This window comes from Pinus tabuliformis, chromosome 1_2 (assembly GCF_031772625.1).
Source record: "Pinus tabuliformis cultivar Carrire ecotype Pingquan chromosome 1_2, CPIR1, whole genome shotgun sequence".
Lineage (NCBI taxonomy): Eukaryota > Viridiplantae > Streptophyta > Pinopsida > Pinales > Pinaceae > Pinus > Pinus tabuliformis.
The window spans coordinates 952,174,970-952,319,148 of NC_142298.1; positions in this window are offsets into that span (position 1 = coordinate 952,174,970).

A 144,179-nucleotide genomic window follows, 5' to 3' on the forward strand; every position below is an offset into this window, starting at 1 on the left:
TATGGTTTCTAGCGTAAGTAAAAGGGTTGATCTTTATGGGTGGTGTTGGTATCTACAAAGAGGCTTATTCTAAATACTATTTCTAGCATTGGCAAAGAGGATGGATTTAATTTCTGATGTTGGCCTTGGAAAAGAGGTTGATTTTATAAATTGGATAATGATGATAAAAGGGCCAATTCCTAAATTCTAAAATATTTATACCCTTGGTATCTGGAAGACATGTTGATATAAATATATATTTATTTATATTCAAGGTTTGAAATATGTGACTAATAATAAATTTTATATGTGTGTGAAACTACAGGGAAACATGTTCGGTATAGCATGGATAGATGGCGACTAGAAATTCTTATGCATTAAAGCTACTAAAAATTGGGTGTTTATGGTAGTGCATAAGAGAATCAATATAATAAGAGAAGAGTGGCTTGTGTGAGCTCTTAGGAACTTGAAACAAAAATCTATAATGTTGGAGGAGAGGGGGAGAGGAGGGGGAATTCTGTTATGAAACCAACTCAAGAAAAGATAGAAAAGATAGATCAACGCCTTAGAATTCAGCCTCTTCGAGGGGGTAACCTCCTTTACATTACATAAATGAACAATTCTTCGATGATTCAAATGACAAAACCTCTTTTCTATATATAGGAGTCTAAGGAGTCACAATATAATCCAGCCGACCTAACAATAATAATATAAAGCCACAAAAATAACAATAGAGGGATTCCATGGGGCACATAAATAACAACATGGGGGTAATAGGGGCACAACAATATAAATAAGGGGTATAACTACAATAGTAATGGGGTAATCACTAGTATTATAGGGACCCAACATGCCCCTCTCCTTCAAAAAAGTGTTGTCCTCAACGCTTGAGTAGTTCTGGATACTTCTGCATAAAATTCTCATCCTCCCATGTGGAATCTTCAGCGGATAAGTTCTTCCACTTGATAAGATACTCTGAAATTGATCGATTTCGTAGCTGTCGAGTTCTTGTTTCTGTGACTGCTTCCGGTTCCAATATAATTTTTCCTTCCTCGTCAAGTTCTGGCAATATTGTTTGAACTGGGAGCTTGTTGCCTATAACTTTCTTTAAACATGAAACATGGAAAACTGGGTGCAATCGAGAAGCTGCAGGAAGCTCCAATTTGTATGCCATAGTACCAATCTTTTGCAACACCTTGTACGGACCATAATACTTTGGTGATAATTTATTATCCTTCTTAGCTTGCTTTAGGGACATTTTCTTATATGGTTGTAGCCGTAGGAATACCCAATCACCTACATCAAAACTTCTTTCACTGCGATGTTGATCTGCCTGTTGTTTCATTCTATTTTGTGCCAACACGAGGTTATCCTTTAAGAGTTGGAGGACTTGTTGTTGATGTTCGATGTGATGTTCCACTGCCTGAACCTTAGAATTTTCTCTTAAATATGATGTGATGGATGGTGGTTGATACCCATAAAGTGCCATAAATGGGGTCATTTTTGTTGCTGTATGGAAGGAAGTGTTATACCACCATTCAGCCAGAGGCAACCATTTGACCCATTGTGTCTGTTTATCAGATACAAAGCAACGAAGATATCCTTCCAAACATTTGTTTACTATCTCATTTTGCCCATCAGATTGAGGATGATAAGATGAGCTATGAGCTAACTGAGTACCAAGACAAGAAAATAATTCTGTCCAAAAATTTCCAGTGAAAATGGGATCTCTGTCACTTACAATAATCTTTGGGTTTCCATGTAGCTTTTGAATTGTTTCCATAAATGCAGTAGAAACTGTACTGGCTTTAAATGGATGTGATAATGCACAAAAGTGTGCATACTTGGTAAGTCTGTCAACTACCACCATGATGACACTCTTTCCCTCAGACTTGGGTAAACCTGTGATAAAATCCATTGAAACCTCCTCCCAACGTTGGCTTGGAATGGATAAAGGTTGTAATAGACCCGGTGTCTTAATTGTTTCAACTTTATTTTGTTGGCAAACCAAACATTCCGCCACAAACTTTTGAATATCTGATTTAAGGCCATCCCAAAAAAATTCCTTCTTAACCCTGTGGTAAGTTTTTAAAAATCCTGAGTGCCCTCCTAAGGGAGAAGTGTGCAATTCCATAAGAATCTTTTGTTTTAGCTGGGAATTCTTACAGAGGTATAAGCGATCTTTGTACCATAACGAATCATTTTTCCAGCTAAATGTATCAGATGTACTGGAATCTTGTTGTAGCTTTCGAATAAGTGCCCACACTTCTTCATCATTCTTCCATTCCTCCCTTGCTTCGTTTATCCAATCTGGTTGGATAATAGAAATGGCGCACAACAATGCTTCCACATCCTCATCCTTTCTTGAGAGTGCATCTGCCACCACATTTTGCTTCCCTTTTTTGTAGATGATTTCAAAGTCATAACCCAACATCTTTGTGACCCACTTTTGTTGCTCTTCAGAGGATAATCTTTGTTCTAAAAAGTATTTAAGGCTATCATGATCCGTTTTTACCTTGAAGTGTCTTCCCATTAGGTAGGGTCGCCATTTCTTAAGTGCATGGAGTATTGCCAACATTTCCTTCTCATAAATAGCTTTGCTTAAAAACTTTCCCTTGATTGGACGACTTTCAAAAGCAATGGGTCTTTCATCTTGCATTAGAACAGCACCAATTCCATTTCCTGAAGCATCACATTCCACAATAAAGGTTTTTGTGAAGTCCGGTGTAGCTAAGACCGGTGCTTGGCACATTGCCTCTTTAAGATGTTCAAAGGCCTTTGTTGCTTCCAGAGTCCATGAAAATGCATCTTTCTTCAATAATGTTGTTAGAGGTGCTGCTATTCTCCCATAATTCTTAACAAACTTGCGATAATACCCTGTCAACCCAAGAAATCCTCGCAGATGCTTTATGGATGTGGGGATTTTCCATTCCTTAATGGCTTTAATTTTGCTAGGGTCTACCTTAACTCCTTCATGAGATACAATATGACCCAAATATTCCACCTCCTGGACTCCAAAGAAACATTTGGATCTTTTTGCATATAATTGTTTCTCCTCCAATAGTTGTAGCACCTTGTCAACATGTTCAACATGATCCTTCCAAGACTTGCTGTAGATTAGTATATCATCAAAAAATACTAACACAAATTTTCTAAGGAATGGTTTGAAAATTGAATTCATCAAACCTTGAAATGTTGAAGGTGCATTGGTAAGGCCAAAAGGCATGACCAAAAATTCATAATGACCCTCATGAGTTCTAAATGCCATTTTTGGAATGTCTTCAATCTTCATTCTGATTTGATGATATCCCAAACGAAGATCCAACTTGGTGAAGTAAATTGATCCATGCAATTCATCCAGTAATTCATCAATGACAGGAATGGGGAACTTATCTTTAATAGTGAGCTTGTTGAGCTCCCTATAATCTGGACACATGCGCCATGATCCATCCTTCTTGTGCACCAATACTACTGGAGCAGAGAAAGAACTTTGACTTGGTTGAATTATACCAGCCTCTAGCATTTCTGCAACCATACGTTCAATTTCACTTTTTTGGACATAGGGATATCTGTACGGCCTGATGTTTGGAGGAACACTTCCTGGAATCAGATGAATAGCATGATCATGATCACGCATAGGTGGGAGACCTTTGGGAGTCTCAAATACCTTGGAATGATTGTCCAGGACTTTTTGGAGATCTGGAGAAATAGATGATTCCGATGTGGAAACATCTAGCGAACATAATTGTGCAATTACACCTCTTTGCTCCTTTTTTAGAAGCTTTGTCATACCATTAGAGCTGATTATCTTTCCTGGTTTCCCTGCAATACCCCTTAATTCAACTTCCTTTCCTTCCATAGAAAATTTGATGAAAAGTTCTTGAAAATTAAAAGCTATTGTACCCAAGGATTGTAGCCATTGGACTCCTAGTACAACATCAGCACCTCCCATTGGAATGGAAAGCATTGGGCTAGTCAATACATATTCTCCCATGGATAGCTTGATATTATGGCACTTTCCAGAGAAATTTATTGTTCCTCCATTTGCAATCATCACTTGACACTCTGGTGCTGGATATAGGAAGCAATTCAATTCTTTTGCTACCCTACAATGAATAAAATTGTGGGTGCTTCCTGAATCAATCAACACTATTACCTTTTTCTTCTTGATTTGTCCTTCTATCTTGATGGTTTGAGGAGTGGTAATTCCCGCCAATGCATTACAAGATATGGTCGGATTTATTTGTTCTTCATCTAGGCTTTGTTCCTGGAGTATATCTTCTTCTTTTGACCTTTCTTGCTCCTTTTCTTCTTCCTCTTCACAATCTATGTAGAATAATTTCTTCTCAGCACACTTATGACCTTTAGTGTATTTGCTATCACAACTGTAACAAAGCCCTTTTGCTCTTTTTTCTTCCAATTGTTGTGGTGTCAACCTTATAGGTTGTGGAAGACTAGGGGCAACAACACTTCCATCTTTATAGTTGTGAGTGGTATGCTTCCTTGTTGCCATAATTTTGCTTTCCATTTTTCTTGCTAACCTGAATGCCTTCTCTAATGAATCAGGTTCCCAAAGGCGAACATCATGTTGGATATTATCCTTTAAAGACCCTATGAACACATCAATCCTATGCTCCTCTGGAATATCTTTTACCCTTATGTTCAATTTTTGGAACTCCTCAATGTGCTCCATTATTGAACCCTTTTGTTTGAGACTTATCAATTGGCTAAAAAAAGTGTTGCTTTTTGTATCTTCATAATGTGCTATCAATTCTTCCGTAAAAATTGCCCAAGTGATAAATTGTTTACGAGAGAAAAGCCATTGATACCATACAAACTGATTTGGTTCCAAATATACAGTTGCCATACGTACCTTTTGTGTGTTTTGCACATTATTGAGATCGAAGAATTGCTCCATCTGTAATATCCATGTGGCGGGATCCTTGCCATCAAACTTCCTCATATCGATTTTTGGAATATGGTGAGTCTTCGATCCAACATTAGCGTCTATGGAATCATGATTAACATTTCTTTTGTTCTCATCATGAGTTTCCTTTAGTACTCTTTCACCCTTAGGGACTATTTCTTGTAGCAACTTATTCATATTTATCTTCAATTCGTCCATGTCTGTCTTCAAATCTATCTTCAAATCATCCATATTAGCTTCCACGTCAATCATCTTAGCTTCTACACCTTTCTTTAAACAATCCATCTTAGCTTCTACACCTTTCTTTAAACCATCCATCTTAGCTTCTACATCTTTCTTTAAACCATCCATCTTAGATTCTGTTCCTTTTTGTGCAAGGGACAGTTGTTGCACTTGGTCTTGTAATTTTGATATATCATGTTGCATTTCTTCCTCTTCTTCATGAGTCATGCTAGAGCTTTCAGGTTCCTTACTAGGTGTTTGCATTTTCTTTCCTCGGGGCATCAGTTACCGATAATAATGCTCTACTATGCCCTTTGAATTCCTTCAAAATAAATTTTCAAACCAAGCTTAAGCAAAAATTTAAGAAAATCTACACACCTTTTTTCACTTTGTAGGAGCTCGATATTGTCTTTGATGTATCTCTGTACTTTCCAATCATCTACTTCTAAATTTGTGAGCTGTAGTAGCCCTCTGTGTCCTCTTTCCAATGCCACAAGTCTGACCCAAATTGGATTCTCCAAGGAAGAGTTATGTGAAATCTCCCACAGTGACTTGCTTATAGACTAGTTCAGTAGAGCGAACTTGTACGACGTGCCACGAGTCACTGTTTCGACCTTTGGATCTGAAACATGCATAAAAGAAACTACAATCCGTCCTCTTTCTATACCTTCTTACGAAATTTCAATCCGATCCCCAGAGAGAAAGTTATGACGATTTTCCCCAGGTCACCTGTTTTGAATGTAATTCAGGAGTCTGCAAAAAGACCAACTTCCTCAGATCATATCTCCGCAAATATCGTGCGAAAAGCTCTGAAATTCTCACCCAAGGTTCAGCGCTATTTCTTCTCAAATGGGTTTTTTTTGCGACTTCTGAAACGTCACAGAAAAAAGTTATAGCGAAAATGCCACGATGACCTGTTTGGAGCAGCGAAACCCTAGAATCCAAAGCTCTGATACCAAATGTTATGAAACCAGCTCAAGAAAAGATAGAAAAGATAGATCAACGCCTTAGAATTCAGCCTCTTCGAGGGGGCAACCTCCTTTACATTACATAAATGAACAATTCTTCGATGATTCAAATGACAAAACCTCCTTTCTATATATAGGAGTCTAAGGAGTCACAATATAATCCAGCCGACCTAACAATAATAATATAAAGCCACAAAAATAACAATAGAGGGATTCTATGGGGCACATAAATAACAACATGGGGGTAATAGGGGCACAACAATATAAATAAGGGGTATAACTACAATAGTAATGGGGTAATCACTAGTATTATAGGGACCCAACAAATTCCCTCAAGATCCTCTGATAAACATTGAAGGACCCCTCCTTAGAGAAGTTGGATGGGCATTACAAATTTCAAATGTTTCCATGAAACATTAGAGAGGGTTCGGTCTAAGTATTTATGCATACATATGGTGGTGTAGGATCCATTTAAAACATTATAACTCATGGGATTGGGTTAATGTGGAAGCATTACATGTTTTATTTTTTGTTATTGGCTTATAATTTCATCTTGTTGCTTTGACCGTTGACTGTAAGCTTGGCCATGCTACTTTGTTTGTGATTTTTTGTTGCTCTCATGAAACTTTATAGTTCTTTAATTTTTTCTTGATTCTTGCCTTCCATGTTTTTGGGTCTTGGGGAATTGTTGGATGAGGAAGAAAAATAATGAAGCTTTGGGGAAGAGCTGAGTGGAACCCAATAAGAGATATGAGACCTGGATGAAGCCCGGTGCATGAATATAAGGGTTGTTGAAGGCAAGAAGGAAGAGATGATGGGACAACCAAGTGGGATGGTTAGTTTGATGACTAAATGGACAACAATATAACAACCATGAAGGTGGCATGAGGAAAGGAAGTTTCCTTACAAAATTAACACATCAAGATTATTAATGGGTTCCAAGAAACATGGAAAACATTGGGTAAGAAAGGACATTGCTGGAAACTATGTTGTAATGATGCACTTGAGTGTTGTAGTGAGCATGAATAAAGGGAAATACATATAGGCTGAAAAGTAACTGCATATGGATAACATGGGTATGAAGTGTTAAGTTGAGAAACTGTTGTATAATGAGTAGCAAAGAAAATATCAACAATGGTGTTGGTGATGGCAGACAGCAAAATGTAAAATAAATGAATTTGGGTAACAAATTCCTTGGCTGAATTGGGAACTATTATTCTCAATTTTATGAATGCTTTGCATGGATACAAGAGGTTCTCTTAACCTTGGTTTTAATTGGCATATGTGAAAGTGTTATCTTCATAAACATGTTGGTGATTAAATGAAGGTATGTAATGCCATTACATTTGACATGTGATTGTTAAGAATCCTTCTTATGGAAGGATGATTGGTTACACTCAAAAATATTTTTTGAATATATATATATATAATTGGGATAACATAATACGTTCATCTAGTGAGATTCCATGTTATGTAAGTAATCCATTGAGCAAGTGGGAATTGTTTTTGTTAATTATTTTATTATCATGTGAATATGACTTTTATGTGTATGAAAAGGAAATGTTTACGGTTGTATTAGCATGTATATTAACTACTAACCAAAATTATTGGTTGCAAGATTGGGAATGTATGTCATTGAGCATCTTGTTGAGGCCAAACGAGAGTTTAGTGGAGTAGATATGCTCTTATGATAGTCAGACTGAGGAAACACATAGGGCTTGTTGGCTGAGAATCATAGAGTTGTGGTTGCATTCACAAGGAAAATAAAACCATTAGAGATTATGTTGATTGATACTTACTGAGAGGTTTGGGCACCCTAGGGCTAGTAGGTCGTTAACACCTAATTTGGCCTTGGGGGAGGGCTGAGAACACATATGTGATCACCAGTGAGAAGTTTCTTGCAACAGAAGAAATGTGGTTGGAAAAAATCCTTTTCTATTTATGCATATCTCTATCCCCAAGACTGAACATAGAGTCTTTGTACTCTACATGAAGCCCTGTGTTGTCTTGTTGTTGGACTAAAAATACATTGTGGTGTAATGGTGGGGAGATGATGAGGAAACCTGAGAAATGGGTTATGTTAATTATATGTGTGTGAATGGATGAAAATCCACTTAGAGGGTTGTATTTGAAGATGAAGTTGATTGAAGACCATGTGGAAAAGAATAAACACACTGAAACTATGCGTTGGGGCTAATAAAACACACAGTCTTGGTAAATCCATTTGGGGCATTTTATTTAATAACCACATTGTATATTGTGCCTTGGGGCTGAGGAAACACTTAGTGTTGGTAAAGACATCTAAGGCATTTTCTTAAATATCCAAACTGAGTGGCCAATTTGGAGAAATGTTCAGCACTTGCCTTGGGGCTAAGAAATCTGAAATAGTTATGCTAAATTTTGAATTGCAATAACTTGAATTTTGAGTTAATATGATTTTCTTTTGATATGAAGTGAATTAGAACTATAGGGTTCACCTCATGAATAACAATGCTGATAAAAGTGTGGTTTAATTTTTTTTGATAATTTCCTTATGATGAATCCCATGAAAATTCATGTGCTTATGACATAGGAAGATCATGGAACTACCAACATAATCATATCAAGCTAATCGCAGGTCAAACAATAGAAACTTGAAGATATTATAGTGGAAAACAATTCACTAGAGATGAGGACTTCAATAACAGGGCCATTGTGGTGGCACTGGAACCCAGTATTGTCTATTGATTTTCCATGAAGTATGCCATGGCGAGTGTAAGGCAGTGAATTTCTTTGGTTATGAGGACTCTTCTAATGCAAGGAAGAGGAACCAAATCACCTGAGGGATTGGGAAATAGAGAAGGGGATGATGGGGCATGAAAAATAAATTGGTTTTAAAAGAGCCATGAGCGTGACTGATTGGGATCAGAGGTACATTTTGTGTGTCCTAGAAAAGAAAGGGTAGAGACTATTCACTGAAGGAACATGGAGTGTAAAGAACATCAATGCTAGACATGGAGGCACGATGAAATATGGAAGAAGCAAGTCATCAAAGCTAGACTAGGGGAATTGGAAGCATCATAAACTACAAAGATGTTATAGACAAATTTGTGCCTTACAGCAACAAGCATGAATTGTCAATAATCCAAGGGATCCAAAGTTCCCTAAACATGATGTTCCTACCCTTAGAGGAACAAGGTCAGCAAACCAACAGCTCTCAGATCAGTTCTCCACCTGAAAACACTCAAAAACAAGCAATCCTGAAATCAAAGCAGGTGCTCCACTAGGTTTCTGCGCTGAAACTCAGTTGCTCCATGGTGTACCTGCGTTGCAAAGCAAGTGGAACAAAGGCCACCTGCGCTGAGCGAGATGGGACAAGTGGCACACTGAGTCATTGCTCTGGAATCTTCCAAAAATGACACTTGGATCAGGTATTTCGCCTTGTGATGAGTCAGAGGCTCTGTTTCTCCAAGTGGAAGCAAGGTTCTCCAAGTGGACTCAAGAACTGAAGATCAACTGAAGATTAACTGAAGAGAGAGAGGACACAAGGCAGCTACACATCAGTTGCAAGCTGACTCATCCTTTCTCAATTCATCTATATATTGAGCTCTCTCCTATGAGCTCAGGAGGCTGGAATTTTGTGCAAAGTAATGATATGCTGTTGGTTTCACTATTGAGCTATTGGGTGATTGTTTGAGAGAGGTGAAGAGGAGAAATTCTTTCTGCTGGGAGGTGTTGTTGGGTTGGAGCCTTCAATGGTTGTAATACTCCCAGAACCTTTACTTCTTCATTAATAAAAGCTATTGAGGTTCTTCTATGTGCTCTTGTTTCAATAATATATTGTGATGATTGCATGTTTGGTTTACACTAATCCATGAACCAGTTATGATTGCATGCCTCTTGTAGTTTCCTTCTTTGTTATTTTGCAGGATCTCATTGTAGCTGGGCAAGCAAAAGAACAAGGAGCTAGGAGCAAGCGGCCAAAGAGAAGAGTTTGGATTCGACATTAAACGCAAGGCAACGGTTAGTGCATTTCTCCATTCTCTTTTGCTTTCATAAAGAAGTAAACCTTAAGTAGTTTGTTTTACAGTTGTTGCTAAGGAACTATCACCCTTAGAGTGGGATAGGGTCATCCGAGTCGGATACTTTTCCCTACAACAAACTGGCGACTCCACTGGGGATCGTATCCGTTTGATTGTGTTTGTAGTATTTTGCTATTCATTTCCTGAACAAGAGAGTACCAAATCGAAAAGCTTTTGACTATATCAAAAGCGAAGTAGAGGGCAGCTACTCTGGCTCATTTCTGAGCAAGTTCATGATTTGAAGAGCTGATCTACAAGGATCCTTGTAAGCTCTTAGTGATAGCTTTTCACCTTCCTAATCATCCCTTTGAGTGTGCTTGACTGATTGCTTCTGATTTGAGCAAAAACTGTGCATTTTTGAGAAAATTATGACCCGGAAACTGTGAAAACGCAACTTTCGTTTTCCAAAGCAGGTAGTACACAGGCTACCTGCTTTGCAACGTAGGTCCCGAAGGGGCTACCTGCGCTGAGAGCCAGACTGGCTGTGCAGCACTTGCGTTGGCCCAATTTTGCCTAGTGCTGTTGGGGTTTCCTCCTTTTCTCTTGCCTGTTTTCACTATTGATTTGGCTGCCAGTTACCAGTCTTGCACCTGTTCTGAAACCAATATTACTTGCCATCATTCCGCCTCTGTTATATAACGAAATTGTACTTTTTCTTTTGTATTTCTTACATCATTTACAATTTCCCATAACGAAAGTGAACTAGTCTTGTTTTGGCCTCTTAGATCTGAACCTGTGTTAGGCATTTTGCTGGTCTAAAGAGTTAGCTTGTTTGCTGTCCATAGCTGATTAGTCATTTACTTTCGTCATTATGGTTTGATTTCGTGCATTTCCAGTGATTAAGCAAGTGAATCTTAAGGTGTCTTTTGATTTTGGACAAGCTTGTTTACTTTCGCTTTAAATCGAAATCAAAGTTATGTAACAACTTTCTTTTTGTAACCCATCCACATTAAGAAAGGGAAAAGAAAATACATGCATTGTGCATTTTGCATTTGACTGTTTGCTTGACGATTTAGAAAAATTTGCATTTAGTGTGTGCTCTATGATCTGTGTGAAAAGATTTGCCTTTCTTTTCCCTCAGTAGTTAAGATTTTCAAAGTTGAAAGATTGAAAAGTTTGCTTCTCATCTTAGATTGCATTCAGGAATTTGTTACATACATCTCGTGGTGATCCTTAAAGGCAAACTGCTAAGCAAGATCAACATTAAAATAAATCCAATTTACATAACAACGCTTTATAACATAACGCAAACAAATAGAGGTCTAGGTAGAGACGTGTTCTGGCGTCGTTAAACATAGTGACTGTCGAACTCTACGAAGGTGGGTGATTCCTCCTGAGAGTCGGTGGCACTAATACGGACTTGTGCTCCCACGTACCGTCGCGTATATATTGGGAGAACCCTATAGGCAATTATCCTTTATCCATAGGAAACCGTGTCGGCCGCCCTACTGATCGTGATGCAGTGAACACAGCATTCACGAAGATCGACCACCCGTACCGTAAAACGTATTCTGTGGTTTCGCGAAAAGTTTGGCACACCCTCTGCCTAGAACTCTAGAGAAGTTTCTTTTGGCCTTTTTCAAACTCTATAACTGAAAAAGTCCATCCGAGCATTTGTCACTTCGGGCTCGTTAATACATCGAAGGAGACTAGAGTCATCTTTAGCTTTTTCTCGACTCTTAAAACATGAAAAAGCAAGTTTGTGTCTAAAAGCGTCGTTAATAAAATTTATTTTAAACGGAACATAATCACCTGTTATTCCCACGTTGATCTTTCAGTTGAAAAGTATGGAGTCCACCAACCAAGGAAGTAACCTTGGTGGAAGTCCAAATCCCTTCTCCTCTTGGGGAGATGTTGGTGCGCCTCATATGGCCACATTGTCACTTCCAGGATTGACAATTGGCCTACCTGTATGGCTCTTTTCAACTAATGTAGTTCAAATCGCCACAAATCCTGAGCAGTCGAATCAACAGTCAGACCAGTCTAGAGCTGCCCACCAGCCTTCCACTTCTTACATTTCTTCCTCTGATCCTTCATCTTCACAAGGTAGAGCCGGCAAAAGTCAGCCTCCCATGGAGAAGAAGGAAAAGAAGAAGAAAGAAAAGAAGCAGAAGGGGCCTATGGCGAAGGCGACTGGGGGCAAGCAAAAGACATCTGACAAAAATCCACACACTGCACCGACCGGGCCTAAATCGCCATGTGTCATTTGCAAAGGGACCCACTTCCATCGTGATTGTCCTTGTATTCCCCGGATACTAAGGGACTGGTCCCCCAGGTTGCACAATCCGGTAGCATCAACCTCTGGTAGTCATGTTGATTGCAATCCGTCAACTAGCGAGAGTGAAGGACGGAAAGGGAGACCAAGATCACCCTGTATGTTGTGTGAAGGCGATCATGCCATCCACCGATGTCCATTCTTAGATGAGGCGAAGAGAGTTTTGGAAGATCGTCTGGTATCACCATTACGACTTCCTCCTGGATACCAAAAACTCGTGCCTAATCCCTCGATAGTTGAAAATCCAGCTGGCCCACTCAAGTGGTCAGCTGAAGTGTCGGTCATTGAGAATGAACCTGCTGAATCCAGACCAGACGAAAGTCTAAAGGTCGAAACGGCAGTTGACCCGGTTCTTCCTTCAGAGGTTTCATCCTCAAATGACACCGTCGTTGAAGATTCATCTTCAAATGACACCCTCACTGAAGAGAATAAGGATGACACCGTCCAGATTCTTTTCATCAACACAGACTCTGATGAGCATAAGGGCAATGCGCCCATTCCTTTATCGCAGGAAGGAACATCGTCAGGGTCGTATCCGGCCGTGTATTCGGTCCCACCACCAAGCAACCTAGTTGTATCCTTTGATTGGAGTCAACTAGGCAGACCCCGGTTACCAGCCAGTATACCATTCAGAATCATTGTCCAAATCTATAGAGTGGTAATGGCTGGAACCATCATTGATGAAGGGGCATCTGTGAGTATCCTTTCCTCTATTGCTTGGAAAGCACTGGGTTCCCCGGCGCTTTTACCTGAGATGAGAAGTCTATCAGGTTTTGATAAAGGAACCAGTCGCCCATTAGGGATTCTCCCCAATGTTCCCATTACATTGAGGAAGAAGACAGTTCATATGAATGTCATGGTCGTCCAAGGACCCTTGGATTATAACCTACTCCTTGGACGGACTATATATATTGCATGGGAGCTATAGTCTCCTCACTCTTTAGAGTAATTTGTTTTCCACACGAAGGAAAAATGGTCAAGCTCGTAGACCAACTTTCATTTCCGGGATCTCGCATCGCAAATAGTCAAATACCAACCCTAAACGGCTTATTCACTCAAGAAATGCCTCCACCCCCGGTTCTACTTCCCGATGAATGCGAGTGATTCGGAAAGATATAACTGGGACCCAGGGGGCATGCACCCTGGCCTGCCTTGGGCAGAGGAAACCTTGGGTATAAAGTTAATTTCCGCAGAAGAATGGACTAGTCCGTACCCCGTCCAAAGAAGGAAGAGAGGGTTGTTCTAGGAAAGTTCTTTTGTCAAAGTTATGTGAGTGAGATAATCAGCTTCTCGCTCCCCTTGTCTAGATAATAGGGATACCGAGGAAGGGGACCATTTGCGGTAGCAAGTAGTAACCATCTTTGAAGACAAGCCTCACCCATTAAAACATATGTTTTGAAGGATAAGTAGGGGCAGCCTCCAAAGAAAGAGATTCTATTGCGGCAACAAGTGGTCACCATCTTTAGTAACCTAATGATAGACACCGCCGAAAAGAGAGTTTAGTTTGCGGCAGCAAACAAAACCATTTTTCGGATAATAAGTAAAAGGGCCTCCCTCCGTAACACCAACGTTTTATCTGTTGCGATCTTGCAAAACCTAAAAGTGAACTGATGGGAAGACAAGTACCGTCGGCACCGAAAAATAACGAGGAGACAAGTATCGTTAAAAATATAGCAAGACGACAAGTAGAAAAACGGAGGTGGGACAGAGGAGGGGCAGCCTTGAAATTATATTTTATACCTGGGGGCATGCAAACCTTTTGGAGTGCAAGCAAAGAGCGGTTATTTATCTGTTTTTTGGATTAGTCGTTTCCGAACTAGCATGAAAAAAAGGATGTGGGGCAAAAGTTAAAACTTGCCAAATTGGAGTAGCTAGTGAGGTATAGCTCCTTAAATAAGAATACCTCACCTGAGGCGTTTCTTGTATTATGACTGGTATGATCGAGCAGTTTTAGCACACAGTTCATGCTCGTTAAAAAATAAACGCAAGATCCGAGCAGTTTTAGCACATAGTTCATGCTCGTTAAAAAATAAACATAAGTTGTGAGCAATCTTCCCCTAGAGTTCAAGCTCACCCAGAAAAAATGAACCGGTAAATAACCTTGGTAAATGTAACCTTTGACAGCCATATTAAAGCCCTTGGTCGTGTTCTTGCAGTCTCACCTCCATCCGTTCATTTGGCCAATCGTTCATCTCCATATGTTTGTTTACCCGTTTTGAGGAACAGCTACGAAGAGTGATTTCACTAAGCCATCCTTGTGACACTGCCGTGATTGGAATATTCCAACCTGTACCTGGAATCTGCTGCTGCCCTGTTAATCACTCGTTCCTCGAAAGACGAGTCGTCTTTAAGCTCTTTTCACTGACTCGTAAAATATGAAAAGATTGCCGAGTTTTGGCCTTCCAGCTCGTTAAAGCGACCGGAAAGCTATCCCTCCTCTAGATTTTAATCTTTTTGGACCTGAGGGATTATTGCACAAAAAGATCGAGCGCTTGTTTTGTTCGGCTCGTTAAAGCAATCGAAAATTCATCCCTTCTGTATTGTTTTATACTTTTTCGGACTTAAGGGATTAGAAGACGAAAAAGGAATTTTGGAGTTAACCTTCCGTACCTTTTCAGACTCTCTAAAAATGAAAAGGACCGAGTTTTCCTTGTCATTAGACTCGTTAAAATGATTAAATAGCGACAAACTTGTCTTTAGACGAGAACGAGTTTCCTTATCGCTAGGCTCGTTAAAACATAGCGATGGGCTTGCCCGAAGGGCAAGTTATAGAACAAGCATATGTTATCCTCCTCAAGCTTGACAAAAATAAAGAGGTACTGGTCAGCAATGACTGGGGAAAAATTGGGAGAACCTCACAGCATTAATGGTAGCAAGTCGCTCTTGAACATGACACTTTGTCCTCCGTATCACATCGGGTTGGGTTGTTTCATTCACCGGTCTCATAACCATGGTCCTCGCCACACCATCCACAATTGGGGTAATGCTACCAATCCATCACATCAATGTCGTTATATGTTCAAGAGATGTGGTTCTGCAAAGAGTCAACCGTGTCCCATCCACTGCCATACATTATCCTTCATCCACTTCATGACCGCCACCCTGAATCATACATCACAGTTTGTTTTCACCTCATCACAATCACTAGCTCCGTTCCGTGTCACTGATGTGGGATTCATTAAGGCCCTCCTTTGACGGATCGCTCCTTGTCGACATCAGCTCATTATCCAAGGAGTTGATCTAGGAACAACCCCTTCAGTACTTTGAAGCTTGCATGCCTCAATGGCAAGTTTCTCACTTCCGGCGACAGGTATACATCAATGACCTTCGACCAGAAGATTTTGCATGGTGGTCGACGCCAAGTCCTTTATTCCCACCATGTGAATTGTACTGCCGTACCTTGAGGGTCATCATCCTTATCGGTGATTCCTCTCGTGCTTGTTAACGGTTTACATCATTGACCGGTAATCAAGCGATGTCTTTCCATGTTCGACGTCAAGAAATTCTCACGTGGATCGACTTGTACATCGAGTGAAGATCGGAAGAGATTGAAGACCCCGGATCTAGTTTCATCCATCCGGGCTGCGATATATATTCAGGATATAAAGACATTTGATATGTACATCATTGCAGCAGATGATCATCCTTCTCAAAGGATGATAATTTCAGCAGAGAATTATCAGTCTACAATCAGACGATCGTCTGTTCTATGTACCAAAATGTATTTATAAAGCTGAGCATGGGAATGCCCGCCTCAGCTAGATCATGAAAATGTATGAAAAATAATGTATCGTATTGTATCTTATTACAGGACACTTCTCAGCAGATTGAATGAACTTCGGATCCTCTCAATAAAGCATTTCACCCGATAAACGACCTCATACTTTAGGGGGCATCTGTTATAGACAAATTTGTGCCTTACAGCAACAAGCATGAATTGTCAATAATCCAAGGGATCCAAAGTTCCCTAAACATGATGTTCCTACCCCTAGAGGAACAAGGTCAGCAAACCAACAACTCTCAGATCAGTTCTCCACCTGAAAACACTCAAAAACAAGCAATCCTGAAATCAAAGCAGGTGCTCCACTAGGTTTCTGCGCTGAAACTCAGTTGCTCCATGGTGTACCTGCGTTGCAAAGCAAGTGGAACAAAGGCCACCTGCGCTGAGCGAGATGGGACAAGTGGCACACTGAGTCATTGCTCTGGAATCTTCCAAAAATGACACTTGGATCAGGTATTTCGCCTTGTGATGAGTCAGAGGCTCTGTTTCTCCAAGTGGAAGCAAGGTTCTCCAAGTGGACTCAAGAACTGAAGATCAACTGAAGATTAACTGAAGAGAGAGAGGACACAAGGCAGCTACACATCAGTTGCAAGCTGACTCATCCTTTCTCAATTCATCTATATATTGAGCTCTCTCCTATGAGCTCAGGAGGCTGGAATTTTGTGCAAAGTAATGATATGCTGTTGGTTTCACTATTGAGCTATTGGGTGATTGTTTGAGAGAGGTGAAGAGGAGAAATTCTTTCTGCTGGGAGGTGTTGTTGGGTTGGAGCCTTCAATGGTTGTAATACTCCCAGAACCTTTACTTCTTCATTAATAAAAGCTATTGAGGTTCTTCTATGTGCTCTTGTTTCAATAATATATTGTGATGATTGCATGTTTGGTTTACACTAATCCATGAACCAGTTATGATTGCATGCCTCTTGTAGTTTCCTTCTTTGTTATTTTGCAGGATCTCATTGTAGCTGGGCAAGCAAAAGAACAAGGAGCTAGGAGCAAGCGGCCAAAGAGAAGAGTTTGGATTCGACATTAAACGCAAGGCAACGGTTAGTGCATTTCTCCATTCTCTTTTGCTTTCATAAAGAAGTAAACCTTAAGTAGTTTGTTTTACAGTTGTTGCTAAGGAACTATCACCCTTAGAGTGGGATAGGGTCATCCGAGTTGGATACTTTTCCCTACAACAAAAGAGACACTAAAAATTAGCTAATTTACTATGGTAATAAACCCATTAGGTTGTTGGGAATGAAACTGTGAATGTAAACAATGACTGTAATGAGATCTGTTTATAAAACTCACAAAGGTTTTTGTTCAGGAATAGAATGCCAAATATGGTGTTCCTCTAAGGGGTTGGGGTTTGTGAAAACCCTTGTTGTAAACATTGTTATGAATTGTAAACCCATTTAAATTATATTAAATAAGATGACTGGGATGAGAAGGACAGAGATTCAAATCTTGTGGAGGTGAAGGAGGGAGATTTTTTGGTGAAGTGAGCCTGCAATGAAATCATTCCAAGTACCTTTTGATGTAAAAAAATTTACAGGTAGTTTATTCATGATAATAGGGATTAAAGCCTACATATGGAGTCACTATCGAGTGGGTGGAGAAAAGAGAATGGAAATCTTAGCATTAAAGGCCCTACAAGGACCCTTTTTAAGGAAAATATGAAGGCCACACCAAGAATTTAACAATGCATATGGGATTGGAGAATGAATATGAACCAATATCCACAACTATGGAAAATAAGCATAGGAAAGCACACCTTTAGGCAAGGGGTCCAGGAGAGAAAAAGGGGATATTGTAATTAGAAAGGTGATTCTGGACTTACAAGGAAGGAAGAGAAGGGGCATAACACATCATGGTGGAAGAGGAGAAAGTAGAGAAATCGCTCTAAATCCCCAACTGAATTTGCATATGGATGGTGTGAATATTATTGGAGCACTTCCCTTTGCTTTGAATCTAGCTTGATGGTGGGTATCTACAAGAAATATTGTAGTGTAGATTTTGTTATAGTTGGGAGGAGAGTTAGAGTCCCAATCTAAGTTTCTAGACTCATTTTAAAAGCAATATAAGCGATTTACCTATGCTATTGTGAATGGTATTTCACTGTGAGATTGTATTGTTGTTATGTAACATATGTTGTTAATGAGAATGTTCGTATTCACTATATGAATGCTTGAATGATAAATGTGACTGCAATGTAAATGCTTACCATTGTTGTTAAAGGTGTATGTTAATGAGGAATATATTTTGCAGTCTCAAGAATGTTGTTTTTTATTTATTGATATGAATGTGAGTGGATGATGACTTGTTGATGCCGAATGTTCATTCAAAACATTTGATTCCTAAAGGAAAGCTATGCATACACTCCTAGTGGCAGATAACTGGTTTGATGCTCGAGATGACATCATGTTGGTGTCATCCCATCAATGTGCCCTCATTTGAGAGTTCCATGTGTCAACATGATCTCATCTCAGATCTTGGATAGAATTGACTCTGCGCAAATCAAAGTGAGGGCGATATTCATGGAGGGAAAGGGATTGAGATGTCCTAAGTAGTTTACAAATATTTTCTCATCTCAGGATCTTGGGGTTTCAGACCTTAGGGTGGTGGTGGTGTGCAGTGGGGAGCAAGGCACATACTGAAAAGCTAAAAGATGGAGATCACTCTAGTAATTAATGGTAATATTCCCATCTTGGGACCTCACAGAAGTCAAGCTGTAGTTGCAAGCGAGATGATAGGAGGCGATACAGAAGGTCTCCTCGTCATATAATGAGAAATTTTTGCCTTACAATAATAGCCCAGGGTTAAAAATCAATGTAAAAAAGTTAATAAATGAAAAATAATAACCAAGTTCATGGGACACGTATTCCAAGATGAATGTTGGTAAAAAACATAGTGATGAGGATCATTTGTGTTTAATTAATGGCTATGGAAATTGGCAAAGGAAACAACAATGGATTTGGAAAGGCATGAGACATTTACTAACATTTTATTTATGAAAATAAAACAAAATAGGAGAAAAGTAAGGTGAAAGGTCACAGGTTGCATGTGAGGAGTATATTGAAGGAAAATAATGGAAAATGAAGAAATTAGAGGCCTCATTGATAAAAAGGCTTCTGAGGATCAATACACAAATTTTGTCAGTTTAACCTTTTGTTAGTTTTAGCTTGGAGCTCTCTCTCTTCTATTCTCTATCTCATACTCTTGGACCCTTAGAGTCTTCTTAGAGCACTCTTGGAGGAGTTTGGCATACTTGGGATTTTGGAGCAATAAAGCAAAGGAAGAGTAGGAAAGAACAAGAGGACAACAAGATCAATAACTACATTGGTTTTTCTTGTAGGTACCATGTTGCATGTATGCTTTCCTTGCTAGTTTTGACATGCATGGCTTGTGCATGTGGTTATTTGGTTATGATATGTCATTGGGATGAAGGATTTCTTGTTGGCATTAAGACACAGGCTTGGCACTATGGCACAGGTATTGTCCTTGATGGAAACTCACTCGGAAAATCACTCAGATGATAGTTCAGGCTCACAGGCTCTCAGAATAAAGAAAAAGGAGGTATACGCAGGTTCCCATTGACCAAGCCGCGTATACACGCGGATTCACAGACCAAAAGGTGCGTATGCATATACATGCACTTTCATGCATAGAAAATCACGTACAGCTTGGAAATTGTGTTTTTCTGGTCCTTGGTATTTGGACCTACGGTTTTGGACCATGGTATCTCGTTTGAAGTGTTGAACCCAGGTATTTGGACCCAGGTATTAGTTCTAGGTGGTTTTGGACCATGGTATTGAGTAAGGCCTAAGACTATAAAAGAGGAAGGAGATCATTAGGCAAAGGCACTCAAGGATTGAATATCTTATGAAGAGAAAATTTGGAACACTGGTCATTGGGTTATGGTGCATAGCTGGATCTGAATCAAGGAAGAACCTGAGTGCTAGAAGAAGGATAAGTTCTATTGATGGGTCAAGATCTCAAGGCTTGAAGAGGAGTATCTTTGTGTAATTTTGATCTGTTATATTTGGTGCATGACTTGATCTATAAATCTGATGATCTGGGTATAACTGAAGTCTGAATAATTGAAAAGGGTAAATTATCTTTTATAGATCTGTACGCAGGTTCAGCATAACAAAGGCGCGTATATACGCTGGTTCGGTAAATCAAAACTGCGCATATGCAGGTTTTCCTTAATATAACAACGTATGCACGTAGGTTCTACATATTGAAGTAGCGTACGTCTCATAAAATATGTTTTAGCTACTTATGTTTATTTCTGTAGTGTTCTGGGTTCAGGATTGGTTTCTGGTTACTGTTACTGTATTTTGGCTACAACATTCAGAGAAGTGATTGTTTGATTCAGTTTTGATTGGTGTAAAGGAGATTGGTTGATGTAGATATATTTGATGTTTGATTGATGTTATTGATGGATCCAGTCTGAAATTTATGAAACGTGGTCCCTGGAAGAAAAGAGAAGGTTGTAGCCTTTTATAGGTCAGCACCTACATAATACTACATCAACTAGTACAAGAGCTAAGGGGGTTGTAGCTCCCTTCCAGGAGAAGCTGGAGAACGAGAGAAGGTTGTAGCCTTCTGCAGGTAAAAGCCTGCGTACTGGTATAAGACTGCACTAGTACAAAAATATTGTAAAAATAAGTTTCTTATTAAAGGAAGATAGATATGAATTGCAGCAGGTGGTTTTCACCCACATTGGGTTTCCACCTTATATCTTCTGTTCATGTGTGTGATTGCCTGTACTGTTTACTGCACTTAATTACTATTTTATGGTTCTGATACACAAATTAAGATTAGCTAACTAAATTAGAAGTTTGCAAGATATACGCAGTTTTCTCTAAACACAGTTGTGTATATACACAGGTTTATTTAACAAAAGTAGCGTATATCAATTTGTTTATGGAAATGAAACTTTTTTAATACTAATTCACCCCCCCCGCCCCCCTCTCAGTATTATTTCCAACAATTGGAATCAAAGCAGGTCCTTCAGAAGAATCTTGATTGCTTGAAGGAAGATTTATCATCATGAGAAACTATGAAAAAGAGGCATCCATCAGGCCAACAATCTTTGATGGAAGCAACTTCGTCTATTGGAAGGTAAGAACCACAACCTATCTTCAATCTCTTGGTACAAAAGTGTGGGATATCATGGAAGGAGGATACACATTTCCATCAGCAACTCCTATAGATACGGCTGGTAAAAAGCAGTATGAAACAAATGCAAAGGCTGTCAATACTCTACTGGGGAGTCTATCTCAATCAGAATTCGTTAAGGTTATGCAGCTCAAAACTGCCAAAGTAATATGGGACAAGATAATTCTAAGCTATGAAGGAGACGATCAGGTAAAATGTGTAAAACTACAATCTCTCATAATTCAATATGAAACTCTTAGAATACAAAATGATGAAAGTGTGGCTAATTATTTCTTACGAATAGATGAGATTGTTAATTGCATGAAAAACTTGGGTGAAGAGATAAAAGAAGTTACTTTAGTTGAAAAGGTTCTAAGATCTTTGTCTTCTAAGTTTGAATCAAAAGTTTCTACCATAGAAGAAAAGCATAATCTTCAGAGTATTACCATGTCACAGCTGCACGGAATCCTAACTGCTTTTGAAATGAGAAAAGGGGGTCCATCAGACATGAGAGAAGCCACATTCAAAGGAGAATACAATGAGTCAGGACATATGTCAAAAGGAGAGGAAGAATCAAAATTTGTCAAGAACCTTCAACGTTGTTCTGGAAGATTCAGAGGTAAGCTACCTTTAAAATACTTTACTTGTGGAAGAGTCAGTCACTATGCAGCCAAATGTCCTCATAAAGATAAGCTTGATAAAGGTAAGGAACTAGTTAAATGGAACAGAAAATAGAATGTAAGTAAGAAGAGCTATTATACACATGAAGACAGCGATGGATTTTCAAAGAGTGATGAAGATGAACATGGTAATGATTACAGACTTTTGATGGCTTTTGAAGATTATGTTTTCCTGGATGTTATAATGAAGATGGTCTCTATAAAGAAATTTCTAAACTTAAAATTTGTTTATAAGAAAAGAGTATGATTATAGATACTCTGACATTCAAACTTACTGAAAGGGAAAAACAGAATGAAAAGTTAGAATGTGAAATTGTGGGACTTAGAAAAGATATTGAGAAAACAAAAGCTCTTAATCTTAGATTTGAACTTTAGATGAGATATCAAAGTGCAACGTTCTCCTCTAATCAATACAGGTCTTGGATATACTGAAGAAGCATCTCAAGCACAGAAGCCATCCACCTCCAAAAGTTATCTTGATGTAGCAAGGATAAGTGAATAGGTTGACAATCGTCAGCAAAGGCATAAAGCAGATCACCAGGTAAATTAGGGTCAATCTACTTCAAGGATGAATAGAAGCTACAACCAACCGCAGGTAAATCATTCTCAATTTTCCTCAAAAATGAATGTTAATGGAAACTACAATCACCTGGTCGGTAGATTTGATAATCACAGGAATTTCTTTAATGGTCAATGTTTCTCATGTCATAACTTTGGACACAAAGCTGCTCAATGTGTTTCTTACAAGACCATCATGACTAGAGAAGCACGAAATCAAAGGAGTGTGATTGGGATCATGAAGAGGACCTACAATAACTTTTATGCTCTTGAAAATGAAATAGAATGCTCTATTTGTAACAACTTCGGTCATGAAGATTCTGAATGCAGGAGTAAGTTTCGGCAAACATCTCAGAAGGAGCAAGCTTCATTGGGTCCCAAAACATGGAGAAAGAAAGAACCGCAACCAGAAAGATGTGGTATAGCCTTATATGTGGAAGGATAGGAAAATCAGTGGTACATCGACAGTGGATGCTTGAAACATATGACAGGTGATAAAGAAAAACTTCAGTCATATAGTGCCTTAGAAAAGGAAAGGAAGGTCTCATTTGGAAATGACACCCCTGCACTCATAAAAGGTAAAGGCTCTATTCTTTTAAAAGAAAAGGTCAAAGCTAGAAATGTTATGTATGTTGATGGCTTAAAGCATAATCTATTGAGTGTTAGTCAAATGTGTGATCAAGGAAATGAGGTAGTATTTCGATCAAATGGATGTATTGTTCGTGAGCTTGATACATGAGAAACAGTGATCAAAGGCATAAGAAATCCAAATAATTTATACATACTCAAGGGAGGACAACAACAATGCTATCTAAGCAAAAATGATGAACACTGGCTATGGCATAGAAGATTGGGGCATCTAAGCTTCCCTCAGATAAGGAAAGCATGAAAATATCAGGTTGTTCGTGATCTTCCTGACATCCGAATTCTGGACAATACAATATGCAAATCATGTCAGTTTGGTAAGCAAACTTGAACACATTTCCCTGAGAAGGAAGGATGAGCTAGTAAGCCACTTGAACTTGTCCATACTAATTTATGTGGTCCATCACAGAAAAAGTCACCTCGTGGAGAAGAATACTTTATATTGTTCATTGATGACTTTTCCAGGATGTGTTGGATAGGACTTCTGAAGCATAAAGATGAAGCTTTTGAAAAGTTCAAAGCTTTCAAAGCCTTGGTTGAAAATGAATCAGATCGCAGAATCAAATGCCTCAGGTCTTATCGAGGAGGGGAATTTACCACGGATGATTTTTTCGACTTTTGTGAAGAACATGGAATAAGAAGGGAATTCTCTACTGCAAGGACTCCTCAGCAAAATGGAGTGGTGGAAAGGATGAACAGAACGGTTCAACAAATGGCTCATGCTATGCTTGATGAGTCTGGAACTCCTGCAACCTTCTAGGGTGAAGTTGCATTTGCTGCCGTTACTATTCTCAAAAAAACAAATGTCTGGGTAAACAACACTCAAACTCCTCATGAACTTTGGTATGGTAAGAATCCTACTGTAAAATACTTCAAAGTTTTTGGAAGCAAATGTTACATCAAAAGGACTGATGAAAAGCTTGGCAAGTTTGAACCTAGAGGAGATGAAGGCATTCTCCTTGGGTACTCTTCCCAAAGTAAAGGATATAAGTGTTACAATAAAAGACTTGGAAAAATTGTTGAAAGTATTGATGAGGTGGTTGATGAAGTAGGCAACAATCCAAAGCAGATAAAAATTTAAGATTTTGAAGATGATGAGGACTATCCTTCAACATCAAATCAGAATAATGCTGAAGAAGAAACTTATGAGGCACCGAAGAACAAATAAGGGTAGAAGAAAAGACTCCATCCATGTATGTCCAGAAGAATCATCCAGAGACTCAAATTTTGGGGCAAAAAGAGGCAGGTGTACAAACAAGAAGAACTATTACAGAAGCTTCAAGTTGTCTAGCATTGCTCTCCTCCGTTGAACCATGAAATATAAGTGAAGCATGCAAAGATGAATGCTGGGTCAAGGCCATGAATGAGGAACTTGAGCAGATTGAAAAGAATAACACTTGGGAATTGTTTCCTAGACCTAATGATAAGAATGTCATAGGGACCAAATGGATATTAAAAAATAAGCTGAATGAAAATGGAGATGTTATTAGAAACAAGGCCAAACTTGTTTGTAAAGGGTATGCTCAACAAGAAGGTATATACTTTGAAGAAACTTTTGCACCGGTTGCCAGACTTTAAGCCATAAGAATGTTCCTTGCTCTTTCTAGCTTTCAGAAGTTCAAAGTATATCAAATGGATGTGAAATCTGCCTTTCTAAATGGAGACTTAGAAGAAGAAGTGTATATTGAGCAACCAGATGGATTTATCCTTGGAAATGATCCAAAACTTGTATTTAGACTCAGAAACGCTCTCTATGGTCTTAAACAGGCTCCAAGGGCTTGGTATTATCGTCTGGACAAATACCTCCATCAACAAGGTTTTTCAAAAGGATTAGCAGATAGCAATCTATATATAAAAATTGACAATGATAAATTGTTGTGTATGTTGATGATATCCTATTTGGTAGCAATGAGGAAGCCATGAGTCAAAACTTTGCTTTGGTGATACAGAAAGAATTTGAAATGTCCCTTCTTGGTCAGCTCACATACTTTCTTGGTTTACAAGTCCAACAAAACAAAGACCATATTTTTCTATCACAAACCAAGTACCTCAAGTAGATATTGAAGAAATATGGCATGGAAGCTTCGAAACTAGTATGTACCCCTATGGTAACAGGATGCAGCCTCAACACAAATGATGAATCAGTAACAGTACATCAACCAACCTATAGATCCATGATTGGTAGTCCGCTGTATCTGACAGGTACCCAACCAGACATCATGAATGCAGTGGGAATAGTTGGAAGATTCCAGGCAAAACCAAAAGAAACACACCTTCAGGCAGTTAAAAGGATTTTCAAATATCTTCAAGGAACACAAAACTATGTCTTATGGTATCCTAGAGATACAAATCTCACACTTCATGCATATACAGATGCAGATTGGGCAGGAAGAGTGGATGACAGAAAAAGCACTAGTGGTGGTGCATTTCTTATGGGTTCTAGATTAGTATCTTGGTTCAACAAGAAAAAAAGTTCAATTGCTTTATCTACAACTGAAGTAGAATATGTGGCTGCTGCATATTGCTACACACAACTCCTTTGGATGATGCAAACATTGCAATACATTCAAATCACTTGTACTCCAACTATCTCCATTTTATGTGATAATACAAGTGCAATCAGTATCTCAAAGAATCCAGTCATGCATTCAAAGACCAAGCACATACCTATCAAATATCATTTTCTCCAGGAACAAGTGCTTGAACAAAAAGTCAAATTGGAGTATGTTCCCTCAAAGGAATAGGTTGTTGATATATTCACCAAGCCACTGCCCAGCGAGACATTTGAATACCTTAGACAGAATCTGGGAGTAGTTGATGCATCATCTTGCTGTTAACACTTATCTGTTTCAGAGAAAAGTGGTTGTACGTGAGTTTCAAAAAGAGAATCTACGTACATACGCCTGTTTCTGTGGATACAGTCATGTATATGTTGGTTTGAAGAAAAACAGTGGGCCAGACTCAGGATGAAAAGAGTCTGATATGGGTTTGACAGAGACCATCTGGCATAGGTTCACGGGGAGCATATACTTCTAATAATGCATTGTTGGCATTATCTTAGAATATCTTGAGGGAGATCATGGTTAATGGTCTGGATGGTGATTGAAAAATGCTGCTGATGATAGTTTCTGATGACTATCATAGTCTTGTCTTAGATATTGGTTCTCTATGTCATGTATTTCTTTTATTATCAAGGTCATGTAACGACCTATCTTGGTTCCCCACTATGCCTGGGATGGATGATGTAATGTTCTTGTTTTATCATGTATAAACTTTTGGTGTATCCCCACTTGGTTGGGTGGATGAGTCAATCTTGGTATATCCCCACTTGGTTGGGAGATGGATGTATGTATGAGTCTTTGGTGATAGGAAGGTCATTTATGATGTATAGAGTCATGTTCTTCTTGTAAAACATCTTGTTGCAGACCTTACTTACAGTCAGGGGGAGCACACTTCAGTAGAGCAGAGATTTCAGCATGTACTCAGGGGGAGCATAACCCTTTGCCCTTGATGACAAAGGGGGAGAGTGACTTGGGGTTGCCATCAAGTCCAAAGGGGGAGATTGTTGGCATTATGACATAGGCTTGGCATTATGATTCATTTTTGGTTGGTGCAAAGGAGATTGGTTGATGTAGATATATTTGATGTTTGATTGATGTTATTGATGGATCCAGTCTGAAAATTTATGAAATGTGGTCCCTGGAAGAAAAGAGAAGGTTGTAGCCTTCTGTAGGTCAGCACCTACATACTAGTACATCAGCTAGTACAAGAGCTAAGGGGGTTGTAGCTCCCTTCTAGGAGAAGCTGGAGAATGAGAGAAGGTTGTAGCCTTTTGTAGGTAGAAGCCTGCATACTAGTATAAGACTACACCAGTACAAAAATATTGTAAAAAGAAGTTTCTTATTAAAGGAAGATAGAGACGAATTGCAGCAGGTGGTTTTCACCCACATTGGGTTTCCACCTTATATCTTGTGTTCATGTGTGTGATTGCCTGTACTGTTTACTGCACTTGATTACTGTTTTATGGTTCTGATACACAGATTAAGATCAGCTAACTAAATTAGAAGTCTGTAAGATATACGCAGTTTTCTCTAAACACAGTTGCGTATATATGCAGGTTTAATTAACAGAAGTAGCATATATCAATTTGTTTATGGAAATGAAAAATTGTTAATACTGATTCACCACCCCCCCCCTCTCAATATTATTTCCAACATTTCTTGGATTGATAGTGGTTTTTCCTAGCCTTTCCATTTCCTAGATAGCCATTGTGTTGTGGGTTTTATATTTTTATTTTCTAGATGGTTCTCATGTTCCTTATGGTTGTGGGTTGAGTTATTAGTTCTTGGAGCCTTTGTTGGAAAAATTCTCTAGATGCCATGTAACAGCTTGGGTTGAGTTACTAGTCCTGGAAGCCTTGGTTGGAAAAATGCTCTGGAGCCCTTGGTGGGTTTAGTTACTAGTCCTAGAAGCCTTGGTTGGACAAGAGGTTTAGAGCCCAATGACAAATGTGGGTTGAGTTACTAGTCCTAGAAGCTGGGTTGGAACAAACACTCTAGAGCCTTAGACAACTTGGATGGTTAGTGACATATGAGCATGAGGTGGAATCACTGGTTGAGGGTTGAGGTGGTTGGCCTCTGGAAACCCTAGTTTTGTTTTCTTGGTTTATTCCATGAGATACCAAATTCATGCTTGGAATATGGGACGGGGGTGATTGCCTGAAATAAAGATTTGGTTCATCCAAATGTATGGTCGAGTGGTACGTGGAAGTCCCTAACTTGGTTGGATTTTAATATGTTAATAAGATCTCTTTTCCTCTTATTGTCTATGTGTAAACATGCTTATTATTATGTGGCTATGATGGTTGTTCTATCATTGTTGTTTATCTGGTTATATGTTGGTAATAAGTATGGTTTTATGACAATCTTGAGTTATGGCTCTCATCATGTTTTTGTTAATATATGAAGTATTAATGAATACATGACCTAATAGATGTTTTTGTAGCTATTATGATAGGGCATCAGTACTTCTTGTTGATTCTCAGATAAGGATGAGATCCTTATGTTTAGATGTGTAATTATGGCTTGTAGATTACATTTTCATGATGTGTTTGATGAAATGATTGTCTCTGTGTTGTTTATATTTCCTGAGTGTTTCATGAAATTATGGGTAGAGGTATGAGTCCTAGGCCTAGAAAAGTGGCTTAAATATCACAGTTTCTAGCACAAAATGCCTAAAAAATACTTTTGTTGCATGGAGGCCTTGTTGTGGGAATGACTGGAGGGTTATTTTCAGATGGAGGGCTTGTCATGGGAGTGACTTGGGGTTTAGTTCAACTAAAAAGCATGTTAACTTAGGGTTTTGGTACTTGGAGTGGTTGGTGAGCCTCTTGGGGTGTTGTAGCTCATGAGGAAGGTCTGTTTGGTCTTGTTTTGTTGATTGAACTTCCTTAACTATACTCGGCGAATTGAATGATATAATAGTAAATTTTTGTCACATATTTACCCTAGTGGACCAGTTAGCTTGGGTAAGTGCGGGAGGAGGGTTATAGAGTGGTATGAAAGCATGGTTCAACCCTTAGACTGGATGGGTGGAATTTGTTTGTCATGCATGCATGTAGGTTGTATATGTGCTTGATGTGTATGCATGATTATGGTCGTTGTTACAGTTGTGGTCATGTAGAAGTTGATGATATTTTTGTTGGGATGTGTTTGTCATGAATGCATCTTGGTTGTATATGCATTGGTTATCCATGTTAGTGTATATATGTTGTTTTGCATGCATTATGTGTAGTTGGTATTATAGTTATGACATCATGCATGGTAATTGGATGATGATTGAGATGATGTCTATATACTGTTATGATTATGATTATACATGTATTGTGCTAATCTATTTGATCTTGCATAGGAGATATCTTCCCCTAAACTATACTGAGGTATGTTGGTTATGTTTGTGTTTTGGTTTACTTGACATAATATACTTGTAGGAACAATTTCAAAGATGACTAGCAAAATGGTGGATTACAGATCACAAAAGTTTCCCTATAGATCATATGAGAAACATGGTGATGAGTACTCCCCTCACATAACAAACACTATGAGAAGTTTGAAGGCAGAAATAAGAAGTTGCAAAGAAGATAATGGCATAATCATTCACTCATAGGAAAGACTTACTAGAGCACATGAGAAACAAGAAAAGGTTAATGCAGTCATCCTTTTAATCTTGTCAGACATACAGAGATAGGAAGCTCTTAGGATCAGTCATGGATAGGACGACATGACTAATGGAGCCTATGGTAGTATATATCATGATGGACATAGGTCAGACATGGATGATAGCGTTAGGGATGGCAAATTCTTGGACACACTTGATTGGGGGGCAGTGGACATGGGCTTTAGTCTAGTTCTAGTTCATACATGTATCATGGTCATCATTTTTATCATCCTTACAGGAGGAGTGACGGGGGATATTTACCAAATAAGTTCAAGAAAAAAAAGCCACCTACATTTGAAGGAGAATGAAGAAGTCATAGGATGCAGAAGTGTGGTTTCTTGGGATGAATAAGTTCTTCAGATTGCATGATTACTCAGAGAACATGAAAACAAAAATAGTTAAGTTTAGTGTTAAAGGTAAAGTAGACATTTTATGGGAACACGTAAATAATGTTAGAGGTATTCATGAAGAGGAGTTGACTTGGAGTGAGTTCAAGAGACTATTCAAGAAGAAGTATCTATCAAAGAGATATTATGATGAAAGGGAAAAAGAATTCTATAAGTTGAAGATGGGATCCATGATCGATGATGAGTACATTACCATATTATTGGAGTTATTGAAGTTTCTGCCTTGTCTTAAGTAGGAGAAAGTGAAGATTTAAAGATTCATTAGTGGGTTGCTAGTAACATTCAAAGGAAAAATCGAGTTTGATGAGCCTAGATCATTGGAGGAATCCATCAAAAAGATAAAGCATTATTATGAGCAATCAAAGCACAGATCTGAGACCAAGCAATATTTGAAAAGTAATGATAAGAATAAGGGAAAATGGGATAAGAAGCGAACAAGACCTTGGGACACAGATAATGAAGAGAATGAAACACCACCTAAGAATTTCAATGCATCTAACAGAGGGCAAGGATTTCAGTTTGAGGAGCAGAAAAAGTGTGATGGCAGGAATCCTTTACAATGTTGGACTTGTGGAAGAGATCATCGTAGGAGAGGTTGTCCACAACATCAAGGTGGGAGACTGTAGATCTACAATGCTCAAGAGGCACAAACAATTGGAGATTTTAGACAAAGCATTCCGTGGATCTATGCAGCATTGGATAACATGCAGATATATCACTAGGCATTTATTATCGAAATGGATAGTAAGATTTGTGTTCAATTTGTTTCTATTTTGATTGAACCTAGATCTAATTATAGTTATGTTAATCCTGACCTGGTGGATAAGTGTGGTTTTAATAAAGAAGTACATGCATAATCTTAGTTAGTGCAGTTGGCTACAGGTACAAAGAAAAGAGTTCATCACTAGGTAAGAGCTTGTGCATTTTGGCTGCATGGTATGCCTACGTCAGCACATTTGAATGTGCTTCCATTGAGATATAACAATATGGTATGGATTGGTTGTATCTTCATAGGACCAAGGTGGATTGTTATGAAAAGGCTATTAAGTGCTTGGATGACAATGGAGAACAAAGAATCTTGCAAGGTAAGAAGAAGGAAACATCAATTAGAATGGTGACAGCTATGCAGGAAAAGCATAGTCACAGGAAAGGGTGTGTGTTATTTGCAGTATATATTTCCAGTGATAAAGGTAAGGATGTTGAGGATGTGGAAGTTTTGAAGAGTTATCCATTTCTAAAACAGTTTTAGGATGTATTTCCCCTAGAGATTTTAGACTTACTGCCTCATAAGGGAGTGGACATTTCTATTGAATTAGTACCAGGGGAAGCACCAACATCAAAGGCACCATACAGAATGAACATTCCAGAGTTAGTGGAATTGAAGTTCCAGTTGAAGGAAACGCTTGACAAAGGATACATTAGGCCAAGTGTGTCACTTTGGGGTGCACCAGTGTTGTTTGTGAGCAAGAAGGATGGTAATCTTAGATTGTGCATTGATTATATGTAGTTGAATAAGGTAACCATCAAGAATGGGTATTTGTTGTCGAGGATTGATGACTTGCTTGGCCAGTTGAAGGGAGAAACAATTTTCTGGAAGATTGATCTGAGACCGTACCATCAAGTACACATTAAAGAAGAGTGCATCTGCAAGACTGCTTTTTGGACCAGGTATGGGCATTATGAGTTTGTTGTAGTTCCTTTTCATTTTACTAATGCTCCAACTAGTTTTAAGTGCTTGCTGAATAGTGTATTGCGTCCTTATTTGGACAAGTTTGTGATTGTACTCATTGATGATATATTGATATATTCTAAGAATAAGGAAGAACATGTTGAACACTTAGCAGTAGTGTTAAGATGGATAATAGAACATTAGTTATATGAAAATCTTAGTAAATTTAGTTTCTTTCAGATAAAGGTACATTACTTAGGGCATGCCGTTTCCAAGGAAGTCATAGCAGTGGATCCAGAGAAGATAAAAGCTATCACGGAATGGGCAGCTCCTAGGAATGTGGATGAGGTTATATCATTCATGGGGTAAGTATGTTATTATAGGAGGTTCATCAAGAAATTATCACATATTGTTTATCCTATTACATCATTGCAAAGGAAAGGTAAGAAATTTGAATGGACAGAGGAATTCGCAACAAGTTTCAAGTAGTTGGAAAAATTGCTTAGAAATTCTTCAGTTCTAAATATCACAAATCTAGACAAAGAGTTTGTGGTGTGTATAGATGCTTGTAAGAGAGGACTTGGTGGATTTATGATGCAAGAAGGATAGGTAGTGTGTTATGAATCAAGGAAACAAAATGAGTAGGAGAAGAATTATGAGACACATGATCTTGAGTTGGGAATGATCATTAATGCATTCAAGATGTGGAGACACTATCTTCTTGGCAGGAGGTTTGTATTGATGAGTGATCATAGTGGATTAAGATACTTGTTTGAAAAACCGAATTTGAATTCTAGACAAGCTAGATGGTTGGCCAAAATCAGTGAGTTTGAATTTGAGATCATGTATATTGAAGAGAAAGAGAATAGTTGCAGATGCTCAGGTAAATCACGTAGATGGTATGAGTTCATATGGTACAAATCTACAATATCGGATATTTCAAGCGGAAGAACATGATGATAGGTATAGGGAGATTAGGCATAGGTTACAGTAGGATACATATGATCAAGATGTGGACCATTGCCCCACAATGGATGACTTGGTTAGCTTTAGGGACAATATATATGTGCCAAACAACAGTGAGCTCAAGAATCTTATCTTGAGGGAATTTCATGTCAAGCCATATTCAGGTTACCCAGGATATCATAAGACATTAAAAACGGTGAAGAAGTTATATTATTGGCCGAATTTGAATAGGGAAGTGGTAGAGTTTGTGGCTAGATGCTTGGATTGTCAACAGGTAAAGAAAAGTGTAAGCATCTAGGTGGTCTACTACTGCCGATTCCGATTCCAAACTGGAAATGGGAGGTTATTTCCATGGATTTCATTATAGGTTTTTCAAGGACACCTAGACAACATGATTCTATTATGGTTGTGGTTGACAGGTTGAAAAAGGTAGTGCACTTAATTCCAGTGAAGTCTAGTTATTCAGCTAATGATGCAGCAGGAGTCTTCATCAAAGATGTAGTCAAGTCACATGGTGTACTAAAGAAAATTGTATTAGACAGGGATGCTAAGTTCACTTAAAGGTTTTGGAAAGAGTTATTTGTAGGATTGGGTACAAAGTTTGCCTTCAACAAACAAAGAGGGTCATCAATATTTTGGAGGATATGTGGAGAATGTATATGATACATCAGTAGTGAAAGTGGGAAGAGTATCTACCACTGGTTGAGTTTTCTTACAACAATGGGTATCAAGAGTCACTGAGGATGACCCTGTTTGAGGCACTCTATGGGAAAATTGTAATACTCCTATCTATTAGAGTGGTCCAGTGAACAAGGTATTGATAGGACCAAACATGTTAGCATAGATGGAACAGAAAAAACAGACAATTAAGAAGAATCTAAAGGTAGCATTGGACAGGCAAAAAAGTTATGCATATCAGCACAGAGTGTTTAAGGAATTTCAAGTAGGGGAACATGTGTATTTGTGCATCAATCCCAAGAAAATATCCTTGAGGATTGGGTCATGTACGAATCTATCACCTCATTATTATGGACCTTTCGAGATTCTTGGTAGGATTAGACCAGTGGCCTACATAATTGCACTGCCTTTGACAGTGAATTTCCATGATGTTTTCCATGTGTAATTACTTAAGAATTATGTTAAAGATGTTGATCATGTTTCAAATTGAATGGTCTGTATTACAGATGGAACCAGAAGGAGAATTCCAACTAGAACCTCAGTGCATTATGCAGAGAAAGATGCTCATGCTTCAGAACCAAGCAATCGAGCAAGTTAAAGTGTAGTGGAAGCACTTTGGGCCCGATGAAGCTACACGAGATATTGCTTATTAGATGTGGGCTATGTATCCTTCATTGTTTGTTGGTTAAGGAAAAGTATTTTTGGTATATGTATATGGATGTAAATACCACAATGAGTTGTGTTATAAAGCTCCAATAAGCAGTATGGTTTTCATGTTGCTATGTTTGTCATGTTGGTTTTGTTTTCAGCAGGTTGTTCATTGTAAATACTGTAATGAGATAAGTTATAAATCTCCATGCATAATATTTTTTCTTTTCAACGTTCTTGCTAGTTGTAAGTGTCATTGAAAACTGAGGATGGTGTTCCCCTAAGAGGGAGGGGTTTGTAACAACCTTGGGTTAAAAATAATTGTAACAAAGTTTATAAAGGAAAAATACTAACCAAGGTCATGTGACACGTATTCCAAGACTAATGTTGGGAGAAAACATAGTAATGGGGATAACTTGTGATTAATTAATGGATATGGAAATTGGCAAAGGTAATGGAAAACACTTTGGAAAGGCATGAGGCATTTATTGGAATTTTATTTATGAAAATAAAGGAAAATTAGAGAAAATGAAGGTGAAAGGTCACATGTTGCATGTGAGGAGGAAATTGAAGGAAAATAATATAAAATGAAGAAATTAGAGGCCTCATTGATAAAAAGTCTTTTGAGGATCAATACACAACTTTTGTTAGTTCAACATTTTGTTGGTTTTAGCTTGCATCCCTCTCTCTTCTATTATCACTCTCGTACACTTGGACAATTAGAGTTTTCTTGGAGCACTTTTGGAGTGTGGCATAATTGGGATTTTGGAGAAGGGAAGAAAAGGAAGAGAAGGAAAGCACAAGAGGACAACATGATTAGAAAATACACTAGGTTTTTCTTGTAGGTACTGAGTTGCATGTATGATTTCCTTTCTAGTTTTGACATGCATGGCTTATGCATGTGGTTATTTGGTTATGATCAATCATTGGCATGGAGGATTTCCTGTATTGACAATGGTTTTTCCTAGCCTTTCCATTTCCTAGATAGCCATGGTGTTGTGGGTTTTACCTTTTTGTTTTTTGGTTGGTGCTTATGTTCCTTATGGGTGTGGTTTGAGTTCTTAGTTCCTGGAGCCTTGGTTGGACAAATGCTATGGAAGCCCTGTAACAACTTGGGTTGAGTTACTAGTCCTAGAAGCCTTGGTTGGAAAAATACTCTACAACCCTTGGTGGGTTTAGTTACTATTCCTGGAAGCCATGGTTAGAAAAATTCCCTAGAGTTCAACAACAACTATGGGTTGAGCTACTAGTCTAGGAAGCCGGATTGGAACAAACACTCTGGATCCCTGGAAAAATTGGATGGATATCAACTTGATGATGGTTAGTGATGTCTAACCTTGAGGTGGAATCATTATTTGAGGGTTGAGGTAATTGGCCTCTAGAAGCCTTGGTTTGTTTTTCTTGGTTTATTCCATGAGATCCCACATTCATGCTTGGAATATGGAACGGGGGTGATTGGTTGAAAGAAATATTTGGTTTATCCTAATCTATCGTTGGGTGGTACGTGGAAGTCCTTGACTTGGTTGGATTTTCAAATGTTAATAAGATCTCTTTTCCTCTTATGATCTATGTGTAAAAATACTTTTTATTATATGGCTATGATGGTTGTATGATGGTTTCTCTATCATTGTTTTTTATCTGGTTATATGCTGGTAATAAGTATGGTTTTATGACAGTCTTAAGTTATGGCTCTCATCATGTTTTGGTTATTAGATGAAGTATTAATGAATGCATGACCTAATAAATTTTTTTGCAGCTATTATGAGAGGGCATGAGTCCTTCTTTTTGATTCTCAGATAAGTATGATATCCTTATGTTTAGATGTGTAATTATGGCATGTAGATTACATGTTCATGATGTGTTTGATGAAATCACTATCATGGTTAGGAGGGGTCATGTTAAGTCCATAATGAAGTTTTTACTTAAAGGATTTGTCTCTGTGTTGTTTATCTTTCATGAGTGTTTCATGAAGTTCTGGGTAGAGTTCTGAGTACTATCCTTGAAAAAGTGGCTTAAATCTCATAGTCTTTAGCACAAAATTGCCTCAAAAAGACTATAGTCACATGGAGGCCTTGTTGTGGGAGTGACTAGACTCTGGAGGGTTACAATGGCATGGAGGGATTCCATGGAAGTGACTGGGGGTTTAGTTTAGTTATAAATCAAGTAAACTCATGGGTTGGGAACTTGGAGTGGTTGGTTAGCCTCTATGGTTCCTGTAGCTCCTCAGGAAGTTCAGTTTGGTCTTGTTTTGTTGATTCCACTTCCTTAACTATACTTGGGTAGTTGAATCATATCAGAGTAACTCATCATCACATATTAACGCTAGTGGACCAGTTATCTTGGGTAAGTGCGAGAGGAGGGCATTACACTTACACAGTGAGTTGAGAAAATTGTGGGACCATGTTGGGGGTCATAATGGCATGATGACATGGCTCGGTGATGTGGACAGAGGGTAGACATGGCAAGAAAAGGTATTTCCATGTGGTGAGTATTATTTACCACTTCAGAGGGCCAAATGACCTATAAATGGATGACATATGGTTCTCATGTGGTGGGACACATGGCTAAGGTGACATCAATGTGATGTTATCCCTTGCGTAAGGAGTTTGGGGTTTGGGAGTGATTGGTTAGTTGTTTCTGTGTTCAGGCTGGAACTCCTGAATATTAGTTGGTCAAGGTCCCAAACTATTTGAGGTTTTAGTGTTTGGGTATTGAGAGGGACTACTCGGTGGTTTCGGTAATAGGGGCTCTGATACCATGATGTGGTGCATGTTGCATGGCTATACATGTGAGGTTATCAAAACGATGTGGACTACCAAGAGTGGTGGAGTGATCATGTGGCATATCATAGGAATGTGAAGTGGTGGATAATGATGATGTGGTTAGATTAAAAGGGACAGACATTAAACAACCATAATTTTGATCCAAAAGTCAGTTTTCAATAAATGTTATTGTTATCGGGAAAACTAGCGTCCATTCAGAGCTGCTAGTCCCACTAAGACGGGTAGCTATCTTAGAAACAAACAAACTAAAGTTAATTTTGTTTTCCTTTATGAGAGATAGATGAGAGAGAAGCAGAGAGTACCAACCTCAGTCTTTCACTTGGTTCCTTGCTTGTTCCCTCCCTCCTTTGACAGGGCTTTGCCACTCCTTCCTTACTTGTCCCGCTTCAAAGAACACTTGTAGAGTCAAACCAGCATAATACCATCAAAGCATAGAGATCTATAAGCATAAACAATATAGGATCAGATATATATTAACCATACAAATGCATACACACATACAAGATTCAGAGATACACAAGAATATGGAGGAAACCTCAAATAGCTTTATTAATAGAAGTAGTAGAAGAGAGGATTACAACCCATTGGTCTGACCTAGCTCCATCCTCCTAGCATGAAAGCCCTCTTCACCTCATGAAAAGCTTAGATCACCCAATAATACAATGTTGCACAGAGAAACCAACAACACTTCCTTACAAAATACAAAATTCCAGCCTTTGGATCTCTAGGATGAGGGATCCATATATAGATGTTTGCAGGTGGGTGAGTCAGCTTCTGGGATTTTGATTAGTGTCATCTCTCTGATAGTTCTTGGTTCCACTTGGGTATTTCATGATCTCTTACTCATCCTTGGTCGAATTCAGAGAGGCAAGTGTCAAATGGACAGTTTCTAGAAGATTCTCCGAGTTTCCACCTAGCCAACTGCCTCTGCCTTTTGTCTGCTCTCGCTCATCGCACCCTACAGAAGTGCTTTCCAGTATGCATCACACTTTTCGCATGTGGTAGGTGAGATGCATCGCACCCTTAGCACTGAGCAGTCTGTATGGTCCAGTTTTGACCAGTTCTGAGTAGTTTTTCATGGAGAACTTCTGGGAGATGATGTAATCAGCTGACCTTGCTCCTTTAGGGTATGAAACAACACTTTTAGGGACTTAGAAGCTCTTGTTTTATGGACATATGTGATTGGGGTTGCAGTGCCCAAATATGTCTATAACAGATGCCCCCTAAAGCATGAGGTCGTAAATTTTTTTGATGTCGGTTGAAATGCTTTATCATGAGGATCTGAGGTTTTTCGAACTGGAAGGTGACTTGTAATAAGATACAATACAATACATTATCTTCATACTATTTTCATGATCTAGCTGAGGTGGGCATTCCCATGCTCAGCTTTATAAATTCATTTTCATGTACATAGGACAGACAACTGTCTGTGTGACAGACTGATGATTTTGGTGGAGCCATCATCCTTTGGCTTGGATGATTATCTATGAAGCAATGATGTACATTTGATGTCTTTATTTTCCTGAATATATCATAGCCCAGATGGATGAAACTATATCTGGGGTCTTCAAAAACCTGTTCAATCTTCGCCCGAAGTACAAGTCGATCCATGTGAAAAGATGTTCTGATGTCAAACATGGAAAGACATCGCCTGATTACCAGCCAATGATGTAAGCTATTAACAGGTGCGAGAGGAATCACTGATAATGATGATGAACCTAAAGGTACTGCAGTAAAATTCACGTGGTGTGAATACATGAGACGATGTCAAACACCACGCAAAATCTTTCGGTCAAAGGCCATTGATGTAAACTTGTCGCCGGAAGTGAGAAACTTGCCATTGAGGCATGCAAGCTTCAAAGTACTGAAAGGGTTGTTCCTAGGTCGACTTCTTGGATAATGAGCTGATGTCGACAAGAAGTGACCCGTCGTAGGAGGGCCTTAATCAATCCCACATCTACGACACGAAACGGAGCAAATAATTTTGTGGAGGTGAAAACGATCTAATGATACAAGGTTCAGGGTGGCGGTCATGAAAGAATGAAGTGTGAAGGTATTGCAGTGGATGAGACATAAGCTGGGTTGGTGAATTCTTTGAGCGACTTCTCTTGAACATATCAGCGACACTGAAATGGATTGGTAGCGTTAACCCCAAAAATGGATGGTACGGAGGACCAATGGTGATATGACTGGTGAATGGAATAACCCAACCCGACTCGATCATAGTGATGGAGTGAAAGTGTCATGTTCAAGAGCGACCTGCTACCAATAAAGTTTCTTCAAGTTTTCTTCCCAATTTTTCCCCAGTCATTGCTGACCAGTACCTCTTTATTGTTGTCAAGCTTGAGGAGGATAACATATTCTTGTTCTATAATTTTCCCTTCATGCAAACCCGTCGCTATGTTTTAAATAGCCTAGCGGCAGTGAGACTCGCTCTTGTCTGCATGGACAAGTTTGTTGCTATTGTTTTAATGAGTTTAACGACAAAGATAACTCAGTTCTTTTCAATTTTAGAGAGTCTGAAAAGAGATGGAAAGGAAACTCCAATATTCCTTTTTCATAATATAACCCCTTAAGTCCGAAAAGTATAAAACAATGCGAAAGGGATGACTTTTCGATAGTTTTAAAGAGCCGAATAAGAAAAACGCTCGATATTTTTGTGTAATGATCCCTTAGGTCCAAAAAGATTAAAAGATTAAAATCTAGAGGAGGGATGGCACTTCCAATCACTTTAACAAGCTGGAGAGGCCAATTTATCGGCAATCTTTTCATATTTTATGAGTCAGATGAAAAGAGCTTAAAGGAGACTCGTTTTTTTAGGAACGAGTGATGTTTTCGGATAGCAGCTCGTTCCAGATAAGGTTTGGAACTTTTTCAATCACAACAGTGTAAAGAAGGTGGCTAATAGGATCACTTGTCGCATCTGTTCCTCAAAAGGGGTAAACAATCAAATGGAGGCGTATGATTGGCTAAAAAAGAGTGGAGGTGATGGTAAGAACACGACCAAGGTTCAAAAGCTGATGATTATGCGATCACAATGGTTATTTACCGAAGGTGGGTTCATTTTTTCATGAGCTTAAACTCTGGTGGAACATATGCTCATTGCTAGGTTTATTTTTTAACGAGCTTGAACTTCGCGTGAAACTGCTCGTGATAATAGTCAAAGATATTCAATTCACCATTAACACTATGTTCTCTTGACGGTCGTACTTCCTATTCAATTGCTCCATCAAACAGATTAGAAATTGGAATACATGCTTAAAAATGAGTTAAAAAACTAATACTTTACTCGAATTATGTGAAATGTAACTTAAAAGTGGTTTTTACCCCTCATTTTACCATTTCATTTGAATTTGGGATTGTTGGAGCTCTGGAGGTGTTTTCCCCCTTGATTTTCATCAGCTGATTCTGGGAGATTCTGTGGACAATTTTCGACGCCGTCTGGACTAGGTAGGAGCTAAACCTGAGCTCTTCAATTACATTCTTTCCTCTCTGAATTCTGAGCATGTTTTCCTGCTTTTCTGAGCTTCTGGGGTTTGAACAATTCGTTCTATCCCCATCGCACCTAGTATACATCGAAAGGTGTGATGCATACTAGGCTGGCCATTGGCTAGTCAGTATGCATCCCACCCAGTACACAACTAGGGTGCGATGGGTGCAAGGAGGAAAGTTTTTCCACTGATTTTTCATGGAAATTTTACCTGTTTTTTGCCAAATCAGGATCTTAGTTCTTCTCTTGTTTGTTTTTCAGAGATTCATCGAAGCAAAATGGTCGTTACATGGTGTGAATGTGAGCATGAAGAAGAGGACATGGTTGCCTTACATGATCCGGGTATGGTAACTGCATTGCGGAACTGTGGCTTGCTCAAGTTCTTCTGCATATCTAGCATGAGGCAGCAAATCAACTTGTTGCAATATTTCCTCGATGCATGGGATCCTACCAACCAAGTGTTCCAGATTAGAGGCAAATCCATCCCTTTGACTGTTGAGGACATCTACTTTTTGACCGGTTTATCGAGGCGTGGCGCCCCTCTCTCACTATCAGGTTCCACCCGTGGGGGCGAATCCGTGAGGGATTATATTCGCCGATACTGTAGAGATGGATCTCAGCCGAGCAGGGATGGTAAGATCAGTATCCGAGATGTCACTGACCGGTCCTTGAGGACTATCTTATTCACCTTTTCTAGATTGGCTGGTAGCGCGGCCCTTCACTTGGCCAACAGGTCCTATATGCAGTACGCCTTGGAATGCCTTGAACCAAAGGTATTCAACTGGTGTGATGCAGTACTTCCAGTGATAAAAGAATAGCTTACCAAGGTGAAAAACAGAAGATCCAAGAACTTTGGTTATGGTTCTATTCTGACCGCTTTCGCCTTGGAGAAGATCCCACTGATGCAGCCACAGTACATTTCACTAAGCCTACCAGCACCGACCGAGCCATGGATGTAGAGATGGGTTGACCTTATGGCCTGACATGTTGGTCAATCGCAGGTTTCATTCTCTGATGCCTTCTTCGAGTGGTTCAACCGTCAGCAGATGGTGTATGCCGAGTATCCATATGCTGGGATGGATTTCCGGGGTGACCCAGATTTGGTGCTGTCGGTTGGCGAGCAGTGGTATGTTATAGGTAAAAATCTCTGACCATATCTTTGTTTATTGCTTTTATATTGTTCTTGTGCTTTTTCATTTTATATTATCAAGACTAATCAAAACTCATGTGCATGCAGATATTGGACTAGTGTGACCACACTACCCATCCTCCTTGGGATGATCACTCTACATCGCTCGACCTCCTACTTGGAGGTATGGCTGCATGTGATCCCTCAGCCCACTTAGCTCGAAGTTTCTCCCTACTAGAGGTCTTTGCATGAGTAGGTGTCTCTACTCGATCTCCACTCAGCTTCCCTTGTTGTGGCTACTCCACAACCTCTTGAAGCTGTTGCACCAATCGTGGCTCCTCCACAATCATCTGAGACTTCTTCTGGTTCTGCATGTTGAGAGGTAATATACTCTCCCTCTCAACCACCAAGTATCTAACCTTTTCCTTGCTCCTCAAGGCTTTGCATGCATCTTGTACCTCAAGTGCATACAGGTTCTTGGCTAGCACACCAATCTGTTTCCACTTCCCCCCCGTCACAAAATTTCCTAGAAAAAGAGCTGATTTTAAATTAGCGATATCTCCCTCATCCGAACTCCGATTCAATCGATTTTTTTTTTTGAATTTGGGTATTTTTCTGCAAGGAATCCAAATATGCTATTTGTTTATGAAAATTTTGTATAGAAATTTTTAGATCTTCTCTGCAAACTCTCGACACAAAACTCAGAACTTTGAAATCTCCTCTTCTTGTATATTGTTCTTCCTTGATCACCTATGCTCCGATACCATGTAGAATTTTTCCTACAAATCAGCTAGCTCTAATACCATGTAGAACTTTTTCTACAAATCAGCTAGCTCTAATACCATGTAGAAATTTCCCACCTGTAGATCACCTGGTAATGCAATGTACTAAAGAAAAACACTTGATCTACTTCTACAAAAAATTTAGCAGAAGCTTAATCAACCATGAGCAACATCAATAAGAACACATATAACTGATAAGAAATAATTAATCACACATAACATAGAAGAATTTAGCCAGGGAAAGCACCTGCTTAAAACCCCATCTCTGCATTATCATACAAGTGGAAATATAGTCCAAATTACACAAAGCCTTAGCTCGGAAGCTATCCAGTTCTCAGTACAATCCCTCTGTTGCTCATAGACAGTCAAAGTCTTCTCACAAACCTTCTCCTCTGCACTCCAAGCCTCCTATTTCCTTGTGCAGTTTCCTTGGGGTCCAGTGTTGCCACCTGTATGAATTGGCCTCTTCACACACTCACTAACCTCTTATCTAACTGCACAAACCTGAAGGAGATAAATCCTCATCATGGATGAGCTTCCTTTATAGGAAAATATTCATCCAAATGATAGTACATTGTCCCTTATCTGATCTCAACTGGGTCTCTGTCTGAACTGACATGCATCAGTTATCCATGAGTGAATACATAGTTATCTGAAAATAATAGTTGTCACATGCATGCAAGCATCAACAAACTATATATCATTAATTTAACAACTTGTTAAATTAATCTAACTAAACTTGACTAAGTTAAACTAAGTCAACTGATCCTCTCAATATAGAACTCATCCTTAATTCCTCAATCAGTGGAGTAAATCAAGGACACATTCCCCAATTAGTGGAGAAATAATTGCATGTTCTCACAAAGACTTCAAGTTCATAATTCCTTAACTAATTAACTCATGGATAATTAATTAATTAATATTCCAAACTGCCGGTAAGATCAAATTTGAATTTATTTCCCATAGTTAGACCAGGGATTGCTAAAAATAGGAAGGGACCATGAAATGCTATTTTTATAAGATGCTATTTTTAGCAGTTTCACCTCTCACCCAAGGTGGCCAAAATGCTCATTGGCCAAACTGCTATTTTTAGAAGTGCTATTTTTAGCAGTTCTATTTTTAGCACTTTCTAAATTTAGAATTTCTTGTTGCAAACTTTTCAACACACTCACCTCAATTTCCATGTGTTAGAATCATTCATACACCTTCTTTGGCTTTCTACGCATGTCACACCTTTTGCTGCCAATAGGGACATCTTACTTGCCTCTGCGCGCAACCATGGTCAAGGCAATACCATACGACCCAATCCTAGGAATCCTACACCAAATGGTCTGAGGTCTAGTTGGGACTTCTTATAGGGGAGATCCCTTTACATGTTGGCGGGTCCAGCACCGTCACCATTTTGACACTAAAAGGAGGGCTAGATGACAAGCTGAGTCCTCACAATTTGTTTTGAATCTTTGCATATCTATCATGACTAACTACAAAGTTTGTCTTTCGGAGTGTATGTCTTATGAAAACGACTTCAAAATCTTAGAAAAGCTTTGGGATAACTTGTCACACAAAACATATGATGGTGGAGAACACATAACCTTGGTTAGGCATACAATCGGCATTGTAGGCTCATGCGAAACACATGGAATCTTTGAAGAATACCTGACCCGCGTGCTATTCGTCTACATGCTTCAAGGGCACCCAATGCAATTGTGTGCCACGCTGGCTGAAAAATCTATTCATTCTCTTTCTCATCTGGTCACAGAGATAGACTGTGCTTTCAATCACTTTGACCATAAAGAACTCAAAAAAGAAATTATGGAATTACGAAAAGCCACTGATGAGTCCATTGAACAATGTCACACACGCTTTTGTAATCTTGCGTACCAATTTCCCGAAGATGAAATTGATTGGGAATTTCTCGATGGAAGATTTGAGTATCTTCCTTACATATCCAAAAATATGCAATTCTTGAAATCACTTGAATCCTGCTCAGCACAATTCGGTTATGGAGTTGTGCAACCACAGGGAGGCATAGTCTTTTTCACAAGTGACTTTCCGCCTTCACCTCATCGAATAGCGCCACCATCGCAAAGTGATGTGGAAGAACATGCACACACATTTGTTGAATTATCACATCCTCCCACCCCACCTGCTCTTGATATCTGCACATATTTGAATTGCAAGCATGTTGGTTGTCACATGGATTCATTCCCTCAACCTCTGTCCATGCGTTCTATTGATCCTCTAAGTTGTACTGTCTTGTGCTCTTCTGTTCCGAACTCCACACTTGTTGTGAACGAGGATACAACGATTGATGGAGTTGGTGTTGTGCAGCCAACCTGCACCATAATTCATGATGGGTTTGTGCAGGAATCTAAAGAAGAGCCCATAGTGAAGGATGCTGCCTTTCCAGCCGTGCCTTATCTGCTTTATCCTAGCATCGCTTCTGATTATGCCACTATTGATTCCCCCTATGAAAACTTGTTTATGGATGTCTCTCCTTTTGATCGTTCACAGGACACATCAGATGTCAGTCTGTCATTATAATTTGGAGAGCACACATCTTTCTCTGAAAATCCCTTCAATCTGTGATCCCTCATTTCTAGAAACACAAAGTGTGAACTTTCTTTCTTCTCATCTACCCCTCTGCACGATTCATCAAATCATGAGGATGCCGACACACATCCTGAATTTTTTGATCGTGGCTGTCGTGATATATGTTCTTCTTCATTCGATCACAATGTTGATTCACTTGCTATCAATATGTCTAGGCCACTGGTCTCCGATTATCTACCTATCGACAAAATCAAAACTCCGTAGGCTGTTGAGGCACATCAGCCCAAGCTGATGGTTATTTCAGGCCCTCGCTGTCCTAAGGTTGGTTTCACTTTCGATCAAGAAATTTTTGAAACATGCAAGGCTCCTCATCACTCATCTGTATGCATTGAAGATCAATCTAACACTCAGATTTATTTTCCTCCACTCGAACTACACGATCCCATCGCTCATGCATTGGAGGAATCTTACGCTGTAAGCACACTTGTGCAACATAAGTGGTATGCCTTTCTCACGTTTTCTTGCATGTTACAGTCAAGAGAATGCATACACTTAACATCTGCATGCAGTGTTGCACAACACCATGGTAAGTCCATGGATTGCATGTCATGCACTTGCACTCACTTATGTTCTGTGGACACATTTAGACTCAGAGGATGTTTGACTTCACTATTATATCTTTCATGTTCACCGGTTAACAAATTGTATTGTTCACGAACCATGCCTTCACCAAGATGGGTCGACCAATGCTAATCCAGGTGGATGTTGGTGGCCACCCACCTATTCCATTTGGACCCCTACAACTGTCTCTTTCAGTCTTTTCAATTTCCTAAATTGTAGCACAGTTTACTATTTTTAGCAGTGTTTCGGGCCCTGAACTTCTGGAGCCGTTTTGAGGCCCTAAATGACGTTTTTTGGGAAATATGGGGCCAACATTGGTCCATGGATGAATGTTACCCTTCCCAAAGTGGTAGTTCTCGGATAGATCTTTCTAACGAGCTATTGTACGCGTCAAACGGAGATCGTATGCCAAAGTTACGACCCCGGGAAATTGATGTACTAGTTTACCCAAATGGGGCCCACAATTTGGCGTTTCATCTTCTAGGGTTAGGTTTTGGGATGTGAAGGGTTTTACATTGTTTCTCAACAATAAATAGGCCTTCGAGCCTCATTGTAACACAGTTCAGGACAGTTCAGAGGCATGTAGCTGCCACATATCTGCTCAGAGATAAGCTACCATCACCCTAGCTGGTTTATTTCCATTTCTGGTTGTAAGCATATTTCAGTATTTTCCATTAATGAAATGAAGCATTATTTCCATTGCATATTTGTGTATATGGTTATCTCTGTATTTTGTTGCGTTCCTGTTTAAGTCCAGATCAGTGGTATCAGAGCGGTCTGCTTTTTCTCTGTTTTTCTTTGCATGTCCCCAACGAGGTTGGGATATAAGGAGTTAGGGCTTGAACTGGTCGAACCTTTACAAGACCAACCTCACAAATCCCAATGGCCTCCCATGGCGGATGAGAAGAAATACGAGGGGGTAGGAGATCCTATCAAAATATTGCTCAAAGAAGCTCTCGAGCGACAAAGGAACGCGATGATGGATAGCTTTGCGTAGATCCTTCAGTGGCTACCCAGAAGCGACGCATCGGCTTCCAGTAGCTACTCTGGAAATGCCATGCCCTTTAAGGTACAAGTTAATTTTGAAATCCCCATATTCGAGGGTCAAATAAACGCAGATGCCGTAGATAAATGGTTAAATATGCTAGAGGGATATTTTTTTGTTCATGAATTTTCGAGTCGGGAAAAGATTGTTTTCGCTCTTCTCAAAGCAGCCCCCCACGTCAAGGACTGGTGGGAAACCTACTGCAAGTAGAAGGATGAAAGCACAGGCTCACTATTTTCAGCCACACCCACTTGGGATTCATTTTGGGATGCCATCAAGGAGCAGTACTACCCTGTCAAAAGCTATGAGGACAAATACATTAGATGCACCACACTGTGGCAGGGGCGGGACCAAGATGTGTCAGAGTTCACAAACATTTTTCATACCCTTCGCACACAGTTGGGTATCAAGGACTCTGAGTTGCATTTGGTACTCAAATACCGCGGCTGCCTACACAGATACATCCAGGAAGAGATAGAGTTCCTGAACATCTCCTCGCTCAGCACAGTGTACCGATACGCTGTCAAAATCGAGCAAAAGTTAAAACAGAAGAAGTGAGACTTTGGATCTGCAAATACAAAGCCCAAAGGACAAAGCCAAGGTGGGGTGACCCAAGACAACCCGTCGAAGCCACAAGAAGAACAACACCACGAAGCTGAAGAAGGACACAGGAAAATGGTGTGAGTTCCACAAGAGTCCCACTCATAACACAAGTGAGTGTCGGACCAAGCAGTTGTTGGTGGCCGAGTTGAAGGCTTTCGAATCAGATGCATGTTCCAACCCTGAGCCAAAACCTGACAAGGGGAATGGAAAAGGGAAGCTGATCATTGATGTGGATCCCAGCGCCACTGTTGCCACCACCAAGATCCAGAAGAATGAACCTGAAGATCTAGAGGAGGGGGAACATCTTTTCCACTCACAGATGTGGGTGAAGGGTTCTCCACTGCAATTCATTATCGATAGTGGTAGCCAAAAGAACCTTATTTCAGCAAAGGTCATGAAGCGGTTGGGTCTACTGACTACGCCACACCCACAGCCGTACAGTATCGGGTGGCTTCACGAAGGACGAGATCTTAAAGTTCGCCAGCAGTGCCGCCTTCCCTACAGCATCAAGCCCTTCACAGACGAGGTATTGTGTGATGTTACACCTCTGGATGTTTGTGATGTACTACTAGGCCAACCATACTTGTGGAGGTGACATGATGTCTATGAGTCAAGGCCTCGCGCTGTCATTATTTCTTTGGGTGATTCATTATACAGGATACCGGAGGTAGCCCCACCTACCGCCACCTCTTTGATCACTGCTAAGAAAGGCAGCAAGCTCATCTCCCAGACTAGGAAATTCATTTTCTGTCTGTTTCGCTCCCAATGTAAGGGGAAGATCGTTGCTACATCCATGACCCCCGCAAAGGGTTCCTCCACGCAGCAGCAACAGCAAAGTGATACGGTCATGAAAAAACATAGGAACAACTTCTCCTCACCCATATGGGTACCACACAAGTTTCAGGTGGGCGACAAAGTTTGGTTACATCTGCAGAGAGAACGCCTTACCAGAACCCATCAGAAACTCAGACCACTCCGACATGGTCCTTACACCAGTACCAAGGCTATGGGAAACAATGCTTTGAAGCACAACATTCCTCCATTCCTTTGCTTGCACTGAGTGTTCAATGTGGACCATCATCGACCATGCTTCCCACCATTTCTGGGCACATCAAAGATTGCAGAACAACTCACCAGAGACCCAGCTCATCAGAAGCTTCCTCATCTTAGGGAGGAACTCAACGCAATGGGGAGCATTACTTCCTAAGGGGGGAGGAATGATCTAGGTGGATGTTGGTGGCCACCCACCTATTCCATTTGGACCCCTACAACTGTCTCTTTCAGTCTTTTCAGTTTCCTAAATTGTACCACAGTTTACTATTTTTAGCAGTTTTTCAGGTCCTGAACTTCCGGAGCCGTTTTGAGGCTTTAAACGACGTTTTTTGGGAAATCTGGGGGCAACATGTGTCCATGGATCAATGTTTCCGTTCCCAAAGTGGTAGTTCTCGGATAGATCTTTCTAACGAGCTATTGTACGCGTCAAACAGAGATCGTATGCCAAAGTTACGACCCCGGGAAATTGATGTACCAATTTACCCAAACGGGACCCACAATTTGGCGTTTCATCTTCTAGGGTTAGGTTTTGGGATGTGAAGGGTTTTACATTGTTTCTCAACAATAAATAGGCCTTTTAGCCTCATTGTAACACAGTTCAGAACAGTTCAGAGGCATGTAGCCACCACATCTCTTCTCAGAGATAAGCTACCATTGCCTTAGCTGGTTTATTTCCATTTTTGGTTGTAAGCATATTTCAGTATTTTCCATTAATGAAATGAAGCATTATTTCCACTGCATCTTTGTGTATATGGTTATATCTGTATTTTTTTGCATTCCTGTTTAAGTTCGGATCAAATGCGTCAATGGCTACATTGGAAGTATCACTTTACATAAGCAGATCCATGCACCGTTAGCTTAGGAGTAGGAGTAGTGTTTTCTTTTGGTTTCTTTGCTTGCATGCATGTTGTCTTCTTACTTTGCATGTTTGTTTGTTTGTCTGCTTGTTTTCTTACTCACTTTATTTACGCATTTGCTTCTTCTTTTTCTTTGTTTTGTTGTTGTTTTCTTATTTATGTTTGTAGGTTAGTCTCGCATGACACCGTGTATGACTCTTGAAGCAAGCTAGGTAAAGTACAAGAGGACTTGTGTAGTTATCAATACTTGGTTATTTGTCATCTTACCTCTGCATGAAGAGATTTTTATCTTTAGTCCGCGATTCGCCAATGGAAAATGCGTATTGTTCGAAGTGAACCTTGGTGAAAACACAATGCTTGTGCGCTAACTAGTATCACCTACTCCAGTTGGTTGTTTTTGGGTTAATCCTTGTCAACTTAGTCAAGTAGAGTAAGGTGAGGGGGAAAACATTAACAAGCACATCAGAGGCATATATAGAATACTTCCATGACGGAACAACCTCTTCTGCTCTCAATAAGTTGGGATCCCTCTTCTGCCTCTAAAATGAATAAGCGTTATGCAGAATTATGATAAAAATGAAAATTTGAAAAATTTAGAAAAAATGAAAAATGAATAAGGTGAAAGAAGAGAAATTATTCCTGAGCAAAGAGGTGATACAAGTAACACTTCAAGGGTACTGACGAGGCTCCCTAGCAATGTAGCGATTATTGTGTTCCTGCGTGACTCCATCGGGGTACTATCCAGGCTTGCTGGCAGCAAAGCAACACCATAGATGAAACTAAAACTCTGACGACCATACTGCTTATGCACCAATTTACCCCTCATTCTAATCAAAACAACTGTGTTGGCTTGGCTTAGGATGTGTCTCAACCAACCAAGATACTAGTAGATGCTACATCTTACAATCAAGAAAGTGTGGAAACCAAGACAAACATAGAACTGAACAATACTTCTGGAGGTGTTAGACTTGTTTTTCATGAACAAGGTCCATTCAGAGAACTAGAATCCTACCAGTGTGTCGCCAAGTGTTGTAGTGACTACAACCGACCTCCAAATTTTTGCCTTAGCTTCATTTTGGAGCCTCCCTACCAACCATCCTAGCAGCATGTCTTGCATTATCAAGTATATAGGCTTCATTGATTACTCAGTAGTTTGCCAGCCTGTGCATGTTAGTTTTCTGTCACTTTTTGTGTTTCGCTTTGTGAAAGTGTTGTCTACTTGATTTTAATGAGCACTTGTTGTTGTTTCAATGTATGTTGGCTTGTAGAAGCACCGTTTCAGTTTTCATTCACATCTCACTGCTGTCGCATGCATGACACTGTTTTTGCATCAACTTCACCATTGCGGCGACTCGTTTCACACACATGCATGTTTTCCCATTTTCTGAATCCTGCACTTGTTGTTTTCATGTATGATCATTCACTCTTGTTTACACTCAGTTTCACCATCCATTGAGACTTCTCATGTTTTCAGTTGCCCGTCGGCGGGTCTGGGTTGCCTTAGCCTGGACCTTGCCTTGCCCGACTAGAAATGTGCATTTTTGGGAGTGAAAGGTCTGCCTTCCCTCCAAAAATTGTGCAAGTCTAGCCTAGCACTGACTGCTAGGCTTGCATTGCACAATTCTGGGAGGCAGTGCCTTGCTAGCCACAGAAACTTCATAATGCATTTTTCTGGTTTGCGTGTCATTGCTGACTGAAATTGCGCATTGCGCAGTTTCAATCTTCAACATGCCAGGCTGGAGTGTGTATTGCTTAGTTCCAGTAGTCAGTCAGCCTCCTAACAACTTAGACTATGCATTGTGCATTTTTGGCAGTCAGTCTCCCAGCCTCCCGGTGAAAATTATGCGATCTTCACAGACAGTCACACAAGTATGTTGCATGTTAGTCATCCAATTTGTTTTGGTTTTTGACTAACATATTACTTTTCATGAGTTTTTCTATGTCCCCAGGTATCACAGTTGTTCGTATGCCTCTCAAAATCATAAATACAATGGCTTCCAAGGGAGCATATTTGAAGACACCGTTTAGAGCACAACTGGGGATGCAGTCAATCAAGTGTCTATGAACTTGCATATCTATGAAGACATCAAGTTGTTCATGGACAAGGATATCAAGATGAAATGGCAGTGGCATCACAACGAGTAGTACCATCAACAACAGCAGAAGGTAGAACACCTGCATGCCACAAATGTAAGAGGAAGGTTGTTGATAGCATAGGGGCAGAACACATTTTCAAGCTCAAGCAAATCCACTTGTGATGAAAGAAGCGTTGGAGATTAAGGTTATGAGGCGATGACGTGACAAGAGGATCACATGAACACACAGAGAGAAACAGAGAAGGAGTTATAGGTGCTGAAGTGGAAACTCAAGGAAGAATAGGAGCTGCACAGACAACAGAAGGAGTTGTAGCGGGAATAGGCACAACAGGAGGCACAACATGATCAGACTGACAGAATTGTGCCCATACAGGTTATGGAGCCATTTGAAAGCTGCCATGGAGCAAACAGGTTGAGCAGTGTTGTCGATCGCATGCAAGGGTATTTAGGAGCATGGATGTCATTATACACACACATGTGACCCCACCCATTTGGCACACTCACTGAGGTGAAGACAAGAAGCAAGTCCGACTAGTGATGAACATGTATTTCGATAAGTTGATGTGGTCACCATCACACACTTGGAGATCAACAAAGACACTATGCATCAATATGTTGCTGGTCTAGTTGCACTCAAGATGATGATGTGCATGTTATCAGACCAGTTGGACAGAGGACCCATATCAGTGTACCTAGGTGCAATGGAGGCAAAAGTTTACTTTTAGTAGGATGTGACCATTGAAGCGCAAAGACAGCATCATGGATGGCCAAGCTTGGCATCAGCTCACAACCATCGATCATCGCAAGGATGTCGAAGAGTTGGTCCTACCACAAATGTTCGAGTGTTAGTGATGTCTTGCATAACTTGCTCAAGCCTATTTTGTCTCACATGGGTACATGTGCAGATTGTATGTAACAACTTGTCAAGTGGAAGTTAAAGTGTGGATAGTTGAATGTAATAGTCATAGAGTAGTTGAAGAGTCATGAGGGTAGGTGAACAATCACAAAGGGGAATGTCAAGGGTCACCCCACCTTTTGCTATATATAGTACCTCATAAATCATTGTAAGGGCTTTTAGTTAGCCAAGCTTCTGATAGGAGTATCTTAGAGAAATCTTGGATAGTATTGGAACGAGCCTTAGCTTCTCCACAGTGCAGAGCTAGTACATCTCTTTGGAGGAGCAGGCGGCAGTGACTATAACATTCCACTATTAGGACTAGTGGTTGGTCATGGTTGTACTATATGATTAGAACTTTCACTTTTAATATAACAGAGCCAACACATTTGATGCATATGTTGTTATTGTATTTCAGCTATCTTGGTTACTCTAATGATATATGTATCTATTTACTTACACATGCATGTATGGAATATTTTTGGATAAGTATGTATGAATCTTACTGAGATGTGTTGTTGGTTTAACCATCACTTTGGATTGTTAGCTTACTTACTTTCTAGCCTGTGATGTATCTTCGCTCGTGTGTTCCCTTCCAAGCTGCATGCTTCCACAGGTTTCCAAGGGTTGCACTCACCTCACTTTCTGTGTGTTAGAATAGTTCATACACCTTCCTTGGCTTGCTGTTCATATCACACCCTTACTACCAATAGGGGCATCTTACTTTCCTCTGTGTGCAACAATGGTTAAGGCGATACCGTACGACCCACTGCTAGGAATCCTACACCAAATGGTCCTAGGTCTAGTTGGGACTTTTTATCGAGGAGATTCCCTGACATGTTGGCGGGTCCACCACTTTCAATACTCAGTTAGACTGAATTAAATAATTACAAATCAAAATAAACTCAACTAGAGCTCCTAATTGTAGGAGACACTCTACATGACTCTAGTTAGACCCTTGAATCGAAGTAACTGAGTTAACTAAGTCAAATTAACTTAATCAACTCTTACAAGTTGTCATGAGATGTGGAGTTACAATTTTATTCCCAGTTTAATTCAAGGACAAATTAAATTAGGATTTTTCTTGATGCTATTTTTAACATTTCTTCTTGTTATTTTGAACACTCCCTCTCAACAAGAAAGGAATTCAGTTTATCCCAAAAAGCATCCAAACAAAATAAATTGAATCAATTGAGTCTGCAACTGTCTACTAGAAAGAAATGTGATGTTGTTGACTCTACTACTAAGCCTCATGCTCATTGTCAACAATGCTATGCACTCCTTAGAATCTGACTGACACTGATCTTCCTACTACTAAATACGGTGGGCCCTTGTAGCAAGGTAATGATCCATAGTACAAAAAAAAACTCAATGGTTCCTGCCAAAATTATGAAACTCTTGGACTAAGGTTTCATATCGCCCCACCTCACAGCTATGCATTGAATTCCCTCTTTCCTTTCCTCCTCTTCACTTTACTACAAATTCAATAGAAAGTTTCTTGTTTGTGTGTCGGACACCAGAACAAGACATTTCTCTTTGAGGTTGGCCTGATTTACCCCTTGAGCATTCAGATCCATGTGTTGGATTGAGTTTTCCTGGATGACAAACAATTGAACCAAGCCCCCTTTATTCCCTTTTAATTATGTGACAATTGGAGTTCTATAGAAACCCCCTCATAGATTGTCCCCTTTTGTGCTCAGCCCTTTGTCATTTGGCCCTCCATGTGATCATGGGCCAACCCCCTTATTAGAGCCCCCTTTATCAAAAATCACAATCAGAGCCTTTTAAATGGAGTTGCGACCTTTTATCTTCGTTGATAATCGATTTGCAGGATTGATGACATCATCAGTGTCACATGGCACTTTGTGACTGGTGACATGTGTCACCCTGTTTGGCCCTGTTCGATCCTTTAAAGTGCTAAATCTGCATGCCATGTGTCCGCTGTACCACCAAGTCATCTCCGTACTGCCATGTCATGCATGCTGTCAGTTGCCCCATGTCATTATCAGATCCAGTGGTTCTCTACCACATGCCCCCCTGGAGGAGAGAGAAAAGGGCCCATCCGCCCTTGGGTTTTCTTTGAATTTCTTTGTTTAATTAAATCAGTCCCTCCCAGTAATTTAACACTATATCAAGATTTTTTCATTTCACAACTTTTCAAACTTTGTCCCATCTTGACTCTCTAATCACTGATATTCCATGACCAATGATATTGTTGCGTCTCCGATATGTGAGAAGTTTGATATGCGGGACCTTCGATATGCAGGATTGTCGATTTGCCAATGTTGTGGCACTTTGGGCCTCTGATTGCTGATATACACTACCCCTTTGCACTTCACTTTGAAATCTCGCCGATCGCTGATATGTCGTGTCTTGGACCTTTGACTTTTGAGATCGCTGGTATCAGTTATCACTAATCAGAGGTTTGCTCTATCCTTCCCCTATCGCAACAATTAGGAAACTGTGGTTGCGATTAGCCTCACCTTGGCCTTTTCCTCTTGGCTTTCTGGCTTTCGAAGGGTATCTTCAATCTGCTCTAACTTCTAATCCAAAGATCCATATTTGGACTTCCACCTACCATTGGAAATATTATTCCAAGAACTATCCAATGGAGAGGGTCTGATTTAGCTTTGAGAGCTTCTTCGGCTTGATATATGGATTCAAACTTCACTGCTTTGTTTGACAGTTTGCACAGCTAAAAACACATTTAGCAGTGAGTGACAACATGCTCCTTCTACCCAATTTACTTGAAATTCTCCCCTACTAGAGGTCTCTCCTTGAGTGGATGTCTCTACTCAGTCTCCTCTATGCTTCTTCAATTATGGTTTCTCCACAACTTGTTGAGGCTACTTCTAAGACTGCATGTTGAGAGGTAATTAATGCTCCCTCTCAGCCACCAAATTTATAGTCTCTGACTTGATCCTCAAGGCTTTGCATGCATGAGCTAATTCTGATCTACTCATACTACTACTACTACTCTGCTGATGCTTTTGCACTGTTGTTGCAGCTACTGCAATAATGATTTTGATCTCCTAAGATCTTGAAGTATTGGCTTCCATAGGGATGCTCCCTTTGAAAGTAGACTCCCATTGAGTCTTGATCTCCCCATGGGAAATATCTTTGCTCCTCAATCTAATAGTGTCAATGATCACAACTCCTTTTTTTTTCAAAAAACATTGGCTCACTGATTTGTCCACTAGCAGCCTTCTAGCTCCATTAAGAAGTGTACACATAGGGTCTTTTGGATCTGCCCTGAACTAGAGATCCATCAATATGCAAGGACAACTATTTCAAATTATTCTCTTCTATCATGATTTCAGATCTGATACCATGTAGAAATTCCTAGAAATTTAGCTCTGATACCATGTAGAAATTTCTATAAATATAGCTCTTATACCATGTAGAAATTCCTTGTAGATTCAAACTGTAGATTATAATATGCTAAAACAATTGATTTGAATCTACTCTACTCATCAACGGAAACAATAATTGATCGATGAAATCATGAAGCATGCAAGAGAAAGAATTCAATCAACACATTACACAATGATTTCCCTGGGGAAATACACAGCTAAAAAATCTTACTATCTGTATATTTCATTAGTCAAATAATCTGGATGAATACAATATTCTATTCTCAATCTTTAGCTCAACCTGCACAACTATTTTCTATCCTCTGCTTGACCGATTGACTTTTGCAAATACTTAGCCAAATTTCCAAGCCTCCGAGCCCATAATTCCTTTCACTCATAATCTCGATGCACAAACTTGTGCTTCCTATTGCTTGGTCTCACAAACTTGTGATCACCAAAACAATGATTAAACTTGTGCCTTCATTACTCCTTTTAAATGCAATTCGAATGGTTAAAATTGGTGAGTTTTATAATTAAGGAATGATTTATTTTAGGCCTTATTTTGACTACATGCACCATCTATTTAATTTAAATGATTTTACAACTAATAGTACACTATCCCTGAACTCCAATCTCAACTAAGCCTTTCTCTTTGATCTGACATGCATGAGTTAATTATGAGTGAATCTTCATTTTACTGGGTTATCATTATAGGTTACACCCCAGTAGTGTAGGTTACACCCCAATAGTGTAGGTTATGCCCCACTACAACAGGTTACACCCCACAACAGTAAGTTACACCCCACTACTACAGGTTACACCCCACTACTGTGATATACACCCAACTATTGTAGGTTACACCTCACTACTGCAAGTTACACCCCACTACTGCAAGTTACACCCCACTACAATAAGTTACACCCCACTATAGTAAGTTACACCCCACTACTGCAGGTTACACCGCACTACTATAGGTTACACCCCACTGTAAGTTACACCCTCACTATTGCAGGTTACACCCCACTATTGGATCTCTCACTAATTCCTCAATTAGTTGAACTAGTTTAACTAACTTTAACTTAGTTAGATTGAATTAAATAACTATAACTCAAAATAAACTCAAATAGTGCTCCCAATTGTAGGAGACACTCTACATGACTCTAGTTAGACCCTCAACTCAAATTAATTGAGCTAACTAAGTCAAATTAACTTAGTTAACTATTACAAGTTGTCATAAGATTTGGAGTTACAATTTTATTCCCAATTTAATTCAAGGACAAATTAAATTAGGATTTTTCTTGATGCTATTTTTAACATTTCTTGTTGCTATTTTCAAAAAAGCGTTGAAGTTTCCCTGTATAAATAATTGAAAATTTATGAGCTTAAATCTCAGGAGGGATAGCCTAGATTTAACTAAGCGTAGAGGGTATCTTTGTTACAACATCTATATATGTATAGATCTTAGGAGAGAAAACAAACCCCTCCTAGTGGGGAAAAAGGGGTGTTGATAAGATTTGGAGAGATTTTCGCTAAGGGTGAGTGCCGAGAGTTCTTGGTGGAAGGCTATATATATGTGTAGACACACTCACACATATGAAAAATCTCATGAGGAGTTACGCCAAGTCGACTAAGTGTCGAAGGATGCATGGCCAAGATGGAGACCATTTTCCAGTAATTATTGTGAATGAGTTCCCATCTCAAGACCTCGGGGAGCTCTCAAAGGTGTGCACAGTGCGATGAAAGTTTTTCCCCAACAACTCACCTAAAGTAATTCCTATCTTGGGTGTCAAGGTTTCAAGGTGGAAAATATATCACAATGTGGGGCCAAGGGACTAAAAAAAATTACAAAGGGAAAGTGTGACTTTCTACCGAGTGTTAGAATAGGTTGAGCCTTATTCAGATGGCTTGCTCAGGTGGAAATAAGCTAACATGGAACCAAAGTATCATGCCATGTGGAAATTAGAATCAACCATATCAAAGGGTTAAGGGGCCCAAAAATGGATGACACATGTCGCTCTCAAAGGAGGCCACGTGGATGGGATGATGTTAGCATGACACCATCTTAGGATGATGTCATCTTGGGATGACATCACCTCGGAGCTCGGATGGACTTGACACTATACAGAGCAGCGCGAGGGTGAAATTGAATAAGGTCAAGGGATGGAGATATCCAAGGTAGCTGATGAATATTTTCCTATATCATGATATTAGGGTCTCAGACCTCAAAGTGGTCATGTTGTGCATAGTGGGGAGCAAGGCCAATTTTGATGGGATGAGAGAGAGAGATATCTCCTACAATTAATGGTAATATTCTTGTCTTGAGACCTCAGGGAACTCATGTCACAGCTGCAAACAACATGACGAGATCCAAGACATAAGGCCTTCCCATTCTATAATAGGAAATTTATGCCTTGCACGATGAGTCAAGACCATGACGAGACCTAGGTAGAGGGCCACGATGGCATGATAACATGGCTTGGTGACATGGTTAGAGGTATGATGTGGATAGTAGAGGGCCTACCATGTGGAGAGTATTAATGGCCATTTTAGATGGCCACATGACCTGTAAATGCATGACACATGGTGCTCGCGTGGCAAGACATGTGTCTAAGGTGACATCAATTTGACTTGATCCCTTAGTTGTTTCCCTGTTTAGGCAGGAAATCCTGAATGGCTTGTTTGGGGTTGAATGCAGTGTTAATTGCAGAGACAATCAAGGGGCTGAACTATTTGGGGTTTGGTGTCCGGTCTTGGGAGGGTTTGCTTGATGGTTTTGGCAATAGGAGATCGAACCTCGAATACAATAGTATGGGCTTTGATACTCCTACATGGTGCATGTTGTATGGATACACACATCAGGTTATTGGAATGACATGGACCACTAGGTGTGATCACGTAGGAACCACATGTGATATCACGTGGGCTCTAGGTCATGGAGAATGATGACGTGGTAGGTTTCAAAGGGATAGAAATTAAATAACCATAATTTTTGATCCGAAAGTCTATTTTTGATCAATTTTATATAGCCAAAAAGATCTCAATGACCCAAATACGACGGTGGTGTTTATTTTAGGGTTTGAATAAGTTGAAAAATGAGGAATTTTTGTGACCCTATTTTTGTGATAGGACTATGGAGGTTGGATTAAATGAAATTAATACCTCCCATAACATTTGGTTTAGCCTAAGTGGTAGAAGGGAGTGTTATAAAGTTGTATCAAAGCTAAAGGTTCAACACTTGGACCTCTAGAAATAAAGGTCGGGGTCTTTTATGTTGTAATGTCATGCAATAAGGTTTGTTGTAGAGTAATGTCACAGCGTAAGGTTCAAAATTGGACCTATGGAAATAAAGTTTGGACTCTAAGGTAGTATAATAGTATATTAAGAGTTTGTCGCAAGGGTAAGATAGAGCATCCATGTTCCATACTTGGACTGGAAAGTAAATGTGGTTGTAGCACTAGGATTGGTGGCTACATGTTGATTTCAAACTACATTACATGTATATCCATGATGATTTTATAACTACGAAATAAAATATCATTGATGTTGATATGTTATATGGTTTACTAACTAACCTTTTAAGATTGCAAATGTTATGGTTTCTAGCGTCAGTAAAAAGGTTGATCTTTATGGGTGGTGTTGGTATCTACAAAGAGGCTTATTCTAAATACTATTTATAGCCTTGGTAAAGAGGATGGATTTAATTTCTGATCTTGGCCTTGGAAAATAGGTTTATTTTATAAATTGGATAATGATGATAAAAGGGCCAATTCCTAAATTCTAAAATATTTATACCCTTGGTATCTGGAAGACATGTTGATATAAATATATATTTATTTATATTCAAGGTTTGAAATATGTGACTAATAATAAATTTTATATGTGTGTGAAACTACAGGGAAACATGTTCGGTATAGCATGGATAGATGGCGACTAGAAATTCTTATGCATTAAAGCTACTAAAAATTGGGTGTTTATGGTAGTGCATAAGAGAATCAATATAATAAGAGAAGAGTGGCTTGTGTGAGCTCTTAGGAACTTGAAACAAAAATCTATAATGTTGGAGGAGAGGGGGAGAGGAGGGGGAATTCTGTTATGAAACCAGCTCAAGAAAAGATAGAAAAGATAGATCAACGCCTTAGAATTCAGCCTCTTCGAGGGGGTAACCTCCTTTACATTACATAAATGAACAATTCTTCGATGATTCAAATGACAAAACCTCCTTTCTATATATAGGAGTCTAAGGAGTCACAATATAATCCAGCCGACCTAACAATAATAATATAAAGCCACAAAAATAACAATAGAGGGATTCCATGGGGCACATAAATAACAACATGGGGGTAATAGGGGCACAACAATATAAATAAGGGGTATAACTACAATAGTAATGGGGTGATCACTAGTATTATAGGGACCCAACATGCCCCTCTCCTTCAAAAAAGTGTTGTCCTCAACGCTTGAGTAGTTCTGGATACTTCTGCACAAAATTCTCATCCTCCCATGTGGAATCTTCAGCGGATAAGTTCTTCCACTTGATAAGATACTCTGAAATTGATCGATTTCATAGCTGTTGAGTTCTTGTTTCTGTGACTGCTTCCGGTTCCAATATAATTTTTCCTTCCTCGTCAAGTTCTGGCAATATTGTTTGAACTGGGAGCTTGTTGCCTTTAACTTTCTTTAAACATGAAACATGGAAAACTGGGTGCAATCGAGAAGCTGCAGGAAGCTCCAATTTGTATGCCATAGTACCAATCTTTTGCAACACCTTGTACGGACCATAATACTTTGGTGATAATTTATTATCCTTCTTAGCTTGCTTTAGGGACATTTGCTTGTATGGTTGTAGCCGTAGGAATACCCAATCACCTACATCAAAACTTCTTTCACTGCGATGTTGATCTGCCTGTTGTTTCATTTTATTTTGTGCCAACACGAGGTTATCCTTTAAGAGTTGGAGGACTTGTTGTTGATGTTCGATGTGATGTTCCACTGCCTGAACCTTAGAATTTTCTCTTAAATATGATGTGATGGATGGTGGTTGATACCCATAAAGTGCCATAAATGGGGTCATTTTTGTTGCTGTATGGAAGGAAGTGTTATACCACCATTCAGCCAGGGGCAACCATTTGACCCATTGTGTCTATTTATCAGATACAAAGCAACGAAGATATCCTTCCAAACATTTTTTACTATCTCATTTTGCCCATCAGATTGAGGATGATAAGATGAGCTATGAGCTAACTGAGTACCAAGACAAGAAAATAATTCTGTCCAAAAATTTCCAGTGAAAATGGGATCTCTGTCACTTACAATAATCTTTGGGTTTCCATGTAGCTTTTGAATTGTTTCCATAAATGCAGTAGAAACTGTACTGGCTTTAAATGGATGTGATAATGCACAAAAGTGTGCATACTTGGTAAGTCTGTCAACTACCACCATGATGACACTCTTTCCCTCAGACTTGGGTAAACCTGTGATAAAATCCATTGAAACCTCCTCCCAACGTTGGCTTGGAATGGATAAAGGTTGTAATAGACCCGGTGTCTTAATTGTTTCAACTTTATTTTGTTGGCAAACCAAACATTCCGCCACAAACTTTTGAATATCTGATTTAAGGCCATCCCAAAAAAATTCCTTCTTAACCCTGTGGTAAGTTTTTAAAAATCCTGAGTGCCCTCCTAAGGGAGAAGTGTGCAATTCCATAAGAATCTTTTGTTTTAGCTGGGAATTCTTACAGAGGTATAAGCGATCTTTGTACCATAACGAATCATTTTTCCAGCTAAATGTATCAGATGTACTGGAATCTTGTTGTAGCTTTCGAATAAGTGCCCACACTTCTTCATCATTCTTCCATTCCTCCCTTGCTTCGTTTATCCAATCTGGTTGGATAATAGAAATGGCGCACAACAATGCTTCCACATCCTCATCCTTTCTTGAGAGTGCATCTGCCACCACATTTTGCTTCCCTTTTTTGTAGATGATTTCAAAGTCATAACCCAACATCTTTGTGACCCACTTTTGTTGCTCTTCAGAGGATAATCTTTGTTCTAAAAAGTATTTAAGGCTATCATGATCCGTTTTTACCTTGAAGTGTCTTCCCATTAGGTAGGGTCGCCATTTCTTAAGTGCATGGAGTATTGCCAACATTTCCTTCTCATAAATAGCTTTGCTTAAAAACTTTCCCTTGATTGGACGACTTTCAAAAGCAATGGGTCTTTCATCTTGCATTAGAACAGCACCAATTCCATTTCCTGAAGCATCACATTCCACAATAAAGGTTTTTGTGAAGTCTGGTGTAGCTAAGACCGGTGCTTGGCACATTGCCTCTTTAAGATGTTCAAAGGCCTTTGTTGCTTCCAGAGTCCATGAAAATGCATCTTTCTTCAATAATGTTGTTAGAGGTGCTGCTATTCTCCCATAATTCTTAACAAACTTGCGATAATACCCTGTCAACCCAAGAAATCCTCGCAGATGCTTTATGGATGTGGGGATTTTCCATTCCTTAATGGCTTTAATTTTGCTAGGGTCTACCTTAACTCCTTCATGAGATACAATATGACCCAAATATTCCACCTCCTGGACTCCAAAGAAACATTTGGATCTTTTTGCATATAATTGTTTCTCCTCCAATAGTTGTAGCACCTTGTCAACATGTTCAACATGATCCTTCCAAGACTTGCTGTAGATTAGTATATCATCAAAAAATACTAACACAAATTTTCTAAGGAATGGTTTGAAAATTGAATTCATCAAACCTTGAAATGTTGAAGGTGCATTGGTAAGGCCAAAAGGCATGACCAAAAATTCATAATGACCCTCATGAGTTCTAAATGCCGTTTTTGGAATGTCTTCAATCTTCATTCTGATTTGATGATATCCCGAACGAAGATCCAACTTGGTGAAGTAAATTGATCCATGCAATTCATCCAGTAATTCATCAATGACAGGAATGGGGAACTTATCTTTAATAGTGAGCTTGTTGAGCTCCCTATAATCTGGACACATGCGCCATGATCCATCCTTCTTGTGCACCAATACTACTGGAGCAGAGAAAGAACTTTGACTTGGTTGAATTATACCAGCCTCTAGCATTTCTGCAACCATACGTTCAATTTCACTTTTTTGGACATAGGGATATCTGTACGGCCTGATGTTTGGAGGAACACTTCCTGGAATCAGATGAATAGCATGATCATGATCACGCATAGGTGGGAGACCTTTGGGAGTCTCAAATACCTTGGAATGATTGTCCAGGACTTTTTGGAGATCTGGAGAAATAGATGATTCCGATGTGGAAACATCTAGCGAACATAATTGTGCAATTACACCTCTTTGCTCCTTTTTTAGAAGCTTTGTCATACCATTAGAGCTGATTATCTTTCCTGGTTTCCCTGCAATACCCCTTAATTCAACTTCCTTTCCTTCCGTAGAAAATTTGATGAAAAGTTCTTGAAAATTAAAAGCTATTGTACCCAAGGATTGTAGCCATTGGACTCCTAGTACAACATCAGCACCTCCCATTGGAATGGAAAGCATTGGGCTAGTCAATACATATTCTCCCATGGATAGCTTGATATTATGGCACCTTCCAGAGAAATTTATTGTTCCTCCATTTGCAATCATCACTTGACACTCTGGTGCTGGATATAGGAAGCAATTCAATTCTTTTGCTACCCTACAATGAATAAAATTGTGGGTGCTTCCTGAATCAATCAACACTATTACCTTTTTCTTCTTGATTTGTCCTTCTATCTTGATGGTTTGAGGAGTGGTAATTCCCGCCAATGCATTACAAGATATGGTCGGATTTATTTGTTCTTCATCTAGGCTTTGTTCCTGGAGTATATCTTCTTCTTTTGACCTTTCTTGCTCCTTTTCTTCTTCCTCTTCACAATCTATGTAGAATAATTTCTTCTCAGCACACTTATGACCTTTAGTGTATTTGCTATCACAACTGTAACAAAGCCCTTTTGCTCTTTTTTCTTCCAATTGTTGTGGTGTCAACCTTATAGGTTGTGGAAGACTAGGGGCAACAACACTTCCATCTTTATAGTTGTGAGTGGTATGCTTCCTTGTTGCCATAATTTTGCTTTCCATTTTTCTTGCTAACCTGAATGCCTTCTCTAATGAATCAGGTTCCCAAAGGCGAACATCATGTTGGATATTATCCTTTAAAGACCCTATGAACACATCAATCCTATGCTCCTCTGGAATATCTTTTACCCTTATGTTCAATTTTTGGAACTCCTCAATGTGCTCCATTACTGAACCCTTTTGTTTGAGACTTATCAATTGGCTAAAAAAAGTGTTGCTTTTTGTATCTTCATAATGTGCTATCAATTCTTCCGTAAAAATTGCCCAAGTGATAAATTGTTTACGAGAGCAAAGCCATTGATACCATACAAACTGATTTGGTTCCAAATATACAGTTGCCATACGTACCTTTTGTGTGTTTTGCACATTATTGAGATCGAAGAATTGCTCCATCTGTAATATCCATGTGGCGGGATCCTTGCCATCAAACTTCCTCATATCGATTTTTGGAATATGGTGAGTCTTCGATCCAACATTAGTGTCTATGGAATCATGATTAACATTTCTTTTGTTCTCATCATGAGTTTCCTTTAGTACTCTTTCACCCTTAGGGACCATTTCTTGTAGCAACGTATTCATATTTATCTTCAATTCGTCCATGTCTGTCTTCAAATCTATCTTCAAATCATCCATATTAGCTTCCATGTCAATCATCTTAGATTCTACACCTTTCTTTAAACAATCCATCTTAGCTTCTACACCTTTCTTTAAACCATCCATCTTAGCTTCTACATCTTTCTTTAAACCATCCATCTTAGATTCTGTTCCTTTTTGTGCAAGGGACAGTTGTTGCACTTGGTCTTGTAATTTTGATATATCATGTTGCATTTCTTCCTCTTCTTCATGAGTCATGCTAGAGCTTTCAGGTTCCTTACTAGGTGTTTTCATTTTCTTTCCTCGGGGCATCAGTTACCAATAATAATGCTCTACTATGCCCTTTGAATTCCTTCAAAATAAATTTTCAAACCAAGCTTAAGCAAAAATTTAAGAAAATCTACACACCTTTTTTCACTTTGTAGGAGCTCGATATTGTCTTTGATGTATCTCTGTACTTTCCAATCATCTACTTCTAAATTTGTGAGCTGTAGTAGCCCTCTGTGTCCTCTTTCCAATGCCACAAGTCTGACCCAAATTGGATTCTCCAAGGAAGAGTTATGTGGAATCTCCCACAGTGACTTGCTTATAGACTAGTTCAGTAGAGCGAACTTGTACGACATGCCACGAGTCACTGTTTCGACCTTTGGATCTGAAACATGCATACAAGAAACTACAATCCATCCTCTTTCTATACCTTCTTATGAAATTTCAATCCAATCCCCAGAGAGAAAGTTATGACGATTTTCCCCAGGTCACCTGTTTTGAATGTAATTCAGGAGTCTGCAAAAATACCAACTTCCTCAGATCATATCTCCGCAAATATCATGCGAAAAGCTCTGAAATTATCACCCAAGGTTCAACGCTATTTCTTCTCAAATGGGTTTTTTTTACGACTTCTGAAACGTCACAGAAAAAAGTTATAGTGAAAATGCCACGATGACCTGTTTGGAGCAGCGAAACCCTAGAATCCAAAGCTCTGATACCAAATGTTATGAAACCAGCTCAAGAAAAGATAGAAAAGATAGATCAACGCCTTAGAATTCAGCCTCTTCAAGGGGGCAACCTCCTTTACATTACATAAATGAACAATTCTTCGATGATTCAAATGACAAAACCTCCTTTCTATATATAGGAGTCTAAGGAGTCACAATATAATCCAGCCGACCTAACAATAATAATATAAAGCCACAAAAATAACAATAGAGGGATTCCATGGGGCACATAAATAACAACATGGGGGTAATAGGGGCACAAAAATATAAATAAGGGGTATAACTACAATAGTAATGGGGTGATCACTAGTATTATAGGGACCCAACAAATTCCCTCAAGATCCTCTGATAAATATTGAAGGACCCCTCCTTAGAGAAGTTGGATGGGCATTACAAATTTCAAATGTTTCCATGAAACATTAGAGAGGGTTCGGTCTAAGTATTTATGCATACATATGGTGGTGTAGGATCCATTTAAAACATTATAACTCATGGGATTGGGTTAATGTGGAAGCATTACATGTTTTATTTTTTGTTATTGGCTTATAATTTCATCTTGTTGCTTTGACCGTTGACTGTAAGCTTGGCCATGCTACTTTGTTTGTGATTTTTTGTTGCTCTCATGAAAATTTATAGTTCTTTAATTTTTTCTTGATTCTTGCCTTCCATGTTTTTGGGTCTTGGGAAATTGTTGGATGAGGAAGAAAAATAATGAAGCTTTGGGGAAGAGCTGAGTGGAACCCAATAAGAGATATGAGACCTGGATGAAGCCCGGTGCATGAATATAAGGGTTGTTGAAGGCAAGAAGGAAGAGATGATGGGACAACCAAGTGGGATGGTTAGTTTGATGACTAAATGGACAACAATATAACAACCATGAAGGTGGCATGAGGAAAGGAAGTTTCCTTACAAAATTAACACATCAAGATTATTAATGGGTTCCAAGAAACATGGAAAACATTGGGTAAGAAAGGACATTGTTGGAAACTATGTTGTAATGATGCACTTGAGTGTTGTAGTGAGCATGAATAAAGGGAAATACATATAGGCTGAAAAGTAACCGCATATGGATAACATGGGTATGAAGTGCTAAGTTGAGAAACTGTTGTATAATGAGTAGCAAAGAAAATATCAACAATGGTGTTGGTGATGGCAGACAACAAAATGTAAAATAAATGAATTTGGGTAACAAATTCCTTGGCTGAATTGGGAACTATTATTCTCAATTTTATGAATGCTTTGCATGGATACAAGAGGTTCTCTTAACCTTGGTTTTAATTGGCATATGTGAAAGTGTTATCTTCATAAACATGTTGGTGATTAAATGAAGGTATGTAATGCCATTGCATTTGACATGTGATTGTTAAGAATCATTCTTATGGAAGGATGATTGGTTACGCTCAAAAACATTTGTTGAATATATATATATATATATATATATATATATATATATATATATATATAGATATATATATATATATATATAATTGGGATAACATAATACGTTCATCTAGTGAGATTCCATGTTATGTAAGTAATCCATTGAGCAAGTGGGAATTGTTTTTGTTAATTATTTTATTATCATGTGAATATGACTTTTATGTGTATGAAAAGGAAATGTTTATGGTTGTATTAGCATGTATATTAACTACTAACCAAAATTATTGGTTGCAAGATTGGGAATGTATGTCATTGAGCATCTTGTTGAGGCCAAACGAGAGTTTAGTGGAGTAGATATGCTCTTATGATAGTCAGACTGAGGAAACACATAGGGCTTGTTGGCTGAGAATCATAGAGTTGTGGTTGCATTCACAAGGAAAATAAAACCCTTAGAGATTATGTTGATTGATACTTACTGAGAGGTTTGGGCACCCTAGGGCTAGTAGGTTGTTAACACCTAATTTGGCCTTGGGGGAGGGCTGAGAACACATATGTGATCACCGGTGAGAAGTTTCTTGCAACAGAAGAAATGTGGTTGGAAAAAATCCTTTTCTATTTATGCATATCTCTATCCCCAAGACTGAACTTAGAGTCTTTGTACTCTACATGAAGCCCTGTGTTGTCTTGTTGTTGGACTAAAAATCCATTGTGGTGTAATGGTGGGGAGATGATGAGGAAACCTGAGAAATGGGTTATGTTAATTATATGTGTGTGAATGGATGAAAACCCACTTAGAGGGTTGTATTTGAAGATGAAGTTGATTGAAGACCATGTGGAAAAGAATAAACACACTGAAACTATGCCTTGGGGCTAATAAAACACACAGCCTTGGTAAATCCATTTGGGGCATTTTATTTAATAACCACATTGTATATTGTGCCTTGGGGCTGAGGAAACACTTAGTGTTGGTAAAGACATCTAAGGCATTTTCTTAAATATCCAAACTGAGTGGCCAATTTGGAGAAATGTTCAGCACTTGCCTTGGGGCTAAGAAATCTGAAATAGTTATGCTAAATTTTGAATTGCAATAACTTGAATTTTGAGTTAATATGATTTTCTTTTGATATGAAGTGAATTAGAACTGTAGGGTTCACCTCATGAATAACAATGCTGATAAAAGTGTGGTTTAATTTTTTTTGATAATTTCCTTATGATGAATCCCATGAAAATTCATGTGCTTATGACATAGGAAGATCATGGAACTACCAACATAATCATATCAAGCTAACCGCAGGTCAAACAATAGAAACTTGAAGATATTATAGTGGAAAACAATTCACTAGAGATGAGGACTTCAATAACAGGGCCATTGTGGTGGCACTGGAACCCAGTATTGTCTATTGATTTTCCATGAAGTATGCCATGGCGAGTGTAAGGCAGTGAATTTCTTTGGTTATGAGGACTCTTCTAATGCAAGGAAGAGGAACCAAATCACCTGAGGGATTGGGAAATAGAGAAGGGGATGATGGGTCATGAAAAATAAATTGGTTTTAAAAGAGCCATGAGCGTGACTGATTGGGATCAGAGGTACATTTTGTGTGTCCTAGAAAAGAAAGGGTAGAGACTATTCACTGAAGGAACATGGAGCGTAAAGAACATCAATGCTAGACATGGAGGCACGATGAAATATGGAAGAAGCAAGTCATCAAAGCTAGACTAGGGGAATTGGAAGCATCATAAACTACAAAGAGACACTAAAAATTAGCTAAGTTACTATGGTAATAAACCCATTAGGTTGTTGGGAATGAAACTGTGAATGTAAACAATGACTGTAATGAGATCTGTTTATAAAACTCACAAAGGTTTTTGTTCAGGAATAGAATGCCAAATATGGTGTTCCTCTAAGGGGTTGGGGTTTGTGAAAACCCTTCTTGTAAACATTATTATGAATTGTAAACCCATTTAAATTATATTAAATAAGATGACTAGGATGAGAAGGACAGAGATTCAAATCTTGTGGAGGTGAAGGAGGGAGATTTTTTGGTGAGGTGAGCCTGCAATGAAATCATTCCAAGTACCTTTTGATGTAAAAAAATTTACAGGTAGTTTATTCATGATAATAGGGATTAAAGCCTACATATGGAGTCACTATCGAGTGGGTGGAGAAAAGAGAATGGAAATCTTAGCATTAAAGGCCCTACAAGGACCCTTTTTAAGGAAAATATGAAGGCCACACCAAGAATTTAACAATGCATATGGGATTGGAGAATGAATATGAACCAATATCCACAACTATGGAAAATAAGCATAGGAAAGCACACCTTTAGGCAAGGGGTCCAGGAGAGAAAAAGGGGATATTGTAATTAGAAAGGTGATTCTGGACTTACAAGGAAGGAAGAGAAGGGGCATAACACATCATGGTGGAAGAGGAGAAAGTAGAGAAATCGCTCTAAATCCCCAATTGAATTTGCATATGGATGGTGTGAATATTATTGGAGCACTTCCCTTTGCTCTGAATCTAGCTTGATGGTGGGTATCTACAAGAAATATTGTAGTGTAGATTTTGTTATAGTTGGGAGGAGAGTCAGAGTCCCAATCTAAGTTTCTAGACTCATTTTAAAAGCAATATAAGAGATTTACCTATGCTATTGTGAATGGTATGTCACTGTGAGATTGTATTGTTGTTATGTAACATATGTTGTTAATGAGAATGTTCGTATTCACTATATGAATGCTTGAATGATAAATGTGACTGCAATGTCAATGCTTACCATTGTTGTTAAAGGTGTATGTTAATGAGGAATATATTTTGCAGTCTCAAGAATGTTGTTTTTTATTTATTGATATGAATGTGAGTGGATGATGACTTGTTGATGTCGAATGTTCATTCAAAACATTTGATTCCTAAAGAAAAGCTATGCATACACTCCTAGTGGCAGATAACTGGTTTGATGCTCGAGATGACATCATGTTGGTGTCATCCCATCAATGTGCCCTCATTTGAGAGTTCCATGTGTCAACATGATCTCATCTCAGATCTTGGATAGAATTGACTCTGCGCAAATCAAAGTGAGGGCGATATTCATGGAGGGCAAGGGATTGAGATATCCTAAGTAGTTTACAAATATTTTCTCATCTCAGGATCTTGGGGTTTCAGACCTTAGGGTGGTGGTGGTGTGCAGTGGGGATCAAGGCACATACTGAAAAGCTAAAAGATGGAGATCACTCTAGTAATTAATGGTAATATTCCCATCTTGGGACCTCACAGAAGTCAAGCTGTAGTTGCAAGAAAGATGATAGGAGGCGATACAGAAGGTCTCCTCATCATATAATGAGAAGTTTTTGCCTTACAATAATAGCCCAGGGTTAAAAATCAATGTAAAAAAGTTAATAAATGAAAAATAATAACCAAGTTCATGGGACACGTATTCCAAGATGAATGTTGGTAAAAAACATAGTGATGAGGATCATTTGCGTTTAATTAATGGCTATGGAAATTGGCAAAGGAAACAGCAATGGATTTGGAAAGGCATGAGACATTTACTAACATTTTATTTATGAAAATAAAACAAAATAGGAGAAAAGTAAGGTGAAAGGTCACAGGTTGCATGTGAGGAGTATATTGAAGGAAAATAATGGAAAATGAAGAAATTAGAGGCCTCATTGATAAAAAGGCTTCTGAGGATCAATACAAAAATTTTGTCAGTTTAACCTTTTGTTAGTTTTAGCTTGGAGCTCTCTCTCTTCTATTCTCTATCTCATACTCTTGGACCCTTAGAGTCTTCTTAGAGCACTCTTGGAGGAGTTTGGCATACTTGGGATTTTGGAGCAATAAAGCAAAGGAAGAGTAGGAAAGAACAAGAGGACAACAAGATCAATAACTACATTGGTTTTTCTTGTAGGTACCATGTTGCATGTATGCTTTCCTTGCTAGTTTTGACATGCATGGCTTGTGCATGTGGTTATTTGGTTATGATATGTCATTGGGATGAAGGATTTCTTGTTGGCATTAAGACACAGGCTTGGCACTATGGCACAGGTATTGTCCTTGATGGAAACTCACTCGGTAAATCACTCAGATGATAGTTCAGGCTCACATGCTCTCAGAATAAAGAAAAAGGAGGTATACGCAGGTTCCCATTGACCAAGCCGCGTATACACGCGGATTCACAGACCAAAAGGTGCGTATGCATATACATGCACTTTCATGCATAGAAAAGCACGTACAGTTTGGAAATCGTGTTTTTTTGGTCCTTGGTATTTGGACCTATGGTTTTGGACCATGGTATCTCGTCCGAAGTGTTGAACCCAGGTATTTGGACCTAGGTATTAGTTCTAGGTGGTTTTGGACCATGGTATTGAGTAAGGCCTAAGACTATAAAAGAGGAAGGAGATCATTAGGCAAAGGCACTCAAGGATTGAGTATCTTATGAAGAGAAAATCTGGAACACTGGTCATTGGGTTATGGTGCATAGCTGGATCTGAATCAAGGAAGAACCTGAGTGCTAGAAGAAGGATAAGTTCTATTGATGGGTCAAGATCTCAAGGCTTGAAGAGGAGTATCTTGTGTAATTTTGATCTGTTATATTTGGTGCATGACTTGATCTATAAATCTGATGATCTGGGTATAACTGAAGTCTGAATAATTGAAAAGGGTTAATTATCTTTTATAGATCTGTACGCAGGTTCAACATAGCAAAGGCGCGTATATACGCTGGTTCGGTAAATCAAAACTGCGTATATGCAGGTTTGCCTTAATATAACAACGTATGCACGTAGGTTCTACATATTGAAGTAGCGTACATCTCATAAAATATGTTTTAGCTACTTATGTTTATTTCTGCAGTGTTCTGGGTTCAGGATTGGTTTCTGGTTACTGTTACTGTATTTTGGCTACAACATTCAGAGAAGTGATTGTTTGATTCAGTTTTGATTGGTGTAAAGGAGATTGGTTGATGTAGATATATTTGATGTTTGATTGATGTTATTGATGGATCCAGTCTGAAATTTATGAAACGTGGTCCCTAGAAGAAAAGAGAAGGTTGTAGCCTTTTATAGGTCAGCACGTACATAATACTACATCAACTAGTACAAGAGCTAAGGGGGTTGTAGCTCCCTTCCAAGAGAAGCTGGAGAACGAGAGAAGGTTGTAGCCTTCTGCAGGTAAAAGCCTGCGTACTGGTGTAAGACTGCACTAGTACAAAAATATTGTAAAAATAAGTTTCTTATTAAAGGAAGATAGATATGAATTGCAGCAGGTGGTTTTCACCCACATTGGGTTTCCACCTTATATCTTCTGTTCATGTGTGTGATTGCCTGTACTGTTTACTGCACTTAATTACTATTTTATGGTTCTGATACACAAATTAAGATTAGCTAACTAAATTAGAATTTTGCAAGACATATGCAGTTTTCTCTAAACACAGTTGTGTATATACATAGGTTTATTTAACAAAAGTAGCGTATGTCAATTTGTTTATGGAAATGAAATTTTTTTAATACTAATTCACCCCCCCCGCCCCCCTCTCAGAATTATTTCCAACAATTGGAATCAAAGCAGGTCCTTCAGAAGAATCTTGATTGCTTGAAGGAAGATTTATCATCATGAGAAACTATGAAAAAGAGGCATCCATCAGGTCAACAATCTTTGATGGAAGCAACTTCGTCTATTGGAAGGTAAGAACCACAACCTATCTTGAATCTCTTGGTACAGAAGTGTGGGATATCATGGAAGGAGGATACACATTTCCATCAGCAACTCCTACAGATACGGCTGGTAAAAAGCAGTATGAAACAAATGCAAAGGCTGTCAATACTCTACTGGGGAGTCTATCTCAATCAGAATTCGTTAAGGTTATGCAGCTCAAAACTGCCAAAGTAATATGGGACAAGATAATTCTAAGCTATGAAGGAGATGATCAGGTAAAATGTGTAAAACTACAATCTCTCATAATTCAATATGAAACTCTTAGAATACAAAATGATGAAAGTGTGGCTAATTATTTCTTACGAATAGATGAGATTGTTAATTGCATGAAAAACTTGGGTGAAGAGATAAAAGAAGTTACTTTAGTTGAAAAGGTTCTAAGATCTTTGTCTTCTAAGTTTGAATCAAAAGTTTCTACCATAGAAGAAAAGCATAATCTTCAGAGTATTACAATGTCACAGCTGCACGGAATCCTAACTGCTTTTGAAATGAGAAAAGGGGGTCCATCAGACATGAGAGAAGCCACATTCAAAGGAGAATACAATGAGTCAGGACATATGTCAAAAGGAGAGGAAGAATCAAAATTTGTCAAGAACCTTCAACGTTGTTCTGGAAGATTCAGAGGTAAGCTACCTTTAAAATACTTTACTTGTGGAAGAGTCAGTCACTATGCAGCCAAATGTCCTCATAAAGATAAGCTTGATAAAGGTAAGGAACTAGTTAAATGGAACAGAAAATAGAACGTAAGTAAGAAGAGCTATTATACACATGAAGACAGCGATGGATTTTCAAAGAGTGATGAAGATGAACATGGTAATGATTACAGAATTTTGATGGATTTTGAAGATTATGTTTTCCTGGATGCTATAATGAAGATGGTCTCTATAAAGAAATTTCTAAACTTGTAATTTGTTTAGAAGAAAAGAGTATGATTATAGATACTCTGACATTCAAACTTACTGAAAGGGAAAAACAGAATGAAAAGTTAGAATGTGAAATTGTGGGACTTAGAAAAGATATTGAGAAAACAAAAGCTCTTAATCTTAGATTTGAACTTTAGATGAGATTATCAAAGTGCAGCGTTCTCCTCTAATCAATATAGGTCTTGGATATACTGAAGAAGCATCTCAAGCACAGAAGCCATCCACCTCCAAAAGTTATCTTGATGTAGCAAGGATAAGTGAACAGGTTGACAATCGTCAGCAAAGGCATAAAGCAGATCACCAGGTAAATTAGGGTCAATCTACTTCAAGGATGAATAGAAGCTACAACCAACTGTAGGTAAATCATTCTCAATTTTCCTCAAAAATGAATGTTAATGGAAACTACAATCACCTAGTCGGTAAATTTGATAATCACAGGAATTTCTTTAATGGTCAATGTTTCTCATGTCATAACTTTGGACACAAAGCTGCTCAATGTGTTTCTTACAAGACCATCATGACTAGAGAAGCACGAAATCAAAGGAGTGTGATTTGGATCATGAAGAGGACCTACAATAACTTTTATGCTCTTGAAAATGAAATAGAATGCTCTATTTGTAACAACTTCGGTCATGAAGATTCTGAATGCAGGAGTAAGTTTCGGCAAACATCTCAGAAGGAGCAAGCTTCATTGGGTCCCAAAACATGGAGAAAGAAAGAACCACAACCAGAAAGATGTGGTATAGCCTTATATGTGGAAGGATAGGAAAATCAGTGGTACATCGACAGTGGATGCTCGAAACATATGACAGGTGATAAAGAAAAACTTCAGTCATATAGTGCCTTAGAAAAGGAAAGGAAGGTCTCATTTGGAAATGATACCCCTGCACTCATAAAAGGTAAAGGCTCTATTCTTTTAAAAGAAAAGGTCAAAGCTGGAAATGTTATGTATGTTGATGGCTTAAAGCATAATCTATTGAGTGTTAGTCAAATGTGTGATCAAGGAAATGAGGTAGTATTTCGATCAAATGGATGTATTGTTCGTGAGCTTGATACAGGAGAAACAATGATCAAAGGCATAAGAAATCCAAATAATTTATACATACTCAAGGGAGGACAACAACAATGCTATCTAAGAAAAAATGATGAACACTGGCTATGGCATAGAAGATTGGGGCATCTAAGCTTCCCTCAGATAAGGAAAGCATGCAAATATCAGGTTGTTCGTGATCTTCCTGACATCCGAATTCTGGACAATACAATATGTAAATCATGTCAGTTTGGTAAGCAAACTTGAACACATTTCCCTAAGAAGGAAGGATCAACTAGTAAGCCACTTGAACTTGTCCATACTAATTTATGTGGTCCATCAAGGAAAAAGTCACCTCGTGGAGAAGAATACTTTATATTGTTCATTGATGACTTTTCCAGGATGTGTTGGATAGGACTTCTGAAGCATAAAGATGAAGCTTTTGAAAAGTTCAAAGCTTTCAAAGCCTTGGTTGAAAATGAATCAGATCGCAGAATCAAATGCCTCAGGTCTGATCGAGGAGGGGAATTTACCTCGGATGATTTTTTCGACTTTTGTGAAGAACATGGAATAAGAAGGGAATTCTCTACTGCAAGGACTCCTCAGCAAAATGGAGTGGTGGAAAGGATGAACAGAATGGTTCAACAAATGGCTCATGCTATGCTTGATGAGTCTGGAACTCCTGCAACCTTCTAGGGTGAAGTTGCATTTGCTGCCGTTACTATTCTCAACAAAACAAATGTCTGGGTAAACAGCACTCAAACTCCTCATGAACTTTGGTATGGTAAGAATCCTACTGTAAAATACTTCAAAGTTTTTGGAAGCAAATGTTACATCAAAAGGACTGATGAAAAGCTTGGCAAGTTTGAACCTAGAGCAGATGAAGGCATTCTCCTTGGGTACTCTTCCCGAAGTAAAGGCTATAAGTGTTACAATAAAAGACTTGGAAAAATTGTTGAAAGTATTGATGAGGTGGTTGATGAAGTAGGCAACAATCCAAAGCAGATAAAAATTTAAGATTTTGAAGATGATGAGGACTATCCTTCAACATCAAATCAGAATAATGCTGAAGAAGAAACTTATGAGGCACCGAAGAACAAATAAGGGTAGAAGAAAAGACTCCATCCATGTATGTCCAGAAGAATCATCCAGAGACTCAAATTTTGGGGCAAAAAGAGGCAGGTGTACAAACAAGAAGAACTATTACAGAAGCTTCAAGTTGTCTAGCATTGCTCTCCTCCGTTGAACCATGAAATATAAGTGAAGCATGCAAAGATGAATGCTGGGTCAAGGCCATGAATGAGGAACTTGAGCAGATTGAAAAGAATAACACTTGGGAATTGGTTCCTAGACCTAATGATAAGAATGTCATAGGGACCAAATGGATATTAAAAAATAAGCTGAATGAAAATGGAGATGTTATTAGAAACAAGGCCAAACTTGTTTGTAAAGGGTATGCTCAACAAGAAGGTATATACTTTGAAGAAACTTTTGCACCGGTTGCTAGACTTTAAGCCATAAGAATGTTCCTTGCTCTTTCTAGCTTTCAGAAGTTCAAAGTATATCAAATTGATGTGAAATCTGCCTTTCTAAATGGAGACTTAGAAGAAGAAGTGTATATTGAGCAACCAGATGGATTTATCCTTGGAAATGATCCAAAACTTGTATGTAGACTCAGAAACGCTCTCTATGGTCTTAAACAGGCTCCAAGGGCTTGGTATTATCGTCTGGACAAATACCTCCATCAACAAGGTTTTTCAAAAGGATTAGCAGATAGCAATCTATATATAAAAATTGACAATGATAAATTGTTGTGTATGTTGATGATATCATATTTGGTAGCAATGAGGAAGCCATGAGTCAAAACTTTGCTTTGGTGATACAGAAAGAATTTGAAATGTCCCTGCTTGGTCAGCTCACATACTTTCTTGGTTTACAAGTCCAACAAAACAAAGACGATATTTTTCTATCACAAACCAAGTACCTCAAGTAGATCTTGAAGAAATATGGCATGGAAGCTTCGAAACTAGTATGTACCCCTATGGTAACAGGATGCAGCCTCAACACAAATGATGAATCAGTAGCAGTACATCAACCAACCTACAGATCCATGATTGGTAGTCCGCTGTATCTGACAGGTACCCAACCAGACATCATGCATGTAGTGGGAATAGTTGGAAGATTCCAGGCAAAACCAAAAGAAACACACCTTCAGGCAATTAAAAGGATTTTCAAATATCTTCAAGGAACACAAAAATATGTCTTATGGTATCCTAGAGATACAAATCTCACACTTCATGCATATACAGATGCAGATTGGGCAGGAAGAGTGGATGACAGAAAAAGCACTAGTGGTGGTGCATTTCTTATGGGTTCTAGATTAGTATCTTGGTTCAACAAGAAAAAAAGTTCAATTGCTTTATCTACAACTGAAGTAGAATATGTGGCTGCTGCATATTGCTACACACAACTCCTTTGGATGATGCAAACATTGCAATACATTCAAATCACTTGTACTCCAACTATCTCCATTTTATGTGATAATACAAGTGCAATCAGTATCTCAAAGAATCCAGTCATGCATTCAAAGACCAAGCACATACCTATCAAATATCATTTTCTCCAGGAACAAGTGCTTGAACAAAAAGTCAAATTGGAGTATGTTCCCTCAAAGGAATAGGTTGTTGATATATTCACCAAGCCACTGCCCAGGGAGACATTTGAATACCTTAGACAGAATCTGGGAGTAGTTGATGCATCATCTTGCTGTTAACACTTATTTGTTTCAGAGAAAAGTGGTTGTACGTGAGTTTCAAGAAGAGAATCTACGTACATACGCCTATTTCTGTGGATACAGTCATGTATATGTTGGTTTGAAGAAAAACAGTGGGCCAGACTCAGGATGAAAAGAGTCTGATATGGGTTTGACAGAGACCATCTGGCATAGGTTCACGGGGAGCATATACTTCTAATAATGCATTGTTGGCATTATCTTAGAATATCTTGAGGGAGATCATGGTTAATGGTCTGGATGGTGATTGAAAAATGTTGCTGATGATAGTTTCTGATGACTATCATAGTCTTGTCTTAGATATTGGTTCTCTATGTCATGTATTTCTTTTATTATCAAGGTCATGTAACGACCTATCTTGGTTCCCCACTATGCCTGGGATGGATGATGTAATGTTCTTGTTTTATCATGTATAAACTTTTGGTGTATCCCCACTTGGTTGGGTGGATGAGTCAATCTAGGTATATCCCCACTTGGTTGGGAGATGGATGTATGTATGAGTCTTTGGTGATAGGAAGGTCATTTATGATGCATAGAGTCATGTTCTTCTTGTAAAACATCTTGTTGCAGACCTTACTTACAGTCAGGGGGAGCACACTTCAGTAGAGCAGAGATTTCAGCATGTACTCAGGGGGAGCATAACCCTTTGCCCTTGATGACAAAGGGGGAGAGTGACTTGGGGTTGCCATCAAGTCCAAAGGGGGAGATTGTTGGCATTATGACATAAGCTTGGCATTATGATTCATTTTTGGTTGGTGCAAAGGAGATTGATTGATGTAGATATATTTGATGTTTGATTGAATGTTTGATTGATGTTATTGATGGATCCAGTCTGAAAATTTATGAAATGTGGTCCCTGGAAGAAAAGAGAAGGTTGTAGCCTTCTGTAGGTCAGCACCTACGTACTAGTACATCAGCTAGTACAAGAGCTAAGGGGGTTGTAGCTCCCTTCTAGGAGAAGCTGGAGAATGAGAGAAGGTTGTAGCCTTTTGTAGGTAGAAGCCTGCATACTAGTATAAGACTACACCAGTACAAAAATATTGTAAAAAGAAGTTTCTTATTAAAGGAAGATAGAGATGAATTGCAGCAGGTGGTTTTCACCCACATTGGGTTTCCACCTTATATCTTGTGTTCATGTGTGTGATTGCCTGTACTGTTTACTGCACTTGATTACTGTTTTATGGTTCTGATACACAGATTAAGATCAGCTAACTAAATTAGAAGTCTGTAAGATATACGCAGTTTTCTCTAAACACAGTTGCGTATATATGCAGGTTTATTTAACAGAAGTAGTGTATATCAATTTGTTTATGGAAATGAAAAATTGTTAATACTGATTCACCACCACCCCCCCCCCCCCTCTCAATATTATTTCCAACATTTCTTGGATTGATAGTGGTTTTTCCTAGCCTTTCCATTTCCTAGATAGCCATTGTGTTGTGGGTTTTATATTTTTATTTTCTAGTTGGTTCTCATGTTCCTTATGGTTGTGGGTTGAGTTATTAGTTCTTGGAGCCTTTGTTGGAAAAATTCTCTAGAAGCCATGTAACAGCTTGGGTTGAGTTACTAGTCCTGGAAGCCTTGGTTGGAAAAATGCTCTGGAGCCCTTGGTGGGTTTAGTTACTAGTCCTAGAAGCCTTGGTTGGACAAGAGGTTTAGAGCCCAATGACAAATGTGGGTTGAGTTACTAGTCTTGGAAGCTGGGTGGGAACAAACACTCTAGAGCCTTAGACAACTTGGATGGTTAGTGACATATGAGCATGAGGTGGAATCACTGGTTGAGGGTTGAGGTGGTTGGCCTCTGGAAACCCTAGTTTTGTTTTCTTGGTTTATTCCATGAGATACCAAATTCATGCTTGGAATATGGGACGGGGGTGATTGCCTGAAATAAATATTTGGTTCATCCAAATCTATGGTCGAGTGGTACGTGGAAGTCCCTAACTTGGTTGGATTTTAATATGTTAATAAGATCTCTTTTCCTCTTATTGTCTATGTGTAAACATGCTTATTATTATGTGGCTATGATGGTTGTTCTATCATTGTTGTTTATCTGGTTATATGTTGGTAATAAGTATGGTTTTATGACAATCTTGAGTTATGGCTCTCATCATGTTTTTGTTAGTATATGAAGTATTAATGAATACATGACCTAATAGATGTTTTTGTAGCTATTATGATAGGGCATCAGTACTTCTTGTCGATTCTTAGATAAGGATGAGATCCTTATGTTTAGATGTGTAATTATGGCTTGTATATTACATTTTCATGATGTGTTTGATGAAATGATTGTCTCTGTGTTGTTTATATTCCCTGAGTGTTTCATGAAATTATGGGTAGAGGTATGAGTCCTAGGCCTAGAAAAGTGGCTTAAATATCACAGTTGCTAGCACAAAATGCCTAAAAAATACTTTCGTTGCATGGAGGCCTTGTTGTGGGAATGACTGGAGGGTTATTTTCAGATGGAGGGCTTGTCATGGGAGTGACTTGGGGTTTAGTTCAACTAAAAAGCATGTTAACTTAGGGTTTTGGTACTTGGAGTGGTTGGTGAGCCTCTTGTGGTGTTGTAGCTCATGAGGAAGGTCTGTTTGGTCTTGTTTTGTTGATTGCACTTCCTTAACTATACTCGGCGATTTGAATGATATAATAGTAAATTTTTGTCACATATTTACCCTAGTGGACCAGTTAGCTGGGGTAAGTGCGGGAGGAGGGTTATAGAGTGGTATGAAAGCATGGTTCAACCCTTAGACTGGATGGGTGGAATTTGTTTGTCATGCATGCATGTAGGTTGTATATGTGCTTGATGTGTATGCATGATTATGGTCGTTGTTACAGTTGTGGTCATGTAGAAGTTGATGATATTTTTGTTGGGATGTGTTTGTCATGAATGCATCTTGGTTGTATATGCATTGGTTATCCATGTTAGTGTATATATGTTGTTTTGCATGCATTGTGTGTAGTTGGTATTATAGTTATGACATCATGCATGGTAATTGGATGATGATTGAGATGATGTCTATATACTGTTATGATTATGATTATACATGTATTGTGCTAATCTATTTGATCTTGCATAGGAGATATCTTCCCCTAAACTATACTGAGGTATGTTGGTTATGTTTGTGTTTTGGTTTACTTGACATGATATACTTGTAGGAACAATTTCAAAGATGACTAGCAAAATGGTGGATTACAGATCACAAAAGTTTCCCTATAGATCATATGAGAAACATGGTGATGAGTACTCCCCTCACATAACAAACACTATAAGAAGTTGCAAAGAAGATAATGGCATAATCATTCACTCATAGGAAAGACTTACTAGAGCACATGAGAAACAAGAAAAGGTTAATGCAGTCATCCTTTTAATCTTGTCAGACATACAGAGATAGGAAGCTCTTAGGATCAGTCATGGATAGGACAACATGACTAATGGAGCCTATGGTAGTATATATCATGATGGACATAGGTCAGACATGGATGATAGTGTTAGGGATGGCAAATTCTTGGACACACTTGATTGGGGGGCAGTGGACATGGGCTTTAGTCTAGTTCTAGTTCATACATGTATCATGGTCATCATTTTTATCATCCTTACAGGAGGAGTGACGGGGGATATTTACCAAATAAGTTCAAGAAAAAAAAGCCACCTACATTTGAAGGAGAATGAAGAAGTCATAGGATGCAGAAGTGTGGTTTCTTGGGATGAATAAGTTCTTCAGATTGCATGATTACTCAGAAAACATGAAAACAAAAATAGTTAAGTTTAGTGTTAAAGGTAAAGTAGAAATTTTATGGGAACACATAAATAATGTTAGAGGTATTCATGAAGAGGAGTTGACTTGGAGTGAGTTCAAGAGACTATTCAAGAAGAAGTATCTATCAAAGAGATATTATGATGAAAGGGAAAAAGAATTCTATAAGTTGAAGATGGGATCCATGATCGATGATGAGTACATTACCATATTATTGGAATTATTGAAGTTTCTGCCTTGTCTTAAGTAGGAGAAAGTGAAGATTTAAAGATTCATTAGTGGGTTGCTAGTAACATTCAAAGGAAAAATCGAGTTTGATGAGCCTAGATCATTGGAGGAATCCATCAAAAAGCTAAAGCATTATTATGAGCAATCAAAGCACAGATCTGAGACCAAGCAAGATTTGAAAAGTAATGATAAGAATAAGGGAAAATGGGATAAGAAGCGAACAAGACCTTGGGACACAGATAATGAAGAGAATGAAACACCACCTAAGAATTTCAATGCATCTAATAGAGGGCAAGGATTTCAGTTTGAGGAGCAGAAAAAGTGTGATGGCAGGAATCCTTTACAATGTTGGACTTGTGGAAGAGATCATCGTAGGAGAGGTTGTCCACAACATCAAGGTGGGAGACTGTAGATCTACAATGCTCAAGAGGCACAAACAATTGGAGATTTTAGACAAAGCATTCCGTGGATCTATGCAGCATTGGATAACATGCAGATATATCACTAGGCATTTATTATCGAAATGGATAGTAAGATTTGTGTTCAATTTGTTTCTATTTTGATTGAACCTAGATCTAATTATAGTTATGTTAATCCTGACCTGGTGGATAAGTGTGGTTTTAATAAAGAAGTACATGCATAATCTTAGTTAGTGCAGTTGGCTACAGGTACAAAGAAAAGAATTCATCACTAGGTAAGAGCTTGTGCATTTTGGCTGCATGGTATGCCTACGTCAGCACATTTGAATGTGCTTCCATTGAGATATAACAATATGGTATGGATTGGTTGTATCTTCATAGGACCAAGGTGGATTGTTATGGAAAGGCTATTAAGTGCTTGGAAGACAATGGAGAACAAAGAATCTTACAAGGTAAGAAGAAGGAAACATAAATTAGAATGGTGACAGCTATGCAGGAAAAACATAGTCATATGAAAGGGTGTGTGTTATTTGCAGTATATATTTCCAGTGATAAAGGTAAGGATGTTGAGGATGTGGAAGTTTTGAAGAGTTATCCATTTCTAAAACAGTTTTAGGATGTATTTCCCCTAGAGATTTTAGACTTACTGCCTCATAAGGGAGTGGACATTTCTATTGAATTAGTACCAGGGGAAGCACCAACATCAAAGGCACCATACAGAATGAACATTCCAGAGTTAGTGGAATTGAAGTTCCAGTTGAAGGAAATGCTTGACAAAGGATACATTAGGCCAAGTGTGTCACTTTGGGGTGCACCAATGTTGTTTGTGAGCAAGAAAGATGGTAATCTTAGATTGTGCATTGATTATATGTAGTTGAATAAGGTAACCATCAAGAATGGGTATTTGTTGTCGAGGATTGATGACTTGCTTGGCCAGTTGAAGGGAGAAACAATTTTCTGGAAGATTGATCTGAGACCGTACCATCAAGTACACATTAAAGAAGAGTGCATCTGCAAGACTGCTTTTTGGACCAGGTATGGGCATTATGAGTTTGTTGTAGTTCCTTTTCATTTGACTAATGCTCCAACTAGTTTTAAGTGCTTGCTGAATAGTGTATTGCGTCCTTATTTCGACAAGTTTGTGATTGTACTCATTGATGATATATTGATATATTCTAAGAATAAGGAAGAACATGTTGAACACTTAGCAGTAGTGTTAAGATGGATAATAGAACATTAGTTATATGAAAATCTTAATAAATTTAGTTTCTTTCAGATAAAGGTACATTACTTAGGGCATGCCGTTTCCAAGGAAGTCATAGCAGTGGATCCAGAGAAGATAAAAGCTATCATGGAATGGGCAGCTCCTAGGAATGTGGATGAGGTTATATCATTCATGGGGTAAGTATGTTATTATAGGAGGTTCATCAAGAAATTATCACATATTGTTTATCCTATTACATCATTGCAAAGGAAAGGTAAGAAATTTGAATGGACAGAGGAATTCGCAACAAGTTTCAAGTAGTTGGAAAAATTGCTTAGAAATTCTTTAGTTCTAAAGATCACAAATCTAGACAAAGAGTTTGTGGTGTGTATAGATGCTTGTAAGAGAGGACTTGGTGGATTTATGATGCAAGAAGGATAGGTAGTGTGTTATGAATCAAGGAAACAAAATGAGTAGGAGAAGAATTATGAGACACATGATCTTGAGTTGGGAATGATCATTAATGCATTCAAGATGTGGAGACACTATCTTCTTGGCAGGAGGTTTGTATTGATGAGTGATCATAGTGGATTAAGATACTTGTTTGAAAAACCGAATTTGAATTCTAGACAAGCTAGATGGTTGGCCAAAATCAGTGAGTTTGAATTTGAGATCATGTATATTGAAGAGAAAGAGAATAGTTGCAGATGCTCAGGTAAATCACGTAGATGGTATGAGTTCATATGGTACAAATCTACAATATCGGATATTTCAAGCGGAAGAACATGATGATAGGTATAGGGAGATTAGGCATAGGTTACAGTAGGATACATATGATCAAGATGTGGACCATTGCCCCACAATGGATGACTTGGTTAGCTTTAGGGACAATATATATGTGCCAAACAACAGTGAGCTCAAGAATCTTATCTTGAGGGAATTTCATGTCAAGCCATATTCAGGTCACCCAGGATATCATAAGACATTAAAAACGGTGAAGAAGTTATATTATTGGCCGAATTTGAATAGGGAAGTGGTAGAGTTTGTGGCTAGATGCTTGGATTGTCAACAGGTAAAGAAAAGTGTAAGCATCTAGGTGGTCTATTACTGCCGATTCCGATTCCAAACTGGAAATGGGAGGTTATTTCCATGGATTTCATTATAGGTTTTTCAAGGACACCTAGACAACATGATTCTATTATGGTTGTGGCTGACAGGTTGAAAAAGGTAGTGCACTTAATTCCAGTGAAGTCTAGTTATTCAGCTAATGATGCAGAAGGAGTCTTCATCAAAGATGTAGTCAAGTCACATGGTGTACTAAAGAAAATTGTATTAGACAGGGATGCTAAGTTCACTTAAAGGTTTTGGAAAGAGTTATTTGTAGGATTGGGTACAAATTTTTCCTTCAACAAACAAAGAGGGTCATCAATATTTTGGAGGATATGTGGAGAATGTATATGATACATCAGTAGTGAAAGTGGGAAGAGTATCTACCACTGGTTGAGTTTTCTTACAACAATGGGTATCAAGAGTCACTGAGGATGACCCTGTTTGAGGCACTCTATGGGAAAATTGTAATACTCCTATCTATTAGAGTGGTCCAGTGAACAAGGTATTGATAGGACCAAACATGTTGGCAGACATGGAACAGAAAAAACAGACAATCAAGAAGAATCTAAAGGTAGCATTGGAAAGGCAAAAAAGTTATGCATATCAGCACAGGGTGTTTAAGGAATTTCAGGTAGGGGAACATGTGTATTTGTGCATCAATCCCAAGAAAATATCCTTGAGGATTGGGTCATGTACGAATCTATCACCTCATTATTATGGACCTTTCGAGATTCTTGGTAGGATTAGACCAGTGGCCTACATAATTGCACTGCCTTTGACAGTGAATTTCCATGATGTTTTCCATGTGTAATTACTTAAGAATTATGTTAAAGATGTTGATCATGTTTCAAATTGAATGGTCTGTATTACAGATGGAACCAGGAGGAGAATTCCAACTAGAACCTCAGTGCATTATGCAGAGAAAGATGCTCATGCTTCAGAACCAAGCAATCGAGCAAGTTAAAGTGTAGTGGAAGCACTTTGGGCCCGATGAAGCTACACGAGATATTGCTTATTAGATGCGGGCTATGTATCCTTCATTGTTTGTTGGTTAAGGCAAAGTATTTTTGGTATATGTATATGGATGTAAATACCACAATGAGTTGTGTTATAAAGCTCCAATAAGCAGTATGGTTTTCATGTTGCTATGTTTGTCATGTTGGTTTTGTTTTCAGCAGGTTGTTCATTGTAAATACTGTAATGAGATAAGTTATAAATCTCCATGCATAATATGTTTTTCTTTTCAACGTTCTTGCTAGTTGTAAGTGTCATTGAAAACTGAGGATGGTGTTCCCCTAAGAGGGAGGGGTTTGTAACAACCTTGGGTTAAAAATAATTGTAACAAAGTTAATAAAGGAAAAATACTAACCAAGGTCATGTGACACGTATTCCAAGACTAATGTTGGGAAAAAACATAGTAATGGGGATAACTTGTGATTAATTAATGGATATGGAAATTGGCAAAGGTAATGGAAAACACTTTGGAAAGGCATGAGGCATTTGTTGGAATTTTATTTATGAAAATAAAGGAAAATTAGAGAAAATGAAGGTGAAAGGTCACATGTTGCATGTGAGGAGGAAATTGAAGGAAAATAATATAAAATGAAGAAATTAGAGGCCTCATTGATAAAAAGTCTTTTGAGGATCAATACACAACTTTTGTTAGTTCAACATTTTGTCGGTTTTAGCTTGCATCCCTCTCTCTTCTATTATCACTCTCGTACACTTGGACACTTAGAGTTTTCTTGGAGCACTTTTGGAGTGTGGCATAATTGGGATTTTGGAGAAGGGAAGAAAAGGAAGAGAAGGAAAGTACAAGAGGACAACATGATTAGAAAATACACTAGGTTTTTCTTGTAGGTACTGAGTTGCATGTATGATTTCCTTTCTAGTTTTGACATGCATGGCTTATGCAGGTGGTTATTTGGTTATGATCAATCATTGGCATGGAGGATTTCCTGTATTGACAATGGTTTTTCCTAGCCTTTCCATTTCCTAGATAGCCATGGTGTTGTGGGTTTTACCTTTTTGTTTTTTGGTTGGTGCTTATGTTCCTTATGGGTGTGGTTTGAGTTCTTAGTTCCTGGAGCCTTGGTTGGACAAATGCTATGGAAGCCCTGTAACAACTTGGGTTGAGTTACTAGTCCTAGAAGCCTTGGTTGGAAAAATACTCTACAACCCTTGGTGGGTTTAGTTACTATTCCTGGAAGCCATGGTTAGAAAAATTCCCTAGAGTTCGACAACAACTATGGGTTGAGCTACTAGTCCAGGAAGCCGGATTGGAACAAACACTCTGGATCCCTAGAAAAATTGGATGGATATCGACTTGATGATGGTTAGTGATGTCTAACCTTGAGGTGGAATCATTATTTGAGGGTTGAGGTAATTGGCCTTTGGAAGCCTTGGTTTGTTTTTCTTGGTTTATTCCATGAGATCCCACATTCATGCTTGGAATATGGAACGGGGGTGATTGGTTGAAAGAAATATTTGGTTTATCCTAATCTATCGTTGGGTGGTACGTGGAAGTCCCTGACTTGGTTGGATTTTCATATGTTAATAAGATCTCTTTTCCTCTTATGATCTATGTGTAAAAATACTTTTTATTATATGGCTATGATGGTTGTATGATGGTTTCTCTATCATTGTTTTTTATCTGGTTATATGCTGGTAATAAGTATGGTTTTATGACAGTCTTAAGTTATGGCTCTCATCATGTTTTGGTTATTAGATGAAGTATTAATGAATGCATGACCTAATAATTTTTTTTGCAGCTATTATGAGAGGGCATGAGTCCTTCTTTTTGATTCTCAAATAAGTATGATATCCTTATGTTTAGATGTGTAATTATGGCATGTAGATTACATGTTCATGATGTGTTTGATGAAATCACTATCATGGTTAGGAGGGGTCATGTTAAGTCCATAATGAAGTTTTACTTAAAGGATTTGTCTCTGTGTTGTTTATCTTTCATGAGTGTTTCATGAAGTTCTGGGTAGAGTTCTGAGTACTATCCTTGAAAAAGTGGCTTAAATCTCATAGTCTTTAGCACAAAATTGCCTCAAAAAGACTATAGTCGCATGGAGGCCTTGTTGTGGGAGTGACTAGACTCTGGAGGGTTACAATGGCATGGAGGGATTCCATGGAAGTGACTGGGGGTTTAGTTTAGTTATAAATCAAGTAAACTCATGGGTTGGGAACTTGGAGTGGTTGGTTAGCCTCTATGGTTCCTGTAGCTCCTCAGGAAGTTTAGTTTGGTCTTGTTTTGTTGATTCCACTTCCTTAACTATACTTGGGTAGTTGAATCATATCAGAGTAACTCATCATCACATATTAACGCTGGTGGACCAGTTATCTTGGGTAAGTGCGAGAGGAGGGCATTACACTTACACAGTGAGTTGAGAAAATTGTGGGACCATGTTGGGGGCCATAATGGCATGATGACATGGCTCGGTGATGTGGACAGAGGGTAGACATGGCAAGAAAAGGTATTTCCATGTGGTGAGTATTATTTACCATTTCAGAGGGCCAAATGACCTATAAATTGATGACATATGGTTCTCATGTGGTGGGACACATGGCTAAGGTGACATCAATGTGATGTTATCCCTTGCGTAAGGAGTTTGGGGTTTGGGAGTGATTGGTTAGTTGTTTCTATGTTCAGGTTGGAACTCCTGAATATTAGTTGGTCAAGGTCCCAAACTATTTGAGGTTTCAGTGTTTGGGTATTGAGAGGGACTACTCGGTGGTTTCGGTAATAGGGGCTCTGATACCATGATGTGGTGCATGTTGCATGGCTATACATGTGAGGTTATCAAAACGATGTGGACCACCAAGAGTGGTGGAGTGATCATGTGGCATATCATAGGAATGTGATGTGGTGGATAATGATGATGTGGTTAGATTAAAAGGGACAGACATTAAACAACCATAATTTTGATCCAAAAGTTGGTTTTCAATAAATTTTATTGTTATCGGGAAAACTAGCGTCCATTCAGAGCTACTAGTCCCACTAAGACGGGTAGCTATCTTAGAAACAAACAAACTAAAGTTAATTTTGTTTTCCTTTATGAGAGATAGATGAGAGAGAAGCAGAGAGTACCAACCTCAGTCTTTCACTTGGTTCCTTGCTTGTTCCCTCCCTCCTTTGACAGGGCTTTGCCACTCCTTCCTTACTTGTCCCGCTTCAAAGAACACTTGTAGAGTCAAACCGGCATAATACCATCAAAGCATAGAGATCTATAACCATAAACAATATAGGATCAGATATATATTAACCATACAAATGCATACACAAATACAAGATTCAGAGATACACAAGCATATGGAGGAAACCTCAAATAGCTTTATTAATAGAAGTAGTAGAAGAGAGGATTACAACCCATTGGTTTGACCTAGCTCCATCCTCCCAGCATGAAAGCCCTCTTCACCTCATGAAAAGCTTAGATCACCTAATAATACAATGTTGCACAGAGAAACCAACAACACTTCCTTACAAAATACAAAATTCCAGCCTTTGGATCTCTAGGATGAGGGATCCATATATAGATGTTTGCAGGTGGGTGAGTCAGCTTCTGGGATTTTGATTAGTGTCATCTCTCTGATAGTTCTTGGTTCCACTTGGATATTTCATGATCTCTTACTCATCCTTGGTCGAATTCAGAGAGGCAAGTGTCAAATGGGCAGTTTCTAGAAGATTCTCCGAGTTTCCACCTAGCCAACTGCCTCTGCCTTTTGTCTGCTCTCGCTCATCGCACCCTACAGAAGTGATTTCCAGTATGCATCACACTTTTTGCATGTGGTAGGTGAGATGCATCGCACCCTTAGCACTGAGCAGTCTGTATGGTCCAGTTTTGACCAGTTCTGAGTAGTTTTTCATGGAGAACTTCTGGGAGATGATGTAATCAGCTGACCTTGCTCCTTTAGGGTATGAAACAACACTTTTAGGGACTTAGAAGCTCTTGTTTTATGGACATATGTGATTGGGGTTGCAGTGCCCAAATATGTCTATAAGAGTTGCCCCCTAAAGCATGAGGTCGTAAATTTTTTTGATGTCGGTTGAAATGCTTTATCATGAGGATCTGAGGTTTTTCGAACTGGAAGGTGACTTGTAATAAGATACAATACAATACATTATCTTCATACTATTTTCATGATCTAGCTGAGGTGGGCATTCCCATGCTCAGCTTTATAAATTCATTTTCATGTACATAGGACAGACAACCGTCTGTGTGACAGACTGATGATTTTGGTGGAGCCATCATCCTTTGGCTTGGATGATTATCTATGCAGCAATGATGTACATTTGATGTCTTTATTTTCCTGAATATATCACAGCCCAGATGGATGAAACTAGATCTGGGGTCTTCAAAAACCCGTTCAATCTTCGCCCGAAGTACAAGTCGATCCATGTGAAAAGATGTTCTGATGTCAAACATGGAAAGACATCGCCTGATTACCAGCCAATGATGTAAGCTATTAATAGGTGCGAGAGGAATCACTAATAATGATGATGAACCTAAAGGTACTGCAGTAAAATTCACGTGGTGTGAATACATGAGTCGATGTCGAACACCACGCAAAATCTTTCGGTCAAAGGCCATTGATGTAAACCTGTCGCCGGAAGTGAGAAACTTGCCATTGAGGCATGCAAGCTTCAAAGTACTGAAAGGGTTGTTCCTAGGTCAACTTCTTGGATAATGAGCTGATGTCGACAAGAAGTGACCCATCGTAGGAGGGCCTTAATGAATCCCACATCTACGACACGAAACGGAGCAAATGATTTTGTGGAGGTGAAAACGATCTAATGATACAAGGTTCAGGGTGGCGGTCATGAAAGAATGAAGCGTGAAGGTATTGCAGTGGATGAGACATAAGCTGGGTTGGTGAATTCTCTGAGCGACTTCTCTTGAACATATCGGCGACACTGAAATGGATTGGTAGCGTTAACCCCAAAAATGGATGGTACGGAGGACCAATGGTGATATGACTGGTGAATGGAATAACCCAACCCGACTCAATCATGGTGATGGAGTGAAAGTGTCATGTTCAAGAGCGACCTGCTACCAATAAAGTTTCTTCAAGTTTTCTTCCCAATTTTCCCCCAGTCATTGCTGACCAGTACCTCTTTATTGTTGTCAAGCTTGAGGAGGATAACATATTCTTTTTCTATAATTTTCCCTTCATGCAAACCCATCGCTATGTTTTAAATAGCCTAGCGACAGTGAGACTCGCTCTTGTCTGCATGGACAAGTTTGTTGCTATTGTTTTAATGAGTTTAACGACAAAGATAACTCAGTTCTTTTCAATTTTAGAGAGTCTGAAAAGAGATGGAAAGGAAACTCCAATATTCCTTTTTCATAATATAACCCCTTAAGTCCGAAAAGTATAAAACAATGCGAAAGGGATGACTTTTCGATAGTTTTAAAGAGCCGAATAAGAAAAACGCTCGATATTTTTGTGTAATGATCCCTTAGGTCCAAAAAGATTAAAAGATTAAAATCTAGAGGAGGGATGGCACTTCCAATCACTTTAACAAGCTGGAGAGGCCAATTTATCGGCAATCTTTTCATATTTTATGAGTCAGATGAAAAGATCTTAAAGGAGACTCGTTTTTTTAGGAACGAGTGATGTTTTCGGATAGCAGCTCGTTCCAGATAAGGTTTGGAACTTTTTCAATCACAACAGTGTAAAGAAGGTGGCTAATAGGATCACTTGTCGCATCTGTTCCTCAAAAGGGGTAAACAATCAAATGGAGGCATATGATCGGCTAAAAAAGAGTGGAGGTGATGGTAAGAACACGACCAAGGTTCAAAAGCTGATGATTGTGCGATCACAATGGTTATTTACCGAAGGTGGGTTCATTTTTTCATGAGCTTAAACTCTGGTGGAACATATGCTCATTGCTAGGTTTATTTTTTAATGAGCTTGAACTTCGCGTAAAACTGCTCGTGATAATAGTCAAAGATATTCAATTCACCATTAACACTATGTTCTCTTGACGGTCGTACTTCCTATTCAATTGCTCCATCAAACAGATTAGAAATGGGAATACATGCTTAAAAATGAGTTAAAAAACTAATACTTTACTCGAATTATGTGAAATGTAACTTAAAAGTGGTTTTTACCCCTCATTTTACCATTTCATTTGAATTTGGGATTGTTGGAGCTCTGGAGGTGTTTTCCCCCTTGATTTTCATCAGTTGATTCTGGGAGATTCTGTGGACAATTTTCGACGCTGTCTGGACTAGGTAGGAGCTAAACCTGAGCTCTTCAATTACATTCTTTCCTCTCTGAATTCTGAGCATGTTTTCCTGCTTTTCTGAGCTTCTGGGGTTTGAACAATTCGTTCCATCCCCATCGCACCTAGTATACATCGAAAGGTGTGATGCATACTAGGCTAGCCATTGGCTAGTCAGTATGCATCCCACCCAGTACACAACTAGGGTGCGATGGGTGCAAGGAGGAAAGTTTTTGCACTGATTTTTCATGGAAATTTTGCCTGTTTTTTGCCAAATCAGGATCCTAATTCTTCTCTTGTTTGTTTTTCAGAGATTCATCGAAGCAAAATGGTCGTTACATGGTGTGAATGTGAGCATGAAGAAGAGGACATGGTTTCCTTACATGATCCAGGTATGGTAACTGCATTGCGGAACTGTGGCTTGCTCAAGTTCTTTCGCATATCTAGCATGAGGCAACAAATCAACTTGTTGCAATATTTCCTCGATGCATGGGATCCTACTAACCAAGTGTTCCAGATTAGAGGCAAATCCATCCCTTTGACTGTTGAGGACATCTACTTTTTGACCTGCTTATCGAGGCGTGGCGCCCCTCTCTCACTATCAGGTTCCACTCGTGGGGGCGAATCCGTGAGGGATTATATTCGCCGATACTGTAGAGATGGATCTCAGCCGAGCAGGGATGGTAAGATCAGTATCCAAGATGTCACTGACCGGTCCTTGAGGACTATCTTATTCACCTTTGCTAGATTGGTTGGTAGCGCGGCCCTTCACTTAGCCAACAGGTCCTATATGCAGTACGCCTTGGAATGCCTTGAACCAAAGGTATTCAACTGGTGTGATGCAGTACTTCCAGTGATAAAAGAATAGCTTACCAAGGTGAAAAACAGAAGATCCAAGAACTTTGGTTATGGTTCTATTCTGACCGCTTTCGCCTTGGAGAAGATCCCACTGATGCAGCCACAGTACATTTCACTCAGCCTACCAGCACCGACTGAGCCATGGATGCAGAGATGGGTTGACCTTATGGCCAGACATGTTGGTCAATCGCAGGTTTCATTCTCTGATGCCTTCTTTGAGTGGTTCAACCGTCAGCAGATGGTTTATGCCGAGTATCCATATGCTGGGATGGATTTCCGGGGTGACCCAGATTTGGTGCTGCCGGCTGGCGAGCAGTGGGGTGTCATAGGTAAAAATCTCTGACCATATCTCTGTTTATTGCTTTTATAATGTTCTTGTGCTTTTTCCTTTTATATTATCAAGACTAATCAAAACTCATGTGCGTGCAGATATCGGACCAGTGCGACCAGCAGTGCGCTCGAGAGTAGCAGCTGCCGTTCCAGCGGGAGAGGCCGTAGGGAGGGCTGTCCTTCATGATCTGGATGTAGTCAAGACCTTTGCAGTATTGCAGGACCAGATCGAGGGTCTCACCCTTGGTATTCAGGATGTGAGGACTGATGAGTTGCCTCTGAGATTACAGCGCCATACCACTAACGTGCCGAGCCGATGGACTAGGCTCTTACACATGATTGCACAGGCGGCGACTTGTTATCACCAACACCATTAGTCTAGGGTGCTTCCTTGCATTTTTGAGTTTTTGGGTCATATGATCAATTTTTTCCTGGACACAGAACACTATGTATAAACTATAAACAGTTATATATGTTTTTGATTTTCAGAGCTTTATTTTGGTTAAGTTATATGATCCTGATGCAAATGTTGATGAAATGCTTTTCCTTTATAAATGTTGCAAATGTTTATCTAACAAATAATTTGCTAATGAATCAGTTAATGTGTTTAAGCTTCTGGAAATATGTTGATATTGGATAGAATCAAACTGCCTTTCCAAAATCTTGACCCTTAGGAACATGCGATAGATAGCTCGATTATGAACATAATAGACGCCAGTAAGCTGTAGAATGACAAGTTGTGAGTCTAACCTGACGACAAGTCGGCGTATGCCATGCGCGATGGCATCGGAGAGGAGTTCTATCAATGCACTGTATTCAGAGATGTTGTTCGTCGACCGACCAATACATACCCCTCTGAAACTCACTAACTCGCTGCTTGGATCAAAGATGGCCCAGGCTGCAGAAGATAGGTTCTGCGTACTACGACTTGCTCCATCAGCGTATCCAACAAATGATTCCAATAGGTTCGACATCTGCAACAAATGCAAAAGTGGATTACCTAACCAAAATGATCACTCTTAACGAAAACAAAAATGTAACAAAAGCATATGAAGAGGTTACTATGCTTAGTCAAGCATAGTAACGCTTAAGGTACAACCCGTTTCGGGGTTGCGACAGTGGAATCCCATCGTAATCTACTAGCTCGTAGGCTCCTTTTACTAATACATGCTTAACAATATAGGGACCCATCCACAAAGATTGGAACTTACCTGCTCCCAATTTATCGGATTCCTGATCGTAAAGCAAGACTAGGTCACCTTCTGAGAAGACATGGGGTTTGACATTCTTGTCAAATTGCGCCTTGACTCATTTCTTATGCGCTTCATTAGCCAAGGTGGCATCATGAAAGGTTTCATCCAGACGGATTAATTCCAAGAAACGAGCCTCTTCCTCTGAAGTTCCAAGGAGAAGGTGGACTGCGAGCTTGAGAGATGAAATTTCACACTGAACTAGTAAGATCGCTTCCAGGCCATACACCAGCTGAAAGGGTGTAAATCCAGTTGCATTTCTTACCGATGTCTGGTATGCCCACAAGGCTAAGTACAGGATTAGGTGCCAAATCCATTTATGGACTCCAATCATCCTTTGCAGCATGCGCTTCAGGACCTTGTTGATCGCCTCAACTTGCCCGTTAGCTTGCGGATAATACGGAGTAGAGCTGTCATGGGACAGTCCTAATTTGGCAGCCAATTCAACCATCATGTGATTGTGGAAATGCGATCCATGATTTGTGACTATGGATGATCGAACACCGAATCTGGAGACTACATGATTGAAAAAGAAAAGAGCAGCTCTTTTGCCATTGTTTTTTAATGTAGGCATCGCCTCGGCCCATTTTGTAAAATAGTCAACTGCGACTATGATATACCCATGCCCCCTGGCCGAGGCGGGGTTACATGTCATGAAATCTATGCCCCATTTGGAAAATGGCCCAACAACAACTACTGGATGCAGAGGTGTGGGTGGTATTCTGGCTTTGTGATCGAAGATTTGACAAGCATGGTAACTTCTGACTGCGGTTATGCAATCTTTGAACATTGTTGGCCAGAAGTAACCTACTCATAAAATCTTTTGTATTATAGCATAACTAGATTGATGCCCCCCACATGGGTGAGGAACCTTCGCAGAACTGTATTGATACCATGATAGTAAAGTGTATCACCAATGATCATGTAGTCTTTTGCTTGGTATCGAGTACATTGTTGTTCTGAGCGAGAGGTATTAGGCCTGTATGTTTGGGTTTGGAGATAGATGATTATATCTCCATACCACGGATTGCTTGAAGATATCAGAAACAAAGATTCATCCACGATTGTTGCTTTGGATGTTGAATCATTGGACGATGATGGGAAGTCGCATAGTAACTCCACGAAAACTAGAGATTTCTTTGATTTGGATTTTACGAATTCCAGATCAAACTCTTGCAAATTTGCTATCCATTTCGAATATTTTCCCCAAGCAACTGTCGTGACAAGATGTAAGTCATGGGGTTGCAATCTGACAAAATGGTAGTTTTATGAAAGAGGATATAGTGTCGAAATCTCTGTACTGCTTGAACAGCTGTGAGAGCCAGCTTTTCAACATAGGAGTACTTGCTTTCTATATCATTTAAGTTTCGACTTAAATAATAGATAGGATGTTCGATTCCATTGTCTTCTTGAACTAAAACCATTGTGATGGTCGTATCTGTCGCAACCAAATACAGGTTAAAGTCTTTTTGATAATCAGGAGCGTACATTAATGATGATCTTATTAGGGATTCCTTTAGAGCATCAAAGGAAGATTGCGCAACCTGATCCCAGTTGAAGGGCACTTATTTTTTCAATAGACGAGTATAACCTTTAGCAAGTTCGGCATAATTTGGAATGAACCTCCTCAGAAAGTTCACTTTCCCTTGGAGTTTCTGAATCTGAAGCAACTTTGAAGGTGGAGGCATATCAATGATCACCTGAACCTTACATGGGTCGAGATGAATTCTGTCCTTTGAAACCACAAAGCCAAGTAAATGACCAGAACTGACACAAAACACACATTTGTGTGGATTGAGTTGTATCTTGTAGTGTCAACAACATAGAAATATAGCTCTCAAATGCTGCGGATGATCAGTCCGCTTTCGCGAATGAGCCTGAAGATCGTTGAGATATTGTTGAACGATGTTCTTGATGTCATGGAAGGCGTAATTCATAGCCCTCTTAAAAGTTGCCCTTGCATTCTTTAAACCAATAGGTAGCTCGCGGTATGCGAATGTGCCCCACAGACAAATAAATGCAGTCTTTGACTAGTCCTGTGGGTGGATATTTATTTGATTATACTCGGAAAATCCATCCATAAACAAAAATATTTCGCATATGGCGCATTCATCAATTATCTGGTCGATGAAGGGTGTAGGGTAGTTGTCTTTTGGACAAGCTTGATTTACATCCCTGTAATCAACACACACTCTAATTGTCCTTTCTTTTTCATCACAAGAACAATGTTGGATACCCAATCAGTTAGAGGAACCGGGTAAATGAAACCAGCATGGAGAAGTTTTTCAACTTCTGCCTTGATGGCAGCGACTTTCTTTGGGTACACCTGCCGAAGCCGTTTTCGTACCGGTTTGACATCTGGATACATATTAATTTCGTGTTCAACTATGCTCGAGTTAATGGCTGGCACTTCTTCATATGACCATGCAAAGACATCTCTGAACTCGCGAAAGAGAGTGTAATATACTTCCAGTTCTATCGAAGAACAAGATTTGACGACATGAATATTCTCTACAACATCTAGTTTGATCGAGATATTTATGGCGACAGTTTCCTCAATATTGGACAGATTTCGCTCCAAATCCACCGTATTTACAGTATTTGATAGAAAATCAAAAACTGAAGGGTGATTAAGGTTGCTAGAACAATCTTCGTTATAACCCAGAAGATGGGAATGATGGTGGTAATCTTCCCATGGTGCCCCTCCTATAATCATTGACTGAACAATTCCTTCGTCTGTAGAGTGTACATGCAACCAAGGATCTGAAGAGGTACCATATTCCTTAGACCTATCTACCCAAACACTCGATGAGCATTGATTTGGGTTTGCTGCCCAGGCCGAGAACATTGATTGCTACAATATTTCTATGGGGCTTGGAGGCAATACCTGGTGATGATCCATGTTAACATGTTATGAAACTAGCTCACAAAAAGATGGAAAAGATAGATCAACGCCTTAGAATTTAGCCTCTTCGAGGGGGAAACCTCCTTTACATTACATAAATGAACAATTCTTGGATGATTCAAATGACAAAACCTCCTTTCTATATATAGGAGTCTAAGGAGTCACAATATAACCCAACCAACCTAACAATAATAATATAAAGCCACAAAAATAACAATAGAGGGATTCTATGGGGCACAGTAATAACAATATGGGGATAATAGGGGCACAACAATATTAATAAGGGATGCAACTACAATAGTAATGGGGTAATCACTAGTATTATAGGGACCAACATGCCCCTCTCCTTCAAAAAAGTGTTGTCCTCAACGCTTGAGTAGTTTTGGATGGTTTTGTATAAAATTCTCATCCTCCCATGTGGAATCTTCAGCGGATAAGTTCTTCCACTTGATAAGATACTCTGAAATTGATCGATTTCGTAGCTGTCGAGTTCTTGTTTCTGTGACTGCTTCCAGTTCCAATATAATTTTTCCTTCCTCGTCAAGTTCTGGCAATATTGTTTGAACTGGGAGCTTGTCACCTATAACCTTCTTTAAACATGAAACATGGAAAACTGGGTGCAATCGAGAAGCTGCAGGAAGCTCCAATTTGTATGCCATAGTACCAATCTTTTGCAACACCTTGTACGGACCATAATACTTTGGTGATAATTTATTATCCTTCTTAGCTTGCTTGAGGGACATTTGCTTATATGGTTGTAGCCGTAGGAATACCCAATCACCTACATCAAAACTTCTTTCACTGCGATGTTGATCTGCCTGTTGTTTCATTCTATTCTGTGCCAACACGAGGTTATCCTTTAAGAGTTGGAGGACTTGTTGTTGATGTTCGATGTGATGTTCCACTGCTTGAACCTTAGAATTTTCTCTTAAATATGATGTGATGGATGGTGGTTGATATCCATAAAGTGCCATAAATGGGGTCATTTTTGTTGCTGTATGGAAGGAAGTGTTATACCACCATTCAGCCAGAGGCAACCATTTGACCCATTGTGTCTGTTTATCAGATACAAAGCAACGAAGATATCCTTCCAAACATTTGTTTACTATCTCAGTTTGCCCATCAGATTGAGGATGATAAGATGAGCTATGAGCTAACTGAGTACCAAGACAAGAAAATAATTCTGTCCAAAAATTTCCAGTGAAAATGGGATCTCTGTCACTTACAATAATCTTTGGGTTTCCATGTAGCTTTTGAATTGTTTCCATAAATGCAGTAGAAACTGTACTGGCTTTAAATGGATGTGATAATGCACAAAAGTGTGCATACTTGGTAAGTCTGTCAACTACCACCATGATGACACTCTTTCCCTCAGACTTGGGTAAACCTGTGATAAAATCCATTGAAACCTCCTCCCAACATTGGCTTGGAATGGATAAAGGTTGTAATAGACCCGGGGTCTTAATTGTTTCAACTTTATTTTGTTGGCAAACCAAACATTTCACCATAAACTTTTGAATATCTGATTTAAGGCCATCCCAAAAAAATTCCTTCTTAACCCTGTGGTAAGTTTTTAAAAATCCTGAGTGCCCTCCTAAGGGAGAAGTGTGCAATTCCATAAGAATCTTTTGTTTTAGTAGGGAATTCTTACAGAGGTATAAGCGATCTTTGTACCATAAAGAATCATTTTGCCAGCTAAATGTATCAGACGTACTGGAATCTTGTTGTAACTTTCGAATAAGTGCCCACACTTCTTCATCATTCTTCCATTCCTCCCTTGCTTCGTTTATCCAATCTGGTTGGATAATAGAAATGGCGCACAACAATGCTTCCACATCCTCATCCTTTCTTGAGAGTGCATCTGCCACCACATTTTGCTTCCCTTTTTTGTAGATGATTTCAAAGTCATAACCCAACATCTTTGTGACCCACTTTTGTTGCTCTTCAGAGGATAATCTTTGTTCTAAAAAGTATTTAAGGCTATCATGATCTGTTTTTACCTTGAAGTGTCTTCCCATTAGGTAGGGTCGCCATTTCTTAAGTGCATGGAGTATTGCCAACATTTCCTTCTCATAAATAGCTTTGTGTAAAAACTTTCCCTTGATTGGACGACTTTCAAAAGCAATGGGTCTTTCATCTTGCATTAAAACAGCACCAATTCCATTTCCTGAAGCATCACATTCCACAATAAAGGTTTTTGTGAAGTCTGGTGTAGCTAAGACCGGTGCTTGGCACATTGCCTCTTTAAGATGCTTCAAGGCCTTTGTTGCTTCTGGAGTCCATGAAAATGCATCTTTCTTCAATAATGTTGTTAGAGGTGATGCTTTATGGATGGATGTGGGGATTTTCCATTCCTTAATGGCTTTAATTTTGCTAGGGTCTACCTTAACTCCTTCATGAGATACAATATGACCCAGATATTCCACCTCTTGTACTCCAAAGAAACATTTGGATCTTTTTGCATATAATTGTTTCTCCTCCAATAGTTGTAGCACCCTGTCAACATGTTCAACATGATCCTTCCAAGACTTGTTGTAGATTAGTATATCATCAAAAAATACTAACACAAATTTTCTAAGGAATGGTTTGAAAATGGAATTCATCAAACCTTGAAATGTTGAAGGTGCATTGGTAAGGCCAAAAGGCATGACCAAAAATTCATAATGACCCTCATGAGTTCTAAATGCTGTTTTTGGAATGTCTTCAGTCTTCATTCTGATTTGATGATATCCTGAACGAAGATCCAACTTGGTGAAGTAAATTGATCCATGCAATTCATCCAGTAATTCATCAATGACAGGAATGGGAAACTTATCTTTAATAGTGAGCTTGTTGAGCTCCCTATAATCTAAACACATGCGCCATGATCCATCCTTCTTGTGCACCAATACTACTGGAGCAGAGAAAGAACTTTGACTTGGTTGAATTATACCAGCCTCTAGCATTTCTGCAACCATACGTTCAATTTCACTCTTTTGGGCATAGGGATATCTGTACGGCCTGATGTTTGGAGGAACACTTCCTGGAATCAGATGAATAGCATGATCATGATCACGAATAGGTGGGAGACCTTTGGGAGTCTCAAATACCTTGGAATGATTGTCCAAGACTTTTTGGAGATCTGGAGAAATAGATGATTCCAATGTGGAAACATCTAGCGAACATAATTGTGCAATTACACCTCTTTGTTCCTTTTTTAGAAGCTTTGTCATACCATTAGAGCTGATTATCTTTCCTGGTTTCCCTGCAATACCCCTTAATTCAACTTCCTTTCCTTCCACAGAAAATTTCATGAAAAGTTCTTGAAAATTAAAAGCTATTGTACCCAAGGATTGTAGCCATTGGACTCCTAGTACAACATCAACACCTCCCATTGGAATGGAAAGCATTGGGCTAGTCAATACATATTCTCCCATGGATAGCTTGATATTATGGCACTTTCCAAGAAAATTATTGTTCCTCCATTTGCAACCATCACTTGACACTCTGGTGCTGGATATAAGAAGCAATTCAATTCTTTTGCTACCTTACAATGAATAAAATTGTGGGTACTTCCTGAATCAATCAACACTATTACTTTTTTCTTCTTGATTTGTCCTTCTATCTTGATGGTTTGAGGAGTGGTAATTCCAACCAATGCATTACAAGATATGGTCGGATTCATTTCTTCTTTATCTAGGCTTTGTTCCTGGAGTATATCCTCTTCTTTTGACCTTTCTTGCTCCTTTTCTTCTTCCTCTTCACAATCTATGTAGAATAATTTCTTCTCAGCACACTTATGACCTTTAGTGTATTTGCTATCACAACTGTAACAAAGCCCTTTTGCTCTTTTTTCTTCCAATTGTTGTGGTGTCAACCTTATAGGTTGTGGAAGACTAGGGGCAACAACACTTCCATCTTTATAGTTGTGAGTGGTATGCTTCCTGGTTGCCATAATTTTGCTTTCCATTTTTCTTGCTAACCTGAATGCCTTCTCTAATGAATCAGGTTCCCAAAGGCGAACATCATGTTGGATATTATCCTTTAAAGACCCTATGAACACATCAATCCTATGCTCCTCTGGAATATTTTTTACCCTTATGTTCAATTTTTGGAACTCCTCAATGTGCTCCATTATTGAACCCTTTTGTTTGAGACTTATCAATTGGCTAAAAAAAGTGTTGCTTTTTGTATCCTCATAATGTGCTATCAATTCTTCCGTAAAAATTGCCCAAGTGATAATTTGTTTACGAGAGCAAAGCCATTGATACCATACAAACTGATTTGGTTCCAAATATAAAGTTGCAATACGTACCTTTTGTGTGTTTTGCACATTATTGAGATCGAAAAATTGCTCCATCTGTAATATCCATGTTGCGGGATCCTTGCCATCAAACTTCCTCATATCGATTTTTGGAATATGGTGGGTCTTCGATCCAACATTAGAGTCTATGAAATCATGATTAACATTTCTTTTGTTCGCACATGAGTTTCCTTTACAACCTTTTCACCATTAGTAAGTATTTCTTGTAGAAAATTTGTCAAATCTGTCTTCAAATCTTCCATGTCTGTCTTCAAATCTGCCATGTCTCTCTTCAAATATGTCTTCAAATCTATCATCAAATCATCCATCTTAGCTTCCATGCCCTTTATCTTATATTCCACGCTATTTATCTTAACTTTTGTTAGCTTTTGTGAGCGTGACATTTGTTGCACTTGTTCTTGTAATTTTGATATATCATGTAGCATTTCTTCCTCTTCTTCATGAGTCATGCTAGGGATTTCAGGTTCCTTACTAGGTGTTTTCATTTTCTTTCCTCAAGGCATCCGTTGCCGATAATAATTCTATACTATGCCCTTTGAATTCCTTCAAAATAAATTTTCAAACCAATCTTAAGAAAAAATTTAAAAGAATCTACACACCTTTTTTCACTTTCTAGGAGCTCGATATTGCCTCTGATGTATCTCTATAGTTTCAGATCATCCAGTTCTAAAATTATGATCTGTAGTAGCCCTCTGTGTCCTCTTTCCAATGCCTCCAATCTGATCCAAATTGGATTCTCCAAGGAAGAGTTATGCAAAATATCCCACAGTGACCTGATTATAGACTAGTTCAGTAGAGCGAACTTGTACGACGTGCCATGAGTCAGTGTTTCGACCTTTGGCTCTGAAAAATATATAAGCGAAACTAGAGTACGTCCTCTTTCTGTACCTTCTTACGAAATTTCAATCATATGCTCAGAGAGAAAGTTATGACGATTTTCCCCAGGTCACCTATTTGGAATTAAATTCAGGAGTCTGCAAGAAGACCAACTTTCTCAGATCATATCTCCGCAAATATAGTGCGAACAACTTTGAAATTCGTACCCGAGATTCAGCGTGATTTCTTCCCAAATGGGTTTTTCTTTTAGCTTCTGAAACATCACAGAAAAAAAAGTTATAGTGAAAATTCCACGATGACCTGTTTGGAGCAACGAAACCCTAGAATCCAAAGCTTTCATACCAAATGTTATGAAACCAACTCACAAAAAGATGGAAAAGATAGATCAACGCCTTAGAATTCAGCCTCTTCGAGGGGGAAACTTCCTTTACATTACATAAATGAACAATTCTTGGATGATTCAAATGACAAAACCTCCTTTATGTATATAGGAGTCTAAGGAGTCACAATATAACCCAGCCGACCTAACAATACTAATATAAAGCCACAAAAATAACAATAGAGGGATTTTATGGGGCACAGTAATAACAATATGGGGATAATAGGGGCACAAAAATATTTATCAGGGATGCAACTACAATATTAATGGGGTAATCACTAGTATTATAGGGACCCAACATAACATCATGTTCGGAATTCTTCTGAATAGAAGATACCATATTGTAGGTTCCCACCGTAGCCACTTCCGCCAGATTGTTTGGAGGCGGTAGGGAAAAAGTACCCATCAATATAGGGTCTTTTAGCAGGCCTACTCTGGTATTTTGAAGCGATTGAGAGCTTCCATGGATCATCGGGATGCTTCCCGTAACTTGTGAACTGTTGGGGAGAAAGGTTTGTTGGTCGACGATTGTAATTCCTCCTTGAAAAGGAAATGCAATATTTCTGAAGTATGTTGACACAACAGCTGCCATAGCATAAATCCAGGGCCTTCCTAGTAGGATGTTGTAATCGAGGTTCCCATTGATACCTCAACATCAATTTCTACTGTTTTGCCCCCCAGTTCAACTTGTAAGTTACTTAAAATCCCGTACGGAGTGTATGTTCATCCATCAAATGCTTTTAATGTCGTTGACGATCGCGACAAGGGTGGTGAGACTAAATTTTTCTAGCAAGTCATTAACATAATACATGTAGATGCCCCCTCATCAATAATTGTTTGATGAATAGTTTTGTTGAGGGATTTCACTTGAATGAGGAAAGCGAGTTGAGTTGGTAACTGAGGTTCATATCCTTTATGATTAAAGGCCACAAGATTGGAATCCACTAGGTCAATCCCACCTATCAATGATAATAGAGCCTGCTTTTGGGAGGGGCAATTTTGTAGTAGCTCAAGTGTCAACATAGCAGACGACGATTGGGCCAGGTCCTCTACTATATTATAATTCTATGCTGCTATGGCACGAGGATTAAATGTCGATTTGTGTACTACTCCCTTTGGCAGCTTTATCATTAGCTCAAGAATGATGGGTGGCACAACTTCGATCGAAGTTTTTGTCGAACTACTAGGTTGATCAGTAGCCTTGTTGTTCAACAGCTATGGATTCCCGTAATCTTTATTCTTTTTTGATATCAAAGAATCATTTTGTTGTTTCGAAATGGACAACATAAGCACTTGGGATGGGGAAGCATTGTCACTAGCAACCAGATTGGTTTTTGGGTTCGGAAATGGATCAGTCAATATCGCTGAAGTTTTTTAACTCTTAAAGAATTTTTTAATCTCAGCTTTATGTGGGAAATCTCTCGTCCAATGATCCTCATCGCATATCTGACACCCCAAAGGAGGTTTCCTTTGCCCATAAGGGTTTGTAGAAGATTTTTCAGGAGACAAATCATCCTTTTTCTTCTTTTTGCTTTTCCCTTTCTTCTTGCCCCCTGGTTGCTTCGGTTCTTTGCCTTTGTTGGTTGACATGGCATTAACCTCCGAGGCAAGAAGTTATTCATTTGCATTTTGACCAAAAACCTTACAGGCTTTCTTAGATGTAGCCTTTGTGGATTTCGTGCTAGTTGTACCTATCACACCATTTCTAGCATGAGAGTGTTTGTTTGATTTAGGAGGAGGAGGAACGGAAAAATCTGGTCTAGGAGCATCAGGGATTTTGTCATAGAGCATGCCAGACTGAGTATAGATCAATTCTAGATATTGCACATGAGCAATGACTTGCTCTTCAGTGATAACCCCCCCTTTAGCCGCATCTTTTGTAACAGAAGGTAGCAATGACTTAATAAACCATTCAGCTAGTAGCTGATCAGTGACATATGTTTTTACCATTCTACGATGATGTTGCCACTCATGAATATGATCAGATATGTGAGTGGCTGTCGTCTTCTTGAAATTGGTAAGAAGATTTGTTCCTGTTTCGTACCTTATGGGTAACTGAAAATGGGTTAAAAAGGTGGTGGCAAGGGCACTGAAGTTATGGAATGAAGCTTTAGGCAATTCAATGTACCATTTTGCTGCCAGACCAGTTAACGTTCACTGGAAAAGGTGAAGCCTAATCGAATCATCATTGAGAGTGTTGGATGAACACCACAAATGAAAGGTCATCACATGATTCGACAGATCTTCACCCAGATTTCCATTGAATTTAGGAATATCTGACGGAAGTTTATGAGGAATCATTGGCCACCAAGGGGCGTAAGCAATTGGATCATTTGTTAGCTGATTCAGATTTGGTAATTCTAAAGTTGCAACGAAAGGAAACTATTGATTCAGGTTTGGTGAAGCATACCCAGGATAGGACGGGATCGCCTGAGCAGTGGGTCTTTGGATACCAGCATAATGTATTTGATGCTGATAAATTTGATAAGTTTGATGGGCATAACCATTACAATATGATGGATGGTGACCGTTTTGAATATATGGTTGTCCATTACTAGCAAAGCTTTGTTGCTCAGATCCTTGGTAAGCTTGCTAGAATTGTGGTTGTTGATATTGCACCAGCCATGGCTGTGAGACCATTTGTTGTTGCCCAATACTGGATGTTTGACCAAGATGAGGGGTTATAGTACCCATTTGAGCCTGGGTCGCTTCAGTTAAGGATCCACTAATTGACAGTTGTGATTGAGTCGCGGAGACAAGAGGCTGTTGTATTACGACCTGAGAGACTAGAGGTTGACATACAACAGGCAGCGCTTGTACTTGTGACACCGTCACAATAGCTAGTGTAGTGGGAATATTTGACACAGGTTGATTTGGTTGTATAGAATATACAACCCTTGGTTGTTGAGGCAGTATTGGTATCCAACCACTGGATGTGATTCCAGCCTGACCCGAATTCTGTTGTGAACTCTCATATGGTTGTTCTCCCGGAGGGAACAATGAAAAGGCATACTGCCCCCCATATGGTTGCAATCCAGTGTTCAAAGGGAAAATTGGCCTTTGGAGACTGGACTACCCAAATTGATACTGTTGCGAAGGATCAATTTGCTGAGACTCAACATAAGAGATTCCAGATAAGGTTCTAGAAGAACAAATGGGAACATACCATACTGTCGAAACAGTCCCTGAGTGGAATCCATCTAGCGATTGAGAACTAGTTGGGACAGATGGTATACCAGCAAACATTGTTGGAGTAGCAACAGGAGGTTCTACTACTGCTGTGTCAGATGACACAGTCCTAGGTGTCGACGGTTGTTCAGACATATCGAGTCTATCCAAAAGATTTCCTAACGATTCTAGAGGAGCTTGTGATGAAGGGAGACTAACTTCTGAAGTAGAAGGATATAGGTGGATCCTAGTTCCAAAATGCAATGGAGTACTGGTTGGAAGATCCTCCACAATCTCTTCTATAGCAATCAATCCAGGTGGAAGAGGTAGATCATCAGGTCCGTAAAATATTTCTGGTGCCGAAGAAGGTGTAGACTCTGTAGCGACAGATGTTGGAGGGTGAACACCTTCCGAATCAGCCCTAGATGGAGCTGGTTCTAGAATAGAAGTGTTTACCATTACACTAGGATCAGTTCTAATGTCCTCTTGTAACTGCGGAACTTCTTCTGTAGAGGCAGGGATACCAAAAATAGTTGGAGTAACTGGAGTCTCCGAGGGTGTTGAAACATAGGTTTCAAACAAACCAGACTTTGACCTAGTTAAACGAGTTTGCTTGGCCTGGAATGGTTTCATTTTTGGAGTCAAAGACGGTTGACTCATTAGTCTCCACGAATGATGGGGTTTTGATTGACTTTCTTCCACGATTGCGGATTACTTGATCAACTCAAAATAGAAAGGGAAATGTTATTCTGAATTAAATGAATTTTATGACGCTTTGACACAACTTTCTTTTTCAATTTTTAAGAGTCAAGAAAAGCTAAAGATGACTCTAGTCACCTTCGATTTTTAATGAGCTTGAAGTGACAAGTGCTCAGATGGACCTTTTCTTTTAAGGAGTCTGAAAAGGAACGAAAGTGACTACTCTGGAAATCTAGATAGAGGGATTACCAAACCAATCACAAAACTGTAGAATACTTTTTACGGTACGGCAGTCAATCTTCCCGAATGCTGTGTTCAGTGCATTGCGATCGATAGGGCGGCAGACACGACTTCCTAAGGATAAAGGATATAGCTTATTGTGGTCTCCCAATATATACTCGACGGTACGTGGGAGCACAAGTCTGTACTAGCACTTGTCATCTCAAAGAGGAGGAATCACCCAACCTACGATGAAAGCGACAGTTACCAGGCTTTACGATGCCAGAATACATCTCTAGCGTAGACTTCTAAATGTTGTGCGTTAGGTTCCAAAGCGTTTTTATGTTGATTGAATTTATTTTACAGTTGATCTTTCTTAAGAAGTTTGCCTTTAAGGTTCACCGCGTGATGTAGATGTACAATTCCTAAATATGCAATCTAAGATGATAAACAGTCATTTATTTCTCTTTTTGCAATGAAAATCCTAGCTGCTAAGGAAAGAGAAGTGAAATTATTTCAACATAGAGCAGAGAGCACACACTAAGATGCACTGTCTTAAGTCAATCTCCACAAGCAGTCTAAATGCAAATGCACATGCATGTATTTGTTTTCGGCTTTCTTAATGTGTGAATGACAAAAAGAATGCTAAGTACAAATCTGAACTATCTTTTCTTTCAAAGCGACAGTACTAACAATTTTCTTTTCAAAAGGAAGGCAAGGATGACACTTTGTGATTTTGAATTGAAAACTGCTCTCAACACTTGAAATACTATTAATTCAAATCAAATACAAGAGTAACGGTGTAATCGACTATCTAAAAGAGGAGGATTCTTTTCTTTGATTGAAAACGACACTTGCGACACTTTCAAATCAAAAGATGACAGTTCGATTAAGCTACTGTTTGTAAAGGAGAACTGTAAGTGGCAAAAAATACATAAAAACATTCACAATTATTTGTACAATGGAGGCTGAATAATGCAGAGGAAGGGAGTTTCAACAGTGCTATACTGATCACAGACAACAAAACTCCTTAATAAAGCTGAAGAGAATGAAGAAAAACCAAAATCTGGAGGCAGAAACAGTCTTATCTGATCATCGCACCTGTAACACAGGGAAACAGGGATGCATCTCACCTACAGCACACGGGAGGTGCAATGCATCTAGACTGTCAAAAAGAGATAGTACGATGGTCCATGGACGAGACTGGGCTTGGTTTTTGGTCAAAGTTTGTAGCTTAGTTCAGGGATTTAGGCTAAGCTAATGATAGTCAGTAAACACAAAGTATAGGGGCTGATCTAATGAGGTTACTTGAGCTACCATCAGGGCTCTTAGGATGTTTGCAAATCAATTGTTCAGTTTATAAACGAAACCTAGAGATAGACTGAAGCAGCATTGATCTACTTTGCACTTGCATAGCAAATGCAGTTCGAAGGCTAGCTGGCTTAACTTTAGGCTCTGTATGTAGTTTATAAAGCAAAAAAATATAAACAAGCAAACAAGCTATTCGCTCCCCAGTGGAGTCGCCATTTTATTATCGGGAAAACTAGTGTCCATTCAGAGCTGCTAGTCCCACTAAGACGGGTAGCTATCTTAGAAATAAACAAACTAAAGTTACTTTTGTTTTCCTTTATGAGAGATAGATGAGAGAGAAGCAGAGAGTACCAACCTTAGTCTTTCGCTTGGTTCCTTGCTTGTTCCCTCCCTCCTTTGACAGGGCTTTTCCACTCCTTCCTTGCTTGTCCCGCTTCAAAGAACACATGTAGAGTCAAAGTAGCATAATACCATCAAAGCATAGAGATCTATAACCATAAACAATATAGAATCAGATGTATATTAACCATACAAATGCATACACAAATACAAGATTCAGAGATACACAAGCATATGGAGGAAAACTCAAATAGCTTTATTGATAGAAGTAGTAGAAGAGAGGATTACAACCCATTGGTTTGATCTAGTGCCATCCTCCCAGCATGAAAGCCCTCTTCACCTCATGAAAAGCTTAGATCACCCAACAATACAATGTTGCACAGAGAAACCAACAACACTTCCTTACAAAATACAAAATTACAACCTTTGGATCTCTAGGATGAGGGATCCATATATAGATGTTTGCAAGTGGGTGAAGCAGCTTTTGGGATTTTGATTAGTGTCATCTCTCTTATAGTTCTTGGTTCCACTTGGAGATTTCATGATCTCTTACTCATCCTTGGTCGAATTCAGAGAGGCAAGTGTTAAATAGGCAGTTTCTGGAAGATTCTCTGGGTTTCCACCTAGCCAATTGCCTCTGCCATTTGTCTTCTCTCACTCATCACACCCTACAGAAAGGCTTTCGAGTATGCATCGCACCCTTAGCACTGAGTAGTCTGTGTGGTCCAGTTTTGACCAGTTCTAAGTAGTTTTTCATGGAGAACTTCTGGGAGATGATGTAATCAGCTGACCTTTCTCCTTTAGGGTATGAAACAACACTTTTAGGGACTTAGAAGCCCTTGGTTTATGGACATATGTGACTGGGGTTACAGTGACCAAATATGTCTATAACATTTATATCGCACGAAATAACTTGATGAGATGGACACGATGGATGTGTTTATTTTACAATTGGAAGAATTTGAAAAATGAAGAATTTATGACCCCATTTACATGATAAGAATATGGAGGTTAAGTTAAATGAAACTAATACCTTCCATCAAAGCTGCTTTAGACTAAGTGGTTGAGGGGAGTGTTAGATATTCCATTGGCTATGGTGAAGGGAATAAGTGAGTCAAGGTGGATGAAAAGTTCAGGGATTCAACAAAAACTATTATTATTTGGAACAACATGGTAAGTATAAGAATTCCAAAAGAATGAGGATAAGCAATATGATGATAATGGTAAAATATATTCAAGTAATCTTAGCAACAAGGTACTAAGGTAAAAGGGAAATGAGCTATTGGGATTAAGGCTAAGAGCACAAGCTTCCACATTATATGAACATAATGAAAATCCTTCCACGAGTCAAACTCATGCACTATATGGGATTTAACTTTGAGCCAGCCTACAACCTTAAATTTGTACCATCACAAACACAATACAACAAATTTTCATATGTCCATTACTAGTGAACCATACAAAAATTATCCACCCATTACTAGTGAATCATGGCACACTAATTATTATTTACTATTTTATGATGAAGATAGTTTCAATATTTGCACAAAAAAAAGTACCATTTAATAATAAATATGGAAATCCCCATATAGGGTTGCAGGAAGACATGAAACAAGAAAAAGGAAAGGCATGATCCCTTCCTCCTCAACTACTAATTTCAATTTTGAAAGGGTTTCAAGAGTTGTTCCCATGGAAAAAATGACAACTACAAGGGAAACATAGATACCATTATTATCACCCTGGCACAAGTGGAATATAATGATGTGTCTCATTCATGGCGCAACAAGGGAAATAGGGAAAACCAAGAAAATGTAAAATTATGATTTCATCGAGATGAAACTAGACTCATGTGTGGGATATTTTCCTGCAAACTCAACCCCTCTACCTAATATTGTTGGTCTATAATGGCATTAAAGCATGGTTCAAGGGATATATCATAGGTAACTTTCCTTTTATGCTTCCTAATCTCCTATTCACTTATTAATGTTTGCAACTTGGTCTTTCATTTTGGAATTAATCCTTTCTTTTTCATCTTCTTATCAGTATGGCTCCTTGTTTGGCCCGTAAAGAAATAGTCCTAATGTGTTAAATGAGGGTCGAGTTAGATGCAGTTGCTACTACCATTGCCTATATCTGCACCATTTCAACCAATCTGTGTAAAATAGTAGTTGTAATTGAAGAGAAAGTTAAATCTTTGCAGTCTCTAAGAAAATTGTCTCCATGACTAATAATTTCTTCTTATATGGTTTGGGTCGAGTCGAACTAAGGATACTAAATTCCACCATATAGTGGAGATTTACTGGCACACAAAATATTTTGTGGCCCGTGCACTATATTTATGGGGAAAGAATAAAAATAATATTTTTAACTGCCTTGAGTTAATAGAAAAACAAAGTTGACTCATACTCACATTAATCTCTTGGTTGGTGAAAAACCATGGTGGAAAAATCCAAGTGGAGGTGGCTACTAGCTTTTCAAGGACTCCCCAATCAACATTTTTCCCTCCTTGGCGGAAAGAGGCTAAAACACTCTTTAATGTTATATTTTATTATGGTTTCTCCTCTAGACAATTAAGTCTCCTTTTTTAATATCTTTGATCAATAGTTTATCAAATTTTATAGGCCTAGTGTCTCTAATGGCAAGCCCTTTTGAAGTTGTTCTACTTTGTCCTTTGGGAAAGTCCAAATGGAATTTTGTCTTAGGTGATAGAAAGCGCAGGTGATACATTTTGTCTTGGATTTGCTAGGCTTGGTTAGCAACCTACTCAAATAATTTTCAAAGGTCAACTATTGCATTTAGCCATTGTGTAACTATGTATATCACTTTAAATTTCAAATGAAATAGTTACTCTTAATCAGGGAAAATTTCAAGGATGGAAATTTATCTTAAAGTTTAGAAACCTCGGTGAATCTTACTAGTCCCTAATGTTAGGGTCCTATATTTCATAGGATGAGTTGTTTTGACTTGATGACTTATATTTGAAAAATGTAAATAATGTTTCATGTTTGAAATTTATTTCCAAAATATATATATAGAAAAAGAAAAAAGAAAAATAAATTGTAGGGGTCATAAAAAATAAAATAATGAAAGAAAAGAAAACCAAAAGGAGAAAAAATATATGAAAATTTCCCCCTAGGTGACCGAGTCTAAATGCAACCAAGAAAAGTCAGAATTACATACTTCAAGATTTTTTGTAAATAAGTATGCAACTTGTTTAAATGTCACACTATAAATAGGAGAATTACAAATAGTTAGTCTACTGACATTGTTTAAACATGAATGGGTCTGATTAGTAGAGTTAATAACACCATTTTATTGTGGTTAATTGATAAAGAAAAAGTAATCGAAAACCTTAGACAAATGAATAAAAGGGGCTTGCAAATCAAAATGTACCTTTAGAATATATTAATCATTCTTAGGATAACTTAATTAGGTTTAAAATAATTAATCATGTCAATTAATCACGATTAACTGTTTGTAATAAGGCATCTAACGATAAGGTTTGGTTTTATGATAAAATGACAAAATAGTTTTTTTGACATATGAATATTAAGTGCTCAAGGATCGACAATTGTTATGAAACCAACTCACAAAAAGATAGAAAAGATAGATCAACGCCTTAGAAATAAGCCTCTTCGAGGGGGCAACCTACTTTACATTACACAAATGAACAATTCTTAGATGATTTAAATGACAAAACCTCCTTTCTATATATAGGAGTCTATGGGGTCTAAATATAACCAAGCCGACCTAACAATAATAATATAAAGGCACAAAAATAACAATAGATGGATTCTATGGGGCACAATAATAAGAATATGGGGACAATAGGGGCATAATAATAAAAATAAGGGATACATTGACAATAGTAATGGGGGGTTCACTAATATTATAGGGACCTAACATGCCCCTCTCCTTCAAAAAAGTGTTGTCCTCAATGCTTGAGTAGTTCTAGATGCTTTTGTATAAAATTCTCATCCTCCCATGTGGAATCTTCAATGGGTAAGTTCTTCCACTTGATGAGATACTATGAAATTGATCTATTTTGTAGCTATCGAGTTCTTGTTTCTTTGATTGCTTCAGGTTCCAATATGATTTTTCCTTCCTCGTCAAGTTCTGGCAATATTGTCTGAATTGCAAGCTTGTCACCTATAATCTTCTTTAAGCGTGAAACATGGAAAACTGGGTGCACTCGAGAAGTTTCAGGAAGCTCCAATTTGTATGCCATAGTTACTATCTTTTGCAATACCTTGTACGGACCATAACACTTTGGTGATAATTTGTTATCCTTCTTAGCTTGCTTGAGGGACATTTGTTTATATGGCTATAGCTGTAGGAATATCCAATCACCTACATCAAAACTTATTTCGCTGCGATGTTGATCTACCTGTTGTTTCATTCTATTCTGTGCCAAGGTGAGGTTATCCTTTAAGAGTTGGAGAACTTGTTGTTGATGCTTGATGTAATCTTCCACTACTTGAACCTTAGAATTTTCTCTTAAATATGATGTGATGGATGGTGGATGATATCCATAAAGTACCATAAATGTGGTCATTTTTGTTATAGTATGGAAGGAAGTGTTATATCACCATTCATTGAGAGGCAACCATTTGACCCATTGTGTCTGTTTATCAGATACAAAGCAACGAAGATATCCTTCCAAACATTTGTTTACTATCTCAGTTTTCCCATCAGATTGAGGATGATAAGATGAGCTATGAGCTAACTGAGTACCAAGACAAGAAAATAATACTGTCCAAAAATTTCCAGTGAAAATGGGATCTCTGTCACTTACAATAAACTTTGGGTTTCCATGTAGCTTTTGAATTGTTTCCATAAATGCAGTAGAAATTGTACTCGCTTTAAATGGATGAGATAATGCACAAAAGTGTGCATACTTGGTAAGTCTGTCCACTACCACCATGATAACACTCTTTCCTTTGGACTTGGGTAAACTTGGGATAAAATCCATGGAAACCTCCTCCCAACGTTGGCTTGGAATGGATAAAGGTTGTAATAGTCTTGGAGTCTTAATTGTTTCAACTTTATTTTTTTGGCAAACCAAACATTCCGCCACAAACATTTGAATATCTGATTTAAGGCCATCCCAAACAAAATCCTTCTTAACCCTGTGGTAGGTTTTTAGAAATCCTGAGTGCCCTCCTAAGGGAGAGGTGTGCAATTCCCTAAGAATCTTTTGTTTGAGTTGGGAATTCTTACATAGGTATACCTGATCCTTGTACCATAACGAATCATTTTTCCAGATAGATGTATCAGATGTAGTGGTATCTTCTTGTATCTTTTGAATGAGTGCCCACACTTCCTCGTCATTCTTCCCTTCATCCCTTTCTTCTTTTATCCAATCTGGTTGGATTATAGAAATAGCGCAAAGAAATGCTTCCACATCCTCATCCTTTCTTGAGAGTGCATCTGCCACAACATTTTTCTTCCTTTTTTTGTAGATGATTTCAAAGTCATAACCCAAAATCTTTGTGACCCATTTTTGCTGCTCTTCTGAAGATAATCTTTGTTCAGAAAGTATTTAAGACTATTATGATCTGTTTTTACCTTGAAGCATCTTCCCATTAGGTAGGGTCACCATTTCTTAAGTGCATGTAGTATTACCAACATTTCCTTCTCATAAATAGCTTTGTGTAAATACTTTCCTTTGATTGGACGACTTTAGAAAGAAATGGGTCTTTCTTCTTGCATTAAAACAACACTGATTCCATTTCTCGAGGCATCACATTCCACAATAAAAGTTTTTGTGAAGTCTGGTGTAGCTAAGACTGGTGCTTGGCACATTGCCTCTTTAAGATGTTCAAATGCCTTCATTGCTTCTAGAGTCCATGAAAATGAATCTTTATTCAATAATGTTGTTAGAGGTGCTGCTATTCTCCCATAATTCTTAACAAACTTACGATAACACCCTTTCAACCCGAGAAATCCTCGTAGTTTCTTTATGGATGTGGGGATTTTCCATTCCTTAATGGTTTTAATTTTGCTAGGGTCTACCTTAACACCTTCATGAGATACAATATGACCCAGATATTCCACCTCTTGTACTCCAAAGAAACATTGGGATATTTTTTCATATAATTGTTTCTCCTCCAATAGTTTGAGCACCATGTCAACATGTTGGACATGATCCTTCCAAGATTTGCTGTAGATTAGTATATCATCAAAAAATACTAACACAAATTTTCTAAGGAAGGGTTTGAAAATGGAATTCATCAAACCTTGAAATGTAGAAGGTGCACTAGTAAGGCCAAAAGGCATGACCAAAAGTTCATAATGAACCTCATGAGTTCTAAATGATATTTTTGGAGTTTCTTCAGTCTTCATTCTGTTTTGATGATATCTTGAACGAAGATCCAACTTGGTGAAGTAAATTGATCCATGCAATTCATCCAATAATTCATCAATGACAGGAATGTGAAATTTATCTTTAATAGTGCTTGTTGAGCTCCCTATAATCTGGACACATGCGCTATGATCCATCCTTCTTGTGAACTAATACTACTGAAGCAGAGAAAGAACTTTGATTAGGTTGAATTATACCATCCTCTAGCATTTCTGCAACCTTACGTTCAATTTCACTCTTTTGGGCATAAGGATATCTGTACGCCCTAATGTTTGGAGGAACACTTTTTGGAATCAAATGAATAGCATGATCATGATCAAGAATAGGTGGGAGACCTTTGGGAGTCTTAAATACCTTGGAATGATTGTCCAAGACTTTTTGGAGATTTGGAGAAATAGATGATTTCGATGTGGGAACCTCTAGCGAACATAATTGTGCAATTACACCTCGTTGTTCCTTCTTTACAAGCTTTGTCATACCGTTAGAGCTAATTATCTTTCTTGGTTTCCCTGCAATACCCTTTAATTCAACTTCCTTTTCTTCCATGGAAAATTTCATGAAAAGTTCTTGAAAATTAAAAGCTATTGTACCCAAGGATTGTAGCCATTGGACTCCTAGTACAACATCAACACCACCCATTGGAATGGAAAGCATTGGGCTATTCAATATATATTCTCCCATGGATAACTTGATATTATGGCACTTTCCAGAGCAATTTATGGTTGCTACACTTGCAAACATCACTTGACACTTTGGTGCTGGATATAGGAAGCAATTCAATTCCTTTGCTATCTTACAATGAATAAAATTATGGGTACTTCCCGAATCAATCAACACTATTACCTTTTTATTCTTGATATGTCCTTCTATCCTGATGGTTTGAGGATTGGTAATTCTAGCCAATGCATTACAAGATATGGTCGGATTCATTTCTTCTTTATCTAGGGTTTGTTTCTGGATTATATCCTCTTCTTTTGACATGTTCATTTTCTTCCTCCTCTTCACAATCTATGTAGAATAATTTCTTCTCAGCACACTTATAACCTTTAGTGTATTTGCTATCACAACTGTAACAAAGCCCTTTTGCTCTTTTTTCTTCCAATTGTTGTGGTGTCAACCTTGTAGGTTGTGGAAGGCTAGGGGCAGAAACACTTCCATCTTTATAGTTGTGAGTGGTAGGATTCCTGGTTGCCATAATTTTGCTTTCCATTTTTCTTGCTAACCTGAATGCCTTCTCCAATGAATCAGGTTCCCAAAGGCGAACCTCATGTTGGATATTATCCTTTAAAGTTGCTATGAACACATCAATCCCATTCTCCTCTGGAATAACTTTTACCCTTATGTTCAATTTTTGGAAGTCCTCAATGTGATCCATCATTGAACCCTTTTGTTTGAGATTTATCAATTGGCTAAAAAAAGTGTTTCTTTCTGTATCCTTACAATGTGCTATCATTTTTTCCGTAAAAATTGCCCAAGTGACAATTTGTTTACGAGAGCAATGCCATCGATACCATACAAACTAATTTGGTTCCAAATATAAAGTTGCAATACGTACCTTTTGTGTGTTTTACACATTATGGAGATCAAAAAATTGCTTCATTTGTAGTATCCATGTTCGAGCATCCTTGCCATCAAACTTCCTCAGATCGATTTTTGGAACATGGTGGGTCTTCAATCCAACATTAGAGTCTATGAAATCATGATTAACATTTATTTTGTTCTCATCATGAGTTTCCTTTACTACCCTTTCACCATTAGTGACCATTTCTTGTAGCAACTTATTCAAATTTATCTTCAATTCTTCCATCTTATCGTCCATGCCATTCATCTTAGCATCCATGCCATTCATCTTAGCTTCCATCTTAGCATCCATGCCATCCATCTTAGCTTCCACGCCATCCATCTTAGTTTCCACATTGTCCATCTTAGCTTCCAAGTCATTCATCTTAGCTTCTACGCCTTTCTTTAAACCATCCATCTTAGCTTCTACGTCTTTCTTTAAACCATCCATCCTATTTTTTGTTACCTTTTGTGCGAGTGAAATTTGTTGCACTTGGTTTCATAATATTGATCTATCATGTTGCATTTCTTCCTCTTCTTCATGATTCATGCTAGAGATTTCAAGTTTCTTACTAGGTCTTTCCATTTTCTTTCTTCGGGGCATCAATTACCAATAATAATGCTTCACTATGCCCTTTGAATTCCTTCAAACTAATTTTTCAAACCAAGCTTATGCAAAAATGTTAAAAAATATATACCTTTTTTTCACTTGTAGGAGCTTGATATTGAACCTAATGTACCTCTGTAATTTTGGATCTCCTAGTTCTAAAATTGTGACCTGTAGTAGACCTCTACATCCTTTTCCCAATGCCACCAGTCTGATCAAAATTGGATTCTCCAAGGAAGAGCTATGCCAAATCTCCCACAGTGACCTGATTATGGACTAGTTCAGTAGAGAGAAATTGTACAACATTCCATGTGATACTGTTTCGACCTTAGTACCTGAAACTGATATAAAGAAAACTAGAGGTTGTCCTCTTTTTGAAACTTCTAACGAGATTTCAATTTGATGCTCAAAACAAAAGTTATGATGATTTTCCCCAAGTCACCTATTTGGAATGTAATTCGAGAGTTTACAAAAACACCAACTTCCTCAGATCATATCTCCACAAATATAACGAGAAAAGCTTTGAAATTTGGACTCGAAGTTTAGAACTATTTCGGCCCAAATGGGTTTTTTTTTTAGCTTCTGAAATATTGCAGAAAAAAAGTTATAGCGAAAATGGCACGATGACCTGTTTGGAGCAGCAAAACCCTAGAATCTAACGCTTTGATACCAAATGTTATGAAACCAGCTCACAAAAATATAGAAAAGATAGATCAACGCCTTAGAAATAAGCCTCTTCGAGGGGGCAACCTCCTTTACATTACACAAATGAAAAATTCTTAGTTGATTTAAATGACAAAACCTCCTTTTTATATATAGGAGTCTACGGGGTCACAATATAACCAAGCCGACCTAACAATAATAATATAAAGGCACAAAAATAACAATAGAGGGATTCTATGGGGCAAAATAATAACAATATGGGGACAATAGGGGCACATAATAACAATAAGGGATACATCGACAATAGTAATGGGGGGATCACTAATATTATAGGGACCTAACAACAGTTGAGATCTCCCCCACCCAGATTAACGGCGAGGGAGTGCTTTCGCTCCCCCCAAGCTCCATCCCACCTTATCCATGGGGGGGGGGGGGGGGGGTCTGAAAGGCCTACTACATGTTACCCCCACAACATTTTGCACCCCCTCTGCCTTTTCACTCATCCACTAAATCAGTCTCGCGGACCCCACTCCCACGACCTTCCCTTTTGTTTAACCTGTCATGAGAATCCGTACCATTCTGAATCAAAGGCCGCCATCTGGTACTCCCATTCCCATGTCAACAAAGCATTATGCCCAGGGAAGAAGAGTCTTCTCCAATAACAGAAATTGAAGCCAAGAAATTTTTAATCTATATTAATAAAACTAAAAAGAATCTGCCATCGTTTTTATACAGGAGGATCATTAGGGGATTTTTGAGGTATAAAATGGGCCGCCTAAGGAAATTATAAAATAATAGTGGAAATAATAAAAAAGATTAGACTACATCATGATTATATTACATAATAAAATAAGATTAGATTAGATTAGAGGGAAAAAAAGAAAAAACTATTTTTTCAACTTGTATTTTCAACTTATCTCCATATGGGTTTACTCAAATTTCAAGTGGAAACACTCATTGACTGCATAATTTGATTTAACACCCAAGGAGTACCCATGTTGCATACTTTCGATGGACCCTTCTACATGAAAATTGAGAAATACACGAAAAATGTGATTGGAATCACGTTTTTCATGTATTTCTCATTTTTCGTGTAGTAGCATCCATCGAAAGTATGCAACATGGGGTACTCCTTGGATGAGGAATTAAATTTTTCATCCAACGAGTACTCTTGCTCGAAATTTTAGTAAAAACTTAGGGAGATAAGTTAAAAATACGAGCTGAAAAAGTAGTTTTATTATTTTATTATTTTTTAATCCTTTTACTTTTTTACTACAAAAATGGTGAATCATCCCCCATGGTTGACATCATCATGTTGAATTCTATTGGTTCTTATAAAGTTTATTTTGGTTGTACATTTTTCTTAGGAGGCCCATTTTAGACCTCAAAAATCCCCTAATGGAAGGGAAAACTATTGTAGTCATGTTAGGTAAACATATTTCGACAACATCAGAAGACATCATTGCAGGTATAAGATAGGAGGACATTTTTCTAGGCTCTCCATCTTCCTCTATTTCACAAGATCCTCTAGAAACACCACAAACAGGTGACTTGGCTCAAGATACTACTGAGCCTAATATTTTTTCCAAATACAAGGCAATCAAAAAGAGGAATGAGATGTTGAAAGCCACAACATACACACAATTTTGGAAATAGACAACTACATCACAACACAGGCTCCTTTCAACATTTGACACAAAGAAGGGTAAAATGAAAATTTCATTCCTTGAAGCTAAAGTGCTAGCCCCAAGGACACCAGCAGATTACAAAGAATCTGTGTTTAGTTTTGATACACAGCAAATTCATCCAATAGATCAAATGGACATGCACAAACAAACTAGTGAAATGATGTATTCTACATTAATCAATGGTGTCGTGTTCACTTCCAGATTGCAGATATCATTAAACAACACACAATCAAAGCTAAAGTTGGAAAGGATTTCATCCTTAGCCAAGGATACAAGGATCAAGTCACTGAAAGACTTGGTGATCAAATTGGGATATAATCCTAAATATGTAAAGGTAGCAGAAGAGCCAGTGATAATAAAGAACGCTGATATATCAACATTGAGTAAGAAACTAAAACTGCCTACCACAGAAGATCCACATGCTAAGGAAATCAGAGAGATGGAAAAGTTGAAAGAGGATATATTACAAATAGTGATTAAACAAAACATCCAGATCAGGTACATGGAAGTAGAACTAGAGAAATTGCTCAAAGAGAAATAGGAAGCAACACAGTTGGCCATAGTTCCACTTACAACAGTTGCAATTTCAGTGACCATAACCCTAGGAGCATCTACATCAACTTTAGCAGGAACACAAAAATCATATTCAACAAGTGAACTTGTTAAAGCCATGGACGATCTGTCCATTCAGGAACAAGAAATTGTTAAGTTAAAAGCTCAGCTCAAAACAATGTTAGAACAGAAATTAAAAATTGATAAGTTTTATGTGGCAGAGTTGTAGAAAACCCATAAGATTAATCTTAAAATTGAGCAGTTGCAGAGCGAAGAAAACATATGGACAAAAATCAGTGAAGCCATCACAGAAATATGACCTTCCATACAGATTATTTTTGAGCAACAAGAATTAATACAAAGGTCCAAAGAGATAATAAGAAAAATCAAAATAGACTTAGGACAAAAGCCTAGGGAAGCAACAACACTCATCAAATTCTTGAATTCCAAAATAAAGAAGAATTAGAGTAGCTGGGAATTCAAGATAGGACATAGACTATTCTAGAAGTGAGGAGGATGCACACCAAGAGGAACCTTATGCTACAACTTGACAATAAGTGTCAAAGTCTAGAGACCAACATACATAGATTTCATAAGAAGATACAGGTAATAAATAGGAAATGCCTATCAAGACTGATTGGTAGGGAAGATAAACGTATGAGCTTGACAGAGTACTAGGAGAAAATATCCATTATTGCCCAAGATAAGTCAAGATTTGCAGGTATAAAGGGGCACATAACAGGGAAATCATTCTTGGAGGCCTTAGATTTTGACTTGTTCATTAGTCATGAGCTCAGACATTTGTTCGTCATCAAACCAACTTTTCAAAAGTACACAGATGTCGATGAGGCCTATAGAAAATTAGTTAAATTTTCTATCCCTACTGAAGATAGATGGGACAAGATGTGTGAATTACTTGAGTAATTTTATTAATCGACAGCAAGGAAAGAAATGTAGCAAATCTGGAGGCTCAATTATTAGCAATCATCCTCAATAATAGGACTAGTAGTTCCAACAGTTCGAAAATTGCTAAATTTTTGTACTACTTTTGTAGTAAGTTGTTAGATAGTTTTAGGATCCTATCTTGATTTTTAGAATCAATATATTTTGTAATATTTTATGTAAGTACTTCATAATTCGAATTATGAAGGGTTGGGACTTGTTTGAAGAAAAGGACTTGTATTGTAAAGCAGCTCATAGAGCCACCATTAATCAGATTTTCAGTAATACAGTGCAATGATTACAGGATTCTTGTGTCACTTTTATTGGTGAAGTGCATATTTCTTTGTCAATTTGCTTTCTTTACATTCTCTTATGTGATTCTAAAATATGAATTATTTAAGAAGATAAAGAACATAATTTGTTTGAATGTACACTTTGTCTCTGGTTTAAGAATAATTTTTATGTTCTCCACTAAAGATTAAAATCAAAATTATTAACTAATCTGTTTTTAATTGGATCTATAAATATTTTCCTCTCCTTCACACCATAGATCTTAAAGGATCCACTAAATTTTCCTAACCTGCCCTGTAAGTTTAGCCTATAAATTATTTATTTGATCACCTCAAACCTATGACTCCATTTTCCCAATGGTATTTCTTCTCAGTTTCAACCCAGCAACACAAAAAACCCAAACCTGAACTTAATATCTAGCCTAATACATTTACCCAAATAAAGCTAGATGATAAAGAGAGACCCCTATCTAAAACTGGAAGGGCTAGATTCCCAGTTTCCAAAGTGGTTTTGTGGTTACCTCTGTGATTTTTTCCACAACCTTAAAAATTACGGAGTGATAACATCCTAGCAACCTGTTGTGCTCTACAACAACCCCCCATTTCATATTATTTTTATTCCAAACATTAACCTATGAAATGGGTCCCTTTAGAATTAAATTGGTATCAATGCTTTTATGGTCCGAAAAAATTCATTAATCGAATTATTCCATTTTACAAAGCTTTTTGGACAAACCCATATGGAAAAATCAAGTAATGCTTTGTCATTGCGATAAAGCGATCGCAAGATCGCATATCGCAATGACATATGAATTACAATTTAGCGCCCCTAAGCTTTCCGCCGATGCGCATTCGGCGCATTCGGCGATCGGCAATCCTCCATGTATGAGTTGTAATGCCCCAATGTCAATAGTCCCGACCCGATACGCATTCGGCGAATTCGGCAATCGGCGACACGCTACAACAGTTGTAATGTTCCCAAAGACTTGTCCCGATGCGATGCGCATTCGGGAATCGGATATCGGTGACCATCTTACCCAAGTCTTATTGCACTCAAACCTTTTCGCCGATGCGATATCGCATTCGGCGATCGGGGGTATCCGATACACACCATTAAAGCGCACTAATCATACCCCGATTGCGATCCAATAAAGCGCGGTTTTCAAGATAAAGCCGTTAAAGTGATGGGATGGCACGAGTCATTTGTATTTAAAGCTTGATCGTTCACGCAATCCTTCATCTATGCCCAACCGCCAAAACGTCCATTGCATGCTTAAATGAATCGTTCACCCAAATAACGATATAATGGGCATTTAAGGAATGACAGATTGAAAACGGCTAATTAATAAGGTCATGTCTTAAAATCTTTTTACGGATTGTGTCCGCGCCCATTTTAAAAGCTAAATCCCTCAGTCACGCATCTATTCATATGTGTTGTATCACTTAAGAATTTTTATCGCTAGCTCTGTGTATTACGCCCAGTTGCCTCTTTGTGCAGGATTCATTCGTAGAAGCCAAGACTGAGAAGATGGGAAAGAAATCCAAGAAGACTGCAAGTGCTTCCGCAACAACAGTTGCAGGACAAGCGGTCACAAACAAGAAAAAGGGCCTAATATCCGATACTACATGCACGGGGCTCACCAGAGTTACTTGGCAAGGAACCTACAACCTAATTGAAGCTGAACAACCGCAAAAAACAGTGACAGAGGCTACCGTGGATTTAACCCGAAAGTCTGATTGTACTCTCAAAGACTTGGCCGATTCGTTCCTTCACAGAATCGCAGCCAGGGAACAAATCCTCCCCTATACAGATGTTGTGCGATGGGCGATTGAAGAAATCCCCATCATGGACCGAACTTTTAATACCAGAGATGGCAGGATTTTTGGGTCATTCAAGGCAGATGACCTAAGGCAAATGTATCATTTGCCTGAGCCTGAGAAAATATATAACAAGGTCTTCGTGGAGAAGTTTGCGAGCGAGAATGAGATTGAATCTGAACCTATCAAGGATTGGAGGCAAAATCGAAACAAGCACAAGCACGAATCTTCCGGTAAGTACTCGGTCGATTCTTTAGCTTCTCCTTATTGTTATGCGGGGATAATGATGTGTAGGCTGTGGGGTTTGCATGATTCTTCCAATTTTACCATTGAAATCGTTCCTCTAATGGAGGCGGCAGTAAACGGTTTAATTATGGATTGGGCAACAATCCTGTCGGATAAATTAGCAATAGCAGTTCATGATTTTAGATCTCAGACTGTTGTTTCAGAAAGGAAAATGCCCCCGTTCTACTATAGTGCATATATTTTAGACACCCTTTGTTTTAATTCCGAGTTTCCTATTCTCGGGTGGAGGTGGACTGTACAGGACCCTTCACCCATTCATATATATCACCAAAAGTTGTGGAAATCTTCTTATAAACACCACCTGTATCAAATCTGTAATGGTTTCATGGTGCCCATTTACTATTCCATTTTTGATAAACCCCTTCCAAGAATTTCCTATCAAGCTTCTTTTGATTTACCAGCAGTAGCAAGTTGGTTTGGGGAAGAAAATTTCACCTATATCAGAGTTTTTGGCAGTGAAGCCGACCCACATGTTCTCCCTCTATATGTCCCAGATAAGCTGCTAGCTAGGGAGATTGCATATCAAATCATGGCTGAGAGTACTACACAGACTCTCAAAAGAGAAAAGAAGAAGGGATGGCCACCTTTTCCCTTCAGATGTGGTGTTTATACTCTCAATGACCTTAAACATGCTGAAAAGGAAGCCATGAAGCTTCAGTCTTTAACTCTGGCCACAATTCCGAATAGACCATTTGATCCATATAAAAATGCTTACACTGTATTGGAACAGGCAAAATTAACAAGGTTTGAGCATAAGGAAGATATGTTTGATGACCTGTTCGTTGCCTCTGAAACAATTGGTCATGCCAAAGAACTCGCTAGGATGCGATATAATGATGAAGGATTAACTGAGTTCAATAAACTCAGAGAACAGAGGTTGCAAACTCTGCCTCTGGATTTACTGGCAACAACCCCAGCGACATCATCAAGCGGGCCTGTTCGGGAGCAGTTAAAGGAACAGGAGGAAAGGCAAAAGAAGGAAAAGGAGGAAAGACTGAAGAAGCAACAAGCAGAAAGACAGAGGAAGGAACAGGCAGAGAGGCTAAAGAAAGAACAAGCCGAAAAACAGCAGAAAGCCCAAATGGAACAAGAAGAGAAAAAGAAGAAAGAGGTAGAGGAACGACAGAAGAGGGAACAAGAGGAGAAACAGAAAAAAGAACTGGCAGATAGGCAGAAAAAGGAATATGAAGAAAAACAAAGGAAAGAAAGAGAGGAGCAGCAGAGAAAAGAGCAGGAAAAAGAACGGAGTGAGTCCCATGCCGAAAAGCAGAAACAAACCACCTCCGATCCCGAATTGCTTCAACAGTGGAAGCAATTTGACTTTATTATCAGTGGAAAGGGAGGTTCAAAGGAAGCGGACACCTCTAAAACAACTGATACACAAGATGTTTCCTCTCCTCAGGTTCTAAGTGGAACCAGCGGCCCACCAAGTTCAAAGGAAGTTGAAGTCATTCCAAAAGACCCCTCCGACCAGATAATTCTACAAGTAGAAGACATTCCGCCATTGGATGTTTTCTACAGCCCTAGACACAGAGTAGTTGTAAAGCGGTCAAGGAAGAGACGAAGGATTGATCAACCTTCTATCTTCCCAGAACAAACGGTCACAGGTAATGTAGTATGGAAGGAGGAATTGGACCCTTCCGATGACTTAACAAAGCTATCACAGTATGCGGGCGCCTATTCGGTGGCAACAATTGACAAAGCATCGGAGGTAAGCCTTCTATTGAAGAATAAAGACCAAGAAATCTTTGCGCTACAGGCGGAATTGGCTGATACAAAACAAAGGGCAGCGCAAGCGGAAGAACAGTTGCTAGCGCAACAGGAAGAGAACAATCAACTGACCCAGCAGTTGCAAGCGGAAAGGCAAAGGATCGATCAGAATGCGATCCAAAAGCAAAAAGAATTGTCGGAGGCATTGGAAAATTTGAGAGCAGCGAATGAACAAATGATAAAGACTAAAGATGAGAAAATTGCTCAAATGTCATCGCAGCTAGAAAAGTTGAAGGGCACGTCGCAGGTAACAGAGTTTAAATCAGAGGCATTAATGATAAACAATGCATTGATATCTCAGGTCAGACTCTTATGTCAACAGATCGCTCAAGCTGAGCCACTGTGTGAGTTAACTACATCAATTAATAAGCAGGTGGAAAATGCCAGGACTGAACTAGATCAAGCAGACAAGGCCATTACAGCATATCTTGACTGGCAAGATACTGATGTAGGAAAAGCAGAAAAATTGCCCAGGATCGTAGAGACATACAAAGATATACTTTTCACAAAATGGCACACTCAAGTAATGAAAGCAGAAAGGGCGGCTTCAAGATGTAGATTAACCGCCAACAATCTAGTGGATCTAGTTAATAACACTCTTTATCTGGCCAACATGATTTCTCAATGTACACCGGGAAAAATAACAACTACAAATACATTGGAGCAAACATGCTACCCGGAACTAGAGGAAAAAGGAAGATTAATCGCTGGAGTTAGAAGTCTAACCTCAGATGCATATTGGCTCTTTTTAATCAAGCCACATACACAGAGATCTGCCCTAAAGTGCCTTACAGATGCAATCGGGTGTATAATCCCCGACATTCAAGATGCCACCTACGCTGCACAGCTCAGTTCACGCCTCAACAAACCCCCTGAAGTTGAGCCAATGCTTGCCATCAATCAGCTCAGATTCAAAGGAAAGCAGCCAACTCAATGAATCACCCTCCCGCTTGCCAGATCACCAGACAAATCAGGATCAATAGTTATTGATACCAACTTAATAGGATTTCCGTTTTGTAGATATTTAATTAGACTAGTATTTATAGACCCTTTCATTGTTTTGGAAAGGGTCGTAAAATTTTGTAATAGACTTAAAGACTGAAGTTTGCACTACTGTGCTTCAGCCTATATTCTTTTATGAAACACGACCAATGGTTCTTAATTTTACAAGAAAGCTTCTTTATGCGATTGCGCACTATTGTCGGTTGATGAGGATGTTTTCTGAGTTGAATGAAGAACTGTGACATAGCGATTGACATTTGGGAGTGTTAAGCAGCTTATATGGTACTTCTATCTGTATCTGTATTCATTCCTTTTATGTGAATTGTTATGCAATTATTCTTGCTATTGTTGAATATATGTATGCGCTGTAACAGCAAATCTCTATCTCATTCCACTATTGGATGTTTTGCGATTTGCCTTTTCCTTTAATCATGCATGTAACAATGATATAAATGATAAAGTGTAGTAATTTCGCTGTTATCGCTTTGTGTAACTATTTATGCACAACAGTCTTGAATGATTTAATATCTATGTCTTAGAGACGGAGTCATCTATATGCCTGTCTAAAAGCACAGATCATCAAACGCTACACTTTAGAAATCGATAAGTCCCCGGGGTAGATTATAGTTATTATATTCCTGCCGATAGTTTTAATCATTCGCTTATCACTAGCATAGTCTATAAGTCGCTCATCCATCCCATTTTATCTATTTCTGGGAAACTGGTCCCATTATCCCCAGTCGGAGCCACTATTCCAAACGGAAAAGGAGCTGCACTAAGGTCCGGACCGGGTTGTTTCCCCAATGTTGTTGCAGCGATTTTCGAGGCATCAACATTTTTGGCGCTAGAAGGAGGGCCTTGACTGTGAATGGAAAGCAAACCCAAATCTGCAAGCCATTCTAAGAGTAATTCTCCCTCTAAATCTCCTCGTCCTTCTCAATTGCATGCTGGTTCTCCAACACATAATCAAGAAGAAGAGGAATCAATCACCACTGCTCAAACCCATCAGACTCCAGAAAAATTAAGTCTTGAATCTCCTGAAGTCTAGTCTCTTATCCATAAACTTCAGAGCTTCTTGATTTCGCCACAGAAATCTGAAGTATCACAAAGCAGTGTGACTTCGTAGTTCAATTTATCCCATCCACTTACCAGACTTCAAAGCGAAAAGCTTGGAATTGAACCCATCGAATTCCCTTTACCCAAAGGGAAAAAGGCGAAGAAAAATACTGAAGGATCTGATAGTGGAGAACTTTCATCCACATCCTCCATCTCATCTCCCCATCTGCAAAGTCAACCATCCACTCCTCCATTACATATTGTTGTTCATCAGGGATCAGAAGCCTCAACATCCCAACCTGCTTACTCCACAACTTTATTTCCTCCTCATTCATCTGGAATCCCAACAGTAGTATCAACCCCTGTTGTTAGTATAATGACAGATCCATGGACGAGGCCTGGTGCAGTCAATATGCCTGCACCATTGCATCCTTTACCAGATGCTCCTGAAAAATGGCTGCCCAAGTTTAATCCAGATAATGGGACCCAAGCTGAGGAACATATCAATAATTTCATGTTGGCAGTCAACTTGAAAGGAGTATCAGAAGAAGATGTTGTTGTTAGACTCTTCCCTTACACATTGCAAGGATCAGCAGGATCCTGGTATTTTTCTCTACCCTCTGGTTCCATTACCAGTTGGAACACATGCCAAGAGCAGTTTCTTACCAAATATGGAGATGATAGGTCTTTGGCTACTTTAATAAATGACCTCTCCAATCTGAGAATAGAGCATAGGGAACCAATAAAGGAATTTAATGCCAGATTCAATAAACTCCTGAACAAAATCCCTACAGCTTCCAAACCAAGTGAACAGATTCGAAGCGAATGGTATATCACTGCCCTACCTGCCAATATAGCCATTTTTGTAGATAGAGCTGGGAAACCTACCTTAGCCGAAAACATGAAGGAAGCACTTGCTGTGGAAAAGCGCATAAATGCTTTAGAAAAGAAAGCTGCCTTGGAAGATAGAAAAGCCAAAAAAGTCTCTTTCAAAGAAGATTCTAAGAAGAAAACCTCAAAAGATCCATATGACATGGAGGGATTGCAAAAAGTCCTAAAGACTTTGTCTAATGAAATGGTTGACATAAAGAAACAGGTGGCCGAAACTTCAAACAAAAGACCATTTAGGACTTATAGGAAAACTGAATCAAAGCCACCCAATGTCATATCTAACGCAGATTCAGAGCAAGAAGAGGAGGAAGAAGAGACAACCACTCCAACAGATGATGAAGAAGAAGTAGCTGAATGCCATGGAATGTGGGATTTTATACTCCCTAACTCCGATACCGATAATGAAGAGGAAGCCTTCCCAGTTACTACTAGAAGTAAAAGTACTTCTGAACCTGTCTAGGCAACTTCAAAGAAAAGGAGTGCAGGTGCTACCACAACCAAAGAAAAAGTGCCTCCAAAGAAAACACCTGTGGTAGTTCCCCAAACCAGCCTTCAAATTCTAATTCTCCTTCAACGTCTAAAAACTTAGTGGTATCCGATTCAATGGAATATAACATTGTCGATGACATGAAGAAAACTAAAGCAAACATAACTATGTTTGAACTTAGTAAATTAAAACATCAACAAAAGTTACTTCTTAAAGACTTGAATGTTGTTCCTTCTACACCTCTTCCTAGTGCAAAAGCAGCTAATGATTCAGGCCAACCCCCTCCAGATATGGTTGAAGCTACCGATTCAGTTCTGATAGGGGACAGATCAAATTCCCATACTCCTCCCTTCCTTTTGACCTATGAGATATATAACAGAAATCTGCACAACTGTTTAATTGACTCTGGGGCATCATCTAACATAATGCCAGCTTCAGTTTGTTCTAAACTGAACATTGAACCCCAGAAGTCTGCCATCCATATTGTACAGTTGGACAGAACCAAAGTACAGGTTGTAGGAGAGATCAACTCCGTAACTATCAGGTTGTCAGCAGATCCTAGGGTAGTACAAAGGATTGACATTCTAATAGCTGATATACCAGAATTTTACGGTTTGATTTTGAGCAGGGATTGGTCTGAAAAATTACATGGGTATATTTCCACTGATTGGTCACACATGTGGCTTCCTTATAAGGGTAAGCCAAATCAGATAAGGATCGATCGTGAAAAGCATATGACCCATACAGTGACTGAATTTGAACAAGAAAATCAACCTGTGGCATTCAACAATAACATCTTGGGAAATTATTCAGCAGAGTCATTCTTTGGCAACTTTGTTGCCCAACCTTCCCCTTTCTCAGTCAATCATTTTTCATCTCAAATTGAGAATTTTTCACAAACTGATAAGTCTAGATGTTTTAATGATGATGAGAAAAATGTAAATATGATTGTTAATATTCCTTCGTTTTGGTCTTTGTATTTTGATGGCTCAAAGTCTACTGAAGGCTCAGGAGCAGGATGTGTCTTGGTTAGTCCACATGGAGAAAAGACAATGCTGTCTTGTAGATTAGAGTTTGAATGTACCAACAATACAGTTGAATATGAAGCTCTAGTCCAAGGATTATACAAAGCAATTGACCTTGAAGTGCAATATTTAAAAGTATTTGGCGATTCTGAAATTATTGTTAAACAGGTTAGGAATGCAATTCATTGCCTTTCAACTCACCTTAAACATTACCAATCGCTAGTACAGGACCTTACTTCGCACTTTTTGGCTTTCAACATTTCCTCCATTCCTCGGTCCCAAAATTCAGTAGCATACTTACTAGCCAATGTAGCTTCCAAGCTTTTACCTTCTGAAGACTACAACCCTGATAGATTTTCCGTAGAATTAATTTTTAGGCCTTCAATTCCTGATAATGTTACTAATTGGAGAGTATTCAATCATGACGATGATATTTTGCAATTCTTAACTTCAGAAAAGTCTTATGATAATAAAATCATTGAAGAAGATGAGCATGAGTCCCGAATAAAAGAAATGCCTCAGGAAAAAGCAATTCCTAAGCCTGTGGTAAAGCTAGAAGATCTTTATGATATTAAAGACAGATTTAAACCTGTAACCAATGCAAATATCCAAAGCTCTACCCTAAGGTTTGAGTTGATTAATTTGGGAACTGAACAAGCTCCTCAAAATGTGAACTTAGGATTAGGACTTTCTTTAGAGGAAAAAGAAGCATTCATTAAACTGTTAAGGAAGAATAAACAAGTTTTTGCTTGGAAATACGATGATCTGAAGACTTATGATACGTCTATTATCCAGCATACCATTCCCATTCTTCTCGAGCAGAAACCAATTCAACAGAAGTTAAGAAAGATACACCCAAACTTAGAAAGCCAGATTAAGTCGGAACTTAACAAACTCCTGAAAGCCAAGATTATCTTCCCAGTCCGACATTAAAACTCGGTTTCTAACATGGTGCCAGTCAGGAAGAAAAATGGCGACATTCGCATTTGTATTGATTTCAGAAACTTGAATAAAGCAAGCTTAAAAGACAATTTCCCATTGCCTACTATGGAACAAATACTGCAATCAGTGGCAGGTTTTGAATTGATGTCTTTTTTGGATGGTTTTTCAGGATACAACCAAGTATTGGTTCATCCTGATGACTAACTCAAGACTACATTTAGAACAAAATGGGGAACCTATGCATATCAGAAAATGCCTTTTGGACTAATAAATGCAGGGGCAACATTCCAAAGAGCTATGGATACAACTTTTAGAGGGTTGATTAATAGAACAGTGGTAGTCTATCTAGACGACATAACTGTATTCTCTAAAGAAAGGTCTAATCATTTGCACGACTTAAATCAGATTTTTCAACGCTGCAAAAGATATGGTATTTCTCTGAACCCGAAAAAGTCATTCTTTGCTCTTGATCAAGGGAAGCTCTTGGGTTTTATTGTGTCTAAAGAGGGCATTTATATTGATCCTGATCGGATCAAAGAAATTTCTGAAATTCCATTTCCACACAATAAAAAATCAATGCAGTCGTTTTTAGGTCAAATCAATTTTGTTAAAAGGTTTGTTCCAAATTTTTCTGAAATTATTTTACCACTCCAAACAATGATTAGGAAGAATTCAGTCTTTAAGTGGGGATCGGTAGAAAAATAAGCTTTCGATTTGATTAAGCAATCGATAATCAACGCCCCTTCTTTAAATACTCCAAATTTCTCTAATCATTTTACATTGTATACTATCGCATCCGACTCTTCATATGCTGCAGTACTCACACAACTGAATGACAACAACTTAGAAGCACCCATATCATTTTTTAGCTCAAATCTTCACGGTGCTGAATTGAATTATTTCGACGTGGAAAAACAAGCCTTTGCTGTATTCAAAGCAGTCAAACATTACAGGCCCTTCCTTTTGAAAACTCACACAAAAGTTATAGTTCCTTTCCCAGCGGTAAGGCAGCTACTAATCCAAAAAGAACTGGGTGAAAAAAGGGCAAATTGGGTCACAGCGCTTCAAGAGTATGACTTAGAAATAAAGCCAGCAAAGATTGTTAGAGGCCAAGGTTTTTGCAGGATATTGGCAGGAGCATCCAACATTCCCGAATCAAGCGATACAGATCAGAATGAAGCAATCAATCAGATAAGTGTCACTGATTCTGAATCTCAATATGCAGATTTAATATTCTATTTGAAGAATGGTTATGCTCCTCCAAATTTGTCTTACAAAAACAAAAGGGCCATCAGGTTAAAAGCAAAGAGTTTTACTATTATTGATGATGTGCTCTTTAAGAAGAATTATGATTCTATTCTACTAAGATGCCTTGAGAAACCTGAAGCCCAAAAGGTTTTGCAGGAGTTACATGATGGACCAGCTGGAGGACATTTTGGAGCTGACACAACAGCTCACAAGATTATTCATGCTGGATATTATTGGCCCACTCTATTTAGAGATTGCCACGAGTATGTAAGGAAATGCCTTAATTGCCAAACATCTAGTGGAAGACAAAGGAAACCGGCTTTCCCCTTGCAACCAGTCAACATTGAACAACCATTTGAGCAATGGGGATTGGATATCATTGGGGAAATTAATCCACCTTCTTCCAAACAACATAAGTATATTCTTACTGCTACAGATTATTTCACTAAATGGGTGGAGGCAATCCCTTTGAAGACAGCAAATTCTGAAGTAATCATTGAATTCATAGATCAATTCATCATTACCAGGTTTGGTGTCCCAAATGCTCTTGTTTTTGATAATGCTTCTTATTTCTCAGGTAATGCTATGTTTGATTTTGCCATCAAGAGAGGATTTAAATTAAAATATTCTGCTAATTACTATCCCCAAGGTAATGGTTTAGCGGAATCCACTAATAAAAATCTGATCAAAATCATCAAGCGAACTATTGAACAGAATCATAGAAATTGGCACAAATCCTTAGTGTTTGCATTATGGGCTGATAGGATAACGCAAAAAGCTTCTATAGGAACCTCTCCTTACAATTTGGTGTATGGTAAAGAAGCAATAATACCCACGAATCTTGTTCTTCCTTCTTTAGCCCTAGTACAGTTCATCGAAGAAGTTCCTTCCTCTTCTATTCAGTTCAGGTATGACCAAATTTTAAAACTAGAAGAAGAAAGAGAAAAAGCCAAGGATACCCATGCCAAGCATCAACAAATCATCAAAGCATCTTTTGACTCAGTCTCATCCGGTTCAAAACAGTTTCAAGTCGGTGATTTAGTTCTAAAATGGGACAAAGCCCATGAAGATAAAGGAAAGCACACAAAGTTCCAGCAGATGTGGCTTGGACCATTTCAGATCTGTGAAAAGATAGGCCATTCGACCTTTGTATTGCAAGACTTATCAGGGTTGAGAGATTCTCTCCCTGTTAATGGCCTGATCTTGAAGAAATTATTTAATTGAGGAGGTAACCCCTTCTCCTTATTAGTTTTGGTAGATTTTTGTAGTTTGTAGGATTTGTAGAGAATAAAATTGTAGGATATCTTCCATTGACCTTTTGCTGTATTTGGAAAAAGTTGTCCCACAGAAATAATATGAATATTTGTTTTTAAAATATAGAACTTTTAACCAAAAGGGATAATTTTAGGAAATTAGGTATTATTGTATACTGAAATGTCGCCAACTCCTACCAAAATAAAGGAGTATTGTAAATCATTTTCTGTTTTCAAATTGGTCTCAAAAGGTTATCAATATTAAGATAGAAACCAATCCAATTTCAGCATCTCCAACTCTTAACCTGTCATCCATTAACTCTTAAGGAGAAAATTGTTCATCCCATTCATTAAAGATTATGATTACTCAGAGTGTAATTCTAAAATATAAGATACTAAAGATAAGGGGTCTTATTACAAGCCTGCTTACCATGTTCATAGGGAAATAGTTTAACTGACATTACCAATACTGCATACCAAAACAGGGTAATGGCTTGAAATTGCAAGACAAGGAGTCTCATCATGAGCTAGCTTGTTCAGTTAGATTACTACCAGTGAATGGCATTGTCAACAGCTGGCCACCAAACCAGGACAATGGCTTTTTTATCCTGTCAATGACAGAAAAAACGAAGATAAACAAAATATGAAATATGTTTTGAATTCATTTTGTTAATCACACTCTTAATTGGATGGGACAATGAACAATTACATGGTTAAAAGGTATCCCTGTCGAAACTATAGACGTTTGCTGGCAGCAGAGGCTCTACCTATGATAGACGAGTTTATTATAAAAGCTGATTTGGAAAGGTTTTCTATTTTTAACATTATAAATCAATAAAGGCCTATTTAAGACTAGAATGTATTTATTCTCTGAAAAGGGCAGGAAGTTAGCAGAAATAGTGTCATTATTCGGAATACATAAATATCTAGTTATATTAGAATTTTCCCCTTCTGATTGAAGCTCTATTTTGAAAAGTTCAAGTATTTTATCATTTCCAGAGATAACTGGTTCTTCCAGCGAATCACCAATTGTTGTGCTCTACAACAACCCCCCATTTCATATTATTTTTATTCCAAACATTAACCTATGAAATGGGTCCCTTTAGAATTAAATTGGTATCAATGCTTTTATGGTTCGAAAAAATTCATTAATCGAATTATTCCATTTTACAAAGCTTTTTGGACAAACCCATATGGAAAAATCAAGTAATGCTTTGTCATTGCGATAAAGCGATCACAAGATCGCATATCGCAATGACATATGAATTACAATTTAGCACCCCTAAGCTTTCCGCCGATGCGCATTCGGCGCATTCGGCGATCGGCAATCCTCCATGTATGAGTTGTAATGCCCCAATGTCAATAGTCCCGACCCGATACGCATTCGGCGAATTCGGCGAATTCGGCAATCGGCGACACGCTACAACAGTTGTAATGTTCCCAAAGACTTGTCCCGATGCGATGCGCATTCGGGAATCGGATATCGGTGACCATCTTACCCAAGTCTTATTGCACTCAAACCTTTTCGCCGATGCGATATCGCATTTGGCGATCGGGGGTATCCGATACACACCATTAAAGCGCACTAATCATACCCCGATTGCGATCCAATAAAGCGCGGTTTTCAAGATAAAGCCGTTAAAGTGATGGGATGGCACGAGTCATTTGTATTTAAAGCTGGATTGTTCACGCAATCCTTCATCTATGCCCAATCGCCAAAGCGTCCATTGCATGCTTAAATGAATTGTTCACCCAAATAACGATATAATGGGCATTTAAGGAATGACAGATTGAAAACGGCTAATTAATAAGGTCATGTCTTAAAATCTTTTTACGGATTGTGTCCGCGCCCATTTTAAAAGCTAAATCCCTCAGTCACGCATCTATTCATATGTGCTGTATCACTTAAGAATTTTTATCGCTAGCTCTGTATATTACACCCAGTTGCCTCTTTGTGCAGGATTCATTCGTAGAAGCCAAGACTGAGAAGATGGGAAAGAAATCCAAGAATACTGCAAGTGCTTCCGCAACAACAGTTGCAGGACAAGCGGTCGCAAACAAGAAAAAGGGCCTAATATCCGATACTACATGCACGGGGCTCACCAGAGTTACTTGGCAAGGAACCTACAACCTAATTGAAGCTGAACAACCGCAAAAAACAGTGACAGAGGCTACCGTGGATTTAACCCGAAAGTCTGATTGTACTCTCAAAGACTTGGCCGATTCGTTCCTTCATAGAATCGCAGCCAGGGAACAAATCCTCCCCTATACAGATGTTGTGCGATGGGCGATTGAAGAAATCCCCATCATGGACCGAACTTTTAATACCAGAGATGGCAGGATTTTCGGGTCATTCAAGGCAGATGACCTAAGGCAAATGTATCATTTGCCTGAGCCTGAGAAAATATATAACAAGGCCTTCGTGGAGAAGTTTGCGAGCGAGAATGAGATTGAATCTGAACCTATCAAGGATTGGAGGCAAAATCGAAACAAGCACAAGCACGAATCTTCCGGTAAGTACTCGGTCGATTCTTTAGCTTCTCCTTATTGTTATGCGGGGATAATGATGTGTAGGCTGTGGGGTTTGCATGATTCTTCCAATTTTACCATTGAAATCGTTCCTCTAATGGAGGCGGCAATAAACGGTTTAATTATGGATTGGGCAACAATCCTGTCGGATAAATTAGCAATAGCAGTTCGTGATTTTAGATCTCAGACTATTGTTTCAGAAAGGAAAATGCCCCCGTTCTACTATAGTGCATATATTTTAGACACCCTTTGTTTTAATTCCGAGTTTCCTATTCTCGGGTGGAGGTGGACTGTACAGGACCCTTCACCCATTCATATATATCACCAAAAGTTGTGGAAATCTTCTTATAAACACCACCTGTATCAAATCTGTAATGGTTTCATGGTGCCCATTTACTATTCCATTTTTGATAAACCCCTTCCAAGAATTTCCTATCAAGCTTCTTTTGATTTACCAGCAGTAGCAAGTTGGTTTGGGGAAGAAAATTTCACCTATATCAGAGTTTTCGGCATTGAAGCCGACCCACATGTTCTCCCTCTATATGTCCCAGATAAGCTGCTAGCTAGGGAGATTGCATATCAAATCATGGCTGAGAGTACTACACAGACTCTCAAAAGAGAAAAGAAGAAGGGATGGCCACCTTTTCCCTTCAGATGTGGTGTTTATACTCTCAATGACCTTAAACATGCTGAAAAGGAAGCCATGAAGCTTCAGTCTTTAACTCTGGCCACAATTCCGAATAGACCATTTGATCCATATAAAAATGCTTACACTGCATTGGAACAGGCAAAATTAACAAGGTTTGAGCATAAGGAAGATATGTTTGATGACCTATTCATTGCCTCCGAAACAATTGGTCATGCCAAAGAACTCGCTAGGATGCGCTATAATGATGAAGGATTAACTGAGTTCAATAAACTCAGAGAACAGAGGTTGCAAACTCTGCCTCTGGATTTACTGGCAACAACCCCAGCGACATCATCAAGCGGGCCTGTTCGGGAGCAGTTAAAGGAACAGGAGGAAAGGCAAAAGAAGGAAAAGGAAGAAAGACTGAAGAAGCAACAAGCAGAAAGACAGAGGAAGGAACAGGCGGAGAGGCTAAAGAAAGAACAAGCCGAAAAACAATAGAAAGCCCAGATGGAACAAGAAGAGAAAAAGAAGAAAGAGGTAGAGGAACGACAGAAGAGGGAACAAGAGGAGAAACAGGAAAAACAACTGGCAGATAGGCAGAAAAAGGAATATGAAGAAAAACAAAGGAAAGAAAGAGAGGAGCAGCGTAGAAAAGAGCAGGAAAAAGAATGGAGTGAGTCCCATGCCGAAAAGCAGAAACAAACCACCTCCGATCCCGAATTGCTTCAACAATGGAAGCAATTTGACTTTATTATCAGTGGAATGGGAGGTTCAAAGGAAGCGGACACCTCTAAAACAACTGATACGCAAGATGTTTCCTCTCCTCAGGTTCTAAGTGGAACCAGCAGCCCACCAAGTTCAAAGGAAGTTGAAGTCATTCCAAAAGACCCCTCCGACCAGATAATTCTACAAGTAGAAGACATTCCGCCATTGGATGTTTTCTACAGCCCTAGACACAGAGCAGTTGTAAAGCGGTCAAGGAAGAGACGAAGGATTGATCAACCTTCTATCTTCCCAGAACAAACGGTCACAGGTAATGTAGTATGGAAGGAGGAATTGGACCCTTCCGATGACTTAACAAAGCTATCACAGTATGTGGGCGCCTATTCGGCGGCAACAATTGACAAAGCATCGGAGGTAAGCCTTCTATTGAAGAATAAAGACCAAGAAATCTTTGCGCTACAGGCGGAATTGGCTGATACAAAACAAAGGGCAGCGCAAGCGGAAGAACAGTTGCTAGCGCAACAGGAGGAGAACAATCAACTGACCCAGCAGTTGCAAGCGGAAAGGCAAAGGATCGATCAGAATGCGATCCAAAAGAAAAAAGAATTGTCGGAGGCATTGAAAAATTTGAGAGAAGCGAATGAACAAATGATAAAGACTAAAGATGAGCAAATTGCTCAAATGTCATCGCAGCTAGAAAAGTTGAAGGGCACGTCGCAGGTAACAGAGTTTAAATCAGAGGCATTAATGATAAACAATGCATTGATATCTCAGGTCAGACTCTTATGTCAACAGATCGCTCAAGCTGAGCCACTGTGTGAGTTAACTACATCAATTAATAAGCAGGTGGAAAACGCCAGGACTGAACTAGATCAAGCAGACGAGGCCATTACAGCATATCTTGACTGGCAAGATACTGATGTAGGAAAAGCAGCAAATTTGCCCAGGATCGTAGAGACATACAAAGATATACTTTTCACAGAATGGCACACTCAAGTAATGAAAGCAGAAAGGGCGGCTTCAAGATGTAGATTAACCGCCAACAATCTAGTGGATCTAGTTAATAACACTCTTTATCTGGCCAACATGATTTCTCAATGTACACCGGGAAAAATGACAACTACAAATACATTGGAGCAAACATGCTACCCGGAATTGGAGGAAAAAGGAAGATTAATCGCTGGAGTTAGAAGTTTAACCTTAGATGCATATTGGCTCTTTTTAATCAAGCCACATACACAGAGATCTGCCCTAAAGTGCCTTACAGATGCAATCGGGTGTATAATCCCCGACATTCAAGATGCCACCTACGCTGCACAGCTCAGTTCACGCCTCAACAAACCCCCTGAAGTTGAGCCAATGCTTGCCATAAATCAGCTCAGATTCAAAGGAAAGCAGCCGACTCAATGAATCACCCTCCCGCTTGCCAGATCGCCAGACAAATCAGGATCAATAGTTATTGATACCAACTTAATAGGATTTCCGTTTTGTAGATATTTAATTAGACTAGTATTTATAGACCCTTTCATTGTTTTGGAAAGGGTCGTAAAATTTTGTAATAGACTTAAAGACTGAAGTTTGCACTACTGTGCTTCAGCCTATATTCTTTTATGAAACTCGACCAATGGTTCTTAATTTTACAAGAAAGCTTCTTTATGCGATTGTGCACTATTGTCGGTTGATGAGGATGTTTTCTGAGTTGAATGAATTACTGCGACATAGCGATTGACATTTGGGAGTGTTAAGCAGCTTATATGGTACTTCTATCTGTATCTGTATTCATTTCTTTTATGTGAATTGTTATGCAATTATTCTTGCTATTGTTGGATATATGTATGCGCTGTAACAGCAAATCTCTATCTCATTCCACTATTGGATGTTTTGCGATTTGCCTTTTCCTTTAATCATGCATGTAACAATGATATAAATGATAAAGTGTAGTAATTTCGCTGTTATCGCTTTGTGTAACTATTTATGCACAGTAGTCTTGACTGATTTATTATCTATGTCTTAGAGACGGAGTCATCTATATGCTTGTCCCATAAAGCACAGATCATCAAACGCTACACTTTAGAAATCGATAAGTCCCCGGGGTAGATTATAGTTATTATATTCCTGCCGATAGTTTTAATCATTCGCTTATCACTAGAATAGTCTATAAGTCGCTCATCCATCCCATTTTTTCTATTTCTGGGAAACTGGTCCCATTATCCCCAGTCGGAGCCACTATTCCAAACGGAAAAGGAGCTGCACTAAGGTCCGGACCGGGTGGTTTCCCCAATGTTGTTGCAGCGATTTTCAAGGCATCAACACAACCATACTAGGGACAAACATATCTTCGTTTGAAATTTATTTCCCTGGTTCAAAAAACTTTATTTCAAGAACATTTAAGATTTATATTTTAGAAATAAATGTTTCGAGGTTTTAAATTTTTTGCATAGTTGAAATTGTGTGTTTAATACTATAAAGATCTGGCTCCTAAAAGAATTCATACGAGAGCACATCCAGATCCAAATCCTCCCAATATCCTAGATAATCCTAAGAAATTGATAAGGAATAAAATCTTGACCGAAAGTCAAGGGAGTAACAGTCCTCTGCCAAGAGCCAATTATTTTCTAGAGAGATTTGTTACCATAGAAAATATTCAATTTAATATACCCTTTGAAATCAGTTTGTTTAGATCCAAATCTAAAATCTTTACAGCTGAAATTGTTATTGATGAGTCAGTGTTAAGACCATATATATCTGAACATTAGTTTGTAGAACAGGATCTTGAAAACAAGCTCTCCAGTAGTTTGAAAAGTTAGAAGACCTAGTGATAGACCTAGACCAAGCTATCAATAAAGCCTACATCCAACAATTAGTTGAACTTTCATCCCTATCGTTATTTGTTTCTTCTCCCATCACAAAATCTGTACATCCTGTTTCCACTAGTTTCATCTCTTCAACAATTTCCACTACCTCTCCATCAACATCACAAACCGTAATTCAAACTATCTTGATCCCTTCCACATCTACACCTCTTACAGGTTGATCTGTTATTCATCCCCATATACCAGTTGTTAGTGTCAGTCTTTCCAGCCTTCCTACAGTGATCAAATATGCTCTTACAAAGTGATTTTGAAGTGTCAAGGTCAAATTTTGTCATTTCAGTGAGTCTTCAAGCAAAATTTGGTCACTAGGCATTAGGTCTAGGGTTTGCCCAAATATCAGTCCATGTCACCATTCAGCTGAGTTTATCATCATTCGTAGGGTTTTCATTATCATGTTAGTGTCTAATGAGTCATTTTACACCTTGTTCATGCTTCAGTTGTGCTTTGGCAAGTTCATTTCCCTCTCCTAGGGTTTTGAAGCCAATTTCTCTTGGATGGTCAAATCACCGGCAAAACTTGTTTCCTGATGTTCATACACCTTCCCTTATCCTTAACGTACCTTATCAAACACTTCCCATCCCTTAGATCTGCCAAATTCCTCATTTTTGCACAAACCCTAGTTTCTAGCTACAACCTGGCAATTTTCTAGGTTGGGCCTGTGTTTCACTCTTTTGAACCCCTTCCTCTCACTCAATCTCTGAGATTCCACTTTCCCCTGCTTCCTAACATCCCTCCCTACTCCCAAAAATTTCCTCAAGAATTTAGAAGCCCCTTATCCCCTTCATTTCACTCCATTTCGACAAAATTCCTTGTTTCACACATCGGGGCAAGTTTCACTAAAATGATGGTTCTGAGAAATCAAAGATCAATTTTGCAAAAATGAGAGAGGTTTTTGTCCAAAACATGCCAAGAAAGAGAAACCTCCTTCACTTTTTGCACAGGTGTCATGGTTTGAGAGAAATGTCAAGAATACCATTGCCTCAGGAGAATCAAAGGCACCTCTGAAGTGACCTTGGGAAAATCAAGTTTTATCCTAGCTTTGTTGACCAAATGACTTTCTTGATGGCTAAAATGATAACTAGACACAAATATATTTCCAATAAGCTATCATGAGCTCAATTTGGGGTTGAGGAAGGTATTCAAAAGTTGACTGCAACAACACTCTTCTTTGAGGCAGCCTCATTGGGCACTTTTTGATAAGTCTTGGGAGATTTGATTTTTGACAGGTCAAATCAACTCCAAATTGAAAAATTCCACTTGGGTTAGAAAGTAGACTCAAATAACTTTCCAACGAGCTATCCTACGGCTGATTCTGACACTGGGAAGGCCCCCAAACAGGCCTCTCAATGTGCGCGACCACTCAGGAGGTGCGCGACCACTCAGAGGCTCTCCTGCAGTGTTAAATTACAACGTGCGCGACCACTCAGGCTGTAAGTGCCAAAATCACCTCCAACTCACTCAAAATCTCCTTCAAACTTGCAAATTGGGTTGAGGTAGGCTCTCTACAAATTGTTTTGTTGGATGATGGTGGTTGTGGATCCTCATGCTTGTGATTATACCTCCAAGAATGTAAGGAAAGAAGACATTGGTAGTTGCTTGTTCATGTAGGCATTATGCTAGGGTTGATGTTTTTTTCAAGGTTTAAATCCCTATTTATTCCCTCCTTGTTTCCTATTAAATTCACAAATGTCATAATATGTTTATATCTTATCTCATTTGCAATAAATACTAAATCTCCTATCCCAAATTCCTAAACCCTATCCCTCCCCCAAATCCCTTTACAAAACCCAAGCCCTGTTTTCCTCTCTATCCCTTCCCTAAAATCCTTGTTCAATTAAGATCCCTTTTCCCTTATGACAAGATGTAAAAGAAGCCTTGTTCCCCTATGACTAAATGTACATAAAATCCTTTGAAAAAGCAGTGTTTACCTTATGATGTACGTTGAAAAACAAAAACTCAAAAGAGCAAGCTATCTATGCTGTCCTATACTCCCGTTGCAAATGCATGTCCTTTCCCTTGATGACTATCATACATGTTTTCCCTAATAAAGTATTTCTTTGCAAATTATTTCCTAATGATGGAAGATGAGATGATATGTGTTACATTTTGTGAATTATCCCTTAAAAATCCCTGTTTTTATATGTTTCCCTTTCCTAATGAAAAATCCCCTCCCCTAACATTTCTTTCATGATTTTGTTCCCCTTGAAAACAACATACAACTCAGTATTTTTGTAGGCAGAGACAACAGTTCACTTTGTCCACTTTGCTCCTAAACCATGTCAGACACTGAAACCTGTGAGCAAAGTGATGACCATTCATCTTCTACAGAGGTTGAGGTACAGAGGATGACAAAGAGCTTGATGAGCTATGGAAGATTCGAACCGACCGAGTCATCAACCGTAGGAGGCCCGGAGACCTATTGCCCAAGGAGAGGGAGTCCATGCTCATCCGGGTGAATGCACACTTGCAAAGGCTGTTAGAGAAGGCAAACGAGGACAAAAGGTTGCTCAGACACATGAAGGATCATTATTGGGCAAGAATGCATGTTTGCAAAGTAAGGATGAAGATCTTTCAACGACGGTTGAACGAGGCTCTTTCGAGGAAGAAGAAGGCCAACCCACTCCATATCTTGGCTGAGGCCTCTCTTACTCACCATGATACTCATTAGCTTCCTCCTAGCAGCAAACACAAGAAATTTTGAGGATTTTGAGGCATTTTTGGCATTTTTTAGCATTTTACAGGTTTTGGTCATTTGAGTGGTCTCACCCCCCGTGCGACCACTCATGGGGACAGCTCAGATTGAGGAAAAATCTATATATTTGGATTTTTCACGACAAAATACACTTGTATAAGGATGGGTTTCAAATTTTATGGAGATTTGGGCCTCCAAAAGCTCAAAATACATGCAAATTTTGACTTTCTGCCCCTTTTTTGAGTTGCAGAAAGCTGCCTTGGGAGAAATGATTTTTGAGGGGACAAATCAACTCCAAATTCAGAAATTCTACTTGGGTTGGAAAGTAGACTCCCAGACCTTTCCAACGAGCTATCTTTCACCTGATTTGGACACCGGGAAGGCCTTCAAACAGAGCTGCAAAGGGGTGCGACCACTCCAAGTGAGGGGCGCGACCACTCAGGGAAATTTCACCATTTTGACCATTTCGGCCAGCAAAACACTGTTTTTACTCTTGGATGACTTTTGGGCATGTAAATAAGAAACTTTGGTGTAATTTTCATGGCACATGGATGCATTTACTCTCCTTTTACACTTCTAGAACTTTCTTTGATGTAAATAGTGAAAATTTAATGCATGGATTAGTTTCCTAAGTTTTAGAGGCAAGTTGTTTTGACTGCCTATTATCTAGTGCTTAGTTTAGAATTAGTTCAAACTGCTCCTAGGGAGCTGAGCTCGACCCCTAGAGGTGGGGAAAGAGGTTGGCTTGCCTATATTATGTATTTTCTCAATCATTTTCATGGTTGGAGAGGTTGGACTCTTGAGGGAGAAGCTCTATTGTATATTTTACTTGTATCTCTGCAATTTGAGGAAAAGGAAGGCCAGGGTTTTGCAGACATCATTGTGGATTCTTGTGGATTATTGTGTTGATGGTGTGTTTCCTACTTGTCATTGTAAGTGTGTTTATGTGTTCCATCTCTTATTCTATTGCTGCTAATTAAACAAAAGAAGTGATAAAGTTTGAATTCATGCATGCCATGCTCAGCTTTCAATTTTGTTTAATATTTATGTTTTCCACTGTCTAAAGAGGATTCAAAGCCATTGTTTGCCCTCTTTAGCTCCCTCTCTTTCTTCCTTGATCATCCATCTCAGCTTAAGGCATCAGCACAAACTCCTTCCTTGCCCCAAAGACCCACCTGCAAAAACTGAGCTCAATCCCCACACCCTGAATTGCACTCCCTCCAATTGCCACCAAAAACCCCAAAAACTTTAAATCAACCCTCCTTATCAGTTTACTAGCCTAATATCTATGTTCCTAATTGGGTCAGCTCATCCTATTGAAAGATCTACCGAGTTTGGCCGGAGAGAGCCTTCTCATACCCCGTAGGGCTAGCTACGCGGTGAAATGGTTTGATGTTGCCTTGAAGGTTTACCTTCCTCAGCCTAGGGTGAAATCTCAAGCGCTAACATAATGGCGACCATACTGGGGAGAACATCTAATCCTTTGCTCATTGACGTGTTATTTCATAAGTCTTAGACGGAGCCTGAAGTTACGCCGGGTAGCCTTCGAAAATGCTCTTGTTTTACATCAGCGTAAGTAGATAAACGTTGCTTCAGTCAATCTCCGTGAGCTTGTGAATGCAGCACTTCATTTACATTTTACCCCAGTACATGTATCAAGTTCAGATCTGATTGTTGATGGTGGACAACGATCAGACACTTGACAGGCTGAAATCATTCACTTGGCGACTCTAAATCAGTTTTGAGATCAGATCCAAAGACTCCACTGGAGGATGATCCCGACCAGCAAAAACATGAAAGGAGAATATGGCAAAATCAGGTATTCAAGTTGGAATTTCATCCAAGACATTTTGTTCTTTGTCATAAATTATTTCTTCTCTTTTCCCAAGAATGTCAAGAAGGCTTTGCAAAGTATATTGTATTTGAGAAGAGATCCTCGGCCTGCAGTTGATTCTTTCCCTTTGAAGATTGTGAATACCAAAGATTTGCATGCCTTTGAGCTTGATCAAGATCCTTTTTCCGAATTTTGTGATGAACCTCAAGCGACCAAGTCTGATTCTATACCTGCTGTACATATCCCTACACCTTGTAAAATTCCAGATCGGTATAAACCTCTTGTTTTACCTCCTGTTCTTCATGCTTTCCCCAAAAACTATGATCTATATTTGCCGATGTTTGATGGTGAATGTAAGAATGTCAACGCTAAGCAACATGTGCAGAATTTTGAGAATTTTCTAGATCTTTTTGAAGTTGATGAAGAAGATGTTAGTATAAGGCTTTTTGCTCTTTCTTTGCAAGCCAAAGTGAAGAGTTGGTTCAAAGCCCTGCCTGATGCGAGCATCTCAGATTTCCAGCAGTTCGTCAAAGTTTTTCTCGACAGGTGGATGATTGGGCAGAACCTTTTCTTGATTGTAGAAGAGTATAACCATCTGAAAAGATTACCAGGGGAGACAGTACAACAGTTTTCAGCCAGATTTAATCAAGTTTATTATTCAGTCCCAGTTGATATAAGGCCTACTCCTAGATCTACTCTCTTGCACTATCCGGGTGCCTTTGATCCGGAGATGGAGTTTCAGCTGAGAGAAAGGGACATCGCAACACTTCATGAGATGCAAAACAGTGCAGTGAATGTAGAGGCGCATCTGCTGATCCGAAGGGCAAGGTTGAAGGAAGAAGAGATGAAAAACATAGATCCGGAAAAATCAACATCTCTAGAGGTGAAGCTTGATATTTTGGTAAGTGCAGTGGAAAAGATGATGGAGAAGGTCACCTCAAGAAATGCTTATGATGTTCAAGGCTCGCTGATTGAAGAAGAACAAGTTGCTGATCCAAAACATTTTGTTTCTTACCCTAGTTGTCATAGATCTGATAATGATTGTTTTATAGATCACTGTGAAGAAGAGAGAGCTGTTGATATGACATGCATGCTTGATGATGTGTTTTATAGTGATGATTTGCCTCATTATGATCAGTATGATGATGATTATGTTCTCCAAAAAGAAGCTAATCTTGCAGACGAACCGGCAGCTAGTTTGTGGGAGGAAAAAGTTCATTTTCAGCAGCTTGAATACAATGTTCAGCCATCATATATCAGCTATGACATTGACGAGGAAAG